Source organism: Polypterus senegalus, chromosome 16 (assembly GCF_016835505.1).
Source record: "Polypterus senegalus isolate Bchr_013 chromosome 16, ASM1683550v1, whole genome shotgun sequence".
Classification (NCBI taxonomy): Eukaryota; Metazoa; Chordata; class Cladistia; order Polypteriformes; family Polypteridae; genus Polypterus; species Polypterus senegalus.
In genome coordinates, this window is record NC_053169.1 from 90,369,909 (window position 1) to 90,514,087 (window position 144,179).

At 40.8% G+C, this 144,179-nt stretch overlaps 4 protein-coding genes, 1 long non-coding RNA gene and 1 other non-coding gene across 8 annotated transcripts in view; 3 read left to right on the forward strand and 3 right to left on the reverse strand.

Moving 5' to 3' along the window:
• Window positions 1-1,046, forward strand: part of LOC120516721 (hydroxycarboxylic acid receptor 2-like) — a 1,648-nt gene extending 602 nt beyond the window's left edge. Inside the window, exon 1 of the mRNA XM_039738599.1 lies at window positions 1-1,046. This exon is cut by the window's left edge and continues 602 nt beyond it. Coding sequence (XP_039594533.1) covers window positions 1-439 — 439 coding nt within the window. The 3' untranslated portion in view covers window positions 440-1,046.
• Window positions 1,047-12,758: 11,712 nt separating this feature from the next.
• On the reverse strand, window positions 12,759-34,515 carry haao (3-hydroxyanthranilate 3,4-dioxygenase). Its single transcript, XM_039738459.1, has 10 exons — window positions 34,369-34,515; window positions 26,601-26,679; window positions 25,185-25,268; window positions 24,998-25,104; window positions 23,609-23,698; window positions 20,715-20,758; window positions 19,727-19,869; window positions 19,513-19,578; window positions 16,447-16,529; window positions 12,759-12,980 (listed from the first exon to the last, which is right to left on the reverse strand). The coding sequence occupies exons 1-10, from the start codon at window positions 34,449-34,451 to the stop codon at window positions 12,905-12,907; spliced, it is 855 nt and encodes a 284-aa protein (XP_039594393.1). The 5' UTR covers window positions 34,452-34,515; the 3' UTR covers window positions 12,759-12,904.
• Window positions 34,516-39,161: 4,646 nt separating this feature from the next.
• Window positions 39,162-39,255, forward strand: trnai-uau. The gene is made up of 2 exons: window positions 39,162-39,199; window positions 39,220-39,255. It is a non-coding gene; the product is annotated as a tRNA-Ile (tRNA).
• Window positions 39,256-42,302: 3,047 nt separating this feature from the next.
• LOC120516554 lies at window positions 42,303-49,224 on the forward strand. Its single transcript, XR_005630863.1, has 3 exons — window positions 42,303-42,409; window positions 44,247-44,342; window positions 48,490-49,224. It is a non-coding gene; the product is annotated as an uncharacterized LOC120516554 (long non-coding RNA).
• Window positions 49,225-49,316: 92 nt separating this feature from the next.
• nphp1 (nephronophthisis 1) lies at window positions 49,317-114,389 on the reverse strand. 3 transcript variants are annotated; one of them, XM_039738304.1, is made up of 20 exons: window positions 114,052-114,389; window positions 107,184-107,257; window positions 104,330-104,390; window positions 99,005-99,141; window positions 98,665-98,842; window positions 98,152-98,253; window positions 88,050-88,195; window positions 86,094-86,139; window positions 83,338-83,422; window positions 77,705-77,799; window positions 75,080-75,208; window positions 68,377-68,451; window positions 67,840-67,950; window positions 67,048-67,130; window positions 65,767-65,843; window positions 61,026-61,125; window positions 58,600-58,712; window positions 54,548-54,621; window positions 50,044-50,088; window positions 49,317-49,860 (listed from the first exon to the last, which is right to left on the reverse strand). In XM_039738304.1, the coding sequence occupies exons 1-20, from the start codon at window positions 114,115-114,117 to the stop codon at window positions 49,582-49,584; spliced, it is 2,076 nt and encodes a 691-aa protein (XP_039594238.1). In that variant the 5' UTR covers window positions 114,118-114,389; the 3' UTR covers window positions 49,317-49,581. The 3 variants fall into 3 exon arrangements, with proteins under 3 accessions (XP_039594238.1, XP_039594239.1, XP_039594240.1); XM_039738305.1 differs by having other exon boundaries at window positions 107,201-107,257; window positions 114,052-114,388; XM_039738306.1 differs by lacking the exon at window positions 114,052-114,389 and having other exon boundaries at window positions 107,182-107,243.
• Window positions 114,390-118,428: 4,039 nt separating this feature from the next.
• On the reverse strand, window positions 118,429-123,049 carry LOC120516766 (mitoregulin-like). Its single transcript, XM_039738689.1, has 2 exons — window positions 122,731-123,049; window positions 118,429-118,880 (listed from the first exon to the last, which is right to left on the reverse strand). The coding sequence occupies exon 1, from the start codon at window positions 122,927-122,929 to the stop codon at window positions 122,759-122,761; it is 171 nt and encodes a 56-aa protein (XP_039594623.1). The 5' UTR covers window positions 122,930-123,049; the 3' UTR covers window positions 118,429-118,880; window positions 122,731-122,758.
• Between the last annotated feature and the right edge of the window lie 21,130 nt (window positions 123,050-144,179).

Sequence of the window (144,179 nt, forward strand, 5' to 3'; positions counted from 1 at the left end):
GCACTATGGGGTCTACATTCTTGAATTCTTCATACCATTTGGCATCCTGATTTTCTGCACCTTTAGGATCATATGGATACTGAAGTTTCGCCAGTTAGACAAGTCAAACAAGGTCCAGAAGGCTATTAAGGTGCTTGTGCTCATTTTACTATGCTTCACCATCTGCTTCCTACCAGGCATTCTGTCAGGACTGACTGCCCTTCTGATCATAAAGTTCTTCCCAAGTGCCTGCAAGGCTTATAACATCTCTGCCATGCTCTTCAGCGTCTCCATCGCTTTTACGTACCTAAACAGCGTCCTGGATCCAATCATCTACTGCTTCTCTAGCTCTTTGTTCTTAAATGCGTTGAAGAAGTCGATCAATTCAATGGGACTCTGTCAACTCGATGTAGAAAGAAAACCTATTTATGGCACTGACAGTGACAGGAATACCTCGTGAGTTCCTTCCCTTGTGTCAGAAACTGCTGTGATGCTGGGCTGCATCATAATGATTGGTATGAAGAGAACAGTGACACAATGACCATGATGGGGGTCTCCTGGCACTTGCATCACTTCCTGCTTTTTCTGATATTTGCATTACAATCTTGACCCAGCAGCCAGGAGAGTCCTGCTCCTTTATATGTCCTTGAGTGTTGTCACCTGTTGCTATAGTAACTGCTGTGATGATTTTGCATCCCGATAATAATCAATATGGTCTTATCCCTTGGTGTAGCATCTGAGTGCACAAAATTCAGCCACGAGGTTTGAACCCAATGATAAATATCATATAAAATAAACACTGCTAAGTGAAACATCCTGCACAATCCTCCATGATATGAGACAGCGTCTGAGTGGGCACAGCAAACTGCAGAGGGGTAGTGTGACCACCTGGCCTGAGTCCTCTGGTCTCTGGCATTGAAGTTTCTACAAGGACACGGACTGCTAAATTAATGTTTCTTTGTTTTGTTGTTGTCTGCTTTGTTATCACCTGCCTATAAAGACATGAAGTACTATAGATCAAGTTTGTGTTTCCATGTCGCCTGTTCAAACTATGCAGCCAGTACACAATAAAGGGAGCTTAATAAAAATCAATGGAATGTGTTCGTGGCACTCTGTTCTCCAAGTTTATTGCATACACCCTGTGACCCTTTGCATGTACAGTAAATCAGGCTCAGGTCACTGCTCACCTCATAGTCATTAGCATCCAACTGACTTTACTGTGTGACCACTCTTTCTGGAATGGTGTTTAAAAGATTGGAGCAAAAGTGACGTTTGTCGATCAACTGACGCGATACTGGCAGTGTGCTTAATAATGCCAACAACAGGGAGTTGTTCATTTTTAAAAGATGTGACAGTCAAGGCAGTTACACATTAATTGATTAGACTCCTATTTGCTTATCAATTAGGGTGACACATTGTCAGGTCACATTGTAGTTAGGGTCACGCTGAATAAGCCTTCGCTTTATTTAGGACCACACTGCAATTAGGCTTTTAGGTTTATTAGCCAAAGTACCCACCGTTGCCCAAGTACAGTATGCTGTATTTGAATAATGTCAGAAAGCAAATACTTATATAATATGTATGATGTAAATATGTATAATATAACATATAAAATTTCAAATATTGACTTTATTGTCATTGCTGGCTGAATTGGCAGTGTCTCACCCGTCATCTGTATGACCTCTCTGTTAATTTGTCTGTTTTCTGCGTTTGTTCTTTCCATGTTTGAGTGGATTTCATAATTGCCGTAGCTCCTTGCTGAGTTAACACAACTTCTTTGCATTCACTGGTTTAGTTTGGCTTCACGAATAGATGTTTAATACCACATTAACAAACTGGATGGCATGTTGAATAACTGAATTAATGGACCATGCATGCCATCTACAGTAGTGGATGCCGGGGGTAATGGGGTTCACAAACATTACTGGAGGTCTCTATGTTATATTTGATGAGGTTATGAAGAAGTATTTATACTTCTATCAATATCTTTATGCTCTATTGGCATCAAACCTTAAAATTATAAGTGCTCCATTATAAAATGACCTTGAATAAATTGTGGCAGACAGCTGGGGACCCTACCCAGCCAAGACGCCTGGGCGGTCCACGAGAGGGACAATACCTTCCCTGGTCCACGAGAGGGCAGCCGCCCTGGTCTGCTTGGGGTCCTCCGCAACAGAGCTGGGAAGCTCCTCCCTATGGGAGGATGTGGCCACAGCCAGGGGGCGCCCAGATGTTGTTGGAGCCCTGCATGGCAGCACGTCCGCCACTTTAGGATGTGCTGCCAGAAGAAATCCCAGGGGCACCCAGAGTGATTCCGGGTGCTCACCTGACACTTCCACCACACCAGGAAGTGTCATTGGACAGAGCACCTGGAGCCCTTATGGGTAATTATAAAAGGGACCACCTCCCTCCAGTAGATGAGCTGCAGTTGGGAGGAAGGAGACGGAGCTTGTGAGGAGGGGAGTAGAGGCGACAGAGAAAGAGACAGTTGGTAAAAGAGGCATTGTGGTGCTGTATAAAAATAAACGCGTGTGTTTTGGATATTCTGGTGTTTGTCTGTCTGTGTCCAGTGGCTGGCTTTCCACAAAATGTCTGCCATCAAGAAACAGTCATGTCGTCCTTAGCACTTCTCTTTCTACCATATTTTGAACAACGACTCAGCATGCGTTTTATCATGGCTTATCTATACCACGATAAGGTAATGTAAGTTTTTTGCCATGGATACTCAATGCGATGAAATTCCTATCTGCATGTTTGACCACCACAGAGCAGGACACCACTGTCCTTGCCCGACAACCTGAATCTTGCTCTGTTGGTTTTGCTTAACATCACAAAATGATGGGTCGTAGTAAGAGAAAGAGTTTTAGAAGGGCCGGGATCATTGCTTCTTAAGAGTTTATCAGCATCATACACTGCTTTTGGACCTGTATATTTGTTGCAGAAAGTTAGCTACAGTATTCTGATGTTTCCAAGATGGACGTCATCTACTACAACAAGCCTGTGGGAGCCTAGCATACGTACAGCTCAGTTCTCTATGCCGGACTAAGTTAATATGGGAGATATTTTAGCTTATAAAGCCAAGATATTTTGCATAAAACAGTTAAGAAACACATTAGGTTGCTAGGATTTGCTAGGACCTGATTGTCATATCTATAGGGTGGTCCAGATCTAATTATGCAATTTTCATTACGCTATAACTTATTAAGTTTATTACATAGAGAATTCACAAAACAATTTTTGTTGCCAATAGATGGCAGCACCTGCCCTGCATTCCAAAAAGGCGGGGAGACAGTCAGTCGATCAGCAGGTGTGATGTGTTCACCTTTTCATAATTGCAGAATTAGATCTGGACCACCCTGTACAGAGTACAGTGACTTTTTTTAATTGCATGTGCCAATTAACATTGAACCCATTGCCACTCTTCGGCACCATGATGAGTCAGTAGAACTACTTTACCTTGCAAACCTTTGTGTTTCTCTACCTGAAAAATCCTCCAAGCGCATTTTGTCATGACCTAGCTGCAACAAATAAAATATTTCTCTCAGGTGAATGCTTGATTGTAGCAGTGAATGGTCATCTTCACCAGGCTCACACACTCATACCCAGTCATACTTAAACAGGACACCTGAAGACGATCCTGGCAGACATCATGAGACTGTGAAACACCGAACAGATAGCAATCTGAATGTGCACTTAAACGAATACTCCACCCAGAAATGATATTTTTTCAGCTACAGAAATTTTCAGATGACTCGTCCATCTTAGGCTACATTAACAATGGAGATGAGTCAAAGTATTAGGAGGTTTTGAAGGACTTCGTGTTGTGGTGCAGGGGCAACAACCTACAATTCAGCATCAGCAAGGCAGGAAGACAAACAAGCTGGTGGTGGCCGTCCAGTGTGCCATGAAGCGGCTCTATTCAATAAGGGCGCGCAAAAAAGGCGAGCTTCAAAAGGGCAACCTCAATTGAGCACGGCGAATACAGGCGTTCGTAGATAATTTAGTTCAAATGGCTCTGGAATATGTGAAGAGCAACAAAGGGTCAGATCTACTCGTAGTCGAAGGCTACACATTCAGAAAGGAGAAAACTATCAACAGGAAACACATCTTGAAATGCACTGAATATAAGATTGGATAATGTTCGTCTCGCCTTCGCTGCACCTAATTGAGGTCACCCTTTTGAAGCTCGCCTTTATTTACGTGCCCTTATTGAAGGATACCCCAAGAAGCCCAGTCAGGGGGAGGACGTGGAAGTGGTGCTGAGCTACAAGTAACTGGGGGTCCTCAGAAACAATAAACTGGACTGGTTTGACAACACAGTGGTGCTGCACAAGAAGGGCCAGAGAGGACTGAACTTGCTAAGGAGACTCAGATCTTTTGATGTGTGCAGCAAACTGCTGGAAATGTTCTACCAGTCCATAGTAGCCAGTGTGGTGTTCTACGCTGTAGTCGCTTGGGGACGCAACCTGAGCTCAAAATAAGCACTAGGCCTAAACAAACTTATCAGGAGATCCTACTCCGTCACTGGGCGAAAAATGGACACACTGGAAGCTATTGTAGAAAAGAGGATGGTGACAGAATTGGCTGCCATCAAGAAAAATCCCTTCCATCCCCTTCAGGAGGCGCTGTCATGGAGCACTTTTTAGCCACTGGCTCACTACCACCATGGTGTGCCAAGAAGCATCTCTCAGGGTCTTTTCTGCCAACTGCTATCAGATAATTCAATGCTTCCACCGAATGTACTCATTAAGTTTATTTATCTAGCGACGGACTGACTATACTGTCTGTCCTGTCATTCCTGCTGCTATCTGAATTTGCTATTCTGTTGCATCTGATTTTCCCATGAGATTAATAAAGTTTAGCTAATCTAATCTAATGTTCCTTACCCTAAGTGTTTTGTAGCAACAGGCAAATACATTTTAATTTTATGGTTTTATACAGAACACATATAGCAAAATTTTTTATAGAATAGGCGTTTTATGGTGACCACTGCTAGAGAGCAGCAAACACTGTCAAAAATCGGGAGTGGTCTCCCCTACACTTTCTTATATACTCAGATATGTGGATGGATTTTGAGGAGCAAACCACAAGGCAATGATTATATTTTTATATTATGTACATTAAAGAACCATCAACAACAAATTGAATCAAATTAATAATACATTGAACAATTATTATAAAAGTAAAGTTGAATAAATCAGATTCGCAGCTGCAAGAATAAAAGGTAAAGTACCATTTCTGGTTAGCGGAAATAGCTGAAAAGTTGATAGAGATCTACATTTTGTATCTGATACTTGTATGCAAAGTTTGGTTGACCAAAGTGAAAGAGTACTCAAGTTATTATGTTTACATACACACAGAGACATAATTCCAAAAATAGTATTTTTGGACTCAGGGAGATCTGAAATGTCAAGATTCATGAAAATCTCAACATCGACTTTTTGGAGGATTCCAGTACATTCCCTATACAAGAAAGTAAAAACTGAAATTTCCCATTAACAAAAATATTCAGACCCTTCTCTATGACACTTGAAATATGGCCCTGGTGCATTCAATTTTATTGATCATTGACATGTTTCTACACGTTGTGTGGAGTCCACAGAAATCGGACTCTGCAGCTGCATGAATAAAAGGTAAAGTATCACTTCTGGTTAGCTTAAATAGCCCAAAGGTTGAGAGAAATCTACGTTTTGTACCTAATACTTGTATGTAAAATTTGGTTGACCTAAGTGAAACCATACTCAGTTTATCATGTTTTCACATACAAACTCACACACAGACAGACACACAGACATAATTCCAAAAATGGTGTTTCGGACTCAGAGGTCTAAAACATCAAGATTCACCAAAATCTTGAAATCGAATTTTTGGACAATTACAATACTTTCCCTTCGAGAAAGTAAATTGGACTCAAGGAGGTCTAAAAGTCGAGATTCATCAAAATCTTGAAATCGAATTTTTGGACGATTACAATACTTTCCCTACGAGAAAGTTAATTGGACTCAGGGACGTCTAAAACGTTGAGATTCAGCAAAATCTTGACATTGATTCTTTGGACAATTACAATACTTTCCCTTGTGACAGATAGGGGGCGCTGTCATCCCCTTGAACCCTCAGATCAGATGCCAGACACCAGGTAAAAGTCCAAATATTGTCTTTATTATAATTATACAGTGCACACCCTCCTCTCCGGAATACTCATACAATAAACCACAATAATCAATAAACAATAATCCTCCACTCCCAGACACTTTGCCACCCTGCCACCCAGCTCAGCTCACTCGTCTGGGATCTCCCACAGTCTTTTATATTCCCTGACACAGAAGTGTTTCCGTACCCTCAGTCCATGTGACTTTTGGGTCAGATTAAAAGTCCTCTTCTTCATCCTGGAAGTACGTCATTTCCCCTGTTGATGTGACTAAGACGTACTTCCGGGTTATAGGGCACGTAAGAGTCTCTTTCCCTCCCTGCAGCATCATCTGTTGGCCCCCAAGGTATCCAGCGGGGCTGTAAAGGAAAACTCTAATGTCCATGATTTCCTGCTGGCATTCGGGGCACCTCCATGCTGCAGGGAGGGCTCCACCTGGCGGCCTGGGGGTATTTGTCGGGATGACTGGCTGGCCATAGTCCACACCCTATACTGTACTTCATATACAAAAAAGTAAAAAATGGTATTTTCGGAATCAGGGAGGTCTAAAACGTCAAGATTCATCAAAGTATTGAGGTAGAATTTTTTCATGATTACTTCGTATATGAGAAAGTAAAAAGCCAACAAAAAAAAAAAATTCATGTTGTTCAGGTTGCATAATCCACATGTCATGTCATCCAGTTGTAATCTCACAATGTCCCAAAGCACAAGCATTATCTCTAAAATATTGTTAAATAAACCACTTCTGCAAAACGTGCTTTTGAATGAACATGGGGCAAGCTCAGATGTGCTCAGAGTATTTGAATTAAATACGTTCAAGCAGAATCCCCCTGCATGTTAATTAACTGACAAAGTCGATGGCAACTTTGAGATACACTGGGCAGAGTCTTTCATTTTAAAGTAAAGATGACTGTCGTGAATGAATTTAAATGGTCCAGCTTGGTTTAGCCCATTAAACACCATTGCATGAACTTTTGAATGACAATATGAAGCACATTGGGAATGTAATAACCACTTGATCTGGGAATATTTAATCCAAAAATAAGCTTATCCACATTTCAACATGCATAAAGAAACAAAGGGCACCTCTTGATTGAACTCTCTAAGCTGGAGCAGAAGTTGTAGAATAACAGCATGAAGGATGTGTGGGATGGGATGAAGATCATCACTGGCTGCAGCTGAAAGCGGGGTGACACCATTGAGAGAGACGTGGACAGAGCAAACCTTATGAACAACTTCTTTAACAGGTTTGACCACCCAAACCCACTCTTACCTCAGAGTACTGCATCCTCCACCCATCCTTCTTTTGATACCAGCATAGCAGAGAGTTTCCCCCCACCCACAATTACAGCAGCCCAGGTAAGCAGAGAGCTGAAGAGACTTCATGCCAGCAAAGCAGTAGGTCCAGATGGAGTATCGCCACGACTGCTGAAAGCCTGTGCATTGGAGCTGGGAAGTCCTCTACAGTGCATCTTCAACCTGAGCCTGGAACAGGGGAGAGTCCTGAGGCTTTGGAAAACATCTTGTATCACCCCAGTCCCAAAGGCATCACATCCTGGTGAGCTGAATGCTTCAGGCCTGTCGCACTGACATCACATGTGATGAAGAACATGGAGCGGCTGCTGCTTCACCACCTGAGGCCACGGGTCCACCACGCCCTCGACCCTCTGCAGTTCGCATACCAGGAGAAGGTGGGAGCGGAGGATGCCATCATCTACATGCTACACCGACTCCCACTGGGACAGAGGCAGTGGTGCAGTAAGAATTATGTTTCTGGACTTCTCTAGCACCTTCAACACCATCTAACCTCCCTTCCCCGTGTCCCACAGCCCAACACTGTCCCAAAGCACAACAAAGTCCCACAACACAATTCTCTCTTCTTCTACCACCACTCCTCCACAAGCTTAGTCCTCCTCCCGACTCTGGCCCCTGAGTGGTAGCGGCTGGAACCCTTTACAGCCCACCCGGAAGTGCTTCAGGTGCTTGACCACCTGCTTCCAATTGCACCTCCGGGTAGGGCTGAAGATTTGTCCAACTGGGCTGTGGAATCCATGCAGCTCCCCCTAGCGGCCACCTCAGCTCCCAAACAGGCTGTGTAGGACTCCATCTCCCATGGAGCGCTGCAGGGGGTTGGGAAATCACTTTCAGCCAGGAAGGCTGCCACCAAGCATCCAGGTGGAAGTATTGAGCTGTCCATGGCTGCTCCCCTGGAACATATGCAGCAGGGGCGTCCCGGAACACCAGCAAAACCAAGGAGCTGGTGGTTTATTTTAGGAGGTTCAGGCCCCTCATGGACCCCGTGATCATCAGAGGTGACTGTGTGCAGAGGGTGCAGACCTATAAATATCTGGGAGTGCAGGTGGATGATAAATTGGACTGGACTGCCAATACTGATGCTCTGTGCAAGAGAGGACAGAGCCGACTTTACTTCATTAGAAGGCTGGCGTCCTTCAACATCTGCAATAAGATGCTGCAGATGTTCTATCAGACAGTTGTGGCGAGCGCCCTCTTCTACGCGGTGGTGTGCTGGGGAGGCAGCATAAAGAAAAAGGACGTCCCACGCCTGGACAAACTGGTGAGGAAGGCAGGCTCTATTGTAGGCACGGAGCTGGACAGTTTGACATCCGTGGCAGAGCGACGGGCGCTGAGCAGACTCCTGACAATCATGGAGAATCCACTGCATCCACTGAACAGGATCATCTCCAGACAGAGGAGCAGCTTCAGAGACAGACTGCTGTCACCATCCTGCTCCACTGACAGACTGAGGAGACCCCACACTATGCGACTCTTCAATTCCACCCGGGGGAGGTAAACGTTAACACTACACAGGTTTATTGATTGTTATAACTGCCTCTTTAATTTAATATTGTTTTTTATCAGTATGCTGCTGCTGGAGTAGGTGAATTTACCCTTGGGGATAAATAAAGTATCTATCTATCTATCTATCTATCTATCTATCTATCTATCTATCTATCTATCTATCTATCTATCTATCTATCTATCTATCTATCTATCTATCTATCTATGTATTATATAGTGCCTTACATCTATCTATCTATCTATCTATCTATCTATCTATCTATCTATCTATCTATCTATCTATCTATCTATCTATCCCCACAGCGTTGAGGCTGCATGATGGTTGATTGCTCAGCCATATGTGGAGTGAGCTCTCCTTGTGCACACGTCTAAAAGATGAATTAACTCGTTTAAGATCTTACTTTTGGGATGTCCTCTTATTTAGATTTGATGTCAATGTTTCATTCAATGAATGTATATAACAGAGTGAGGGGGCCCATTTCTGTGTACAGACTGCACATGGATACATTAGAAACTATTTTTACTCTTATTGATCAGAAGAGCAAAAAAGCAGAAGAAACCGACAAAGCGTTTCACATCCGTCCTGTTTAGCATTTAATTAGATCTTAACTTCTGTTTTGAAAAAGTTCTTGAACCAACCATTTCCAGCCTTCTCTGAGCAGGGTACTTGAATTAGACCCAGGGTTTGTTTCCTGCCTTGCGCCCTGTGTTGGCTGGGATTGGCTCCAGCAGACCCCCGCAACCTTGTAGTTAGGATATAGTGGGTTGGATAATGGATGGATGGATGGATAATAATAATACATTTTATTTATATAGCGCCTTTCCCATGCTCAAGGCACTTCACAGACCAATGATTACTGACCACGTCGCTGCCTAAGAGTGCTTAGATATAGCAAGTCTTGTGTTGTCTTGAATCCCATGACAGAAAACGATTGATTGCTTCATTATATTTGTATCCATGGATCCATGTGTGCAACGTGAGAATGTAGCTTGACCTGCGTCATTTTACCCCAGAATGCAGAAAGCATTTGATAAGGTGCCACATGAGAGGTTGGGCATCAAGTTAAAAGAAGTGGGAGTTCAGGGTGATGTTTTTAGGTGGGTGCAGAATTGGCTCAGACACAGGAAGCAGAGGGTGATGGTGCGAGGAACCGCTTCAGAACTGGCCGATGTTAAGAGTGGTGTTCCACAGGGGTCAGTGTTAGGGCCGCTGCTATTTTTAATATCTATAAATGATTTAGATAGGAATATAAGTAACAAGCTGGTTAAGTTTGCAGATGATACCAAGATAGGTGGATTAACAGATAATTTGGAATCCGTTATATCATCACAGAAGGACTTGGACAGCAGACAGGCTTGGGCAGATTTGTGGCAGATGAAATTTAATGTCAGTAAATGTAAAGAATTACACATAGGAAGTAAAAATATTAGGTTTGAATACACAATGGGCGGTCGGAAAATCGAGAGTCCACCTTATGAGAAGGAGTTAGGAGTCATAGTGGACTCTAAGCTATCAACTTCCAGACAGTGTTCAGAAGCCATTAAGAAGGCTAACAGAATGTTACGTTATATAGCGCCTTGACGTGCGGAGTACAAGTCACAGGAGGTTCTGCTCAACCTTTATAACACACTGGTGAGGCCTCATCTTGAGTACTGTGTGCAGTTTTGGTCTCCAGGCTACAAAAAAGACATAGCAGCACTAGAAAAGGTCCAGAGAAGAGCGACTAGGCTGATTCCAGGGCTACAGGGGTTGAATTATGAGGAAAGATTAAAAGAGCTGAGCCTTTACAGTTTAAGCAAAAGAAGATTAAGAGGTGACATGATTGAAGTGTTTAAAATTATGAAGGGAATTAGTGCAGTGGATCGAGACTGTTATTTTAAAATGAGTTCATCAAGAACACGGGGACACAGTTGGAAACTTGTTAAGGGTAAATTTCTCACAAACATTCGGAAGTTTTTCTTTACACAAAGAACGATAGACACTTGGAATAAGCGACCAAGTAGTGTGGTAGACAGTAAGACGTTAGGGACTTTCAAAACTCGACTTGATGTTTTCTTGGAGGAAACAAGTGGATAGGACTGGTGAGCTTTGTTGGGCTGAATGGCCTGTTCTCGTCCAGAGTGTTCTGATGTTCTAATGTGCGAGAAATGGACTGACCATTATTTGGTGATAGAGAATTCAGATTAAAATGTGAACTATTAAACCATGTGGTGGTCTAGAGCAGTTGTTCTCAAAGTGTGGTCCATGGTTTGCCTTTCTTAGAAGAACGTTCTTACTGATAAGGCTACATTATAACACAGAGGCCAAGGACCTAGTTACTTCTACACTACTCTGATCCTGTATACTGGTAGTGATTTGTTTCCTCTCTTTTAAAGTTTCTTCATATTTAGAGTCTGTCTCTCTTAACCAGCCTTGACTATGTGGGGCTTGTCACGCACGTGCGCACTGTGGCAGAATATTCTAATCCTTTAATTTTTATATCTCTGCAGATGCAAAAACAGGAAATTCTGCCTGAAACCAAGGATGCCACTTCTTTCTGGTTCTGAGCCCGATGACATGCAATTCTGTTTTCTGGCCCGATGATGTCACTTCCAGTTTCTGCCGATGTGGTTTTTTGGGGGGGGCTGAGTCATGATGTCACTTCCGTTTCCAGGCCCGATGACATCACTTCCCCTGACTGACCTTAAAAACCCGCCGTAATCCTCCTGTTAGTTAGTTCTGTGTTGGACTCTTGTCTGTAAAGACCTCAATTCCTACTTTGCCAGTTTTTCCGACGAATTTCAAGTATACGGGGCTCCTTTTTGCGGTGTCGAGGCGCTTCATTTTACAGGTTCTTTTCTAAATCAACCTTTCTAGGAGTATCTTACCTGAAGAGCCGGCCCCCTGACAACAAACGAGCCCCTAAATCCACATAGATGCTGATGCATGCGGCTTCTGATGGGACCATTTTCTAAGGCGCGAGATTCAAATTGCGACAGTGGATGCCCCCAGACCTGAGAGAAGACACCAAGTGAGAGGCAGAGACCTGTGGGTAAAACCAACAAAGAGGAGCCAGTATGGCAGCTCACAGAGTAGCAGTATGAGAAAGAAACCGAGGAGATGTGTGAGTTTGACAGAGTTCTGCTCGGACTGTTTCATGTTGTCTTTCTAGGGGAGTATCCGCAGGAGTGGTAGGACCACTTAAATTAAGGAGGTGCTTCCCAGTAAACAGGCCTGCTCAGGCCTATTTGAGTCTGTGTGCCAACTTTCCTTGTTCACACCTCAGGTCGCTACAGTATTTTTTCAAGGGAGTACATGCAGAAAAATGAATGTGGTAATTGTTATCCAGAATTTACAGTAATCTGTTACCGTAGGCAGTCCTCCCTGTCTTTGACTCCTTGGTCCCAAAACAATTTGAGAAAGACTGGCCTAGAGGCTCCCATCTCTCATTTTGGCTTCAATATATTTCTTTATACGGCGTCACCTCATTGGGACTGTGTAGGTAACAAATCCAAGGTTAATGACTTCTTGCAAAAATGAAGCTTAGAAATGCTGTCTGAGAAGATGAGAGATTTTATAATGGTGGGATATTGGTTACCATTGCGTTCCCCTGTATTGCCTGTGACTTGTCGAACACCCTCAGGGTGACATCTGACAGCGAGGGCGACGCGTTTTGTCTGCCCATTTCAGCTTCCTCAGCCCCTTGTGTCTTTATTCTTGTGGTCTGCTGCTGAACTTCTCTTCAGCACCCAAAAGCCCACCCTGAGTATCAAAACAGACACAATAATAATGGAGTTGTCCACCAGATTCATTAGAGCCAAGACACTGAGGTTGTGTTTCCAAAGCCTTTATGTCACTTAATCGCATTGCTAAAAATCAATGCAATGGAATGTCATTCAGGCAGCCTGGGCACCGGCTTTGTGACACATTCTGCCAGTTCTCAGGTGTCCACAGGAGGCAGTGGCTGTGTTTCCTCATCAGTACGGCCTCTTCCTCTCAGGGTCTTGAACCACAAACAGAGCCATGCTGCCCGCACTCCTGCACCAGAGGTATCTGCAAAGACAAGAGAGAAGAAATTGTGCTCATGGGCAGAGGCAACAGACGACTCCTCGAAAACTGCCACTGTGGAGCCCTCCTCTAATTAAACGGCTTAGAGGGACTTGGAATCAAAGGGGGCAAACCCTCTTGTTTGGTTAGAAATGGAAATAAGAAGTAAAAATAAAGTGAGAGTCAAGGAAAAGGTGAGCGTGAGGGTCCATCAACATCCTGACAGACCTGCCAGACAAGTGCCAGTCACAGAGGGAATGTGCCCGTGCCCGGAAATGCCACCTCTGGAGTATGCACTTGTCAAAGTGTGCGGGTATCTCAGTGTGCGGGCGTGTGTATATGAGAGTCGAGCGGGCATGCTTTTACGTGACTGGTGCAGGTCAGCAAGCACGTATGTATGAGAGTGTGCGTGTGTGCATTTCTCTGCCAAGGATGTTTAAATGAAATGCGTGTGCATGCAGGCCTGAGACTCAGTGTGTACAGTATATGCAGGTATGTATATACACTTGCATGTACAGCTTTGACACTCTGTATGTACATAAATGGACATATGTACACCTCAGGGAATGACTGTGTGTAAATCTGAGTGCATATATTAGTTGTACAGACATGCATTTGAGTGCATGTTTGAGCAGTTAACCAATATGTGCAGTTTCAAAGGAATGTAAATGAGTGTGCATTTGGAAATATGCTTAGGGGACTGTGCATATCTGCTTATGAAAGCGTGCATGGGTAGTCAAGCCTGTCTTATGTGAGTGTGGATGTGTGACGTGTTCATGTATTCATTGTGTCTGTGATAGTGTGAGTGTGGGAGCTGTGCACAGTCATGGACAAAAGTTCAGAGAATGACACAAGTATTGGATTTCACAAAGTTTGCTGCTTTATTGTTTTTAAGTCTTTTTGTCAGACGTTTCTTTAGTATACTGAAGTAGAATTACAAGCATTTCAGAAGTTTCATAGGCTGTTATTGACAGTTACGTGAAGTTTATGCAAAGAGTCAATATTTGCAGTGTTGGCCCTTCTTTCTTTTTCAAGATCTCTGCCATTCACCCTGGCAGGCTGTCAATCAACATCTGGCCCCAATCCTGACTGATGGCAGTCCACTCTTAAATAATCAATGCTTGGAGTTTGTCAGAATTGGTGGGTTTTTGTTTGAGGATTGACCACAAGTTCTCACTGGGATTAAGGTCTGGGGAGTTTCCTGGCCAATGACCAAACAGTTCGATGTTTTGTTCCCCAAGCCACTAAGTTCTCACTGTTGTCTTATGGCACAATACTCCATCATGTTGGCAAAGGCATAGTGGGCCACCAAACTGTTCTTGGATGGTTGGGAGAAGTTGCTCTCAGAAGAACAAAAACCCACAAATTCTAAAAAACTCCAAGCATTGGTTCTGCAAGAATGGACTGCCATCAGTCAGGATTTGGCCCAGAAGTTGATGGACAGACAGCATGCCAGGGTGAATTGCAGAGGTCTTGAAAAAGAAAGAAGGGCCAACACTGCAAATATTGACAATAGATAGATAGATAGATAGATAGATAGATAGATAGATAGATAGATAGATAGATAGATAGATATGAAAGGCACTATATAATAGATAGATAGATAGATAGTGTGGCATCTGGCTGAGGCTGGAGCCCGGCCGGGACACCCAGAAGGACCGGAGGAGGGCTTGTGCCTACTGCAGACCGCGAGGGGGCGATCACCCTGGTTATGTTGGGGACCACGGGTAGAGGGTTTGAAAGCCCAGCCCTGTAGGGGCCCGTGGCCACCGGCAGGTGGCGCCCCGGTGCCTGTAGAAGTCTGGAGCCCAGCACTTCCGCCACACCAGGAAGTACTGGGGGGAAGAAGACAGGGGACACCCGAAGGGCTTCCGGGTGCGCAGCCGGCACTTCCACCACACTGGGGCGTGTCTTCGGAGGAATGCCGGGAAGCAGCTGGAGCCCATCCAGGTTCCTATTTAAGGGGCCGCCTCCCTTCAGTCGAGAGCAGAAGTCGGGTGGAAGAGAGACGGAGCTGGAGAGAGGTCAGGAGGCGACCAGGAGAAGAAAAGGCACAAAGGACTGTGAGGCCTGGACATTGGGGTACGGTGCAAGAGGCACTGGGGAGTGCACTGTAAATATTGTAAAATAAACATGTGTGTGGTGAACTTAAGATGTCCGTCTGTCTGTGTTTGGGTTCAAGTCCACAACAGATAGATAGATAGATAGATAGATAGATAGATAGATAGATAGATAGATAGATAGATAGATAGATAGATAGATAGATAGATAGATAGATTAGATTATTATTACTATTATTAGATAGATAGATAGATAGATAGATAGATAGATAGATAGATAGATAGATAGATAGATAGATAGATAGATAGTGTGGTGTATGGCCGGCCGTTCATCCCAGCCAATACCCCCAAGCCGCCAGGTGGAGCCCTCCCTGCAGTATGGAGGTGCCCCGAAGACCAGCAGGGCATCATGGACATTTAGATTTGTTATACACAGCCCTGCTGGATACCATGGGGGCCACTAGGAGACGCTGCAGGGAGGAACGATGGTTATTTGCCTTACGCCCCAGAACTACGTCCGATTCACATGGACAAGGGGAATGACATACTTCCGGGGTGAAGAAAATTACTTTTTATCTGACCCAGGAGGTGATGGGAGATCACATGGACTGGGGATTGGGAACACTTCCAGGTCAGGGAATATAAAAGGACTGTGGCAGCTCCCAGACGGCGAGCTGAGCTGGGTGGAAGGGTGGCAACGCGTCTAGGAGTGATTATTGATTTATTATTGTGTTTATTGAATGAGTATAGTGGGGGTGCTTTGTGCACTGTTGCTTATAAATAAAGTCATCTTTTGGACTTTTATCTGGTGTCTGGCATCTTGGACAAGGGTCTCACGGAGAGATAGTGCCCCCTATCTAAAACAATAGATAGATAGATAAACACTTCTATTGAATAATTCATTGGCTAAAAGTAATTGAGAGAGAGAGCTATGCAGCATTGTTTTGGGGTGTATGATTACCTCAAAAGTCTCCAGGCTTGCTGCTGATCACCATTCCAGTTGGATATTTGTTTTAATGCTAATGGGGGGGCTTAGAAAATGTGGCCACCAAACAGACATGGCCTTGCGATTGTTAAAAATGTGTCAGATGGAGCCGCTCTCCTTCTGTGTCCCTGTGATCAGTTTGGCTAAGAGACATTAAAGCACCCACGCGTCTGCCTCAACCTCAGGCTCTTAGCGTGTTCTTACAAGAGCAACCAACACACACAAGTGGTCTGCATAAATAGTATCTCCGGCAAATGGGGAGATTTATACTTTGCATGTCAAGCATTACTTGAGTGTGAAAAATGCAGGCAATGAAAGGAGAAGTGAAACTAGTCAAACGAGGCAAAGAAAAGGAGAAATGAGATCTCAGCCTGCCCCTTCTACAGAAATGCTCTCAATTGGACCTTATTTTCATTATTTTACTCACTTGTTGTTTTCCGGGATAAGAAGGCTGTCTCCTGAGGCCAGGGTGACACTCTTTCCTGCTTGGGTCACCTGAGAGCTGCCTTCCTGCAAGATAAACAAGTTGGACAAGAGTTTAAATGCAGGCTCTCTGGAGTGACATTTCACTACCAAAGTGTTGGCACCGGGTTCCAGTTCAACATATACAGTACTGTGTCACGTTTTGTTCTGGTTCTTTGTTTTCTCGGCCACAAGGAGATGTTGTTTGTGTTTATTCATAAAAAGCTCTTATTGACTTATATACGTATAACTCATCCCTTAGCCCAGGCATTTCAGACAAAATTACTGCTGTTTATTTGATCCAGCCAGTCTTCTTGATCGGATGCCAATTTTGTCTTTTAACTGAAGTCTTTTCATATTCTTGTTTATTGTTTCCTTCTTTACATTTACAGTTCAAAATTTCTCAAAGTGATGTGACCGACAAATGTGCTTTCTGTGGGGAGAAAGAAACCTCTTATCATTTATTCTTATATTACACAAGAGTGAAAAATCTGTTTTTGCATTTTCGGAAATTATGTGAAAAATTTACTGTTACATTTAATGATCAGAGATTAATTTGGGGCATGAAATATAACAAAAAATCAAAACTTCAATTTTTAAATTATTTACTTGGCCAAGCAAGGTTAGCCATTTTAAAAAGCCGTAACAACAAACAGAGTAGTACATTACCAGAGGATGTGCTCTTTATTTTCAAATTTTACTGGGGAGTGCCGGCGGAAGATTATGGGGAGGCACCTGGAGCACATTATAAAAGGGGCTGCCACCCTGGTGCATGGCGCTTTGAACATTTAAAAGCCTGTACAGCAGCTGTCCTACTCTTTGTCTTTTATTTCCGGCCCCAGGCATGGTTAAATCTTTTGGCACAAAGTTTCGCCTTGAGGGACATGAGTTCTTGATATTTTTTTAGTTTATAATTTAAAAACGGAATAAGAATCTGAAAATCTAACAACATCACATTAAAGTTTGATAAATTCTGAAAAGAAGGCTACCAAACATATATATTTAGCTTTAAAAATAAGCCCCATTTAAAGTGTGGCAAAAAACGTGACACAAAAAGTCACATAAAATAAATCGTTGCACTTTTAGGCTTAGGATTATATATGTATATAGTCACACACGTGCGAGTAGGAGGCAGCTAAAGGGCCTGAGTAAGTGTAACGAAACATCTGACCAGGGGGTGGCGGAGTGCGCTGACTGTCTTTCTCAGTTCCCTACAGACCTTTCCCGGGAACTCCTGCAAGGTTCCGGCGTCTCAGAAGACGTCACTTCCGAAGCCGGCCCCTTTGCGGACATCGCTTCCAAAGATGGCCCCTTTGCTGACGTCACTTTTGGTTCCGGCCATTTTGATGACATCAGTTCCTCTCCAGGCCTTTAAAGCCTCCATCTTGGGCTACTATAGCCAGTTCTAGTTTGGACTCTGGAAAATGCACTTGAGATTTATGATACAACAAACCCTTTTGCAGCTGGGAAAAACAATATATGGGTGGCTGCCCCAAACCTTTATGATGTCTTGGGCATATTATTATTACTATATATATATATACTATCTCACAAAGTTATGACTGATGAGACAGCCGGGTACCAGTTGTTGTCTGCACAGTTTCTCCAGACTCGTCCAATAGATCTCAAAACTCCCTCAGACCTGTCACGTCTCTGGGTGGTCTTACACAATCTTTCACTTTTTGAGAACAGCCTGCTCTAACAGATACACAACTGTGTCATACTCTTCTTTTAATGTCTGATTTCACTGGACTCCTAGTGATATTCAGAGACTTGGATATTTTCTTGTTTCCAACGCCTGCTTTTCCATCACCTTTTCACATAGTTGTCTTCATTGTGTTGGTTAGGCCACCATTCTAACTCACCACAAGTTGGACCTTTGATATGTACTGCATTTATACTGCAAGCAATTGAAACCCCAGACAGGTGACCTCCACTGAACAAATTATGGGACTTCTACATAAAAACCGACTTGCTGCACTAGTATTGATTTAGGTGCATCGTATTAAAGATGGTGAATACTTAGGAGAGTTAATTATTTTGTGTTTTACATTTGTAATTTAGACCACTTGGCAGAGATATGTTTTGACGTTAAAGATTCTTCTTCTGTTGATCAGTGTCAAAAGAGCCAGATGAAATCCATTGTGATTCAGCATTGTGTTTTTATAGTCACCATAAGTACCCATCATTATTAAAGCAGAAGTCAAACATTTAGCGGAAACACTGAATAGACAGTGCTAAAGTGAAACTCACAGTGACATCTTGCAGGCTATTTTTAAAACCATCTGCTGAGTCATGATAGCATTTCATAACACAATGCTGCCCCTCTAGATTTGTTTCACCTACATCCCCAAATCTGCCCACCCTTACCCTGCCGACTGAACCTTTGACTTGGCCAGTCATTAAGTCCACTAGACTTAGCCTTTAATTAAACGTAATTCCAGTTGGGTCAAAAACCTGCAGCCCCTTGAAATGGAGTTCAGTACACGTGGCAGCTGATTTGCAATTCAAACCCATAATGAACTTCATAGAAGTTGCTGACAACAACAACAACAACAACAACATTTATTTATATAGCACATTTTCATAGAAAAAAAATGTAGCTCAAAGTGCTTTACATAATGCAGAATAGAAAAATAAAAGACACAGTAAGAAAATAAAATAAGTCAACATTAATTAACATAGAATAAGAGTAAGGTCCGATGGCCAGGGTGGACAGAAAAAACAAAAAAAACTCCAGACGGCTGGAGAAAAAAATAAAATCTGTAGGGATTCCAGACCATGAGACCGCCCAGTCCCCTCTGGGCATTCTACCTAACATAAATGAAACAGTCCTATACGGCCAGCCGAATAGGGAAAGCGATAAAAATCTTGTTTTTCTGAGTTCTATTTGATGTGTGCATCACACCTATGTAACAAGACGCAGGAAGCAAATTATTATTCACATGATCAGGCAAAGAAGAGAAAGCAACGTGCCCCTCCGGTTCTTCGCACCATGCAAGAGACAACTAACAGTAAAGGGCTGACCTACCAGCTGCCAGATCCATATGTCTGAGCGTTTCTGTCCTTCACTCTCTCCCTCGCCATACATCACCACCTATTGGACACAAACCATTTGAGCAATTTTGGGGAAATCACAGTTTTCCTCATTCACAGTTCCCAACTGGAGGATTCTATAAGCTTTAGTTAGTACATACCCAAAAAACACCCATGACCACATGGAGAGAAAAAAAAAAAGTGTATACCTCAGTTTCAAAATGAACTCCAAACATGTCCACGGGCTTTTTTGCCAAATCATTCTTGTGCTTCACAATCCACTCTTTTAACAAGAAAGGATTCATCAAGCGAGTATTGTTGAAGGGGAAGGGAAGCTCCTTGCGAAGATCCTCTGGAACACAATGAGACAAGCTCCACTGAAGACAGCGACTATCACGAGAGGTGGTTGGGGAACATCAGACTTAATTGTCACGCCTGTCATGGTCTATCCAACTAGAGAAGTTGATTGTGCTTCTCTGACCTTAGGATTTCAAGACAGACTTGGCAAACTACCAGCAAGACCAAATGAGACAAGGCCAGTGCTCAGTCCTGATTGGTTGGATCATTAATGAAAAGTGGGATTGAAGCAGTTGGACTTGGGACACTAGAGTTGAGTACAGTGGTCCAAAAAACCAGACCACAAGTCAAGACTGAGCTGTCTTTAAACAAGAGGAGTGAGATGTGAGTCAAGTAGTGTTAGGAGATGAAACATGAATTAAAATAAATTACTGAATTGGCAATATAGAAAAGGAACTGGAAGATAGATTCAAGTGATCTGAAGAGCTGGGCCATGGATCACGACAAATTAGAGAGTTGTCTTTCGATAAGAGGAGTGAAATTTGGGTCAAGTAGTCTCAGAAGCTGCTTGGGGAGTTAAAACAAAATAGCTGAACTGTCATTAGACAAGAGAAGTTCGAGAAGGGCTGAAGTTGTCTATGAGGCCAGCACCGTGAGTCAAAAGGAACGAGTAAACTCTTGTGGGTCAGAGTTGGACTGAATACGTCAAACTGTTTGGAAGAGTTATACTTAAAATTCTAACAATGAGGAGCTGGACCAAAATATGGAAAGGAGTGACTGAAATTTGCACAACTGCTTCCCAGAATGGACAATTGAAGCCTATGATCATTGTAAAACCGAAATAGAAAATGCCGTGTGCTTTCCTTCCTCTCATGTTGTGCACCAACATGGCCAGTATACCTGGATCTGGTATGCCTGTTCTGCTCTGCTTGGAGTTAAAAAACCTGGAAGGGAACAGAATGAAGGTATCTTGAGGAGCTGCTCTTTATGACACTGAGAGCTAGAGCTGTTTAATGAACCACCTCTCACACATCCCACCTTCTCTATTCAAACACACACACACTAGCTTATAGACAGCTAAAAATCTAACTTTTCACACCTCAGTCCACACACAGAACAATGGCACCACAAGCTTCCTAGAATCATAGCTTTAGAGAGATGACAAAATCCGAGAGTCTGAGGTGTGAGAAAATATGTTCCATATTGTAAGTGAAAGAAAACAAACAAAATGTAAATATATGTTTAATTTTAATTGGAGAAGTTATTTGTTCTATATCTAAAAGAAATCATCATTTTATTATTAGATAACATGAAAACTATTACTAGAATATGAAAACAAAATAACCAGAACAATAGGTAGTCCACCTGAAGCCCGGCCAGTACATGGATGGGAGACCAACCAGGAAAAGCTTGGGTTGCTGTTAGAAGAACTGTTGGTGAGGCCAGCAGGGGGAGCTTACCCTCTGGTCTGAATGTGGATCCCAGTTCCTTAGTGCAGTGACCTGTAATCATCCCCTGTCTCTGATTGGCTAATTATCTCTCACCCCTTAACCACCTAATGTGTTATGCTGGCGCAAAATGGTTGCCGTCACATCACCCAGGAGAATGTTACACATTAGTGGTGGTTGAAGATGGCTCCCCACTCACTATGTAAAGCACTTTCAGTAGTGAGAAAAACACTATATAAATGTAAAAAAATATTATTATTAGTATGTAAAACTGTGGGCCTTTGGGTAAGCAGGTACTATCATTTTCATCAGCTTAAAAAATATTATATGGAAGTTCAGTTTCAAGGTGGAATTGTTAACAAATTTGTTAACTTGGGTTCTATTCATTGTCTAGTTATGGGACAGATGGGAAATCCACAAGGACTTTTTCTCATACCTTCACACCTCAAAAACTTAGATGCTAGTTTAGCTAGTCACTCTAGCGTTGACTGGTGTGCGTCAATGTGGGCGTTTATTTCCTGTGATGCATTGTTTTCCTGAATGCACTGACATTCATTTTTCTGGTGACTCGTCCTACGAAGTCAGTAGACAGATTGTGAAAAGCATGGGGTGTCATGAGGTCGCTGGAAAGGGGTGTGTGGTGCTCCCAATATCTCTGCAAAAGGACGAAGGTCCAAGTCTTTGGAGTCCTGGTGCTTCCTGTCTTGCTATATGGTTGTGAGACATGGATGCTATCCAGTGACCTGAGACGAAGACTAGACTCCTTTGGTACTGTGTCTCTTCGGTGAATCCTTGGGTACCGCTGGTCTGACTTTGTGTCGAATGAGCGGTTTCACATGGAGTCCCAGATGAGGCACATTACCTGCATTGTGAGGGAGCGTCAGTTATGGCACTATAGCTATGTGGCACAGTTTCCCAAGGGTGATCTGGCTCACAGGATCCTCATTGTTGGGGACCAGAGCGGCTGCACCAGGCCAAGGTCCATGTTAAAGCTGGCTGTGGCAGATAGAGGGTCATTTTTGGAGGGAGGGACTGGACCACGTGTCTGCCTGGGGGGTTGCCAACCAGTATCCCAAGCTGTTTTGTTGTGTGGTGGGTGTGGCAACATGCTGTACCAATGCACGCTCCCCAACCTGACCTGATTGTTGCCCTGTTCAGTGCTGGCACAGGCTTACTCCCTAAACCACCGAGATCATCTGTTCTCAGTCCTGGAACAGAAAAGGAGGAATGGAAAAGAGAAGGACAGACAGAGGGATGATCATCTTGCAGTACAGTACTCTCTTCAGAGTGGTGCAGTTGTGTCATCTGTTATTAAAGAATGGCACCTAAAACCTTTAGTGTGGCTTCAGCACATTATATTGTCTACATGTGCACAGATATAGCATGATGTGAAAGGTACTGCTTTAAATGTGTATTGAATTTATGTATTATGCTTTTTTCTTTCTAAAATGACTGCACTGCGCATGGCAGCCATGACCATATGTGATGTGTCTTGGACCAGAGTCCACTTCTCTGTGGCATGAACAGTGGCTGCAGATTTTAGTAATTTTGGTTAAATCTCCTGGTATTACCTTAATTTTACACTAATCTGGTTGGAAGCATGTGCTGATAGCATGTTGCCGCACCAATCACATGGTGAACCACCTGGATTGGGACCTGAGTGCACTGAACAGTGTGAGTTTTTTTACGGTGGCAGGAGAGCCAATCCTGCCACCAACCCTGCACATTTCCATGTTTGTAGGGATGGATGAAGATTAACGTCATACCAACGACAGAACAATTTCAGGTTAAGGGCCTTGCTCAGGGGCCCAAATGGAGTAGAGTCACTCACTTCTGGCATTTATGGGATTCGAACCAGCAATCCCTAGCCTCAGAGCCACTTGGTTTTCTATAAATTTTTCTAACTCAAAAGCCTGTTTAACTCATGCAATTTTTTTTGCTATCTTCCATTAGTTTGTGTCTTTCCAATCTTGTTACTAATTTTTAAATGCATTATTATTATTATTATTATTTTTACAGAATTTCTGTCATGCCTTGTGACTTTGCGTACCTGTGTACCTCATTCTATTCCAGCTACTGTCTTTTGCTATAGCATCATGTAACACTGACAAGGAATTTGAATCTGATAGATTGATGGACTCTTTATGGTCAAAAATCATCTTTTCTTTCCCACCCAATAGTCCTAACTTTACTAAACAGAAGCTTAGAAGGCAATGTTAGCCATAGCTTGGAGGACACAACACCTGTCATCTGAGGTATTTGCTACTTCCATACACACAATCAACCAGATTCATGAAACAGGGTGGCCAACAAATGAAAGATTATTAAAAAAAGAAAATCTCTCACTCCTGGATGACTGGAACCAGCTGCACGCCCAGATTTTCACAGTAGAACCAGCGTTCAAACAGCACATCTGTGGTCCCATCCATGTAGTATCTGCAAGAGACAAGAGCGCAACCCTAAGAACAGGCCAGGCAGCCATTTGCACCCTCTGCTGGCAGTTGGCACACCTGCAGCATGTGCGTCTAGACCAGGGGTAGGCAAAGTCGGACCTTGAGAGCCGCAGCGGCTGCAGGTTTTTGTTCCAACCCAATTGCTTCATTAGAAACCAATGATTGCCAATCTTAGACCTTATTACATTTTATGGCTTGTTAGTCTACAATGTTAGATTCTTATTTTGTGTCCAAATGATTTGAAGCCTAAAACTGATCATTTTTAGTCTGTCACATTCTTCTATTAAGTGTTTTATTAAATCAAATTAAAAAGTGCATGATGAACACAAACGGAAACAAGCTAGATGGAGAACTGCCGGCCGCTTTCTCATTTACATCTTATTGCTAATCAAGAACCATTAACACACTGAATGTAGCTGTTTAAGATTGAAATAAGCAATTAAGGGAGGGGAAACTTAACAGGTGAGACCACTAAAATGAAGCATCAAGCTATAACTTAAGCAATAAGTACTTCATCAGCAATAATTGACTGCTCATTAACTAGGTTGGAACAAAAACCTGCACCCACTGCAGCTCTCCAGGACCGACATTGCACACCCATAGACAAGATCAACAGAGTGTAATTGCAGACTGCAGTATCTATAAGTGAAGTCATGTAATGTGCTTACATCACAAAATGCCAACAACATCAGTCACAAAACACCCATTGCATTAGACTATGGTTAACATTAGGGCCCCGTTACATTATGGTTAACATTAGGGCCCAGTTACACTATGGCTAACATTAGGGCCCCGTTACACTATGGTTAACATTAGGGCCTTGTTACACTATGGTTAACATTAGGGCCCAGTTACACATTACGGCCTTGTTACAATATGGTTAACATTAGGGCCTCATTACACTATGGTTAACATTAGGGTCCAGCTACACTATGGTTAACATTAGGGCCCCGTTACACTATGGTTAACATTAGGGCCTTGTTACATTATGGTTAACATTAGGGCCCCATTACACTATGGTTAACATTAGGGTCCAGCTACACTATGGTTAACATTAGGGCCTTGTTACACTATGGTTATGGGAGGGTTATCTGACTCAAAGGGCAGTTCGTGACTGATGTTGTGGGCATTACCTGACCTGTGTCATACATATTGCAGGCTGCAGTTAGACCCTTCTCGTCTAGACAACCACAAGTTAATAAAAAAACAAGATTAGAAAGCATCCCCACTCAGGCTCCAAACCCCTGCAAGACCCCATCAGGTGAAACTGGGTACAGCATACCTGAGCGCATCAAGCTCTGACTTTAGCCTTCGCCTTTCAATGACCAGACCCACTGTGTTAGCCTGTCGCTGTGGGGAGTGTGGAATTCTGGCTGGCAATAAGAACATCTGTGAAACAGAAGACAGGAGGACTGATTTGAGGTGTGCCTGCAGACTTGGAATCAGCCATTGGGAACAGCTGGACTCACCTCGCCTTCTCGAATATGGACATCCTTGTGCTTGCCATTCTCAATGACCTTTAGACACATGTCTCCTCTTATCTGGTAAAAAAGCTGTAAGCCAGATATGTCAGGGATAAAGTTCACTTCATGCTCAGTTTATCCAGAGTTAAACACTAATCTGAATCCATGAGGGTAGAAGCTGACTTGGTGATTTATTGGTGTGGCACCCACACCACCCCCCCAGGGGTTAATAGCATTCATTTACCTCATGTGAACCCAAAAAGAGAGCAGATCAATAATGCGATAATACTCAAACAGACATCAAGGGCTACTCCTTTGGGGTCAAAGGTTTTTCATCACCCATTTCCACACCAGACTGGCAGCAACACTTGTTATAATGTCTGCCAGGGCTCAGCTAGGCAGATTGAGGGGTGAAATGTCCACCCACCTCCACCTTCAGCATGCTCCTTGCACGGACCATTACAGTCTGTCTGTATTGGCACAACACGTTGAAGTAGGTGCCATGTTCTAATGCTGCGTGTCTGATCGAATGAATCAAGTTAAGGAGAGGATCGGGTGAATCACACAAAGCAGCAGGGGTGACAGGGGAACTTTACCCAAAGCCAATAAGAGATGGAAGTAGCAAACTGTTACTGTGGGTTATATCTTGGTGAAAAACAATAAAGCATTTTATTTCTGCAGTATCTTTACAGTTGTTGTGGTCGGCCGAGGCCCTTGCCCGGCCAGGATGTCTTTGTACTGGAAGGACCAAAAGAGAGAGTTTATCCAGGACATGATCTCCCCTGGAACCCTAGAGGGCAGCCCCACCAGCTTGCAGAGGGACCATGGGTTTGGAGCATGGAAGCTCAACCCTGCCTGGACATTTGCTGAGCCCTTGATTGTAGCAGTTCTGGGTCGACAAGCACCTGGAGCACTTTCAGGTGCCCTATAAAAGGAGCCAGCTGCTACTACTCAAAGGGCAAGAGTCGGGATAAAGAAAGACGAAGTTTGTCGGAAGAGGAGTGGAGGCAGAAGGAGTGGGAAAAGAAAAGAATGAAAGGGCCGTGTTTGCACACTTTGGTGCTTTACTGTACTGTGTTCTGGGGAGCAAGGAAAAAGCACCTCTCCAACTCTGAAATAAAGGGCCTTGTGTGGTGCACTTGTGTCTCTGCCCATCTGTGTCGGGTTAGGGCGGCTGTACGCACCCCTGGTTTCCACAACGTACAGAAAATTATTTTATATATTTTACCAAGAGCTGGATCACTAGTGGGTCATGTGACCCTTTCAGGGTCTTTTAATGAGCCGGAGATTGGGGATTAAACAAATAATCTAGGGTTTTACCATCTATCACCACCCTGCCATCCAACACCCTCTTTTCTATGCCCTCTATCAGCACCATCACCCCTGCTGCCAATCGCTCAAGGTTGCCAAGTAGAATTTTACCTCCTCTCCTTCCTCGATGTGATAATCCTTCCTGATGTTGGGGCCACCAACAAACATGACATTCAACTGGGAGAAGTGCCTGAAACCGAGAAAGAGAGAGTTACCAATTAGCAGAAAAGAAGGACAGGGTCAAGATAACACCAACAGAATGCTTTCTGGAGACTGTCTGGAGTCTTACTGGTAGGACTGTTCATTTCCACAAGAGACCTAAATGCTTTGCAGAAGACCATTAGGGATAAGAGTACGACGCTAGACAGTCTGGTCAGCCTAACCATAGATGGTGGTGGATTCAAAATCAATTAATCACATTGAGCAAGTGGTGGCATCCATACCATTGGCCCATCTTGTTGAAGGTTTTGTAACTTTTTTTCTACCGATCACTTATCTGTTTGTGCTAAACAGGCCCCTGTTGTAATAATGAACACACAAAAGGCTTAAAAACTTTTACTGTGTGTCGCTGCCAGGATCAAGCACCAGTCAGACGTGTGCCATAAGAAAACTCTCCGTCTAAAAAGGTTAGTTTTTAAAAGGTTTAGTGAAAATTTAATCAAACTGTCCACACAAGAATAAAGAAGAGTTGTTACACATGTAGAATAAAGGACAAAAAACGGAAAAAAATGTCTCTTCTTGTTGAACTTTAATGGTTTCTATACCTAAGGATGCTTTATTTATCTATGTTTTACTTCACATTCAGTATGTTCTAAATGTACGGCTCTGCGCATACAACTAAGCACGTTAAGGCACAGTTTGAAACTGCAGGCCTTCCATGCCTTACTTACGCCAAGGCAGGTCACTAACTGAGACTAATCTATAGTCAAAGGGTATAGAAATAGTTAAAATATATCAATCCAAGTCAGCTTGTTGGGGTTATAAGAACCTCCCATTGACTATGCCTGTGTTTCCTAAACTCGGTCCTGGGGGACCCCCTGTGGCTGCAGGTTTTTGTTCCAACCAGCTTCTGCTTTTAATTGGACTCCTAGGCGAATCAAGTTATGTGTTATTTCCCAAGTTCTGCATTTTGGGAACAAAATAGAAATTAGAAATTAGAAAACTACAAATATATATATATATATATAACCAAACTTAGTTTTCCACAAAAATTAAGTTTTGGGGACCGTTCCCATATAAAAAATGAAACAAAATAGCGACATAAATGATCAAAATTACTGTATTGTAGTATTTGACCAAGTTTATGAGACAAGATGGCATTTTTATACAGAATGCATTATGGGAACAGGAAATGGCTGGCAGGAAGTGACGTTGAATGCAGGACCCGGAAACAATGTCATAATGGAGGAACTGGAAATGAAGTCACCGGAAGTGACGTCATAGCGGCCATTTTGAAACCCGGAAATGGAGGTGATTATTTTTCTTCTGTTTTCTTGTTGAGAGATGAAGAGATTCAGGTAAGCACCACGTGACAACCCCTCGTTTCACAATATTTCACTCACCTTTAGGCTTTTTGACTGCCTCCTAATCGTACGTGTGGCAATATATATTGTGGAAGCTGGCCCGGACACAGACAGGCAGGCGGACACTTCATTTCACCCATAAACACGTTTATTTACAATAGTATCAGTCACAAGAGCACCACAAAACCCCCAAAGTCCCCAAAGTCCTGGCCACACAATGCCTTACTTCCTCTTCTTCAGGCCCTTTTATTATCACCCAGATGTGCTCCAGGTGGGTTCCGGCAATCACCCGCCGACATGCCCCTGTGTGGTGGAAGTGCCAGCTGCATCTCCGGAAGCACTCCGGGTGTCCCTGTTCTTCTTCCCCCCAGCACTTCCTGGTGTGGCGGAAGTGCTGAGGTTCAGGGCTCCAAAGGCATGGGGGCGCCCCCTGGCGGTGACCACGGGCCCCTACAGGGTGGAGCTTCAAAGCTCTGTACCCGTGGCCCCCAAAGGAACCAGGGCGGTCGCCCCCAGATGGTCTGGGGAAGGCGCAAGCCCTCCTGGGCGTCCCAGCCGGGTCGCCACCCCAGCCACCTCTGACAATATATACTAGTGACTGGGAGCCCAATTGAATTGGACTACAAATTCTAAGTTTTTGAAATCCATACTTTCTCTGCAAAGAGTTATTTGTTTTTTTAAGTCGTTGAAATGATTTCGTTATCATGGCACTGATTTGTGCTTAAAACAGACCTTTTTGGCCGACGTAATGAAGAGCTTCCAGTTTAAATGGGGCTGCGAGACGTGAACTCAGCTCTTCGGCGCACCTCATTTGATTTTTTCCGGCAAACAAATTTTCAAAACAAATCGTATTTTACAACTCTAATCAGAGTCGGAGTAATAAGTATGTTGGCGTGGTCATTTTAGATCTGAGATCGGCTAAAATTTAAACAATGACGGTTGTTAATACCCAGCCGTCATTACTCAGTTTGCCAGTAGATGTCACAAGGACGGATGCCAAAACCGAACTGGCCAAAGATAGATTTCGACGGACCAAGCAAATGGCGATACGCTCTAAATTACTTACGGTTCCAGAGCTGTTGAAGGGTTTAAGTCAGTCGATGATGTTAGTCCTGGTTCCAAAAACCAACCGAACTTACTGTTATCTACTCGAACCAACACCGACTTACTATACTCGGCCATCCAGCGGCATCACTGAAGCATTCGAACGTTCTTAGCCAATCATGCAATACTGCGTCCGCATTTCCCACGTTATGTTCTAACTACAGAGGCAGAGTCCCATTGCATGATTCTAACTTGTATTGAGTCGAGGTATTGACGCGAACACCATACATACGGGGTGTTGATACAAACACCATACATACGGATAGTACCAAATTATATATAAGGATATATATTAAAATGTACCAAGCAATTCTATGGGAATAATGTATTTTTTTTTCTTTTTAACAATATTTTCATTCTACTTTTCTAGGTGTTCTAATCGTTTAATTAATCCATTATTTACTAATTAGTGGGTCTGGTGCTAAAGTAGTTGCAGCCTTTGATTATTCCGTGTTGTTTGTCCGCGTGTCTGCTCTGCTCATTTTCAATTGTCATTAATGAGATACAACGAAGGGGAAAAACTGCACAGAGAAAGGGCAAAATATAACGAAATCAACAAAAGAGAGCCCATAGCAAAACCAGAAACATTTCTCAATGTCTTATACATGTAAAAATCATGCTGCTGTGCTTTTCTGAATGTAGAATAAAAGAAAAATAATACCAGCTAATTAAAGGAGATCAGTGCTATCGGGTGCTGTCACTGATTAGGAATCTGGTTGGAACAAAAACCTGCAGCCCCAGTGAGCCCTCAGGACCAAGATTGGGAAACACTGGACTATGCATTAATATATAGGCAAACATTTAATAGAACTTAAATACCTGGCAAATGGCTCTTTCACTGTCCATACTACCATACTTCCTCACAGTGTGTTACTGCAGACATTAACATAAAAGTGCTGATGTCAGCCCACTACTGGCAAGCTGATATGGCAAAAGGAGATATAAAGAAGACTTTCACGTCATCTGCGTGTGGTCCGTTGAAAAACAGTGATAATGGACAGAGGTCATCAAACAACCGGAAGCCTCGTTACTCCTACCAGTACCTTTTGGATAAAGGAGGTTTCTCACGTTCTCCAATTACTCAAGGCCCTGTCAGGCTGCCCAAACTGCCCAATTCATTAACTGACCAGCAGCCCTGACTTAGCCCACTGACCCCAGAAAGGGGAAATAACAAAGTTACCCTAAGTAAGGTGAGCTCCTAACCAGTGCACGTCTGAAGATGCTCACACACGGGGTGTGAAGTGACGATGATTCCTGCAAAGGAGCCCATTAACCCAAAGGCCTAATGTGAAGCGGTGGCCATGGCACCTAGTGGAGAGCAACTGCAACCAGCAAAATAAAAGTGTGATTATACAGAGCCCACAAATGTGTTGGTGGGTAGGGTCTTCAGTGTCCCTCAGATGAAGTGGGAAGGACAGGAACCAAATGGAAAATTGGGATGCCAGCCGCTGGTCATGCTGTTCACTTGAAACAAACTGAAAATGATAGTGCAGAGGTAGCACATGTTAAGGTTTTAGCCACTGGCCTCACAGCGATAGGCTCTAGAGAGTGGTCTTATCACAGGATCGGAGCTCTGTAAGGCATTGCACTTCTCTCCAGAATGAGACGCCACTTCTCAGGAGTGTCTCGCTTTTATAGCTCCTGGACTTGAAGGGGTATGGTCAGTTGAGATAGTGATCACCTCCCCTGGTGTCCTGGAGTGGTAGCACTCAAACCTCAGATGAACCAGGAAGGTGACCCTTAGACACACATGTATGACAGCGTTTTGACATTATTGGCTAAAGTATCTCCATCCATACACTGGAGAGACGGAAAACGCATGTGACTCCGTCGTCTAGTGCATCATATAGTTTGAGCATAACGCCCCTTGTCACAAATTTAGCAGTTTTAAAACTTTATTTGCCTTTTTAATATCTTCTCCACATTGCTTAGTCAATGAAAATGTTGCTTCAACATAAACCCCTCAATCCTTTTCAGAGGTTGCTTTCTGCAGCTCACTGTCTCCCATCTTGTATTTATAAATGATGTTTCTTTTGCTTGCGTGTAGCACTTTACACTTTTCTACATTAAACTGGATGCTCGAAACTTGTCCAGAGGTCTTTGACTTCTCATGTCACCTCTTCAGTGTCTGCCATCCCTCCAATTTTAGTTAGTGTCACCTGTGAATTTGACAAGTTTACTAACTATACCAGAATCAATGTTATTGATATAAATCAGAAAACATAACGGTCCCAGGACAGATTCCTGAGGGATTCCACTGATGTCCTCGTTCTCCTCTTATCTGCCCTCTTTGTCTTTTAACCAACTAGAGATCCAGTTTTGTAGGTTACCTCTGATACCTACAGCTTCCAGTTTCAGAATGAATTAAATTAAGAATTAATATATTTGAAATCACATATTAATCAGATGGGGGTGGCACGGTGGCGCAGTGGGTAGCGCAGCTGCCTCGCAGTAAGGAGACCTGGGTTTGCTTCCCGGATCCTCCCTGTATGGAGTTTCCATGTTCTCCCCATGTCTGCGTGGGTTTCCTCCCAAAGACATGCAGGTTAGGTGCATTGGCGATTTTAAATTGTCTCTAGTGTGTGCTTGGTGTGTGTGTGTGTGCCCTGTGGTGGGCTGGCACCCTGCCCAGGGTTTGTTTCCTGCCTTGTGCTCTATGTTGGCTGGGATTGGCTGACCCTGTAGTTAAGAGATAGCGGTTTGGATAATGGATTGATACTAATCAGATTACTAGGACAGCATTTTTTCACTTAAGAAATATAGAAAAAGTTACATCTCTTATAACTTTGCAAGATGCAGAAAAATGAGTTCACGCTTTTGTTTTCAGTCGGCTAGATTACTGTAACGCACCCGTCTCAGGACGACCCAAGAAAAACATCAATCGACTGCAAAACACCACACCAAACACCATAAATCTAGTAACACATATAAAAATCACTGTAAGAGCCAATCTTAAACTCATATTAGTGTGTGCTTAATTTGAATAGAATATAATTTTATTTCATAGCTATAGATTATGGTATAGCTTTTACCCCCAGTAGTAAACGTGAAACTGAACCATCCATCCATTATCCAACCCACTAAATCCTAACTACAGGGTCACAGGGGTCTGCTGGAGTCAATCCCAGGGAACACAGGGCCGGAATCAAACCCGGGGCAGGGCACACACACACACTCTGGACAATTTAGGATCGCCAATGCGATCTGTTTGGACTGTGGGAGGAAACCCACGCAGACACGGGCAGAACATGCAAACTCCACACAGGGAGCGAACCCAGGTCTCCTTACTGCGAGGCAGCAGCGCTAACCACTGCACCACCCAGAAATTGAACCGCCTTGGCTATATCAGTAATACCGTGTGTTAATTAAGTCAGTTTGGAATTCGTCTCATTGCTCGCTGGACTGTTAGACCCGTTTGCAGTTTGTAAATGGGGCAGACATGCAGTTTTCTGGTTTGACTATATGAGAAAATTTAGAGAAACGAACATGATCAAAATCCATCCATCCATTATCCAACCCGCTATATCCTAACTACAGGGTCACTCAATCCCAGCCAACACAGGGCGCAAGGCAGGAAACAAACCGCACCGCAGGGCGCGCGCACACACACACACGCACACACGCACTAGGGGCAATTTAGAACCTAACCTGCACGTCTTTGGACTGTGGGAGGAAACCGTAGTACCCGGAAGAAACCCACGCTGACATGGGGGAGAACATGCAAACTCCACGCAGGGAGGACCCGGGAAGCGAATCCGGGTCTCGTAACTGCAAGGCCACCTATGATAAAAGTGGATTTTTTCTTTAAACAAGGACTTTACTTTGCGATGCCAACTTTTTCTATATTTTTGTGTGAACTGTTTTGCTTTGAATTTTTACTAAAGCTTTTAAAAACGAAGATATTTTGTCTGTGAAATCATTTCAACCCATCACACTTTTGCTAAAATCCCATGAAGCAAATTAAAGCTGCAGACCTTTGGTAGTTTTGGGTAAACGCAGCTACAGTTACTTTGACGAACGCTCGGAGTCAGAACGCAGGCGATCAGAGGAGTGCACAGACGCTCAGGCAGCAGCCTACTCTTACAGAAAGAAGCCTTCTATAAGGACAGGCAGTACCCAGGCAATGTTAGTATTGTAATTTGATGTGATTGTTTGAATAGAAAATAATCAATAGTGTGTTCTCAGGAGCTTGATATTACATTTATAGCTTGATGAATTAACATCATACTTAGAGCATATTTTCAAAATATTTACCATGTCCATTTTGTAATATATATATATTAACTCTGAATCCCATTTCTTGGCATTAGACCCGAGTGTCACTCAGGCTGTTAAAACAGTGCTAAAAGCAGTAGTCCAAGCCACGGTATAGGTCCTATCACCTGTAGGCGTTCCTGGTAATAAAGGCGTCTCGTTCAAATAAAAAAAAACGTTTTCAAGCAGTCCAAGTCCTGCACGCTCTTCCCAGTGATACGACCAGTGATGTTGAGGAGCTTCTCATCTGCTGTGATGCCCGAGTGGTTTTTGTCTTCAGGTAGTGAAATTGAAACGGACTGTGAAGCCGAAAGCGACGCTCGTTCGGTATTTACATTATTATTAAATTTTTTGACACTTCTGACTACATACTTTTAGTGTTTTGCAGGTTTTGCAGCCAAAAAAATGCAATGCTTTTGACATGTTTTTTCGTGAACAAAAATGTAACACTAACGCTTGCTGTTGTGCAGGAACTCAACGTGTTTAATCATTTCTGTGAATAAACAAGCAAAGAAGCCTGATCTTTGGAACTATATGTAACAGTCTACTAATGCAAAGTCTTTAAAATGTGACTTTTTGAGGCCCACACTTACCCTGTAAGTTTTTACAAACGATTATTGCAAGACAACACTCTGGCTGCATCACTACTGGCTATCAGTATCGGATCGAAAAAAAAATCAGACGCACCGCCTGTCACATGATGACGTTTCTTGGATGTTGCGTTTCTATTGGCTACTGTAGCTACCACCTTGCGTTTAAGAAACTGTTTTTTGAGGAAGTCGAAAGAAAACTTTAAACGGGGCCACGCGGTCACTGTGTCATCGGAAAAAAAAACAGCGGCGCTCTTACTGGGGACTCCGTACCTTCAGGTGCCGCACGATTGTCCACTCTGATCAAACCCACCCTTCCCTTTCCCCTGGAATCATCCCCTAGCCCCCCAGGGGGCCCCGATATACCGCACCTGCACATCTCTAACCCTTGCTTAGCACGTTACTCACATGAGTTTATTGCACACTGGGGGGAGGAATGCTGCCTCGTTCTCCTGGATCCATTTGTCGACATTGACCAGTAGAGCGTCCATCGTGACTGTACCGAGAAGAAGTGGACAGTTTCCTCGCCCGCCCACACTCCCATTGCTTTTAATTGGGAAAGAAGAAGGGGAGGGCCGCTGCATATTTTGCAAGTTTTTTTTTTTCCTAAAGCAAACTTTGAATAATAAAAATGGGAGGAGCATGGGGGTTAAGGTAATACTAGATTTCGTGTCACTTGTCGACGATCAAGCAGTATTTGAGGATACAGAGCTATACAGACTAATGAACGATTCGTTAATTAAAGACAAACTCCCCCGGTTAACAAGATCGACACTTTTGCAGGTCGTCAATTAGTGGTGCCGAGAATAGCGAGACCCTCAGGTGGGCACACTGCCAGAACTACAGTAAAATAAAATCACGCCAGAAGTGCGGCTGTCAAGGAGCACCGGCCGCGTGACAAACGCCTTTTTAGGACTTACTGAGGTGTACATTACCGACAGCTAATGACGGTTAACAACCTGAAATGCACCTGTTAGTCAATTTCTGTTTTACAAAGGCGATTTCTTTGTAGAGTAACATCCTCAAACCAGGCTAATTCAGTTTAAGCAGAGTTGTCATTCTAACTTTTAGGAAAAAAGTCCATGTAACCAAACCAACACAGAAAAGCACTGACATGTTTAATAAGGATTTTTTTAATTAAATACAACAGCATCCGCATGCCCGCCAAATAAATCAAAGTGTCAGAAAAACCAGGATAAGCAGGAAATGATAAGAAGGAGCAGTGCAGGAGAAAGCTGGAGCAGAAGTTGCATGATGGAAGTGTGGGATGGGATGAAGATCATCACTGGCTGCAGCTCGAAGCGAGGTGCCACCATCGAGAGAGACGTGGAGAGAGCAAACCAAATAAACAACTTCTTTAACAGGTTTGACCACCCTAACCCACTCTCTCCTCGGAGTACTTCACCCTCCACCCATCCTTCTGCTGATGCCAGCATAGCAGAGACGCCCCCACTCACAATTACAGCAGCCCAGGTGAGCAGAGAGCTGAGGAGTCTTCGTGCCAACAAAGCACAGTCCAAAGACATGCAGGTTAGGTGCATTGGCGATCCTAAATTGTCCCTAGTGTGTGCTGGGTGTGTGTGTGTGCCCTGCGATGGGCCGGCGCCCTGCCCAGGATTTGTTTCCTGCCTTGCGCCCGGTGTTGGCTGGGATTGGCTCCAGCAGACCCCCGTGACCCTGTAGTTAGGATATAGTGGGTTGGAGAATGGATGGATGGAATTCTTTACTCTATGGTAGGCTAGCAGGACACAAAGAGATTATGAAATCCTTGTGTAACTATACATACTTCATGTCGTAAGAGTGCTTTTAAAATCAGGTCTCACTGGTATTGTACAATTCTGTTACTATCTAGTCATGGTAATTTACTGTGTGGAGACTGCTACAGATTTCTTCTTCTTCTTTTGGCTTCTCCCGTTAGGGGTCACCACAGCGGATCATCTTTCTCCATCTCTTCCATCTCTGTGTGTAAATGATAGGGAGGTTAATGCAATGGTGAGGATGCAGGGAGTAGAGTTGGCAAAGGTGGATGAGTTTAAATACTTGGGATCAACAGTACAGAGTAATGGGGATTGTGGAAGAGAGGTGAAGAAGAGAGTGCAGGCAGGGTGGAGTGGGTAGAGAAGAGTGTCAGGAGTGATTTGTGACAGACGGGTATCAGCAAGAGTGACAGGGAAGGTCTACAGGACGGTAGTGAGACCAGCTATGTTATATGGGTTAGAGACGGTGGCACAGGAGACAGAGCTGGAGGTGACAGAGTTAAAGATACTAAGATTGGCATTGGGTATGACGAGGATGGACAGGATTAGAAATGAGGACATTAGAGGGTCAGCTCAGGTGGAACAGTTTGGAGACAAACTCAGAGAGACAAGATTGTGTTGGTTTGGACATGTGCAGTGGAGAAATGCTGTAGATATTGGGAGAAGGATATTAAAGATAGAGCTGCCAGGTGAGAGAAGAGGAAGGCCTAAGAGGAGGTTTATGGATGTGGTGAGAGAGGACATGCAGGTGATGGGGGTGACAGAGCAAGATGACGAGGACAGAAAGATATGGAAACAGAGGATCTTGAAAAATCAGAGGTCTGTGGAGTTAAGAGTCCCTTAAACTTTGTGCGTGAGAGTCTCAAGCTCCCAGTGAACATTTAATGGCTAGCCAGTTCTCATAATGAAAGAAAATGTAGTATAGCGGCTCATAAAAAAAAGTGACCATATTAAATAAGTAGATAATTGGATTTACTCACGCTGGGGAATGGAACAGGCGAAAGAGATCAGCCGTCAGTACATTGCCCCACTGGCACGTGCCCGCGGTTTGATTGTCTTAATTTCAGCCTGGAGCGACCATCAGGCAATCACACCTGCAACTGCTCCCTAGCATATAAAAGGGGAACACACACTCACACACTCACTCACTCTCTTAATCTAATATGAGTTCAGTACCTAACAATTAAAAATTATTAAATACATGGTTCCTGCCTTGTGCCCTATGTTGGCTGGGATTGGCTCCGGCAGACCCCCGTGACCCTGTATTCGGATTCAGCGGGTTAGAAAATGGATGGATGGATAAATAAATAAACCAATAATGTTGGTACTGGGTGGCAGAGTGGCACAGTGGGTAGTGCTACTGCCTCGTAGTTAGAAGACCCGAGTTTGCTTCCCAGGTCCTCCCTGCATGTTTGCATGTTCTCCCCGTGTCTGCGTGGGTTTCCTCCCACAGTCCAAAGACATGCAGGTTAGGTGGATTGGTGATCCTAAATTGTCCCTGATATGTGTGCCCTGTGATGGGTTGGCACCCTGCCTGGGGTTTGTTTTCTGCCTTGCGCCCTGTGTTGGTTGAGATTGGCTCCAGCAGACCCCCATGACCCAGTAGTTAGGACATAACGGATTGGATAATGGATGAATGGATGTTGGTACTTCAAAACAGAGTTAGTGAGAGGGACAAAGGCACATTGGTTAGAGCCAGCACCAACACTACCATTTACACGAAGCTGGCAGTTGCCTTGGGTTTCAATATCCTGGGGGGGAGTTAATGGTGATTTTTTCAAACAAAACAAATCACTCAGACTGAATATGACTGTTAATTTCCTATCAACCTGATTATATTGCTTTGAATTTTAATGTTTAGTCTTAAGTGATGTCCTAGATGAGCCATCACTATTACAGGTGGCCCGCCAGATCCCAAATGGGGACAGGAATCATAGGCTGCAACAGAATAATAATAATAATCCTCAAAATGACGACGCATTGGATGTGCAGATGTGGCAGAATAAAATTAATCAAAACAACAAGACTGCAACAAGACTACAGTTTTTTTTTTAATGCTTTGCTAAAGGCCAATTTAATTTAAAATTATAATCGTCTCCCAAATGAGATTACATTTGCATTAAAAGAGAATTGTGTTCTGTGTTGCTCTCCACCATCTATGACTTTGGCTCATGACCCGCTAAAGAAGTTCTCCATAGTCCATCTCTCCCTGGAAAAAAAAGGTCGTGCATTGATTGGATAGTTACACTGCGTTATTTGCATACGTTAGCTACGATGGGTTACATATGAATAACGGGTATATGTTTAAGGGTAATCATTATACTGTACTTCAATTTACTGAATTATGTCCTCATATTACTGCCTTGCGCCCTGTGTTGGGTGGGATTGGCTTCAGCAAACCCGCGTGACCCTGTAGTTAGGATATAGCGGGTTGGATAGTGGATGGATGGATGGATAGATGTCTTTATATTAAGCTTGTCAATTTATTTTAGTACACAAATAAAATGCATGTGTTTATGAGACTACATTGATAAGGATCTTGGGAGCATTAGATTTTAACTAAATTGTTACCGGCATTGTAAGACATCTAGTCTGGTGGTTTAAACAGATAATATCTCTATTTTAAATACTTGATACATTTTTTTTTTTTACTTAAAGAACCTTTACATGCAAACAAATAAGTAAATCCTACTAATACCCCCGAATTCCTACGTGTTTTTCTGAAATGTCGCCTTTCAAGCACGCATCTTTCTGAGACTGTCTCTTATATGTTAATTCAGTGTTCGGTATCCAAACCTTCAGGCTCCACTACAGGTCTGCCGTTAATGATTTCACTCAAAGCAAAGGGGCAATCGGGGTCGTCCCATTTAAGAATTCTTTCGGATAAGGCGTGATTCATTCCCTTATTTCACAGGATTGTTCTTTATGATGCTTGTGTTTTTAATAAAGTTCTAAAAGATTAAATTAAATACGTAATTCAATAATAAAATCGGGTGTCTTAACGATTTCCGCGCCTTCGCAAACGCTCGCATTGCTTGCAACCACCAGAATGAAGGAGACACAGCGACTTCTGGCGGATTGATGCCGTAAATGTTCGTATACGGAGATAAACGTCACGGGCCCCTACGTAGACATGCATCGACCGTTATCTGATATACGAACTTTAAATTTAACCCAAAATCGTTTAACCAGCGTTTTGAATACATCAGCGGATTCAAACATTATAAATGTGACGCAACTGAAATGCATAAGGCCTATCCCAAAGAAATTATTCGATGAGCTGAACAATGCTAATACCTAGAATTGTGTGACGTTCTTTCAAATAAAAACGAAAGCCTCAGTTACGGAATCATAACATTTGAAAATACAGCATACAAAGATAAATACATTTTTAAATACAGCGTCAGACAGTGAAGAACACTTTGGCGGCCAACATTTAGCGAAGCTCCAGTGGCGCAATCGGTTAGCGCGCGGTACTTATATAGCAGTATCCCTGCGAGCAATGCCGAGGTTGTGAGTTCGAGCCTCACCTGGAGCACAGCTTTTATACTGAAGTAATTTAAGCAAAAGGTACGCAAAATTCACAACATAATTTATTTTTACAATTTTTGAGAAAGAAGAAGCTCTCCTGGAGCGAGCCGCAGCTCTAGAGAAAGAGAAAATAAAAATGCGATGCCAATGAGCTTGGAAACAGCTCGGAACTGAGGGCGGGGCTCGGCGTCTACCCTGGCTTGCACGTGCGCAGTGCGGTGAAACACGAAGCGGAGAATGACACGTGAAGAAACACTACGGGGCACATCGTGCGACTTTTTAGGAGGTAGCAGTTCATGGGAACACAATATCAGGGTGACAAGAATCCCTCGCCCCAAAATACAGCTGTCAAAGACGGGACCTCCACTCAGGGGAGGCAGGAGTCACGGAGGAAACTGACTACAGGGCTGGGAATCCTGTTAAAGGGTGAAAGCAGAGTATTTTAAGTGGTTGTGAATAAAACACTTTAAAATAAATTGATGTCAACAAAATAATTATTTTGTAATCCTTTCACGACTACTCATCCGTTCATTCCACGGTTGTTCACCGTGCACTTTATCCAGTTTGATGGGTTGTGGCTGACCAGAGGCAGTCTTGGAACCTTTGGAAACAAAGCGACAGTGGTGGATTTAGGTAATAAATCGGAATAGCGGTTACAGTCTAAGGCGGCCAATCCATTATTAAAGCTTCGTAATGTAAGGCCTTGTTATGTACACAGAGGGGAGCCCGCGCTCCGGACACCGAAAAACGGCCTCTCCGCCAAGGGCCCAAGAGAGCTTCGACCGACACTGAAAAGCAGAAACCGAAACTGGGCGATCATTTAAAGAACACAAATACGTTTTGTAAAATTTTTATTGTCATATTAAATGGCAAAAAGTTTTTGGAACTAATTGTGTCTAGTCCTCGCAGTCATGCAAGATTTATATTTAGTGCAGTAAGAGTCCAGTTCTCCTATCGATCATTATCATCTAACTTTATCCAAAATTATGGGCTGCTTTTTTTCTGACACAGCGATGACCAGCTTCCAAAAGCAACTGTTATTGTAGAAATATTTTGTTACGTTGTTTATAATCTCCATTGTCCCTTGCCAGAATAAGTGGGGTATACATGTTTTTCACATTAATTACAATTAATTTTTTGTGCATAAATGTGTGTAATATTGCATGTTGGTAATTAAGCATGGATATATATCTTGCCAGTAAAACATATTTGCATGTTAGGAAGAGATAACACGCTTAACAGGTAACAATTTGAAAAGTGCTTTGCAAATAAAATAAATAACCAAAGTATTTTTACGACGTCCACACTGGCTCTAGTTTGACACTGAGTAGTTCAACATCCCATGATAAAATTCCATAGAAGAAAAATATAATTTCAACATCAGCACTCTATTTCTTCATGTGTTCAAACTGTTACCTAACAAATAAAATCCTTTCTGAGCTGTACAGTTTTTTTCTCTTAAAACATGCATTTTAATATGAAATCTTCCCTTAGATAGATAGATAGATAGATAGATAGATAGATAGATAGATAGATAGAAAAGGCACTATATGAGATAGATAGATAGATAGATAGATAGATAGATAGATAGATAGATAGATAGATAGATAGAAAAGGCACTATATGAGATAGATAGATAGATAGATAGATAGATAGATAGATAGATAGATAGATAGATAGATAGATAAAAATGAAAGGCACTATATGAGATAGATAGATAGATAGATAGATAGATAGATAGATAGATAGATAGATAGATAGATAGATAGAAATGAAAGGCACTATAATAGATAGATAGATAGATATGAAAGGCACTATATGATATAGATAGATAGATAGATAGATAGATAGATAGAAAGTAAAGACAGGGTCTGAGAAGTGGGCTTTAAGGAGATGTGTTCGAGGAAGGGCGCACCATTGAAGAGATGCTCACATTTAAAAATACAGATGAAAGGCGCCAAAGGAACACATAGAGCGAAGGATAGCAAATATTTTTTAATTATTCTACCACCTATTGAATATAGACTGTGCCTTTATGTTACCTAAGACCTGAGTAAAGCAAGCAGACAAGATGAAGTGATGTATTTATATAAAGTTTCTTTTCACCATAGTGATGTATAATAAAATATGCCTCTAAGTATCAAGATGCTGCCAGCTTGTACTTCTATTTTGTCTTAATTTTACAACACTCAAGAGGAAGTCTAGTAAAGTATAAGAGATAATTTGCTCTCATTTTCCTAGTATGTTGTGTGAACCAGGTGGTGTGTTCTGTCCTAAAGCACAGTTCATGTGTGACTGCTGAAGTATAAGCAGATTAAAGGACTTGATGAGTTTTGTGGGATTGAGGATTAATGAATGTCACTCTTGTATGTCAATCCACTCCATAGTCACAGCCCCTTTTCTTTTAATTGGTTTTAATAGGCCGCCATCAGAGGGCACTATAGCATGATTATATGGGAGAACTGTAAGGAGTTCTCCTAAAGACCTCTTAAGAAATAGGAACATCTCAAGTACGGTAAAAGGAAAATAAACTTGCACTTTCAGAAAAAAAAAATCGGGAGTGCGCTTCCCTCGACTTCCTCGTATACTGAGATAGAAGAAAAGGTCATCAGAACCACGCCCAGTTGCTCAATATTTGTCAAATATCATTTGTCTTTATTTCTCATCATTATTAATTGATAATATCGATACACAATTATTTATCTCTGTTTATAATCACACTTTATATTAAAATTATATTTTCGCACTTAGGGAGGTCGAAAACGGGGCTGGAATTTTTTCATGAGTACATATGCATTACCTAGATTTGACTTTGCAACCATTAAAATAATCAGATTGTGATTGAGACCAATGAATGTAATACTCCTATCTTCACCCTGTCAAATAAGCCGCTGTGGTGCAGTCTCAAAAGGTTCGCCTCATACACTGACGTCCAAGGTTTGATCCCCGTAAGTGATAACAGAGTGTAACTGTGGCCCGCAATACCTCTGACGTCAGTCACGGAACGCCCTTAATAGTACAACACACCAATAAGCGTAACTTCCGTGTCTGACGTCATATGTATCGCGGGCTGCATTAGACCCTTCTCCGTAAGTGCGTACACCTGATGAGACCCAATTAGGGCGAAACACGCGTCGTGTACACCTTGAACTATTTGCCAGGTACTGTATCACATATTTGTGATTTGCTTTTCGCAACTGAAACGACGTGGGGAATGTTTGCCGAATGGCTGATCAACCACAATTGTTACTTGGTAGGTGACCACTCAAATAGTTAAGACTGCGGTTCAGACTTATGAATAGTTCAGTAATTTACTAACTCATGTAAAGACAGCACAAAACACCGCACCGTCTCAAGGTTGTGCAGATATAAAATGTCTGAGCATTTCCAAAATGTGTCAGTTTGTCTCAAAATAGCATCCTGTGTTAAATGTTCGCTTGTCTTTTCAAACTAACCATATCAATGTTAAGTTTAAATGCAATTAGCGCAAAAGATCTTGCTGCCCCCATTCGGGGAATAGTAACTGACTGCAAAGGATTAACCAATAGGAACAGGCCCAGCCGGTTGGTCTTACTTATGATTGACAAGTGACAAAACCATCCCGAAAAGAGCATTTTGAAATAAATGGTGCTAGCTTTAAAACAGCAATTCGGAAATGTGAAATGTGTAAGATCATTTTGAAATTAAACATGCAATAAGAAAATAAAAAATATATATATTTCATAATTTATTTATTTCATTATTTTAATTTAATTATACATTTTTTCCACAAACTATGGCTCTGTACCTTTGCATGCAATTACTTATTTCATAATTGCAATTTTATCTATTTCATTTTGGCACACATTACATTCCATAGGTAATAGCGTGTGTTCAGGGATTAGTAATAGAAAAGCATCACTTTTGGGACTTGCAAATCTTTTCTTGCAGCAGTAGATGCATATATCCAGCAGATGGCGCTAGAGATTCTGGTCTTCCGACGGGAGTTGATTCAAACCGCTTAGCACCATCGGAAAGAAAAGCGCGTCGCGTGCACGACGTACAGCAATGTGGCCACAATGCACAGCACCTAAAAAAGGAGAAAGAGCCCAGATGTGTTTGAAAAGACATGCACAATATTAGACGCCAACTATTTCAAGTGGCTTGCTGCAGCTAACTTTTCTACCCAGCTATATTTAACGGTCTTTTATTCAAAAGAAAATATCAGACAAAACCCACTACACTAGAGCTAAAGGTATGTTTCTCGCTTAAGATGACCAGATACGGAGCTCCTTAGGGGACATTGTTTAATTTTTTTTCGGGGATGCCATCGCGTGCTCACCAAATATTTTGATGTGCGCTCCAGATACTTTCAACCGCACAGTAACGGAAAAGGGGCTCCGTACCTATTCTGATGCATTATAGTTCTGTTTCATATAGTTGCACTTAGGCAAAATGGAAATAGGAGACTTTATAGCAGTATACTTTCAGCTTGGTCTTAAGCACAGGATCCTCATTGTTGAGGATCTGGCTGTGGCAGATAGAGGGTCATTTCCAGAGGGTGGGACTAGACCACGTGGGGGTTGCCAACCAGGATCCCTAGTTGTTTTGGCATGCGGTGGATGCGGCAGTGCGCTATGCCGGTGCATTCTCCCCAACCTGATCTAGTTATTCTTTGGGCTTTCATAAATATTCTGTAGTAAATTACTAGTAATAAATATATTCCATTGCTAAACTTTCTTGTCAGCCCCCATCCAAAGAGTGGAGCTGTGAAGCAACTGTATTAATGAGTGGACCAGACCCTCAAATAAACTTGTACTTGCCACTAATCTTCCTTCTAACTCCACAATGGAGATGGTTCTTGGCTATTGTCTCTTCTTCCACTGCTCAATGTGCCGCTCTGTTCTACTACAATACACTGCAGCGTGTCAGGGTTTGTCTTCCTACTCAAGAAAAACGTCTGAAAGGTGGGATAGGATCTCAGGGTTTGTCATAATCTTGGTTCTGCTCACTTTTCAGGGATACACCAGAAGTTCATCACAAAGGTCACAACCCAAGAGGGACTAAGGGTGAATACGGGGAGAAAAAACACAATCCAGAGGCTTCAAAAATAAGGTGAGAAGAATTTCCCTACTGGTTTTATCCCAGCCAAGGGAATAAAAATATGCACCCAAAGAAGAGAAATGGCAGTTCACCTGTCTGCTGTCGAGTATTTAAAAGAAGGCACTGGATACACTACAGAAATTTCTACTCCTACTGCTGCTGGCATGAGGGGCCCATGATGAGCTCCGTATTATTTATATATATATAAATTTCCCTCATTTATCACGGTTTATCCGTTCCATACTCTACCGTGATAAATGAATTTTCGCGAAGTAGGATCCTTTATTTATAAATCGAATATTTTCGCAGTTAAAGAATAGAAAACCTGTTTACGACCTTCTAAATATGTTTTTTTAACATTATTAGAGCCCTCTGGACATGAAATAACACACTTTAGTCACCATTACACTCGTATTACCCAATATATTAGACAAAATAAGAAAAAATAAGACATATTAGACGTTACAAATATCATATTATTACTAGGCTCACCCACCTTTTAAGGCGACCGACTTTTATTCTCAATTTTTGTGCGCTCCATGTGTACATCAGGCATGTAAGTGTAGGGAATGAGAACATCAAAGTGCCCATTCATAACATCTCCCGAAAACCTACGTTTTTTTATCCCCTCGAGTCGTACAATGTCAGCCCGAATCTGTACCGCTAAAGACGGAGTTTCATGCACTAAATAAGCTATAGATGAGAAGAAGCAAGCACCATCTCCCCTGATATTTACTACGCGGTGAGGCATTTGTACTCCATCAACATTAATTATTTCCAGAGACATCATTTTGTCTATTTTTCCAGCGCATCGCACACAAAAGCAAGGAGCACCAGAACTCTGCTCACATCATGTCACTTCGTACCTCAAGCCGCAAGTAGTAAGTCTGTGATAAGCGGAATAGCGCTACGCTTTGCACTCACGGGACGGAAGGACAATCCCGACCGCTTTTCTATAGTAGATTATTGTACTGTACATTTAATTGCACACAACCACTAACCTATGAAGGTACGACCTCAGTAGGAGAGTCTTCAGGTGGTGCTGCAGTATCTTCAGCAGGTGCGTCGTTGTCTTTTTCCCCCGAAGGAGTACTAGGAGTAGGCAGTTGGTGTCTGGGTGCGCGGCTGAAGAACATCTTGATAGAAAGTTGCTGTTGCTGTCTTTTCATATGCGTGAGGAGGCTTTTGTAGGGTATTGCCATCTTTGATCATATCCAAGAGTTTCACCTTCACCTGGAAAGTAAGCATCTTCCTCCGGCGCTTAGTTTTATTGTCAGAAGGCTTAGAAAAAGCAGCACGTTTAGGAGCCATCGTGGGGCTTAGATAAAAGTTCTCAGAAAGCACATGCGTAGTGACGTAAGCGTGTATGAGAAAAAATCGCGATAGAGTGAAGCCGCGAAAGTCGAAGCGTGATATAGCGAGGGATCACTGTACGTATATATTTTTTCACACACGTGCAATTAGGAGACAACTAAAGGTCCTGAATAATAGTAATTCCATGCCTGACCAGGGGGCGGCAGGGTGCACTAATTGTTTTTCTCCTTCTCTTACAGACCATTCTTGGGAAATCCTGCCCGGTTCTGGCGCCATCGATGACGCCACTTCCAGTTCTGGCCCTGATTACATCACTTCCTCTGTTTGTATTTCAGATCTGCCATTTTAAGGCAGCAATTCAGTTCTGTTTTGGAATCATACCAATTAACCAATTTTGCAGCCAGGAAACATTTTACGGGTGGCTGCCCCAAACCTTTGCGATGACTCTTTGTTGTGCTTGTGACTATATATATATGTATATATATATATATATATTGTGATGGACGGCCTGGATCCTGCCCGGGACGCCCTTTTCAGGAGAAGACTGAGGGAATGGGCATACTACCAGAAGTACCTCCCCTGGGACACAAGAGGGCAGCCCCCTTGGTTTACATCGGGGCCACGTAATTAGAGCTTAGAAGCTCACCCTGGTGAGGGTCCGTAGCCAACGCCAGGCGGCACCAGGACAGCTCCAGAGTCTGGACATGCAGCAATTCCGCCACACCCATAAGTGCTACCGGATGTTAATCTAGGGACACCTGGAGTACTGCCGGGTGCACTATAAAGGAGGCCACCTCACTCCATTCAAAAGCGAGAGTCGGGAGGAGGAGGACGTGTGACGATGCGGGTTCTGGCTGCACGCTCCCATCACTATTCGGAAGCCTTTGAACCCAACACCGTCGATAATGTTACCGAGTGGGCTAGTCAGTGGAGGCAATAAACAATTGAGCAAGGGGATGGTATAAAAAAAGTGCAAAAGTGCTTTTATTAAAATAGTCAACAAATCAGTGTTCAAATAAATAAAGTGCAGTGCTTTCATAATTCCATAAATAAATAATCCCATTAAAGAAATGTGGAGGTTAAAACCAATAAATAGAAAAAAACAATCCTTTAAAACCAGAGGTTAAAATGTTTCTTAGGAAGCAGTCTTTAAAAACAAATGACAAATCCGGTGCTTCTTCCCTGTTAGCTTCTCCCATCCGGGCCTGCAACAGGCGAGACGCTCTCACTGCAGCCGACCTTCTGCCTACTCCTGCTGCTACTGTCAGTCGCCTTTCTGATCCTTGGCTCCGGTCGGCTCCCCCTGACAGTGACTTGGGAATTCCACTGTGACCAAGGCTCTCACACAGGGAACACCACGTCCCAAGTCCCGACTCCCGCTACCTTCCGCGGAGAGTCCTGCACCTTCCCGGTCACTCCCGCCCTTCAAAACAAACTCTGCGAGAGTGACCACAACTTCTCCCAGGTGTTGGCCAAACACCCAGGCTGCCTTCAGCTGCCTACGAGCGTTCACTCACTCGCTCGCCCGCCCACTTCCTGCTGCACCGATTTGCTCGCTCGCTTCCTGTAATCTCCATCCTTCACTTTCTCTCTTTCCGTTTTTTTTCTCTGATCTTTCTCCATCCAACTCGCGCTTCTTTTTTATAATGCGAGGGGCCATAGCAGCTGTAGCATATTAGCCACGGGAGCAATCACGGATGTGGGCAGTCCCTCATCTGTGCACTCGGTGAGAAACGCCCACGTCACAGATCACCCCGCGGCTTGCTATGGCCCAATGCCCCCTCGCTAAGCCGCCACGAGAGCAGTGATTTATTTAAAATGGCCTTTGCTAAGCGAGCTGTGGACCCGCTATACCACGGGACGAAGCTTAGGAGGAGAGGAGTAAAGGCGGCGAAAGGGAGAGGAGGACTGAATATTGTGCTGGAGCACTGTGTTGTGTGCAGAACCATTAGAAATAAAACTTGTGCATTTTGGACATACGGTGTCTGTGTGTCTGTGGCCCATCTTCTACAATGTATACTGTATATGCTGCATATATATATGTGTTTCTTTATGGGCGGCATGGTGGTGCAGTGATAGTGCTGCCTCCTCACAGTAAGGAGACTTGGGTTCGCTTCCCGTGTCCTCACAACGTGGAGTTTGCATGTTCTCCCCGTGTCCGTGCGGGTTTCCTCCGGGTACTCCGGTTTCCTCCACAGTCCAAAGACATGCAGGTTAGGTGCATTGGCGATTCTAAATTGTCCCTAGTGTGTGTGTGTGTGTGTGTGTGTGTATCTTGCGGTGGGCTGGTGCCCCGCCCAGGGTTTGTTTCCTACCTTACTCCCTGTGTTGGCTGGGATTGGCTCCAGCAGACCCTCGTGACCCTGTAGTTAGAATATAGCGGATTGGAGGATGGATGGATGTTTCTTTATCGCCTCCTAATTTGATGATGTTAATTACTTAACACATTTTGGCTACTTGCTTGAACTTTTTATTTTTCTATTTTGTGTTAAGAGTGCCAAATGAAGGATGTGGTCTTCTGTATTATTCAAGATCTGTGGGTTTTCCTTTCTTCAACATGCTTATTTTTTTAATCTTTTCCTTGTTTCAGTGCTGCAATACATAAAGGTCAGTTGGTTATTTTATGTTTAATTGCAGTTCTTTATTGGTTGATCACTATGTGTTTTTGAGTTTGATCATTACTGGACAGACTAGTGCTTTGTGCAGTATGTAAAATTGTTGCCGGCTTTACTGTTGTCACACACGTGCGCATGGGAGGCAGCTCAAGAAAGCTCAAAAAAGGATACTTCCCTGCCGGACCAGGGGGTGGCAGGGTGCACTAATCCTCCCTCTTTTTCATTGGCAGACCAACCACAGGAAATTTAGCTTGGACTCGAGGACGTCACTTCTGTTTTTCCGGGTCCAGTGACGGCACTTCCGGTTCTGGGGCTGCTGACGTCACGTCCTGTCCTGTCCCGAGGACGTCATTTCCGGTTCCTGCCCCGATGACATCACTTCCCCTGCCCGGCTTTAAAACCGTCATCTTTTCCCATTATTGTTAAACTGAAATCTGTTGACGTGTTCTATGGAACCGACCTTTCAATTTTGGCAGCCTAATTCAAATATACAAAACGGCTGCCCCCAAACCTCTTGCTGTGTCTGTCCAGTCTTTTCACACTGTACATGTACTTACTTCTGTGTAGGAAATCAAATTATTGTAAATGCAATGTAACGTTCTCCAACCTGCTTAATCCAAATTCCCAGAGCCTATTCACACACACACACACTCAAACTCACACTCATACAGAGCTAGCTGACCTAACAAAAGTTTTTTAAACTTAGGGCTGTGGCTCCCTGGGGGTCCATCACACTGTGCTCACCATTCCAATTTTGAAGGTTGTCTTTAAATCACCTCAAATAGTTTTTAAATAAATAAAACTGAAAATATTCTGTAGTTGCTTTATGAAAGTATTCCTGTATCAGTTTTGCTATAGACTGGCACTGTAATTCTCAACTGGAGGGCCAGAGGGCCTTAAAAGGGAGTGTTAACTGGTATCTTTCTCCTTGGTTATTAAAGCCAGTGGAAGACAATGATGAAAAATGAAATCCATAGCAGATCTATCTAATCTGAACCATTACAAAATAATACAAGGACACGTGAGGCAAAGCAAAAAATGAAAAGTATCAAGTGTAGAAAAATAACAAGAAAATCTTTAATTTACCAAGATGCCGATATCAAAGGAAATGAAATGCAACAAATATAAATTCACATATGTACATATTTTCATTTGTGCAACACGCGTGAGCAATTCAATTATTCACACTGTTCATTTATAAATATGTTGAGTAAAAAAAAAAAAAGGGTTGCTGATGCAATTATCATTTCTTCAAAAAGCACAAATAACTTCAGCTTCTAATCAGACCTTTGCCAAATGGCTCTGCGTATCCCAGATTTTATTCATGCTATTGCAGACGCCTCTCTTCCCATACTGAGAAAATCATAAGTTATCTCGGATATGTCAAAAGCCTCTTGGGTGGAGTCTGGAGAGAGCAAATAAAACAGAGAACTGCGTTTTTCTTTGTTAAGTCTCAAAAACTCTGCGATAACCTTCCACCGAGTAGCTTCAACATCATCATCTGCCCATTTGGCCGTGGGCAGGGATCGGGAGTGAAGAAGGGGATAAATGCTGTTGAGATACAGAGCAGCAAATTCTGACTTCAAAAGCTCATGGTCTCTCTGTAAAATAATACAAACATTCCATTAAAACACAACGATGTACACGGATTCTGTCTTCAAAAATGGATTGTAAATGCAAGTCAGAAGTGAAAAAGAAAACAATGACTAAATTGTCATACAGTTAAGTGTCACTGAAATATTTTACTCTGAATGACGGAAAATTAAAGAAATGACATTTCATACCTTTTCTGATCTCTTCAAACTCAATTCCTTTTCAGACCAAACACTCTAAACAATAAAAGCAAACATTTACAGTAAATGACTGTGTCCTAATATGTTAGTATTTTTAAAATAAAGCACCCAAAATGAAAGGTAACGTAAGTTGAAACAGAACCAAAACCATGTTGTAATGCACAGTAATAATTAGCGTATAGATTGATAACTGTTTCATTAATGTCTAACAATATCTCATTTTAGCCTCCTAAGCATTAGACTTGAACTCACTTGGGATGTAAAAAGTGTGCTAAAAGTGTTGAGCGCTACGTGGGCAACGGCCTGGGCACGACTTATGTGTCAGGCCCGAGTGTTAACGGTGTAGACGTGTCTTCTCCTGGTCTCATAATGGAGCCTCTCATCAGCAGCGATGACGAAGTGAATCTGTCTTCAGGCAGTGAGACTGAAACGGTCAGCGAAACCGAAAATGATTCGGATGAATCCAAAAGTGACCTTCGCGTCACTCGTACATGTGCAGTTCATATTATTATTATTATTATTTTTATTATTTATTTGTACCAATTATTATACTTTCTGCATGTCTGACTTTGTATTTTAGTATTTTGCACGTTTTACAGTAGAAAGATGAGATTTAATAAAAATGCCATTTTTCAAGCCAAAAAATGCAAGCTTTTTAATGTTTTCTACCTTCTGGTATACGAAGTATAGAAAAAGTATAGTAATCATCGAAAAATATGACCTCGCGATTTTGATGAATCTTGACGTTTTAGACCTGCCTGAGTCTTTTTTTTTTTTTTAAATTATGCTTGTGTGTGTGTGTGTGACTGTGTGTGTGCATGTGTAAGCACGATAACTCAAAAACGCAATGGAACAGATGGATGAAATTTGCCATGTGGTTGTTACACCAAAATTGTAGATCCGTATTAGCTTTTGGGCCAAATCCATCAGTCGGAAGTGGTACTTTAGCTGAACACATACTCTTTTTTTTTTTTATTCATACAGCAGCAGAGTCCAATTTGTTCAACTTTACTTTTATAATAACTGTTCAATATATAATTAATTAGATTTGATGTTGAAGGTTCTTTAATGTACATGATATAAAAATATAATCATGGTCTTGCGGTTTACTCCTCAAATATCCATCCCCATATCTGAATATACAAGAAAGTTGAGAGGAGAACACTCCCAATTTTTGAGAAAAAAAATGTAACTCTAAGGAGATTCAAATGTTGGTATCATTAATACGCTGTACCCACCATGTAATTTCCTGTATAATTACAGAGTAACTAGGTGTTATTACCTTGTACTTACTGTGTAGCACAATTTAATGGTGTGGTTAAGCACTCCATTGTAATTGTTATCCAACAATTTATATACATATGTACTTATAAAAATTGTCCAATAACAATTACAATGGAGTACTTAATTATAGCATTACACAGTATAAATACAAGATACCAACACCTAGTTACTCTGTAATTATGCAGGTAATAGTGCAGCATAATTAGGGACCTCAGCAGTGCTGCCAGATCAGCAATTCTATCGCTCATTTGGGCTAATATTATTTATTCGGAAATTAAAATACTGTTGCAAATTATGTCGTTGAGTTAAAACTGAAATATATATTCAGTATTTTGAGCTGTTTTTAAAAGTAAGAAGAAAAAAGTGTAGTATGTTATGCAGCGCCCTCCTAGTTGGGTATAATAGTAAACTTAGTAGTTAACCTCAGTGACACAACTTTGGGAAAGCAGGAACAGAAAGAGATGTGATTGGTGCGATTTACTACCAATAAAGGTATAGCGTGCCGTTACTACTCAAATGAATTTGGTTTTTCTTGGGGAGGTGAGAGGAATAGCGGGTGGAAACAGAGCGAGCTGGGTAAAAGTGTATAGATAGATATATAGATGGATATATATATATATATATATATATCTAAATATATTGTGGTGAGTGGCTGGGGGTGGTACCCAGCCGGGACACCCAGGAGGACCTGAGTGGGGCTTACGCCTCCTCCAGACCAGAAGCTCAACCCTATAGGGGCCCGTGGTCACCGCCAGGGGGCGCCCGAATGCCTGAGGAGCTCTGGATGTCAGCACTTCCGTCATGCCCGGAAGTGCTGGGGGGAAGAAGACCAGGGACACCTGGAATGCTTCCGGATGCGCAGCCGATACTTCTGCCACACTGGGGAGTGGCAGAGGAAGCTAAACAGGAGGCACCCAGAGCACATCCGGGTGGGGATAAAAGGGGCCGCCTCCCTCCATTCGTGGGCTGGAGTTGACGAGGTCTTAAAGGAGAGGAGTGGAGGTGGCCTGAAGAGAAGAGAGAAGCATTGTGAGGCCTGGACTTTGGGGGAGGTCTGGGGTTGTGTGCACTGTTGTAAATATTAGTTGTGTAAATAAACATGTGTTGGGTGATTTAACCATGTCTACCTGCTAAAAAATATATATATATATATATATATAGCATTCGTTTGCTCAGAGGTTGATGCGCTTGCTGCTTCATGAGCAGTTCTTCTTTTCTCCACTCTAGTGGTCCGCTTATTCCCTTCTTCCATCGGCATCTTTTCGCGTTAAAACTGATTAAGTCAGTGTTTGCGTTGCAATTACTTTGTATGTTTTCCTTAATGTTTCACTTAAACTGCCACTTAAGTGTTCAATCTGCCTCAAGAATGATTTAAGATATGAAGAGGTAGGGGAAGTGATGGCGAAGGTGGTAGGGAATGAGAACGGCACCTATACGCATGCACCACACGGCTACCCTGCTGGCCACTGTAGAGAGTTGATTCTACAATAAAATAAAATAAAAAGAGGAATAACCTTGGAAGTCAATCATCACCCTGAAAGCGGATAGTAGACGTCACGTAGTATATGTGTACCAAATTTCAGGTTAGTAGGTCAAACAGTTTGCGAGTTACAGATGATTTAAAATCCTTAGCAGAGAAATGGAAAGCCACGGTAACATATTATATAAGAAGATATATAGTGTGAACGCTAGGGGTCGCTGTTGCCCCTTTCACCCCAACAGACAGACGCTTAGGACACAAAGTAAAAGCACCAATAAGATATTTAATTATAATGAAGTGAGAGGTGGAGTCGGGGTAAGGGCTGCACCTCCGAGGAAATGAGAACTTGCTTAGCCCCTAATACAGAAGCGAGGCCGAAAGTGTCAGCAAAACGAAACCTCCAAAGAGTCACTCGCATAGCTGCTAATATGGAAGCGAGGCAAGCACATCTGGAAAATGGCATCCTTTTTACTTTTCCAACCACCGCTAACACACAAGCGATGCAAGCACGTCAGCACCGGCCAGTGTCATTGATAAGGTACTGAAAGCTGAAACTACAACTTTTTGAATATGTGCATTATTTCTGACTGCAAACTTCAACAAAAGCCTCATTAAGACTGTTAAATAATTCAAATTTCCAATGTACCACTGGACTGTCAATAGACCTCGACTTCTGCTTCGGCTACTTTACTCAGGCAACACTTTTAAGTTCTTGGTATACTCAGACAGTGGCAGTATGGCAGTGACAGTATGGCAGACTTGATATAAATGCAGAAAATGAAAATGTGGATGCAATTAGCTACAACACAATCCCTCAGGCACCAGGCTGTACTGACCGCAGTAAACTAAAAGGCAGTGGTCCTGTACGGCCTAAACTACTGTAGCACAGGGGCAAGATTTTATAGATATGTTTGCAGGAAATCATAAGAAATGCAGAAAGTGGTATTACCTATTAAATGTCTAATAATTTTTCAAATGTTTTGTAACGAGAGAGAGTATTGGCATGGCACTACCTTCCCTGGGATGCTAGAGGGCAGCTCTTCTGGGCAGCTGTGGTACCATGGATTCCTGCAGGGCATGCTGGGAGTTGGAGTTTGGTGCAGCCCTGTTGGGTTCCGTAGGGGCTGCCAGGAGGAGCTGTAGAGCCCTACAGGGGGCTTTCACCACACTTGGGGGTGATTCCAGGTCTGATTAATGAGCCACCTGCAAGACTCCCAGGGTTGGCTTAAAAGGAGCCGCCTCACTCCATTCCGACAGCCAGAGTCGGGAGGAAAAAGGACAAAGGTTGCAAAGAGGAGGAGAAGGAGTGGAGACAGATGGCAAGGAGAGAAGAAGAAGGGACTGTTCTATTTTAGTGTTTGTACTGTGCTGCTGTGGGGAGTAAGGGAAAAGTGTTTCCCACATGAATAAATGTGTGTTGTGTGGCAAACTCGTGTCTCTCTGCCTGTCAGGGTTGGTGCAGCTAGAGCACATCTGGTTTCCACAGTTTATTCATTTTCCATTTTACTTTCTGTGTATTATTCAGTAAATAAGAGTTAAAAGGAAAAATAGCATTAAAAATCATGCCCAAACTCGATCAGTGCTCTGGTACTCCATGACCCATGATTGAATTAAACAAGTTCAAGAATGTCTTGTGGTGCAAATTTAAATGATTGGCTTAGTCACGTAATGAAGACCTATAACTTTAACAGGTGCTTGTTTCAAAAATTGATAAACGTTAAAAAAACAAACCCTGAGAGCATCCATCAAGTCAGTTTGTTCTACAGTCAGAGGAAATGTTGCTAACAGTGGGCTGCAAATCAAATCTGTGTAAATAAAAAGAGACATAAATTTAAATCATAGTCACAATATTGGAAGAAAAATCAAGCTTGTATAAAATGTACAGTTCTGGAGGGCAGAAGAACACCAGTTGCAAAACTAAGAAACAAACAAATGCATAATAAGATATTATACCTTAGTTAGTAAAGACACCCACTTAAATGTAGTTCAACTGAGTATGTTGTAGTTAATGTCCCTCCAGTAAAGCAAAGGCGGATGACTGAAAATAGTCAAGTGATTATAAGCACCGCGGGTTCACAAATAACTGTCACTTTTCCATTTAAAAGGCACACATATAAAAATGCACTGTTGACTGACTCACTCACTCACTCATCAACAAAAACACTATTTCTTGTTCAGTTAAAAAGGTGAAATAAATTGGGCAGGATTGTACATCTACATCAGTTGGTATCCACTCAGAAATGACATTTTGATATACTGTATCGATATTTAAGAGTAAAAACAATAGAAAAACTAAATACCCAGAAATCTCAAAAATGCTTTGACTGATTTAAAAAAAAAAAAACAACTAATTTTCTTTTTCCTATAATGTTCCCAAATTTCAATTTGTTAATAAAATTTTATTGCCAATATTTATATTAATGCTGTGGTTATGCTAATGTACATGCTCTGTTCTACGCATGGAAATGAAGGCCGGGGCAGAAGCAATTGACAGGCCTTGTGGACAGCAGCACTGACCAGTATGATGACCGGGTTAGGAAGATGAATGGATGGATGGATAGATGGATGAATGAAACCAGGGCACTGGAGCACTTCCGGGTGCCATATAAAAGGAGCCAGAGTCGGGTGGGTGAAAACAAAGATTACTAGGAGAAGTGGAGGAAAAGACAGAAAGAAGAGAAGTGTACTCTGTGCTTCTTGACCGTGCTGTACATTTGGAAAACGCGGGAGGGCATCTCCCACAAGAGAAAGAAGTAGAAAAATAAAAGCGTGTACTTCCACTTGTGTTTCACATCTGTCTGTGTTGGGGTGGCTGGTGCACCTCCTGGTGGTGCGCAACTGCAATGGTTTTTTCATCCCAAGACCAAGCAAATCCAAGTACAGTATAGTTCAAGTGCTACAACATACAGTCTGTTGCTTTGCAATGTTGGAACTATTACTGCTGATAACTGCATGCTTATGGAATATATTTTGTATAAACACATACTCTTTCATCACCATACTGCTTATTATATATATATATATATATATATATATATATATATATATATATATATATATATATATATATATATATATATATATATATATATACTGTACATCCATCCATTTTCTAACCCGCTGAATCCGAACACAGGGTCACGGGGGTCTGCTGGAGCCAATCCCAGCCAACACAGGGCACAAGGCAGGAACCAACCCACTGCAGGACACACACAAACACACCCACACACCAAGCACACACTAGGGCCAATTTAGAATTGCCAATCCACCTAACTGGCATGTCTTTGGACTGTGGGAGGAAACCCACGCAGACACGGGGAGAACATGCAAACTCCACGCAGGGAGGACCCGGGAAGTGAACCCGGGTCTCCTTACTGCGAGGCAGCAGCGCTACCCACTGCGCCACCGTGCCACCCCCATCTGATTAATATGTGATTTCAAATATATTAATTCTTAATTTAATTCAGTCTGAAACTGGAAGCTGTAGGTATCAGAGGTAACCTACAAAACTGGATCTCTAGTTGGTTAAAAGACAAAGAGGGCAGATAAGAGGAGAATGAGGACATCAGTGGAATCCCTCAGGAATCTGTCCTGGGACCGTTACGTTTTCTGATTTATATCAATAACATTGACCATGCTGCCCCTATATATATACATTGACTTTTATTTATATATATATATATATATATTATATATATATATATATATTATATATATATATACACACAGTACATATATAAACACTCAAAATGACCACCAGAGGGCGAACTGGAGGTGACTGCCAGCATTCTTCATATTTAAGCGCCACCGCACCCCTGTTGCTTTTGAAATTAACTAGAGTTGGCCGGTTCTGTGCATCAACTGGATGATAACAAACATACAAGACCGCAAGATCACCCCCACTCTACTCTTGATTTCACCCTACAGTATTTTAAATCAACCAATGAGAAACATGTATCAAGTGTCATGAAAATCAGTTCATTCGTTCGGAAGTGATGCTGAAACATACATACATATACACACACATACATTAACTTAATGAAACAGGACAAACTTTTTAAAAATAAATAGACGTTGGCACTTTATCTGATCGTGTTCAGCTCTGACGGGAAAGCGTTCCCTGCGTGGGGAGAAAAGCACATGCCCGTGATGTCTCTGGAAATCAGCAGCTACCTTGTAAAACACACGTAGCTCTGATCTGTCTCTCAAAAATGTCAAACGTTACTCCTTAACAATCTGTAGACAGGCCCGGTCTTAAGTATTATGGGGGCCTAGGCAAAGGGGGGGTCCAGGGGCCCCCTGAGGGGGCGGAGCCCCCCTGGAAGCTCTGCGAAATGCGTGAAAATTAGACCAAGGAGACATTTTCTTGTAACATTACGAGGTCATCACCCTGCATCCCTTTTTCGCCCGGAGTAGTTAGCTGCTACAATTTAGCCAGTCTGAACTGTTTCCATTGGGCACCACGTGGCGGTATGTAGCTAAGCCCAGCTTAGTTTTTTTGTATTTTTTCTTTTTTTAGTTTTTTTGTCCTTTTTCATTTTTTGGGATATTTGAAACTTTTGGAATGTTTGAGAAATGATAATTTTTTTTAGGTTTTGTTCGTTCTCGCAACTCAGATTGTGGTTCTGTCTTCCCGCTCCCGTGCCACCTGCTGCCACTGACGAGGTGGAAGGATTTATGAGATCTTGACTTCTTCTTTCTTCTTCGATGAATGATGATGAGGGCTGATTCACTGATGTGAACGTTCGACCCCTAGAGATCTTGACTCAAACCGCTCCGCTTTTATAGACAGCCACCCACGCGGACACGCCCCCGCTGGCCCACGTGATTTAAACATGCGAGGGGAGGGGCGGGCCTGGCCGCCGTCGATCCGGGGCCCCCTGGACACCGGGGCACTAGGCGGTCGCCTGCTTCGCCTATGCCTAAGGCCAGGCCTGCTGCAGATGATAATGTCTGTTGAACAAACAGGTATCGCTAGCTAAGCAGAGGCAGGGTGCACTGCAACACAAGGTGAGACGTAGACCAACTCGAACAGAGGTTGGCGAGGGAATGAGGAAGGCCCTGCCCCCCTGCTCTCGGCCCACAGCCACTCTGTTAGATATGCATAAATACATCGGTACCGCAAGCGAACTATGGTACTTAGCGTGATGAGAGAAGTCACAAAATCAACTGGAAAGTTCAAGCAAATTATAGAAAACAACCAGATCTAAATCCGTTAAGTAATTCTCTCATGAAAAGCGAACAGACATACAGACAAAACGCGCTTGGACCACGAAATTTTTAAAACCATTTCTTAGCAAGTAGCTAAGTACCTATGGGCCAAAGGTAACCTACATTCCAAATTTCAAGTGCCAAGTCCTCATGATTCAGAAGATTTCATGATGAGACAAGCACATTAGTGAATCTTCATTGTTTGTTAATTTATTTTTAAAGTTGTGTGTTTTTTTTTGTGTATTTTTCTCAAACAATTAAAAAAAAAAACTTTATTTTCCTCCTGGGCAATGCTGGGTATTTCAGCTAGTATAGAATAAATCAAAGTAATTTTCCTTAAATTTCATTGTGGCCAGCTAACTTTATGTTACTTACTACAATAACTACTATAATGTGTTGTAGTTTTAACCTTTATATTTACTCATTTAGCAGATGCTTTTATCCAAAGTGCCTAAAAAAAGTACAAATTACAAAGTGTAAATCACATCAAGCAGATAGCATATTAAACATTGACATAATAGGTAGTAGTAGATTGTCAAATGTCCGGATTACGCTGAATAGTTTCTTTTTACCTGCACTCTGGATGCTGAATCGATCTCTCAGTAGTGCATCAGCAAGAACTTGTCTGTATAACACCAATAAATGAATCCAACATGTAGCACCCACTAAGTTATCAGGAAGAAGGCTGTTAAAAATTAAGAAAGAAAATGCAACTTTTGTAAGTAAAATGTAAGAGTATTAACAGAGAAAGCCCATAACACTTTCTTCACTTATGTATATCATGTTGAATTTCAACTTTTAATATGAATGTCTTCCTGTAAGCAACCCCATATTCTATAAGCAACTGATAATTGGTACAACTTTTCAGATAATAAAAGATCTTGTGTGTGCAAGATGAACAAGCAGGTAACAGGATCATTTTAATTTATCATTCATTTGTGGCACTGATGATTAAAAATAATCCTCCTTGGGAAATTGAATTATTCCAACTTTTATGAATCCTTAATAAAAAATAACAAAATAATAATTTGACAAACAGAGCATCAGTTACAGGTATCAGGCCAGCTTTGGAAGACTTACCCACCACAGACTCATGGCTTTTATTACAATGAAATCAAAGACCTGATGCCATTATCTACAAGCTTTCTGTCTTATACAAATCTAGTGTTGCAAATGTCATTTATTAATTGACCATTACACTTGCTCTTTAAAAACACATTGCAGAGTTAATGGCCAATATATCAGGGTCATGATATCAAAAGTTTACAAATACAATCAAAATGAAGGTGAAAAGTGCTGTGATATGTTCAGAAGCCTCAAAAGTGAATTGTGTTTGGGTTTGTCTTAGAAAATATGAGATGTACATGATCTTGTCTACAACTACATCCATAGTGGCTACACTAGAAAGATTTACATACCCTTTACGTTACAAATGTCACACACACACACATTAGTTATAGAATGTAATCATGTAAAACTGTCCAAAAGTGGATGAGTTTTCCAAAACTGCAGCTATGAACAAAAACAAACTTATTTTACATCTACAGTGTAAGAGCCAATCTTAGAAAGTTAAAGTTTTGAGTTAAACTCATATTGATGTTTGCTTAATTTGAATCGAATATTAATGTCTTTCATAGTCATAGCTTATGGTACAGTCTTTTCCCCCTATAAGTTAGCAAGAGAGAGAACCTTCTTACTATATCTGAGTAACAGTGCGATAATAAGCTCAGTTTGTTTAGAACAGGTCTCAGTAAAGAGGGACTTGAAAGACTCATTTTAAACTTAGAAATGGGATAAGCATACAGTTTTCTGGCCGTTTTGAAATGGTTCAGAAATGTTAAGTAAATAGGAACGATTTGAGATGTAACAAGATTAAGCTTAGAATTGAACTTTTCTTAACATTAATTTTTCCTTTTTTGCTATTTTAATTTTCCTTTTTTTTGTGAACTGTTTTACTTTAAAACTTAACTAAACTTTTAAAAACGAAGATATTTTGTCTGTGGAATCATTTCTGCGCGTCAGGCTTTTGTTGAATCCCATTTTTTGAGTTGAAGCTGCAGAACTTTGGTAGTTTTGGGAAAACACAGCTACATACAGTAAAACAGAAATTCTAGAAACACAATTTATATATTATATACATAAATATTTTAACACCCACTGAACAGTGATAGAAACCACATTCCATAAACAGCTAATCTGAAAAATTTAATTATAAACTTCATCTGCACAACAAAGGAACACTTTGCTTTATAATGCCTCCCATATATACACACATAGATAGATAGATAGATAGATAGATAGATAGATAGATAGATAGATAGATAGATAGATAGATAGATAGATAGATAGATAGATAGATAGATAGATAGATAGATAGATAGATAGATATGGAAAACATTATATGATAGATAGATAGATAGATAGATAGATATGGAAAACATATGATAGATAGATAGATAGATAAAACCTTTAGCCTACTTCATATATAAAAACATAAATGTAGAAAATATTCATATACAAATTTAAATACAAAATGTTATCAAAATGACTTCCAGTAAGTGGTGAATTGTTTTCTCCCTTGAATATTCTTTGCTACGTGTGTCCTCATGTTTATTACCATAATAAGTACAATATAATAGTATGTATGTATAGGAGACAGTCTAAGGGCTTAGATCAGGGTAAGCAACAGGGACTGGGGTTGATGAACAGCACTAATGTCTTTTCTCCCTTAACTACCGACCTTCAGAAGGGAAGACTACTTAAAAAACCCCACCCACTTCTGGCTCCAGACCACTCCCCTGTACTGACCTCATTTCCCTTCCTGTCCCGCCTCTTTTAAGAATGAGCCCATAACTCAACAGGTCAGTCTGATATGACTCAGTCTTTTATGATTACTTGTGACCATACTGTGCTGGCAGTGACAATATACACTGTGGACTCCCCAAACCTTTATAATTGTTTTCTTGTTTACAATACATATATGTGTGTGTATACATACTTTAATTGTGTCCTTGTCTGAGCACTTGGTGTTTTTAGTTTTATCAGCAGTTTAGGAAGCTTCCTTGATGTTATCATCTGGTGTAAAACACTGTTACTGGCTGGAAAGAATGAAAAAAACAATAAAACAACAATATTAATATTTACATTAAAAGTTTGGTCTTTTTAATTTTTCAAAAAGGCCAGGACATGTGTCAGTGATACAAACTTAATCACATAGTTCTAGCAAAATTAAAAAGAAAAACAAGCAGCAACGTAAATTAACTGTGGTCATGACTCCACTTTTTGCTAGTGACTAGGATCCTGAAATAAATTGTCAAAAACACTTTTATTCTTGCTTCAAATATCATGAACTTCTATAAGCCCCCACTGAGATAAGGAATCATAGGGTGAACAACGACACTCCCAACACAAGACATAAAACCTGTCGCTGCCCCGAACAGACCTGTCTCTGCACAGTGCAGTCGTGCTAACCACCCCAGAGTAACCGTCTGTGTTCCCAGGTTCCGTAATAATCTAAATGCTTCACTAACAACTCAAACTGCGGTTGCTCTTCCTCCCTTTTGTTTGAGCACTAGCTCCTTTTTTATGGGTTTTAAGGGAATCTCACAGGTATGTAGGGACAGGGAATGCTTCTGTGTGACATCATTTTGTGGGATTAATGATCAGAATTCACTTTATTGGCCAGGTGCACTAAGGTGTACTAGGAATTTGACTTAATAGTATTGATGCAAGGTACAAGGACAACACCGAATACAATAGGTAAATATAAAAATGATAAAATATTATGTAGCATACAAGGGCAATACAAAAAAATTAAGTGACAGTAGGATTAAAATGTCTGGGCAGTCTAGTATGCAAATATACATACTGTAGATACTGAGTAGAAGCTCAGACCTGATTATTAAGAATATCTGCACATGGAAAAAGGTGACATGTTGTTATAGTTTTCACTACACAACAGACGTTTGCCAGAGTGAAGTTTTCAGAGCAGGTGATGCCCAGTGACACTGACCTACTGTTCCCCCTTGTCTTTCACTCTTCTTGGAGACCACCTATATGCTATTGCTGGAAGGTGCCAGGAATCCCCTTTCTGGGTTTTCCTACTGCTACAAAAGATGGAACGAAGCTGTCTCAATACCAGGATCTCAGTTTATTTACATTAATTCATAACTACCATAATATTATTTCTAGAGGATATATTGAAGGACAGCTGCTTAATAATGGCACAAACAGACCCCTAGCAGCTTTTGTCTCTTGCAGGTATGGCTTGATCTAAAATAAGACATTTCTTATCATGTCTTTTACTCCTCTTCAGTCAAAAGAAGATATTTAAGATAAAACACACATATACAACAAAGACAATCGGCAGATTTACCAAACTGCAGCCTATTGCTTATAAGCAGGACTACACCAACAATTAGAAATTAGGTTTGACTGAAGTATGTATGAGTCATATTTAAGCTTTTGTTTGCATTTGACAACAAACAGTGATCAAGACAAATATGTTTTACTATGATTCATATGTAAAATGTTTACAAGGTGTGGCCACCAGAGGGTGATCCAGCCACTCGAACCATGACACAGACAGGCACAGACACAAGTCTTGCCAAAAAACACAGCTTTATTCACGTGATGAAGTGATTTTTGCTCGCTCCCCACAACACCACTGTATCCAGGCATCAAACACAATACACAGTCACTTCTTTCCTTCTGCCTCCACTCCTCCTCTGGTAAGCTTCGTCCCTCTTCCTCCCTACTCTGGCTCTCTGAGTGAAGTGAGGCTGCTCCTTTTATACTGCTCTTGGGAGTGCACCAGGTGGCTAATTAGCCAGATCTGGAATCACTTCCAGGTGTGATGGACGCACCCACGTGGCAGCCCCCAAATAACCCAACAGGGCTGTCCCCGAACTCCAACTCCCATGAAGCCCTGCAGGAATCCGTGGAGCCACAGCAAACCGGGGGAGGCAGTGTCCTGTATATATCTGCTCCCTCATTCCTTCCGGTATATTTGGCCTCCCAGCTGGGCAGGGGCCATAATTATCTGTCACAAAGGACAGCATGCAGTATGACATAAAATGTGTTTCCTAGTCAATACACTTTAACAGTGGGAAGTTGGAACCATCAACACAAATAACAAATGCAGCCACGAAGTGGTGCAGAGCTAGCATGGCAATTTCAGGAGCAACAGAATAACCAGAATCGCATAATAAACAGAGAAAGTCCCAAACAAAAACTCTGGAGTAGACAGCGACCCTTATTAACACAGAGAGAGAAAGCTTGTGATTGTGAGACAGCGAAGGCCGTGTAGGGGAACAGGAAGAGCCTTCAATGGAAGCGCGAGAGAAAGAGAGATGCGGCCTGGTAATAATTTCTGTCACTGAGCTGTATTACAGACAAGTCAGGTAGAAAGCCAACTCGGTTTTGTCACATTAGCCACGCCCCTTTTCATACATTTCAGTTGTTGCCATCAGGCTGCAGATTTGGGTCCCTAAGGTTAACCGGTGGCAGATGTTCCCACAGATGTAAACATTTTGAATTCTATTACTTGTTGTTGAAATCCCACTGAATGAATTCTGAATTCTCATTACTGTGAACTACTCACGGTAATTACTTGCTATCTGCGGAAATCCTGAATGCTTCTATTAATGATACTACTGGTTATCAGATTTTCGCTTTTGGCTTATCTGTGTAGCAATGCCTTTGGATTATGTACAGTCTTGCTACAAACAAACTTCTCTCTAGGATAATACAGTCTGTTAAACCTAACCTAGCCCAAAATGTAAGAAAATGTTGCTCCATGATGCTAGAGAAAAGGAATCCTTCACGCAGAATGGCAGAGAGGCTGATGGGGCAGCACATGCTCTCAGGTAGGACAGTTGGGAGCACCTTGTCTCTTTTAAGAGCAGAGATTATTAGCAGGTCAGCTGCAGCCCTACATTTCTTTAGGGTGCAGTAAACGGTCCTTAACTGGAAGGAGATCATGTTGATTATTTAAGGCAGGTAGTCTAATGTTTCCGGCACACACAGGAATCCTTTAAGAGGCTGCTAAAGAGAATTCTAGTCTAATATCAGGGAATCAAAAGTGTGCCCCCAGAACTAACCCGAGCAGAGTTTTAAAGACAGAATGAGCTAAAGGCCTCACCAGGTCTGGTGTAAGGAATAATAATCGGAGCAACTTTTACTGGCAGCAGCAATAATAATAATAATAAATTGTATCTATATCTAGCCTTTCCCATGCTCAAGGCGCTTAAAACAAAATTATACAGTTTCTGCATACAACAATAAACACATGATATACAAAAGCATTAAATGGAACAAAATAAATAATAAACCAGAACAGAATATTCTTCATCTTCTTTCGGCTGCTCCCATTAGGGGTTGCCACAGCAGATCATCTTTCTCCATATCGTCCTGTCTTCTGCATCTTGCTCTGTTACACCCATCACCTCTCTTACCACATCCCTAAACCTTCTCTTAAGCCTTCCTCTTTTCCTCTTGCCTGGCAGCTCTATCCTTAACATCCTTCTCCCAATATTCCCAGCATCGCTCCTCTGCACATGTCCAAACCAACGCAATCTCACCTCTCTGACTTTGTCTCCAAACCGTCCCACCTGAGCTGACCCACTAATGTCCTCATTTCTAATCCTCTCCATCCTCGTCACACCCAAAGCAAATCTTAACATCCTAAACTCTGCCACCTCCGGCTCTTTCTCCTGCTTTCTGGTCAATGCCAAGGTCACCCACCCATATAACAAAGCTGGTCTCACTACCGTCATGTAGACCTTCCCTTTCACTCTTGCTGATACTTGTCTGTCACAAATTACTCCTGACACTCTTCTCCACCCATTTCAACCTGCCTGCACTCTCTTTTACCAAATACAATACTAATAGAAATCCATCCATCCATCCATCCATTTTCCAACCCGCTGAATCCGAATACAGGGTCACGGGGGTCTGCTGGAGCCAATCCCAGCCAACACAGGGCACAAGGCAGGAACCAATCCTGGGCAGGGTGCCAACCCACCGCAGAATAATAGAAATACAAATCACATAATTTATGATATAACACAAACACAAATTATCCTGAGCATTTGGACAGAGAAGTAAATTGAAAGAAGGGACAGACAGTTAGCTTAAGCTAAAAGCTGTCAGCCAGATTTGTGCAGGTTAGTGAGGGGCACAACAAGATTTTCAGAATCAGAGGACCTTAGTGGGCAAACAGGAGAATAGCAATGGAGAAGGTCACTGATGTAGTCTGGGCTAAGGCCATTTAAAGATTTGTAGGTTATTAATAGAATTTTATACTCGATCCTGTAAGGTGAAGCAAGATGGGTGTTGTGTTTTGTGTAAGGACTCTTGCAGCAGAGTTTTGAATTAACTAAAGATGTGATACAAGATTTGAAGAAAGAGTGATTAAGAGTCAAGAGAGACAGAGAAAATGATGGAACGTGTAAAAAGGAGAACTTGGTGTTACTTTGAAGGCAGGCAAGTAGGAAGACTGCGCCAAATGGAAACAGCCTCACACAGAGGCAGGGGGAACATGGAAACACTAAACTGGCAGTGACTGGGCCAGAATTTGATTCCCATCTCCTGGAGCTGTGAGGCAGCACCACTAACACCTGTATCATCTTGCTACTGTGAAATAAACGTAAAATACAAATGTTCTTTAAAGAGAATTTTTTTTCAATGTCATCATTTTCTTCAGTTTTCAGACAAAATTAAATTATTCACACCAATACCTCTTCTGGCTACAGAGGGATCCACATCAACTCCTTTCTCGTATGGTGTACCTCCATTCACATTTAGCTCATATGTTCTGCAGTCAAACAAAAATATTTGTAATAACAGCAAACACATTTATATTTTTGGCTTTTAAATTAAAAATCAGTTAATATGCAGTCTGGAAACAGGGACAAGTAAAATGATTTTCAAGGCAGTAGTATAAGTGAACTGTCTTTGGGAATTTTAGGTACAATAAATTACACAATTGACCCTAATCTCATGACAATGACACATCTTTCTAATACAGCTTTAAATGGGCAATGAAAATAAAAAGAGAGAAAAAAATGTTCATATTTTGGTAATATGTAGAAATCCAAAAACCTAGAATTTACAACTTCGGTTGAGCATTTTTCTTAAAAATATTTGTAAAACATCTAAAGGCAAGAGTGATGAATGAAAATGGACATAACAGCACTAGAAAAAGAGCTACTTTGTTGATTCCTTTACTATGGGAATATGGTGTTACATATTATTTACACATTATGACAACATAATAGAAATGTTTCAGACCATTAAAGGGTGAAGTATGGTAGATGAAAATATGAGTGTAGGTTGATGGGAAAAAAATGAGAAATTTTATCCATTTAAAATGAAATCTACAACACAATAAAGTGTGCAGAATGTGAAAGGGCCTGTCTGAATTGACTGTAAATATATGGAATACGTTACAAATTAGTGTAGTAGACAGCCATACATTACAGACTTTCCAGTCTCAGCTTTCCCACATTTTGAATAAAGGTCTGTAAACATGGGCTGACCTGAACTGAAACTGGCCTCTTCTCGTCAAAACTTTTTTTTAACTTATTGGGAATCCTGGTCTGGGGGTAGCACTACGACTAGAGGATTTAGTTATACTTACTTTCACTAGAGGTATTCTGTTTCACTTCAGCATTTTTAATACACTTTTATCCTAATGTACTGTACATTGATTAAAGTCTGTATTTTTTTAATTAATGAATTTCGCTCTCTCTTAAAAACGCAATTCAAATTCAACACCCAATACAGGTCAGTGCCTTGCAGGGACCAGAGCCTACCCCAGGTGTATCACAGCCCTGGAAAAGCACCAGTTCATTGCAGGACACAATCAGTTGAAGTTGCTGTTAGTTTAAAAATTCAATGCCCACTCCGTTTGTGCTTCATATATTCTTGATAACGCTGAGGTAGCGTGCATTTTCAAATGTAACTTACTGCAAAACTGTTGAACTCATAATAGAAGCAAATGCTAAGCAATATCTTACTTGCTTGGTATTAGAGTGCTGTTTGTGTCAAAAAGCTTCAGAAAAGACCAGCCACAGCTTAACTCCCCCTGCTCTCCTGTGGCCTAAAACAAGAAAACACTTAATAACTGTCACATACTGTACATAGTGTTGCATGTTTTGGTCTACAGAAGAAATATAAATAACAGCCTGTCCTACCAGGCAAATGAAATTTAGTTAATTAGTGTAGAGGAAAAACAGCAATGTTTCTTTGGCTTCTGTGTTAACTGCAAGGCATGTAGGCCTGACAACATTTAGTTTTATATTAGAAAACTAAAGTCACGTCATGTATTAAGTCATATTAAGAAAATCAATGCTTTATGTGATTATCTATTTTATAGTAAAATCTTGGTTCAGCAATTGCAAAAATAAAATAGGTCAGCATTAAGCCAGAATGTTCCAGCAATAGGTTCCGTATTCTCACGGGATTAGGGAGGAAGTAATGTCTTACAATCTCCCAAAATTAGTTAAGGAAAGCTAGCATCTTTTGAATTTTGGTGCATCAAGTTATGAAAAGCCTGATGTTTAATCAGTCAATCAGAATTGCTATCATGACTGCCATGGGGTATGTTCCTCTTTTCCAATAAAGCAGTTCATTGACCTACCTGACTTTGACCTGGTCTCTTGGCTTCTACATTAGCAACAAAAAGTGAAGTAGGAAATTAAAAAACCCACTTGAACATTAATTGGGTTTTTCAGCTACAAATCCTTAGAGGTTAAAATGTAATTAATGTAATAATACAGAATTATTCTATTCAGATGAAGGACACTTACATTCCGAATATATGAGACCCCAAGCTCAAACAGAATTCCAATATCTTGGGATTGGGAATTTGACCTGACAAAACACTCTCCATCAAGAATGCTAGGAAGTATTCCTGTTACCTAGAATGGAAGAACATTTGTAAATTCTGCTTTATATCCATAAAACATGAGGATATATATCTGTTCAAATGTGAGTGATAGATAGATAGATAGATAGATAGATAGATAGATAGATAGATAGATAGATAGATAGATAGATAGATAGATACTTTATATTATTATTAGTTATTGAGGCACTAGTGCACAGTAGTCGGAGTAACTGAATTTACATTCTGGTAACGACTTTGCCACGTAAAACAAAATATTTCTGTCATGCTTGAAATATAAATTATTTTGATGTTTTTAGAATTCTTTATTGATATGATTATTTTGTCATTAACTACTGCACCCATCACATTATTAAAGCAACTTCAGATTTTTGCAAAAGCATAATAGCTGGTATTTAATTATTTTACTTTGTTATATAACAAAAATGTTATTACATACTCTTGGAGAAAAAGTCCAGGTTTTAGGATTTTTTGACAGGTATGTGGCTCTCACAGTATGAATATTACTCAAAACCTAAAAGTGAAAAGAATTTAAACACATATTAAACAAAAATAAATGCCATAAATAAATCAAAATGTATGAAGCTAAGCATTGTTAGATTGATGAAAATCATGAAGAAAGATACTGGAACAAAAAATACTTTACAGTTTCAATTTGACATGAGGATTTGGTTGATCTCCGACTTCCTACACTTTGTACTTGAAAATGCAGGTTAAGGTAATGGGTTAGGTTAGCCTTGAAATGTTCAGATTTTAACCATGGAATTTCCACCAAAAACTAGCAATTCCACTATAACTAAATGATAAATGTATTTTATTAGATTGACAGTGGAATTAAATCACTGAATAATATGAGTACAGTATATCTATATTGCTCATTTTCACAGATACAGTTTTGTAAAATTTGTTTAGAGCATCTTTGCCAGGATAAATATAGACAAATTAATCTCATTTACTTACCCCCACACATTATAGACATGGACAAATTTGTGGGTACCCCTTCACAAAAAAAAAAAACGAAGAACCCACAATTGTCTCTGAAATAACTTGAAACTGACAAAAGTAATTGGCACCCATCATTGTTTATTCGGTATTTTAAAAATCTGACTTTTCTTTAGAGTTTTGATAAAACAGAGTATTTGAAATGATAACAGAAATGAAAATGGCATGGACACAAAATTGATGGGACCCTTAACCTAATATTTTGTTGTGCAATGTTTAGAGTCAATCACTGCAAACAAGTGATTCCTTGAGCTCTCGATGAGACTGTCAACAGGTAATCCGGCCTACTGTTCCTGAGCAAACTGCTCCAGCTGTGTTAGGTTTGAAGGAGGGCCTTCTCCAGACTGCATGTTTCAGTTCTTCCCTTTAATGTTTGATAGGTTCAAATTAGGGCTCATAGAAGGCCACTTGAGAATAATCCAAAGTTTTGTTTTTGGCCATTCTTAGGTTCTTGTAGCTGTGTGTTTTGGGTCATTATCCTGTTGGAGGATCCATGACCTGCGACTGAGACAGAGCTTTCTGACACTGGGCAATACGTTTCACTCCAGAATGTTTAGAAAGGCTTGAGGCTTCATTGTTCCCTGCACAGACTCAAGGCATCCCGTGCCAGACACAGCAAAGCAGCCCCAAAACATAACCAAGCCACCTCCATGTTTCACAGTGGGTATGGTGTTCTTTTCTTTGACAGCTTCACTTTTTCACAGAGCTGATGTCTCATTTGTTCAAAGGACATTCTCCCTGAAGCACTGTCAATATGCATTTTAGCAAATTCCAGTCTGGCTTTTCTATTTCTTTCAAACGTGGAGTCCTGGGTCATTTTTATTGAGTCCACTGTCACTTAAAAAGTACTGGGTAGTGTGATCAGATACTGATGGACCTTGGCCTTGGAATTCAGCTTTTATCTCTTGGGAAGTTGTCCTTGACTTTTTGTCTACCATTCTCACTATCCCTCTGCCCATTCTGTGGTTCCTATTTCAGTTGTGTCCAGGAAGGATGGCTACAATTCCAAAGACCTTAAACTTCTTAATAATATTGGTCTTCTAGCCTTTGCCTTTAACATGCCTGTCTTTCTGATCTCCTCATACAACTCTCTCCTTTGCTTTCTCTGGTCCACATTCACTGTGGAACACGTATTGATACCAAAAAGCAGAGTGATGACTTTTCTCCATTTAAACAGGCTGAATGACTGATCTTTACTAAACACTTGGATCAGCATTTGCAAAATCAATTAGGTCAGCTTTAGGCCAGAAGGTTCCAGTAACAGGTTCCGTATTCCCATGGGACTAGGGATGAAATAATATCTTATGATCTCCCAAAATTAAATAAGGAAAATAATCTTCTTTTGATTTGGAGACACGTATGACACTAATTAAAGAAAACGGTGAGTTTGAAAAATCACTCTAACCCATTTATTTGGGATCTTTTCTAGGGGTACCAACAAATATGTCCAGGCCACTTAGAACATCTTTGTAGAATAAGCAATAATTGATCTCCTTTCACACTTGTTTTGCTTTATTCAATTACATATCAAAGGCATGCAGGTACACAGGGGACAATTGCTTCTCATTTACAGGTAGTCACTTTCCAGGAGACGTATAGAACTTTTTCAATGAGCTGTAAGGGTACCAACAAATTTGTCCAAACCCGTATGAGCACTAATTTAGCTTCAAAATGCCACTTGCGACTCTTCCCCTTTACTAAACGTAGCTGAATAATATCTTGAATGTATTACATTGGGAAACTCAAACCTTCCTTTCCATAAAAAGTACAATAGCAGATACAGGAATATAAGAAACATGTATATAAATTCACAACCATACATCTATGTATCTATATGCATCTATATATATATATCTATATCTATATATATATCTATATCTATATATATATATATATATATCTATATATCTATATATATATATATATATCTATATATATATATATATATATCTATATATATATATATATATCTATATATATATATATATATCTATATATATATATATATATATATCTATATATATATAAAATCCAACGTCTGTTTGTCTGTCTGCTTTTCACGAGAGAACTACTTAATGGATATGGATTGGGTTTTTTCTATAATATGCTTAAACATTCCGTTTGATTTTGTTTCTTCTCTCACCGCGCTATGTATCATAGTTCGCTTGCAGTACCAATTTATTTGTGCGAATCCAACAGAAAGGCTGCGGGCCGAGGGGAGGGAGGTGGGACCCTCCTCACTCACGCGCCAGCCTCCGTTCGAGTCGGTCTACTTCTCACCATGTGTTGGAGCGTACCTTGCCTCCACTTAGCTAGCGATATCTGTTTGTTCAACAGACATTGTCATCTACAGATTGCTAAGGAGTAATGTTTGACATTTTTGAGAGAGAGATCAGAGCTCCATGTGTTTTAGAGGGTAGCTGCTGATTGCCAGAGATACCACGTCCTTTTCTTCCCACGTGGGGAACGCTCTCCTATTAGAGCTGAACATGGTCAGATACATTGGAAAATACCTACTTTCAGCTTGGCCAGAATTACATTTCTTTTTATTTTTTTTATTTTATTGATTTTTAAAATTTGTCCTGTTTCACTACTACATGGGCAATACCATGGGGGACAGCTAGTTTCTAAATAAATGTAAACTTTTCATGAGCACTAATCCAGTGGTTCAATCTACATCTCGGATGAAGTCAGCTGATGCTGCTACATTGTAATTCATCAACTCATATCGGGTGAGTGGTCCCTAGCAGCCAGGCAAGGTCTCGATGCAACTCATTACCCACTGTCACACAAGTGCGCATGGGAGGCAGCTAAAGAGCTTGAGTAAGGGCAGTTCTGAGACATACCGAGATGTGGCAGAGTGCACTGACTCTTTTTCTCCCTTGCCTGCAGACCATTCACGGGAGATTCCACCTGGTCCTCTTGACGTCACTTCCGGGACCAAGCCAATGGAAGGAGACCTTGCCGGCTCCGGCCCCTGTGACGTCACATCCGGGCTCAAACCAATGGCTGAAGACCTTAATGAGCCTGAATCCTTTGACTTCACTTCCTGTCTTCCCCATTAAAAGCCTCCACCTTTTCCCTATTTCCTCAGTTCTGTTTTGGACTCGGTTTTGTGCACATCAGTGCGGTATTCATTTGATCGACTTTGCAGCCAGGAAATCAATTATACGGGTGGCTGCCCCAAAACTTTTTATGACTCTAATGTCTGGTTTTTGCGACACCACTCACAGTGTCTTTCAATCTAGGACGTAACACACTTAGGAATAAACTTAAAATGAGTTAAAACATTTTCAAAGAAATAAAATTAAAATTAATACATGACATTAAAGTTTGAAAAGTAAAACCTTTCAATGTATAAAACTCAAACATTCACAACACTGTTCATGATTTTCCTGAACAAGAATTAAAACTGTATCCATGGCTTGAAAGGTATCTAGTATGGGCACCTAAGGATTAAAGATGATGCTGTCCTTTGGGCCTAACAGATTTTCATTTGCAGCACTCATTGAAATGGTTTAGAACGAGTGTGATGCTGTGAAGTTTTTCCAAATTCGATGTCAAGGCCTTTTCCTTAATACGAGTGGTTTATTCCTTGCAGTGAAGTAGTTAGCATCTGTCCCATGTGGAGGAGTTGAAGTACCTTACCCTCTAGTTAACAAGTGAAGCTAGAACTGATAGTGACATTAACCAACAAGTTACTGCAGTTGAAATATTTTCTCAGACTGAGGTAATTAAGTGGGAACTACAATACATCTGCAGATAAAACCTTCATTTATTTGAAGAAATGCAGCTTTTCTGGAATTAGAAGACATAGGTGAAGTTGCCTACACATATAGTTTGGGTGTTCCCTGTGTACTTTTCACATTAGGTGTACCAAGAAAAACCTTCTGAGAGAAGAGCCAGGATTAGGGGATAAGAGGGTGTGAAATTCCACAGGATGAGCTTGAAAAATAAAAAAAAAGTCTGATAAGGTAGCCTGATTGGTCCAGCTCTGTATGTTGCCAACTGTACCACATACCAGAATTAGCAAAGTTTTACTTCAGGATTCTGACTAGGCCATTTCAAAAATAAAAGCCTCTTTTTTTGGCCAAGTGTAAAGAAATCTGCTGAACTCTAGATGCTATTTCTAGTTTCATTATGACTCCATTAAAATCATTACAATTTGCTCCTGGGGTTGATTTTGGTAGGATGGCTATGATGGTTCTAACCTTGGACACCATGGCTCTGGGCCCCAAAGCCTTCAAAACACTTTTATAATGCTTTTCAAACTGCAAATCATCAGTAACAGTTTTGTAGTTTAAGGATTTTTTTTTTCGATTGTGGCATAATGTGCTTCTAGAATGTGTGTATAGTGATGACTTCAGTCTGACTGAAACAGCCATAGTTAGTAGAGTTCTGTTAAATAGAAGTGGTCTAAAATAAGTCTGATTATTAATCAAACAATTTCACACAACCAATATCAAATATCTCTTAAACTCTTTCAGGGTAGATGTCGACTTTTGTTGAAATTCAGGGTTAGAAGACGGTAATTAGCTGTAAATTGCACAAAAACTCGCTGTTACGTTTTAGTTCGATTCTCTTTGCTAGAAAGAAAGTTAGCTTTATTCATTGAACCTCAATTCCCTGCGCATGCAGGAGTAGCAAAGAACAAACAACCTATATGGCATCGACACTTGGCGAGAGACCAAAGCGAACGCGCAAAACAAAATACTCTGTGCAAAACATTTTGCGTATTATCACTGAAGTGGATTCTGACTTCATGGACCCCGATTTTGATGCAAGTGATCTGGAGATGAAGTTCGAAAATGACACTGATGTACAAACCAGATTGTGTCGCACTGCGACTGCCACCATTGCCCACCTGCCACCCAAAAACAGCCAGACAGCCAGCCCTGCTGTCCATTGAGACACCAAACAGGCACCAACAGCATCCACAGCATGCAGCAACAGATGTTTTATGTTGATTTAAGTGTAAAATCATTGCTTTGTGCGCATTTTCGGAATTTTTTTTTTTTTTGGAAAAAATATTCAGCCCTCAAAGAGTTAATTATGGTGAATAAATTAGGGGTATAAAAAACATTATTGCACCCAAAAATGCCACATTCTATTAACATTTAAAAAATGCAACAAACTTTAGTCTGATTTTTATTCCAAGACTGTCCTATGTGTACCAAAAATAAAGATTTGACCAAATTCTTTTTGAAAAATATGTATATTTCATATTTGTGAATACTACAAATTACTAGGTGCTATGCATGTGCCCCTGTACCTGTTACATAAGATACACAGCATGGATGGTGCCTTGCCCTTTAAGTGAGAGCAGAGGCTCAGAACTGCAGTCGCACTTGGGTCAACTATGTGGAATTCTAGCTGTTTGACTGCAGGCATTTGTTTCAGAGGGCAGTCTGAACTTCAGAAGTTACCTGTGGGACCTACCTGGAATACCATAATTATTTGGAAGGGCTTAAATGCCCCTCTGGATAGTCAGCAGGTGGACCTGGATGTGGACGAATACCAAACAAGGATCCAACTGATGTTGGTCGAAGATGTGCGAGACGTGTGACAGAGAAGGATATTGTAGTGTTTAAAGGTGAGCAAGTGTGTTGTCTCTGCTCACTGGGAGTGTGAGGGTTTTGTTCTGTCAGTTTTATTTCATTTCTTTAACTTTCCTTACACATTTTCCTTGTATATTTCTTGCATCAATAAAACACCCCTATTTGACTTTGGCTTCCTTTGGTGTTTAGTCTTGAATGAACAAAGTTTTTCAGTAAATAATTTCAAACTCGGTACACACATGGTGCATTTAAAGTCATCAAAAAAAGCTAAAGTTAAGCTAAAGTTTGCACATGGACAGGTGCAAAGAAGTATTAATGTTCTTTTTTTAAAAATGTTTTGTATACATTATGTAACCCTATTTTGTAATAAATTGTATTACATCGATGGTAAAAGTCTGTTGTTTTGTAATTCTAAAACCATTTGGGAGAAACAGGTTAACATCCTATGAATATGAAGGAGAAAGCTACTAGGAAGCTAATCAAGTATACAGGACAAAAGAAAACCTCATGATACTGTAAACATTTAAATAGCGTCAAAGGCAGGACTTACTGGCAAAAAAAACAAAGTCAAAACAAACATACCTTGGTGCCATCAAACACACATAGCCTTACATGTCTGCTAAGAACCTGAATACTTGTCCCAGGCAAAGGAATCATCTTACAGCTCCACAAAGTAAAGTTGAGGGAAACACGGGTGGGCCTGGCTCTTAACTACAAAGGATAAAAAAAATAGAAACTTCACATTATCAGTAGATCGAAATTTATTAAATCACTTCAAAATAGTGTTACAAGAAAAAAAAAATCCTCCTCACTGAGAGATGTTAAACTTAACACATAATCTTCTTTGTGTCTCACTTACAGATTTGAGTTTGACGTATGCTGCGATGTCCATGGCCACTGAAAATCCACTTAGCCTACAATATTTTTATGGTGTTCTGTATATATACAGTACCTACGTCCTTTTGCCTCAACCCTCACACGTTATTTCAAGCTAGTGCCAGGAGGCTTTCACCTCACAAGTTTTTCTTTCTCCCGCTTTCTTATACGTGTCTCTGATGGTCAGTCATCTCAGTTTGATTGTTTCCCAAGTTGCGTTAGGGGGTGCTGGTAATGTTGGGAATATTTATCAAATTTTTTTGTATCTTCGTATCTGTGATGTGTCAGCAACGTTGCTTCTAGACTATGTCTCGGATCACATAATATCAAACTACACAGTATGCTTAATAGAGGTCAGTATTATCCCTCGCCATGGTATTCACATTTGAAGTAAAATTTTATTACCCAGCCATGTGGTGACTCGTTACAAACATGTCCGCTCCCAAAGTTTAAGAAACACTGCCTTAACCAGTCTAAACTTATTCAAAATTAAGTCTGAAGAAAATCATCACATTAATACCTGGACATAAAATAAAATATATAAAGAAAACCTACACAAATGTTACATTTTATGAAATCATAACAATATAAGTCTATGAGAGGGTGAAACATCCTATATATACAGTTTGATGGACCGCCGGGGCGCGTTTGTCATAGAAGGACTGGGGGAGAGGGCTTATTCTGGACACTATCTCCCCCGGAACGCTACAGGGCAGCCCCCCTGGCTTACAGCAGTGCCACACGTATGGACCTTGGAAGCTCAACCCTGCTGTGATCCGTGGCCACCACCAGTGGGCGCCTGGACCTTTTCCGAGCTCTTTGTAGTAGCACTTCTGCCACACCTGGAAGTGCTACTAGAAGAACCTCATTGGACACATTGAGTCCTTCCTGGTGTCCTATAAAAGGAGCCAGCCACCATTACTCAGGGAGCCAGAGTGGGAGGAAGTGAACAAAGCTTGCCAGGAGAGGAGTGGAGGTGAAGAAAGAAGAAGAAGAAAAAGAAGGAAAGGCTTTGTGTTGGACTGTGCATTTGGTGCTTTCTGTACTGTGTTGTGTGGCAAACTCGTGTCTCTGCCTGTTTGTGTCGGGCTTGGGAAGCTGTCCGCGCTCCTGCGCTTCACAACAGTCACTGATCAAATTATTAGAAACCCTATATTAATACTGGATAAGGTCTCCTTTTACTCTGTAAACAGCCTCAGTTGTTCATGGCATGGACTTCACAAGATGTTGGAAATAATTCTTTGAGGTTCTAGTCCATGTTGACATGATTGCATCACACAGTTTCTGCAGATTTGACAGCTGCGCATTCACGGTGCAAGTCTCTTGTTCCACCACATCCTAACAGTGTTCCATTAGATTCAGGTCCGGTGACTGGTACAGCCACTGAACGACACTGAACTCGGTGCATTGTTCATAAAACTAGTTTGAGAACACTCATGCTTTGTGACATGGTGCATTAGCCATGTGGTCAGCAACAATACTCAGATAGGCTGTGATATTCAAACGATGATTGATGGGTATTAATGGGTCCAAAATGTGCCAGAAAAAACATTCCCCACACCATTATACCACCACCATCTCCAGCCAGGACTTTTGATACAAGGCTGGTCAGTTGCGTGGCTTCATGCTGTTGGCCCTAACTTCTTACCCCTATCAACTGTGTGCCTCAGCAGAAATCAAGATTCATCAGACCAGGTTACGTTTTTCTAGTATTCAGCTGCTCAGTTTTGGTGATCCTGTGTCCAATGCAGCCTCAGCTTTCTGTTCTTGGCCAACAGAAGTGGTCTTTTTCTGTTGTAGCCCTTCTACATCAAAATTCGACATGTTGCATTCTGAGATGCTTTTCTGTTCACCACAGTGGTGTAGAATGGATATCTGAGTTACTGTAGCTTTTCTCTCAGCTCAAACTATCCTGGCCAGTCTCCTCTGACCCCTCTCATGAACAAGGTGTTTCCATCTGCAGAAGTGCCACTCACTGGATGTTTTTGTTTAATGCACATTATTGAGTAAACTGTAGAGACTGTTGTGTGTGAAAATACAGGGAGATCAGCAGTTACAGAAATACTCAAAACGAGTCCATCTTCCATCAACAATCATGCCACAGTCGAAATATCTGAGATCAATTTTTTTTTCATCCATTCTGGTATTGTGAACATTAAGTGAAGTTTCTGACCTGTATCTCTATAACTTTATGCATCACATTTCTGCCACATGATTGGCTGATTAGAAAATTGCATGGATAAGCAGATGTACAGTACGGGTGTTCCTAATTTGAGTGTATACGGGAAATAGTATTTGCTCTAAAACATTACATTACACAAGTCAACTTACACTTCCTTTTTCAGCATCCCACAGCAGATCTTTGAATGCCAACTGAGAATTACTGAATTCAGGCTGAAGATAGTAGCTGGGTTTAAACTGTAATCCTAAAGGAAAAATAATTTAGAAACAAAAACATGTCACATTACTTCCATGAATATGTAGTACAGTAAAAATATTTTTGCTCCTCTTTCTTATTTCCTCTACAAATGCAAATTCTTGACACAGAATGCTTCCAGGTCTTCAAACAAAATGTATTAAAGGTCAGTCAGTCATTTTCTAACCCACTTATTCCTGAACAGGTTCACGGGGTTGGTGCTGGAGCCTTTCCCAGCTAGCATAGGGCACAAGGCAGGGACAGTCCATTAGACAGGGCAGTAGTTCATTTCAGGGCAAACACACACACACACACCTACAGTGGTGTGAAAAACTATTTGCCCCCTTCCTGATTTCTTATTCTTTTGCATGTTTGTCACACAAAATGTTTCTGATCATCAAACACATTTAACTATTAGTCAAATATAACACAAGTAAACACATAATGCAGTTTTTAAATGATGGTTTTATTATTTAGGGAGAAAAAATCCAAACCTACATGGCCCTGTGTGAAAAAGTAATTGCCCCCTTGTTAAAAAATAACCTAACGGTGGTGTATCACACCTGAGTTCAATTTCTGTAGCCCCCCCCCCAGGCCTGATTACTGCCACACCTGTTTCAATCAAGAAATCACTTCAATAGGAGCTGCCTGACACAGAGAAGTAGACCAAAAGCACCTCAAAAGCTAGACATCATGCCAAGATCCAAAGAAATTCAGGAACAAATGAGAACAGAAGTAATTGAGATCTATCAGTCTGGTAAAGGTTATAAAGCCATTTCTAAAGCTTTGGGACTCCAGCGAACCACAGTGAGAGCCATTATCCACAAATGGCAAAAACATGGAACAGTGGTGAACCTTCCCAGGAGTGGCCGGCCGACGAAAATTACCCCAAGAGCGAGAGACGACTCATCCGAGAGGTCACAAAAGACCCCTGGACAACGTCTAAAGAACTGCAGGCCTCACTTGCCTCAATTAAGGTCAGTGTTCACGACTCCACCATAAGAAAGAGACTGGGCAAAAACGGCCTGCATGGCAGATTTCCAAGACGCAAACCACTGTTAAGCAAAAAGAACATTAGGGCTCGTCTCAATTTTGCTAAGAAACATCTCAATGATTGCCAAGACTTTTGGGAAAATACCTTGTGGACTGATGAGACAAAAGTTCAACTTTTGGAAGGCAAATGTCCCGTTACATCTGGCGTAAAAGGAACACAGCATTTCAGAAAAAGAACATCATACCAACAGTAAAATATGGTGGTGGTAGCGTGATGGTCTGGGGTTGTTTTGCTGCTTCAGGACCTGGAAGGCTTGCTGTGATAGATGGAACCATGAATTCTACTGTCTACCAAAAATCCTGAAGGAGAATGTCCGCCATCTGTTCGTCAACTCAAGCTGAAGCGATCTTGGGTGCTGCAACAGGACAATGACCCAAAACACACCAGCAAATCCACCTCTGAATGGCTGAAGAAAAACAAAATGAAGACTTTGGAGTGGCCTAGTCAAAGTCCTGACCTGAATCCAATTGAGATGCTATGGCATGACCTTAAAAAGGCGGTTCATGCTAGAAAACCCTCAAATAAAGCTGAATTACAACAATTCTGCAATGATGAGTGGGCCAAAATTCCTCCAGAGCGCTGTAAAAGACTCATTGCAAGTTATCGCAAACGTTTGATTGCAGTTATTGCTGCTAAGGGTGGCCCAACCAGTTATTAGGTTCAGGGGGCAATTACTTTTTCACACAGGGCCATGTAGGTTTGGATTTTTTCTCCCTAAATAATAAAAACCATAATTTAAAAACTGCATTTTGTGTTTACTTGTGTTATATTTGACTAATGGTTAAATGTGTTTGATGATCAGAAACATTTTGTGGGACAAACATGCAAAAGAATAAGAAATCAGGAAGGGGGCAAATAGTTTTTCACACCACTGTATATCCCAAAGGAGGGACAATTTAGTATCGCCAATGCACTTAACTTGCACGTCTTTGGAATGTGGGAAGAAGCCCATGCAGATATGGGGAGAACATGCAAACTCCATGTAGGGAGGGCCCAGGACACAAACCCTGGTCTGCTTACTGCAATGCAGCAGTACTACCACTGTGCCACCATATACTAAAGGTACTTTTTATGTGATAGTAGATTCATATTAAACTGCAGATGTGCTAAATTAGTTAATTTTTGTCTTAAATTCTTTGCAAGCTAATGATTCTGTTCCATGAATTTGCAGCACTTGCAGGAAGAATAGTAGTCATTCTGCTGCTAGAGGACAGTGAAAAAAGAAACATGAATAGAGATTCCATGAATCATAATGTCTTTAATTTTTGGGAGTGCAACATTACTTGACCAGGAGTATATGTCTTCCAAAATGGAGTTAGAGGGGGGTCCTATGCAGAATTATTAGGAAGAGTGAATTTGCTTGCATAAGGACTAGGCAGCTTATGAATCACATAAGGGGTCAACAAGAATGAAAGCACATAGACGTCAGTGTTTGTGTGTTTAAAACAGGAGTATTCAGGGAAAAGACATGTGGGGTGCTGATCTTGGGCATGTGTCCCTTCAAATAATACACTTGTATTAAAAGATGTGTCACAAGCTAAGACAATCACAGAAAACCAAAGCATAGTACACATAAATTCACTGGCAACGTCTTTTTTCTTTTTGCCACAATCGAGAGCTGCAAAAACGTAAAGTTTTTTTTTCTAATATGAACTGTTATAGTTTTTCTGTGTCTGCCGTTTCTATAGGTGGTGACAATGAGTTAAATTTCAATGGATGTTTTTCAAATGTTGACAAGCAATAAGCAAAAGGTATCACTGAAAACCGCAAGAAACAAAAAAGGGAAAAAAAAAGCAGTATGAGGAAAGTTCTAAGAAAGAAAAAAAAAATTACAATGTTTCTGTTTGAGGGATCATTGTGCACAACTGAGCTGTGGCCACAGAACTAACTGCTCTGTGGATGATTCATTCAGGCATTTCAAGGTCTTTTGGGCACTTTGTTGTAATGAAAGTATCTGCTGAATGTACTTCGTAGTAAGAACATTTCTATAGACTCGCGTCATATGGGGAAACTGTCGGGACCATAAAAATACTTTAATTTCGTTGTAAAGATATTCTTTGTATATAAATACATATATACACACTATATACATATTATACACACTAGGGGGCTCACCCACTCCCAAGTTTGGTTAACCGGATATATAATTTAAAGAGATTGTTATTTTCATGGGAATTGCTACATATGCATTATTTTAACTTTTACTTTAAAACTTTAGTAAAAACAATATTTGGAATTAACTTTTCTTCAAGATCGCATTGAATTTTGATTCCGTGTTAGGATTTACATTGTGACGCAACGTATAACTGCCTGTGAGTGAATATCATTTCTTTGTCTCTATAATAAATAAAAATACTTTTTTGAATGTTTGTCCATGCTCTTTTTTCTTCACTTAGTCATTGACGTGTCATCTAGAACGTATGAATTATTGTCCTGATAAAATTTATAAGACCTGAGAGTGCAGGAAGTGTGTCTGCCAAGCATTCCCACGACTGAGGTTTGATGACCGTGGTCTTGTTTGAAAATGGTTGTAAGTAGGGTGTGTGACTTGAAAGAATCTAATGGCAAACATCACCGTCTCACAGGACGTGCTTCCAAAGGTTGTAAGAATGGCGTGACTTGAAAGAATCTCATGTTAAAAGTCTCCGTCTCACGGGTCTTCATACCACTCCAACATTTTTGGAATCTTTTAATTCTCGCTGGCAACACAACTTAGATGACCTACAGATCTCCGACTTAAAGTTTAAATCCGAACAATATATTCGATCTCTTTTCGCTGTTCCGTTATTTCACCTAGTAATAATTTACGTTCGTTTGCATCAATGCTATCTTTACTATCCTTTTTTTGAGAGTTTCGAATTTTCGTACTTCCATTATTTTTAACCTGCTCTGCATGTGTACCACGCCAACATTTTTGAATTCTTTACGAGGTTCTAATTTGTCATCTACTCTTTGGCTTTTATTTCTGGCCCCGGGCGTAGTTAAACCTTTTGGCACAAAGACTTGTCTCACAGTACATGTAGGTGTCTCTCCGAGAAAATCACGTCTTGTCTCCTTCAAAGATTTTTTTTTTTTATAATAGAGAGATAGAGATACTCAATGTGAGGGAGTTGAAACAAGTGTTAATGGAATGGAGCTTTTGCACATTATGTGTGTAACCAGGGTATATTTTAAGAGATATTGAAAAAAACACAGGACAGAATGTATTTTGCTAATAAAGTTCATTCTGTACCTAAAAATATAAGTATAGTTGTGGGTAGTAACCCTAAATAGAGCAGGGGCATAAAGCTTAGCCTAATACCAGACAGTGCTCCCTCATTGGTCCATCCTCAGGCTATGTCAGGTAGATACAGGGACAAGATTGGAGAAAAAAAGGAGGACTGCAGATACATGGAAGTAAAGAGAGGAGAGGGAGGAAACATGAAGTAGATCTGAATGCCATAAGAGCAAAAAAGATAACTTTAGCAGAACGCTGAAGTGAGACACACAGATACAAGACGACAGCTTTAGCAAAACACTAAACTGATAGAAGAGAAGTAGCAGCATAACGCTGATGAGGATGAGAAAGCTCTAATATATTGAAACATAAAGAAAAAAGTGGAAAAAGAAACATACGGCAAAACACTGGTGCGCAGAAAGACAGGGAGAGAGAGAGAGAGAGAAAAAACCGAAGTCAATAAAACGATTTAGGGGACGAAAGTGAAAGCAAATCCCAAACAGGCACTATCAGATAGAAAGTGTCCAAGATGCAAAGATAGTCGGGAGAGTCGGAGAACTGGAGCAGGGGTGGATGGAACGTGCAGGGAATAAACGAAGAGAAAGATGGTAGGACACGAGTGCAACCCGCTGATGAGTTTTTCCGATCCAAGACAGAGGTGAGATGAAAGGCCAGAGGAGGGACACAAGGAGGAGAAGATCATCCGCCCAAGGTCTGTGTGTGTGTTTTTTTTTCACATATTTATTTGTTTGAGTTGTGTGTTATGTGGCTCGAGGTAAAGCTCAAGTAAAGGGGCCCGTGCTGTTTTGTTTGCTGGACACTATGCACCCGAGCTACGTTTGGGGCCCTTGATGGAATGACTAATTACTCTAATAGGGTATGGGTACGAACAGTGAGCTCACCAGTAGTGTTGAAAGGAAGCCATATAGTTTTGTAAATAGCTTATCACACTTGGATTTTTTTATTTCGTGTTGTACATAGTTATAACATGCAATGTTTGGTTGGCTGTTGTTAATTTCAAGTAAAGTTTTGTTTCCTTTAAACTGAGTGTAAGTTGTGATTTGTTATAAGCTAAATGGTTGGAGGTGACAGATATTGAAAATTCAACTATTGGGTGGCAACACCATACTAAAGAACTCAGGGTCTTGCACACTTCTTAAGAAGAAAAGGTCGTGAAAGGGGGTTACATGTGTTTGTTTGTACAGTTGTATTTACAAGACAGTGTGATGATAATGGATTGTTTTATAATTTCTGATACACATTACAATGATACTTACCTCCCTCTAACAGCTGTGCTAATGTAGATGGTCGAAAACCTGCAGGGATAGCACCCATGCTTGTCAGAACATCAGTAGCACTAACCTGAAATTTCAAACAGATGTTACTTACTAATGCATTGACTATAATGCAGTCATACAATCAGACAAGTCATTCATTTGCCACAATGAAAACCATCTAAAAATGTATACTGCTTTCATGACCCAACTTGCATATTCACCTAATAAAAGGACAAGTGTCTGTGTTTGTGTATCTGTATATCCATCTAGTTGCTAGGGTTAGGAAAGAAATTTTTAAAAATATCCAAAACATATTGAAGGTAATGCGATAAAAAATATACCAAATAAAAGTATAAAAATAAGAAAATTAGTCCTGTCAGCCTATTCTGTTCTCCAACATGATATGCCAGCAACAGCAACATTGTAATGACTTTCTAGTATTTGCACAGGTCATGTGATTGAGGTTTGTAGCCATTGACTGATAATTCTGCAAGATGGGCAATGAATGAGCAAAAATGATGATATATCGACACGTTTGTCGGGAAACCAAAGCCCCAACATGACTAGGCTAGAGTCACTAAAGCAGGCCAATGTGGTAATGACCACCACTGCATTTTTCCCTTCAACTAGAAGAGTGGTCAGTTTGATAAGTGACACAGAGCAGAAGCGATGAAAAAGGGGACACACTATCTGAAGAGCAAAAGGTTGCCAAAAGTGAAAGGGATTAGGTGTGTATTATTATACCAGACCAAACGGACAACACTTGTATCAAATAAAGCACATGAAATGTACATCCATTACTTAGATTTCGATCCTTCTTAGACAGGTAGCACAGTTAATTATGCAGTCAACCTTTGACCTAACATATTGCTTAAACTCTATACCACACAGTTTACTTATACCACCTGCAATCAAGGATGGCTCTAGGAGGGCGCTGGAAGGGATGATTTCTCCCCAGAAGGTTTCCTCACCTCCTCAACTATGAGTCTCATGATTGCGTTTCTCAAATTGCTAATTGGAACCACCCACCTACTATTTGATCTCAATGCCTGAAACTCCAATGGGGATCCCACCCTCCCACTGTTCGATTACACTGCTTGAAATGCCAAGGCGAACCCCTCAGTCTTCAATCACGCTGCTCAAAACACCAAAATTTGAACTCCCACCATGCTCAACAGATGTTAACACCTGTCTTAATGTTCTAAAACTGGCCATGCATATAACTGTAAATAAAAAGAGCTTTGAAATATGTTAATGAACAGTAATAGTGCACATATCAGTTTTACCACACCATGTTATATATCTTCTTCTAACTTCTTGAAATTCTCTCCTAACTACTCTCTGTAAATTCTTATTTATACTTTGAGTTGATCACTACCTGAAGTCTTTGAAGCCAGAGTCTTTATTACTTTAAAATTACATTATAATGCTTTATCTCCCATAAATGTCACTTTGATATAAATTTCTGCTCTTTAAGTTACAGTTCTGTATTATATGCTGTGAAGGATGTTTCAAAATAGCTACAAGAAACACGAAAATAAGGCAGTCTGTGTGTCTTCAGAAGCTTACTCCACTTACAGGTCTCCTAACATTTCTAACATAGTTATAAATTCATGTACTTTCCAGAAAGCAAGAAAGAATCAAAATAATCTAAGATTTGACACTTGGTGTGTCTTCTTACACTCTGTCCCTGTTCCATTTGGATTCATTTAGGCATGGAAAGGATACCGCCATACCAGTGCCCAGAATGGAAAATTTAAACCATACCACAAATCTTTACTGCACTAGCTACAAGAAGTGGATTGAAGTAGGGGAACTCCATTTTCTGTTGTAAGAGATGGCCGGGATGCCCAAGGAGTGGGAGGATGGGGTAAGGCAGTCTCTTTAGGGCATTGCTTCTGCAAGAATGCTAGATGGCAGCTCCCCTGGATTGCAGCGGTGCCCCAGATTCCCACAAGGTACTATGGCATTTGGAGTTCTTTATCTCAGCCCTGTTGGATACCATGTGTGCCGCCAGGGGGTACTGTAATAATGGAGGAGGCATATGGCATAGGGATTCTGCTTACAGACCACGTGGGGACAAGAACAGAAACACTTCCGGGTTGGCCACTATAAAAGGACTTGCCAGCCTCACAGCGACGGGCCAGAGTCGGGAGGAGGAGGACAAAGCTTGAGAGGAGGAGAGGCGGCAAAATAGAGGGAGAAAGGATTGTGTGCCATATTATTTGGGGCTTGTATACTGTACTGCAAAATGGGGAGCAAAAGAAAAATGCTTCCCCACTTAAATAAAGGTGTGTTGTCTGGCAAGCCTTGTGTCTCAGCCTGTACGTGTTGGGGTTTGGGGAGCACTACGTCCCATGGTGGTCCACACTGTATAGTCTGTATCATCCCAAAATTCCACCAATGGACATTGATATATGAAAGACTAAATAAAGAATGATTCATTTGGTTGTCTTCATGTTGTATATTTGCCATAAATGCACATATTGCTTATATATTTTTTTCCTTTGGCTATAAACATTTTTCTTTAGGAAACGTTACATTTTTTTTGGGGAGTTTTGAAACATGAAGTACTTATGAAAACTAAATGGTTTTGAAACAAACATCTTAGTTATACTTTTATTTTAATTTTCAAATCCTGAAGAAAAAACTTTGCTTTCAAGTCTCCAATAAAACTTTTGACACGTCTATTTATGGTGCAAAATAGAAGTTTCAGTAATACCATGAAGTTATGACAAAATATTCATGCATCTTACTTCAGTTACAGCTTTTCTAACGGCAGTCCATTTAGATGTTTCTCCTCTACAAAAAAAGGAAAATAAGTCATTTTTACTAAAAAATATCTTATGATTGAAAGCACATTTTCATTCAATACTTCAGAGTATGTAAACAGATCTGCCTCTCATATAAAAATGTTTTAAGGGTAAAACAGGGATTCATCTTTATGAATGATTGCTTTCACATCCTTAGCCAACTGTAGTGTTTACCAAAACATATTAACTAGTTATAAATATTACAAGCTATGGTAAAAGAATAAACAATAAACACTTTCAAAGAGTGGTACTATCACACAGCCTTTTTATATAATGTACTGGGGGCTTCACTCGCCCCACCCCTGGGTTTGGTTTGCCGGATATACAATTTAAAGAGATTGCTATTGTCATGGAAATTTTACATATGCACTATTTTCACTTTTACTTTAAAACTTTTGTAAAAAGAATACTTGTTCTTTATTTCCAGTGGTGGGCATGGTTAAATCTCTTTCTCGCAGGACGTATAATGCTCTTCGCGTTGTGAAGTGGGCGGCTGAATGCACACTAAGGAGATGCCGTTGGATCAGCTGCTGTCTTTCTGCTGCTGCTGGCGAGCTGCATTTTCTGCACTGCGCTTCAATCATTTCAAAGCCTGTACAGCAGCTGTCCTTTTGCCATTTCGCATCTCTGCTGCTTGTGTTTTGAGGGGTGGCTCTGAACGGACGCTAAGGAGAAGCGGTCAGATCATCTGCTGGCTGGCTTGCTGCTGCTGGCAAGTTGTGTGTTCTGTTTGTCGTTGTTTTTAGAGCTGGGAGCACATGAAACGTGTCTGCCAAAAGCATTCCCAGGTTAGATGTCCATGAACTTGTTTTAAATGTTGTATCACTGCCTTGTCTGGCGTGACATTAAAGTGTCTCTCGCGAGACGTCAAATTGTCTTCCGAGAAGATCACGTCTCATCTCCCTAGATTTTTTTTTTTTATAATAGAAAGATGTATGTTCGCTTCTCGGGTCCTCCCTGCGTGGAGTTTGCATGTTCTCCCCGTGTCTGCGTGGGTTTCCTCCCACAGACATGCAGGTTAGGTGCATTGGCGATCCTAAATTGTCCCTAGTGTGTGCTTGGTGTGTGTGTGTGTGTGTGTGCGACCTGGCTGGGGTTTGTTCCAGCCTTGTGCCCTGGGATTGGCTGGGATTGGCTCCAGCAGACCCCTCTGACCCTGTAGTTGGGATATAGCAGGTTGGATAATGGATAGATGGATGGATGGATGGATTTGATCATTTAGTGTAGTTGATAATTCCCACACTAGTTTAAGTGCCAATCTTCCAAGACATCTAAAGGTATAAATACCTTTTCAAAGACAAACCCTAATATAAACTCCTTTTTTACTTTCTAGTATACAAAGTATAGGGAAAGTATTGTAATTGTCCAAAAATTTTATGTCAAGATTTTGATTAATCTCGATGTTATAGATCTCCCTGATTCTGAGAATATCATTTATGGAATTATGTCTGCGTGTGTGTGTGTGTAAACACGATAACTTGAGTATGCTTTCACTTAGGTCAGCCAAATTTTGCATACAAGTATTAACTACAAAACGTAGATTTCTGTCAACTGTTGAGCTATTTCCTTTAACCGGAAGTGGTATATTTCCTTTTATTCTGGCAGCTGCAGAGTCCGATTTATTCAGCTTTACTTTTATAATAATTGTTCAATATATTATTAATTTGATTTGATTGGTTGTTGATGGTTCTTTAATGTACATAATATAAAAATATAATCATTGTCTTGTGGTTTACTCTTCAAATATCCAATCCCATATCTGAGTATACGAGACAGTCTAGGGGAGACCACTCCCGATCTTGTGCATATGTAAATCATTTTAAATCATTTATTCTGCTTACTGATTTCCTGAGGATTTTAAGTTTAATTATTGCACCATCTAGCGGCCATGAAAAATACCTTTCTTTAACTGATTTTTCATTAAATTCAGCTGCTTTCTCTTTATTCTCTGCTTCCACTGCACTCTCTTCTTCGCTTTCTATCTCCTCATCATCACTGTTATCTTCTTCTTCTTCTTCTTCCACTTTTACAGGCTTTGCATAAATCTGCAAAAAATAAGAGCTGTTTAGAAGAGCCTAATATTTTTTTTTGTGTTCTTAATGTCATGTTAGACTCTTAATATTTCACAACTAAATAAATGAATGGGGAGGTTGTTACTTTATACTGTAATTGTGCACGCATGTTCTAGGTAAGTCTTGGCTGTATTTGGTGGTTTTCCTTTGTAGCGGTTCGGTGCTGCTCAGATTCACACTGTCGCAGGGACGGTGATTTATTAATTTTTGTGGTGGGGATTCCAGGAACGCACCCAGTCTTGGCCTGACCCACACTCACTCACAGATAGAGACACGAAATCCAATAAATGAAATAATGATAATAATATATTACATGGAAAGTGAATATAAACTACAAATAATCAGATAACCCTCCCCTTCCCCTATGGTGATAACAAATGCAACACACAACAATAAACACCTACGACACCGTCCATGAATCAGTCACATGTAACAGATGCAAATGAAGCTTTCGAGGGGTGGCATATCCTGTGAACTGTAGAGGTGAAGATAAAGTTTGTCCTACCGATAATAAAGCGTTTCGTCTTGAGATGCGTGGAGCGCTCCACATAATATCCTCACAGGTAAACAGCGACAGTGCTGACAAACAAACAACGGGGCTCCTCGCTCAGTTCAGATGGCTCTCTTTTAAAGTTCCTGCCAGCCCTTCTTGTCCCTAGCAGCCCCTGTGCCCATTGTGAATGTCCAATCAGGGCAATAACCTCAGGGCAACTGGGAATTGGAGTCCATCAAAGTTGTAGCACTGCTACATCCTATAATAAAATTCTGATAGAACTGTAGGACATTGCAGCATGTGGCATAAGGAAATTACATCTGCATCAGAAATAAACTGCTATTTGTCTGTTGTCACACACGTGTGCATGGGAAGCAGCTGAAGGGCTTAGACAATACTGTTTATACATCTGCCCAGGGGCGGGGTACGCTGACGCTCTTTCTGAGTTCTCTGCAGGTCTTACCCGGGAAATCCCACCAGGAGCCGCCATTTCCAGGAAGGACACACCACCTCGGTTCCGCCCCAAGAATGAGGTCACTTCGGTTCCGCCCCAAGGGTGATGTCACTTCCAGTTCCGGCCCAGAGGACGACATCATTTCCGCCCTCTGAGCTATAAAGCTCACTGCCTTTGCTTAGGCAGGCAGTTCTGTTTTGGACTCTGTTGTGTAACAACTGTTTAAATATGCCTCAAAGACTTTTGCAGCCGGGAAACCGAATTAAGCGGGTGGCTGCCCCAAACCTTTCACGCCTCTGGTCTCCTCTTCTTACAGTGGCGTGAGTCGGCAGGATGGTGTCCCGATGAACCGGGACACGAACTTCATGGAACCAGGTGGGTGAGTACCGGGCCGAGTTTCAGGGCAGGGAGTGCGCGGAGGGTCAGGAAGGACGCGTGCAGGCTCTGCTCCATGAGCATAACCGGGGCTGACCACCCATCTCGTGGAGAAGGTAGAGGGACCCACAGGCGGGGCTGGCTTCTGGGGAACACACTCGAGTGGCTCAGTATGCTCTCCTTGGCAGGAAAGCCGAGCTGCCCATCGGGACCAAGGTCCCTGTTAACGATGGGTTGTCCCCAGGCTGGCAGGTGAAAGAAATAATAAACTGGGAGTTTAACCCAAACAAAGGGCTGTCAGAGCAGGCTATGGCTCTCTGGCAACAGGTGGGTGAGTGGCTACGCCATTTGAGTTGACCCCTACAAATAGTGCAGCAAGTGGCCTGTTTTTGCTGCTAAAAGCTACCCAGGATTTTGCCCAGCCGGCCTGGGGCGAATTCCATTCTATGGACGAGCTGCTACAGCTCTTGCAAACCCAGAGGCCGGCTGTGAAACCTGGGAGGGCAGAACAGCCGCTCTGTGGACTACCCGGGAGCTATGTCCTACTAAAGCAGTCCCTTCCACGCAATCCAGAGCCTGTTCCGAAGTCGCCGGGCCGTCTGGCTTGCGACCTGTCGGGAACAAGGCGGACCGTAGGGGACAATGGCGGGGTTGTTTGTGTGCCCTTAGCAATCCCCTGGCGGATAAACATACGGGGAGCTTCTTATTAATGGACATAAATAACAGCGCTGTTCGATTCCGGCAGTAACGTGTCTGTCGTTGCTCGCCGTTTTATTCTACCGCAACAGTGGATTAAAAAGAAGACCAGTCTAAAATGTATACACGGAGATATTCGCTCGTACAATACCGCCCGGTGTTACGTATGTCTCGGAGGAACCCTTCGCGCTTACGTGGCGGTACACCGGATCCTCCGCTTCCGTAATCCTCGGGCGGACTGGTCTGACAGTAACGGTAGTTTAGAAAGCATTCCCGAAAACTTTTGGCCTCGTTATAGATGATAAAGACTCATCTCAAGCTGCTTCCACACCGTGTAATCAGCCGACAGGGAGTGGGGCGGTAGGCCAAGAGAGTGACGAAGATACTCCCGGACCGTCGCGGGCTACTACGTCATCCACTAGCGCCCCGGCAGCGAGGAGGATTCTCCGCCCCTTGAGGTCAGACCGACCCGCTCTCTGAGTTGCACTTTCAGTTTAGAGCGACTCCGGCTTCTTTCAAGAGAGAACAGTGGAATGGCGACTCTCTGAAGCACATAAAGAATGCAGTGGTTCTCGTTAACGCCAACGCACGCATTTGCCCATGCCACAGGGACCTCACTTTGTCATGGATAATGAATTATTGTATCGGGTTGCTGAACATGAGGGGAAGGTCCGGAAGTTGTTGCTAGTCCCGCGGACCTACCGGCGGCAGGTTTGCGAGTTAGCCCACTCTCACCTTCTTGGAGGCCATCTCGGCTCCGATAAAACATTAGAGCGCATTAAGCTCCGTTTTTGGCCGGGATTAATGAGGAGGTTCGCGCTTTTGCATTTCCTGCCGGAGTGTCAACTGCGGCAAATTCCTAGGAAGGACCGTGCTCCTCTGATTCCCCTTCCCCTTATTGACGTTCCCTTTGACAGGATTGGGGTGGATATAGTAGGACCCCTGGAGCCCTCAGCCCGAGGATATAAATATATACTCGTCCTCGTGGATTATGCAACCCGATTCCCTGAAGCCGTTCCATTGCTCGGCTACCACTAAAAATATTGCACGGAACTAGTAGGAGTCTTTTCACGCGTGGGCATTCCTAGAAGTCCTGACGGACCAAGGAACGCCTTTCACCTCGGAAACGCTCAAGGAGACTGCCAAGTTACTGAAAATAAAGCATTTAAAACCTCGTGTATCATCCTCAAACCGATGGGCTAGTGGAGAGATTCAATCAAACTCTCAAGCAAATGCTACGTAAGGTAGTCAGCAAGGATGGGAGGAATTGGGACCAACTCCTCCCCCTTGTCCTCTTTGCCTACGGGAAGTCCTCAAGCCTCTACGGGTTCTCTCCCTTTGAATTACTATACGGAAGACAGCCCCGGGGCTTATTAGATATTTTAAAAGAGGGCTGGGAAGGGGAGGCACAGCCCTCCACTAACATTTTGGAGTATATCGCCCAGTTGCGCGATAGATTTGATGTAATAAGACCTATACTAAAAGTCATATCGAGGAGGCACAATCAGCACAGGCCGCCTGTATGACCGTGGCACGACTCTCCGGGAGTTCCAACCGGGGGATCGCGTCATGGTATTGGTTCCTACTTCACACTCTAAACTGCTCGCACATTGGCTAGGCCCCTACGAAATTAAGGAGAGGAAGGGATTGGTCGACTATTTGGTGAAACAGCCCAATCGCCGACCAGCTGAGCGAATATATCATGTAAACCTGCTGAAACCGTGGAAGGAGAGGGATCCCGATCCCTCCTCCGACAGCCCTGCTCTCTCTTGAAGTAAGTGCCCTTAATTTCGTGAACAGCTATCTCCCAGACAGAGACAGGAGCTCAAGCAGCTATCCGCTCGGTCCCAGAGGTGGTAAGTGAACAACCAGGTCGGACCTCTCTGATTGCGCATACATAGTGACTGACCCGGGGGTGATCGTCCGTGAGCGACCCTACAGACTCCCGGAGGCAAAGAAAGTAGAAGTGGAACTGGAAATCAAGCGAATGCTGGCACTAGGAGTGATCGAGGAAAGTAGTAGTCCCTGGTCCAGCCCCATCGTCTTGATTGCTAAGCCTGACGGCAGTTGGAGGTTTTGCAATGACTTCCGTCGGCTCAACCAAGTTTCCGATTTGATGCTTATCCCATGCCTCGCGTGGGCGACCTCCTCGAGACTGGGACCAGCCAAATTCTTGACTACACTTGACATGACAAAGGGGTACTGGCAGGTTCCTTTAACGGAGTCCGCAAGGAAAAACCGCGTTTAGCACTCCTAGCGGACACTGGCAGTATCGTGTCCTTCCATTCGGGTTACACGGGCCTGCGACTTTTCAGCGTCTGGTGGACAAAGTGCTCCGCCCCATAACTCGCTCTGTGCTGCCTATCTGGATGACGTTGTCATCTATTCCAGCACCTGGAAGGAGCACATACAGCAGGTCACAGCAGTATTACGGACATTGGGAGAGGCCGGGCTCGCATCAACCCCAAGAAATGTTACTTGGGTTGAGAGAAGCCAAATATTTGGGCTACCTAGTGGGCGGGGTACTGTGAGGCCACAGTGTTCCAAGTTGCAAGCCATAATGGCCTGGCCCGTCCAAAAACCAAGCGGCAAGTCCAATCCTTTCTCGGTTTGGCGGGTACTACCGCCGGTTTGTGCCTCGTTCTCCGAGAGCGGCGCCTTGACCGACTTGACAAAGAAAAGAGCTCCTAATACGGTGGTATGGTCTGATAAAGCGGGGCTGCATTCAGTGACTTAAAAGGGCTCTGACTTCAGCACCTATCTTAATCTCCCCTAACTTCTCTCTCCTTTGTCCTCCAGACGGACGCCGGACACAGGCTTGGGAGCCGTGTTGAGCCAAAGCGCCGACGGTGTTGAACACCCGTTATGTACCTGAGCCGGAAACTGTTGGACCGGGAGACCAGGTACGGCGGTGGAGAAGGAGGCTTTGGCGATCAAATGGGCGGTGACGCAGCTGCGGTACTACCTCTTGGGTCGCGTGTTCACTCTGGTGACGGATCATGCGCCTTTAAAGTGGATGGCCCTTCACAGGGAGTCGAATCCGCGGGTCACGAGGTGGTTTCTTGACCTGCAGCAGTACAAATATACGCTCGTTCATCGACAGGGGTCCCTTCATGCCAACGCCGATGCCCTCTCCCGGGCCCACGACCTCTCGGTGCAGGTCGCCCGACCCGACGGGTCTGGGCTGAGGGGGGAGTCTTGTCACACACGTGTGCATGGGAAGCAGCTGAAGGGCTTAGACAATACTGTTTATACATCTGCCCGGGGGGTACGCTGACGCTCTTTCTGAGTTCTCTGCAGGTCTTACCCGGGAAATCCCACCAGGAGCCGCCATTTCCAGGAAGGACACACCACCTCGGTTCCGCCCCAAGAATGAGGTCACTTCCGGTTCCGGCCCCAAGGGTGATGTCACTTCCAGTTCCGGCCCAGAGGACGACATCATTTCCGCCCTCTGAGCTATAAAGCTCACTGCCTTTGCTTAGGCAGGCAGTTCTGTTTTGGACTCTGTTGTGTAACAACTGTTTAAATATGCCTCAAAGACTTTTGCAGCCGGGAAACCGAATTAAACGGGTGGCTGCCCCAAACCTTTCTACGTCTCTGGTCTCCTCTTCTTACACTGTAAAGGAGGAGTTCCTGTTATTTTGTGAGAATAGTTCGACTTCAGGCAGGAAATACAGGGCTTTTTTCCGCCAAGAGCACAGCTAATAAAAGGCTTCCATCACTTCACCATATGGACATTCAACCAGACCTACAGTATGTCTTAACCTTTCATTGGAATTAATTTAAGAATTTACATGACATCTAATGTTATTGTGACTCTTTCTGGGATATTTTCAGAAGGGTATATTTCTCCTGTCATGTCTCTGCAACATCTTTCTATAACTACAGTGCACCCAGAAAGTATTCATAGCGCATCACTTTTTCCACATTTTGTTATGTTACAGCCTTATTCCAAAATGGATTAAATTCATTTTTTTCCTCAGAATTCTACACACAACACCCCATAATGACAACGTGAAAAAAGTTTACTTGTGATTTTTGCAAATTTATTAAAAATAGAAAAATTGAGAAATCACATGTACGTAAGTATTCACAGCCTTTGCCATGAAGCTCAGAATTTAGCTCAGGTGCATCCTGTTTCTCCTGATCATCCTTGAGATGTTTCTGCAGCTTAATTGGAGTCCACTTGTGGTAAATTCAGTTGATTGGACTTGATTGGGAAAGGCACACACCTGTCTATAGAAGGTTCCACAGTTGACAGAACACAAACCAAGCATGAAGTCAAAGGAATTGTCTGTAGACCTCTGAGACAGGATTGTCTCGAGGCACAAATCAGGGGAAGGTTACAGAAAAATTTCTGCTGCTTTGAAGATCCCAATGAGTACAGTGGCCGCATCATCCGTAACTGGAAGAAGTTCAAAACCACCAGGACTCTTCCTAGAGCTGGCCAGCCATCTAAACTGAGCAGTCGGGGGAGAAGAGCCTTAGTCAGGGAGGTGACCAAGAACCCGATGGTCACTCTGTCAGAGCTCCAGAGGTCCTCTGTTGAGAGAGGAAACCTTCCAGAAGGACAACCATCTCTGCAGCAATCCACCAATTAGGCCTGTATGGTAGAGTGGCCAGATGGAAGCCACTCCTTAGTAAAAGGCACATGGTAGCCTGCCTGGAGTTTGCCAAAAGGCACCTGAAGGACTCTCAGACCATGAAAAAAAAAAATTCTCTTGTCCGATGAGACAAAGATTGAACTCTTTGGTGTAAATGCCAGGTGTCATGTTTGGAGGAAACCAGGCACCGCTCATCACCAGGCTAATACCATCTCTACAGTGAAGCATGGTGGTGGCAGCATCATGCTGTGGGGATGTTTTTCAGCGGCAGGAACTGGGAGACTAGTCAGGATAAAGGGAAAGATGACTGCAGCAATGTACAGAGACATCCTGGATGAAAACCTGCTCCAGAGCGCTCCTGACCTCAGACTGGGGCGACGGTTCATCTTTCAGCAGGACAACGACCCTAAGCACACAGCCAAGGTATCAAAGGATTGGCTTCAGGACAACTCTGTGAATGTCCTTCAGTGGCCCAGCCAGAGCCCAGACTTGAATCCGATTGAACATCTCTGGAGAGATCTTAAAATGGCTGTGCACTGACGCTTCCCATCCAACCTGATGGAGCTTGAGAGGTGCTGCAAAGAGGAATGGGAGAAACTGGCCAAGGATAGGTGTGCCAAGCTTGTGGCATCATATTCAAAAAGACTTGAGGCTGTAATTGCTGCCAAAGGTGCATCGACAAAGTATTGAGCAAAGGCTGTGAATACTTATGTACATGGGATTTCTCAGTTTTTTTATTTTAAATAAATTTGCAAAAACCTCAAGTAAATTTTTTTTCACGTTGTTATTATGGGGTGTTGTGTGTAGAATTCTGAGGAAAAAGTGAATTTAATCCATTTTGGAATGAGGATGTAACATAAGAAAATGTGGAAAAAGTGATGCGCTGTGAATACTTTCCGGATGCACTGTATGCATATTAATGAAGCAGATCCCTGGTATGCTTTCCTGGGGTGAAATTGTGGGTTTTGTGGCATTTAAAGTGTCATCCTCTTCCTCCCTTTGTTTGTATCTCTCTTTTGTAGATTTTATGACCACACATTGTACCAGTGGATAAGCTTTGATCCCTGACTAACTTTAGTTTTTCAGGATATATAAGGTTACGTTTCTAAATGCCAAGGGGAAGATAAGTATGTTTTTCTTCTGGAATGCTGTCCATGCATTTCTACTACAGTGGAACCTCAGGTCTTGAACGTCTCAGAACATGTACAAATCGGGTTACGACCAAAAAGTTTGCCAAACTTTTGCATCTGTTCACGACCAGACACACCAGTTTCCCTTCCGGTTTGTACGTGCCGATGATTTCTGCACGTGTTCAGTCTGTCCCTGTGCAGCGAGCGAGCGCGAGAGAGAGCGCGAGAAGGCAGTTAAAGAATGCACCGGCTTGTTTCTAAACAGACTGCAAGGTTAGTTTTCTCTGTTCAAGGTTTTCTCAGTGTTATTCAATGTTTTTACATTTAGTTTACTATTACACTGTGTATTCTATGGTATAATTAACTATTTTTGTGCTTACAAATCTTTAAAAAAAATATATTTACATACAGCTCAGGTCCGGAATGGATTAATTGCACTTACATACAATCCTATGGGGGAAATTACTTCCGGTCACAACCAAATCGGGTTGCGACCAGAGTTTTGGAACGAATTGCGGTCGTGACGCGAGGTTTCACTGTATTCGTTATTTTGCCTTTTGTATACTTTTATTCAATTTTATTACTGTATATAATTTTGAGTCTGCTATTAAAAGATCATCAATAATTGTACTGGCTATCACTCTTCTATCATTTTTAACAGTTAGAGCCCCTTTAATTGTGGACATATGCTGGGATTCAGCCCCTGAGGTTCGCAGCATGAAAATTCCTGCTCAGTGAGTACTCTTTAATAGTTAGGCATTGAATTAAATGCAACACACACATTTTATGTTAAGCTAACTAGCCTCTGTGGTTTTATTTTTTTCTCCAGCCGTCTGGAGTTTTTTTTTTGTTTTTTCTGTCCACCCTGGCCATTGGACCTTACTCTTATTCTATGTTAATTAATGTTGACTTATTTTATTTTCTTACTGTGTCTTTTATTTTTCTATTCTTCATTATGTAAAGCACTTTGAGCTTTTTTGTATGAAAATGTGCTATATAAATAAATGTCGTTGTTGTTGTTGTTATTCTAAAACACACACTAAAGAATGGCATTTAGCCTCCAAGGTTGCACATGCAATATTATGTGTGTGACACATGTTAAGACACCTACTAGGCCTCTGAAGTTTTATTATGAGCACACGCTACTTAAACAGCCTTAACCTTTGAAGTTACAGATAAAACGTTCCTATCAGTTATAGTTGTATTGCTTTCTAGGGGTATATAAACCAAAGCTTTGCAAACGAAGGTAAGTCAAGCTAACACAATTATTAAAGTTAAACTTAGAACTAATTTATATAATAAAGGTAAAATTGGTCTTTTAGACCAAAAGCAATAAACTGGAGATAGTTTAAGGGTACACGTTCCTGTTCTGTCATTATTTAGGAGACGTGAGCCTATGCTGGAATTGGGTGTTAACACCTGAAATTAAACTCTCGCCCTCTCAGGTCAGCAGACCAGATGCTTTTACTTGTTCTTACGACACGATGCAAATTCAGAGGTGATCGGGCTTTTTCAGTTGCAGGTCCAAAACTCTGGAACAATTTGCCATTGCACGTTAGGCAGACTCCTTCACTTGCTGTCTTTCAATTTTATTTAAAAACACACTTTGACTCCCTGGCCTTTGACGCAGTGTGAGATGTTGACTATCTGTGTACTTTTTCATTATGAATTTCTTCAGCCCTTATGTGTTTCTGTTTCTTTTACCCTTTGGTTATTGTGTGTCTTATGTGTGGGGTTTTATTATACAGCACTTTGGTCAGGCTTGATGTTGTTTTTAAAGTGCTTTATAAATTGATAAATCAATCAATCAGTCAATCTGTCTAAATTCAGAGTCAAGTAAAAAATGCCTACAGAAAAACAATAAAGTACTTAGTGAAAAATTAATATTAAAAAATTAGTAACATCTATTTAATTTTTCTTCTACATTTAAGCACTTTTGTATAACAAAATTATAAAGAAATTAGACTATTTGTTGTTACAATTATATGCAAAAATGTATTTTCCTGTATAGCAATCCCTTCTTTGTGCCCTATTGTTAGTTTAGTTTCCTGCTACTCATTAGTCCAAAATGCTCTGTAAGGTGGCAGTTAGATGGATATGTTTCAAAATATTTCTTTAAACATCATTAAAATACAGACATCAGGAAATGTTCTAATCAACAAAAGGATTATTTTAACCTGTAAATAGGTCTTCGGAACAAGACCCTTCTTTCCGGCAGAGTTTTCAGCAACCCACCAGCCATCAGGTTGCTTATTAAGAATGGTCAAAATTTCACCTTTCTAAAAATAAAAAATATATATACATATAAGGTTAACATTTATAATTATTGCAATTTCATTCAGTTATAGCACACTTTATAATACATACAGAACAAAGTTATAAAACAACCAAGAATTACAACTTTAATATAATTTTGAAAGAAACAATAACCAAATATAATTATAGTATAAGTCATTTAAATATATCTTGAACTTTACATAAATGAAACATGTGCACTGTTTTTGTTGTGCAAAGTGCTACCCAATATGTTAGCGCACCAAGAATCATTTCTGTGGATAAATAGGACTGTTAGCTTTTCTCTGTCTTTACCTAGCAGGCATATCGTGAAACTCACATAGACATGATATAAATTCAAAACTAACAGAGAGGAAACGACTGCTATATGTAGAAACTAACGGGCTTCTACTTACCTTAAAATCAAGATCTTCTGCTTGCTCTGCTTTAAAGTCACAGACTGTCATATAGAGTTCCGAAGACTGGGACTTTTCAGCTGACCCTTTGTTATCCTCCTTATCGTCCTCATCTTCACTGTCCTCACTTTCCTCATCTTCCTCCTCCTCTGCCTGGGAAGAGCTTGGTGCTCCATTGCTAGAAGCAAAATAAAATACTTTCTTGAACATTGAATAATTGTTTTAAATGTGCACAGTATACGGTGTGTTGAACGTGACTGATAGGAATCTTTAAATCATTTATGAACAGCAACCATATGTAAAAACGTACTTCAACAGTTACATATTTGTTAAAACTTACTTGCCATCATTCTGAGAGATTTTGTCCACATTTAAATACTCTGTCACTGCCTGAAGTTGCTTTAACATTTTGAGGAGTCGTTTTTCTTCGTCCTCTTTTCTCTGATCATAATTGCCAATTGGTGCGGGCTCATCCGCCTTTGCAAAACAAAAGTTAAAAAAATGAGAAAAACCTGCAGACTTTCATATATACAGTGGTGTGAAAAACTATTTGCCCCCTTCCTGATTTCTTATTCTTTTGCATGTTTGTCACACAAAATGTTTCTGATCATCAAACACATTTAACCATTAGTCAAATATAACACAAGTAAACACAAAATGCAGTTTTTAAATGATGGTTTTTATTATTTAGGGAGAAAAAAAATCCAAACCTACATGGCCCTGTGTGAAAAAGTAATTGCCCCCTTGTTAAAAAATCACCTAACTGTGGTGTATCACACCTGAGTTCAATTTCCTGATTACTGCCACACCTGTTTCAATCAAGAAATCACTTAAATAGGAGCTGCCTGACACAGAGAAGTAGACCAAAAGCACCTCAAAAGCTAGACATCATGCCAAGATCCAAAGAAATTCAGGAACAAATGAGAACAGAAGTAATTGAGATCTATCAGTCTGGTAAAGGTTATAAAGCCATTTCTAAAGCTTTGGGACTCCAGTGAACCACAGTGAGAGCCATTATCCACAAATGGCAAAAACATGGAACAGTGGTGAACCTTCCCAGGAGTGGCCGGCCGACCAAAATTACCCCAAGAGCGCAGAGATGACTCATCCGAGAGGTCACAAAAGACCCCAGGACAACGTCTAAAGAACTGCAGGCCTCACTTGCCTCAATTAAGGTCAGTGTTCACGACTCCACCATAAGAAAGAGACTGGGCAAAAACGGCCTGCATGGCAGATTTCCAAGACGCAAACCACTGTTAAGCAAAAGAACATTAGGGCTCGTCTCAATTTTGCTAAGAAACATCTCGATGATTGCCAAGACTTTTGGGAAAATACCTTGTGGACTGATGAGACAAAAGTTGAACTTTTTGGAAGACAAATGTCCCGTTACATCTGGCGTAAAAGGAACACAGCATTTCAAAAAAAGAACATCATACCAACAGTAAAATATGGTGATGGTAGTGTGATGGTCTGGGGTTGTTTTGCTGCTTCAGGACCTGGAAGGCTTGCTGTGATAGATGGAACCATGAATTCTACTTTCTACCAAAAATCCTGAAGGAGAATGTCCGGCCATCTGTTCGTCAACTCAAGCTGAAGCGATCTTGGGTGCTGCAACAGGACAATGACCCAAAACACACCAGCAAATCCACCTCTGAATGGCTGAAGAAAAACAAAATGAAGACTTTGGAGTGGCCTAGTCAAAGTCCTGACCTGAATCCAATTGAGATGCTATGGCATGACCTTAAAAAGGCGGTTCATGCTAGAAAACCCTCAAATAAAGCTGAATTACAACAATTCTGCAAAGATGAGTGGGCCAAAATTCCTCCAGAGCGCTGTAAAAGACTCATTGCAAGTTATCGCAAACGCTTGATTGCAGTTATTGCTGCTAAGGGTGGCCAAACCAGTTATTAGGTTCAGGGGGCAATTACTTTTTCACACAGGGCCATGTAGGTTTGGATTTGTTTTTTCTCCCTAAATAATAAAAACCATCATTTAAAAACTGCATTTTGTGTTTACTTGTGTTATATTTGACTAATGGTTAAATGTGTTTGATGATCAGAAACATTTTGTATGACAAACATGCAAAAGAATAAGAAATCAGGAAGGGGGCAAATAGTTTTTCACACCACTGTAATATAATTAGCCTTGGAATGCCCCTTGGCTAAGATTAAAAAAAAAAATGAAAAATTGCAGCATGTCCTAAATCCTCATATGTTTCATAAAGATCCTCAAAATAGTTTTAACAACAAGCAAGTTGATAGGAAAAGCTTGTTTTAAGCAAAAGAAAATGAAAACATGGTGAAATGATTCAATACATGCAGAAAGTATTTTAAACCTACACATAACTCGACAATGGTACTATAGCATATTAACTGGTCCTTTAAAATTCTTCTTTCTTTATGATGAATGGAAGAGAAATTTTAGTGGAAAACTGAGGAAACACGTAGAACAATTCACAGTATGTGCTGTTTACTCCTCAGAGCAGTTGCCTCAATGTCGTGTGTATCATGGTCTTGTAAGCAGCAGAACAAGTGTAGCAAAGAATTAAAAGATAGCAAACAACAGAAACATAAGTAAAGTTAGACCTCTTATATCACTGAAAGATGCTGAGAAATTAGTTCATGCGTTTGTTTTTAGTCGACTAGATTACTGTAACGCACTCCTCTCTGGACTACCCAAAAAAGACATCAATCACTGAATGCAGCTGCTAGAATCCTAACTAGGAAAAGAAAATCTGAACACATTTCTCCAGTTTTGATGTCACTACACTGGTTACCTGTGTCATTCAGGATTGACTTTAAAATTCTGCTTATGGTTTATAAAGCCTTAAATAATCTCGCCCCATCGTATATATCGGAATGTCTGACACCTTATATTCCAAATCGTAACCTCAGATCCTCAAATGAAGGTCTCCTTAGAATTCCAAGAACAAAGCTTAAAAGAAGTGGTGAGGCGGCCTTCTGCTGTTATGCACGTAAAATCTGGAATAGCCTGCCAATAGGAATTCGCCAGGCTGATACAGTAGAGCACTTTAAAACACTGCTGAAAACATATTACTTTAACATTGCCTTTCTATAACTTCAATTTAATTTAATTTAACTTAATCCTGATACTCTGTATGTTCAATTTCCTCATAATAACTATTCATGGTGGCTCTAAAATCCGTACTGACCTCTACTCTCTTTTCTGTTTCTTTTTCCGGTTTCTTTGTGGTGGTGGCCTGCGTCACCTCCACCTACTCAAAGCTTCATGATGCTCCAACAATGATGGACGGATTAAAAGGCAGAAGTCTACGTGACCATCATCATCATCAAGCCCTTCCGTGAGAACCCTAAATCCAAAGTGGACTGTTTCATTTATGTTAGGTAGAATGCCCAGAGAGGACTGGACAGTCTCATGGTCTGGAATCCCTACAGATTTTATTTTTTCTCCAGCCGTCTGGAGTTTTTTTGTTTTTTCTGTCCCCCCTGGCCATTGAACCTTACTCTTATTCGATGTTAATTAATGTTGATTTTATTTTGTTTTCTTACTGTGTCTTTCATTTTTCTATTCTTTATTATGTAAAGCACTTTGAGCTACTGTTTGTATGAAAATGTGCTGTATAAATAAATGTTGTTGTTGTTGTTGTTGTTGTAGAATGAACCTACTGCATTCTGTAATATTTACCTATAGAAGACAAATTTTAAAAGTGGAGAAGTGGTTAAATTTGAGGTGTCAATAAATCTAGACCCACTCAAAGTCAGTATTGGGTCTGCACATTCATCCTTTGGGTTTCATCCCATATTGGTTTCTCTAATTTGGTGCTGGATGAGTGTGAGTGTGGCTGTGTTCATGAATGTGCCCTGCAATGCACTGGTCCCTCCATGACATTTCGTTCCTGCATTGTGCCCGATACTGCTGGGATTGGCTTTTTATTCTAAAAAAGATGTATACTGTAAATGCTAAATGCATTACATTTATTATTACATTAAAACCAAGATGAAGAATACAAATGAATGTGATAGGCTCATTTTATAATGCAGTACAGGATATTATTTTTAAATAAAAGAATCTACCAGTGATAGAATTGATTGGCTATTACCAGTAAATATTTCTATGGCTGCAATTGGCCACACCATTTTGAACAGAAAAATAAGTGTCATCTTAAACATGTGGCTAAAGCCGCTAAGGCATTGAATTTAGAACCACAAGGCTGTCAGGTTAATTCCTGCTTCTTATACTGTATGATGTGTTACTCTGGGTAAAGAACCTAACCTACCAATGCTCCAGGTATAAAAAAAATATTTATTTAAAAATATAACAATATCACTAAACCCTGAAAGTGCTCATTTAAAAAAATGCTATATCAAATAAAAGGTTGTTTGCTTCTTTGTTTAATTTGTAACCTGGTGCAGGTAACGAAAATGTTGGAAAAATCAATGTTATCTAAATTTTCAATGACATCTTTGGATATTCCTCTAAAAACGTATTTAAACTTAGTGGGTGATTACTATTGCAATGATTTATCTTTGTTATTTGTGCAATAAATCAACCGGACAAACAAAGGTTAAAAACAAAAGCAGACTTTTCTAAAAGTGGCGATAAGACGCGGAGTCGGGGGTTGATGACCTGCACTAATGATTTTTCTCCCTCTCCCATAGACCAGCAGAAGGAAAGCCTACTTAGAACTCCACCCACCTCCCTTGCCTGACCACGCCCTCCTACAGACCTCACTTCCACCTAAGAACCCGCCTCTTCCTGCACAACTCCTATAAGACGGATCCTTCCACACTTCACTTCAGTCTTATGTTTGACTCAGTCCGTGTTAATCACTCTAAATTTGACTCTTTGTTTGTTTCGACGACAATATATGGGATGGATCCCCCAAACCTTTCTGCTTTGTTCCGTTTCTTTTACAATGGATACTTCCAATTCCCCCAAATAATTCAAGTGCTGGCTGTTCTTTGATGTTAGGATTATAACATCAGATTTTGTAAAAACACTTCAATGAAAACATTTAGTAAGACATTTGAACTGTGTTCATTTATGGTAAGATGCAATTGGCACCATTACAACTATAGCATGCAGTGCTGGATTTTTATAAGTAGCTTAATAAATTCTGAAATAGATCTTAAATGAGCTCCATATATGTGACATCTTATAATAAGACAAATTACTGAGAATGTATCACTGGAACTCTTACAGTTTACAATCAGTAAAGCGATACAATGGTGATATGTGATTAAGCCTGACTGAAGAGATATTCACTATGGATTTAAAACAAGTAAATTTAAATATATGACCAACCGGGACATTTAAATATTTGTTCAACTGGGACAACAAACACCCGGCAGCCGACTTTGACACAGTATTATATTCTCCATGTACACTGATTAATTTTTAAAATGTTGCAGCATACTATAAATAGTATCTGGTGTTTTCAATGCACATGTTAAGTCAATTTAACACACATATACCAACTGAAGTTTGAGGATAACATCTGCAATAAGTCACTTACTTAAAAAAGGCGGTCTTCAAGATTGAAAATATCCATAATTACATATACCACACAGGACATTACATGGTAAAATTATGAAACCAGTGGTCGGTCAGAACATTATAAAAATACTTCACTCTCTTTACCCTCACTTTTCACTTACTGCTTGATGACACAGTTAATTCTTACCTTTTGCAGATTCTGTAAATCTTTCAAAGTTTTCTCAGTTGACTTTTGCAACTCAGTAGTCCTATAAAACACATTTTTATTTAAATTAAGCACTGCCTTAATGTTTAATAACAGCTAAATGAAACAGTTACAAACTTTGCTATATTATTTACTACTATATACGTTTCTAAATTAAAGCTTTTCTGTTAAGACGCCCTAATAATTGTATATATAAAAGAATATATTATTATGCATTTGAATTGTATGTATATATTATTAAACAGTAACTATAAACAAAGTATAAAAGGTCTGTTTTTTTTAGCATGTTATTATGTGATGTTTTAGCAAGACTTCTATATTTACCTTCCTATAGAAGTGAAACCTTTGAAGTACAGTAGAGGTAGTTGCTGCCTAAACAAGGTGTCCCATCTTGTTCATGGAACCATTGTCACTATTTGTGATAATTTTGACCTCGATCACTTTTCTGACCAGGATCATTTTTACCTGTTTGCTTTAAGAAGAGCATCTGCTCTAGGTAAAATCTGTGTGGCTTTATATTTCTTTCCTGTTCCAATAAAAGATTAAAAGTACCCCATGGAAACTTTGAACTCTCTAAATGTATATACTCCTTCCCACATCTGTGTTAGCTACAATTAAATCACAGACTGATCTTATGGACAAGTCCTCTCTTCAGCTTACATCTTGTGTGACAGCTAGCTCTTCACGTTTATTTCCTCTATAATCATAACACTCAGCTGAGGTGGCCACCAGTGGACATCATTCACAATTTTAACTGTACGCCTAAGAAACAAAATGGACAAGTGCAGTCTGGGATGTAAGTGAAAAAGGGGGTTAACATGTAAGGTCTAAAAACACTTCTTATTTATTAATAACTAGGGGCCTCCGCCCCCTGCTTGCTTCGCTCGACAATCCCCCGGGTTTGATTCACCGGATATACAGTTTAAAAAGATTATTTTAATTTCATTCATTTTTTATTTCTTCATATTTGACAGTAATAAAGCTGTAGTGAATGAGTTATTCCCTCTCCCCAGGTTGCGCGCTTTAAGCAAGCTGCCTCTTGTGCCGTGCTGCGTGGTCTGCATGTCGTGATGCTCATCGATCATTTAATAGCCCGTTAAGCAGCTGTCCTTTGTGTTGCATGATCTGCATGTTGCGCTGCGCGTCGATCATTTAAAAGCCTGTACAGCAGCTGTCATTTTGTCTCACTTCCTTGTCTTGCGTGACGTTAAATTGTCTCAGAGAAAGTACTGTATTTGTAAGTAGGGCGTGACGTGAAAAAGTCACCATTTCACGGGTCTTGCTTCCTATTGTAATGTCTAGTCTCGCGTGACTTGAAAGTGTCTCTCCGAGGTCATCACGTCTCAACCCAAATTTTTTTTATATAATAGATAGATATATTTCTCATTGCTAATGAATGTTGCTTTATAGCTGTTTCTTTTTTAATACTGTATATAACAATAATGATAATAATAATAATACATTTTATTTAATCGTAGGCGCCTTTCTAAACACTCAAGGACACAGAACAATAGATGAAACACACATTATAAATAAAATTAAAATACAAAATTTAAAATCAGACAGAGCAATTATAATCAAAGAGAAAAAGCAGTCTTAAACAAATGAGTTTTAAGTTTAGATTTGAAAAGTGAGAATGAATCGATATTTCTAAGCTCATTTCTAATTGATCATTTAAAAGCCTGTACAGCAACTGCTGCTGCCGTGCTGTGTGATCTGGATGTCGCGCTGCGTGTCGATCATTTAAAAGCCTGTACAGCATCTGTCCTTTTGTCTCAGAGAAATTGTTTGTAAGTAGGGCGTGACGTGCAAGAAGTCTTGCGGGACTTCAAAGTGTCTCTCCGAGATGATGAAGTCTCGACCCAAGTTTTTTTTATATAATAGATAGATTTATAATTGAAAAAGGGGGTTAATATATATTGAACTAAAACACTTCTTGTTTATTAATAATTTATAACTAAAAAAGGAGTTAATATGTATTGGACTAAAACCACTTCTTACTTATTAATAACTAGGAGGCTCCACCCACTGCTCGCTTCACTCGCCAAACCCGGGGGCAGGCGCTGGGCCCCCATCTATCCCGCAGCTGAGCCGCTTTGTTAGAGAAAGTGATTGTATTTAAAAATATGGTACAAGCCCCCCAGCGCCTTTGGTGCCCAACCCCTAGTTGCAGCTTAGTAGGCCGTCACATGACTTTCTTTATATTTTAGTTTATAATTTAAAAACGGAACGAGAATCTGAAAATCTAACAAAATCATGTTAAAGTGCAATAAATTCTGAAAAGAATGATACCAAACATATATATGTAGGTTTTAAAATTAGCCAGATTTAAAGTGTGACAAAAAACGTGACATAAAAACCGTCACATAAAATCATTGCACTTTTAGGCTTAGGATTTTATATATATATATATATAGAGTAGATTTATAACTAAAAAAGGAGTTTAATATGTATTGGACTAAACACACTTCCTATTTATTAATAATTTATAACTAAAAAAGGGGGATAAAATGTATTAGACTAAAAACACTTCTTATTTAATAATCATGTATAACTAAAAAAGAGGGTTAACATATATTAGACTAAAAACACTTCTTATTTATTAATAATTTATAACTAAAAGACCTAAACATTTAATTTAACTTAATAATACAGAATAATATGTGTACATCTAGGAATAGTAGCTTAGTAGTAGTTTAGCAGCTGGAAATAAACAAAATGTGAAAAATATTGGAGGGGTGAATATTTATGTAATCATTGTATTCAATAAAATCTGCCACTGGCTTTTTTAGCATAACTGTCAGCAGAAACAAAAAAAAAAAGAAAACAGAAACACCTGTGAAAATACTCCACTTTTTTTGCAGGAAAGGTAGCATCTGGTTGCTGAATTTCTTGAAGTAAGCTGTCCACCTATAATAATATAAAAAACTGGAAATTAGACTTTGTCTTTCTCTTTTTTTTCACAAAAATGTAATAATTCCACACATAATCCATTCCTGTAGTAATGTACACATTGCTGTCATATGTTACAATTAAACACTAAGGTTATGTTATTTTTGACACTTAAATATATACTGTCAAAATTATTATGTAATTATTATTATACTTATTATGCAAACCATAATAAGTATAATAAATGAGAACAAACTATTCAGTTGTTAATGCTTGTTCACTTAGCTAGAAACTAAATAATTACAATTATTCATTCACATACTTTTTGCCTTAATAATCTTTTGCAGATTCCAATGACTATTTGTATTGGGTGTAAAAATATTGCTTTTCACAGTTTGTTAAATAAGGCTCATAATATTTAATTTATTTGATGTGTTGAGATAGGAATGTGGGATTATTTAGATAATATGCAGCTTTTAAGTTAATAGAATAGAATACACTGGAAGCTCTTATAGGAAAAAGCTGAGAATTGAATATGGCTGGGATGAGCAAATGTTTCCAGAGAGAAGGCCGTTTGAGGGCTGATGGGATATAGACTGATGAACAGACTGATGTTATATATGCAAATACTTAAAAGCAAACTCAAGGATTCACTTATATCGTGTCAGGGTTAAGAGATTGTTCAAGGTTTAAGCTTGAGATAAAATAGTATGTACAGGCGTGTAAGAAGATATAAATGATTGAGACCTTTTTAATTAGCATATCATTGTGTTAGCTACATAGTAAAGACAGGAAAATAACAAGACCATTGATAAGTTATCAGTTGTTCAGTTTTAACATGATTCAGTCATCAAGGTTCAGCAGAACAAAGAATCTGAGTCAGTTTCAAACCGAAGGCTGTGGACCGAACAAGATTAACAATTCCAGTTTTCAAGATTACCTTTAAATTGCCTAGTCTTTAAATAAACAAACAGATAACTGAAGGTGTTCTTCACCTGTTACATAAATGTAGTCTGATACTGTATAAATGTATATATGAGAGAATCATGGAAAACAAACAGCTGTCAGGAGGAACAAAAAAAACAAACAAAGAATAACAAGTAAAAAGTGGGACTTAAAAGGACACACAGTGACTAAACGCAAATCTCCATGCTCAGCTGTGGTTCAATTCTCCCGGTGCTCCTGCTGTAATACTCCACCTCTGTCTTTCCAAATCAAAGTCTTTCAAGAGAGCAGCTCCATGTCGCTTCCACATCTTACACTAAGGCCAATGGATTTCTGTGAACGTAAGGGTCTCGGGTGCGTGCTCTTTTTCTCACCCCTGACCACCCTCATGAGCAGCCTGCACAGCATTCTCTGTCTCTGCCTCTCAGCTCCGGTCAGCCAACGTTACGAGATTTTTACGTTTTTGTTGAAATTCTTTTTCCTGTGATAATTTTTAGAACAGTTTTAGATATTGGCAGACTAAAACAGAATAAAATACAATAAAGATGAATTTTAACAATTATTAATAATAACTAGGGGGCTTCGCTCTTTTGCCTCTCAGCTCCGGTCAGCCAACGTTACGAGATTTTTACGTTTTTGTTGAACTTCTTTTTTCTGCGATACTTTTTAGAACAGTTTTATAAATTGGCAGACTAAAGCAGAATAAAATACAATAAAGATGAATTTTAACAATTATTAATAATAACTAGGGGGCTTCGCTCGCCCACCCCCGTGTTTGGTTTACCGGATATTCAATTTAAAGTGATTGTTATTTTCATGGGAATTGTTACATATGCATTATTATCACTTTTACTTTAAAAAAATTTTGTAAAAAGAATACTTGTCATTTATTCCTGGCCCTGGGCGTGGTTATATCTCTTTCTCGCAGAATGTATAACGCTGCTCGCGTTGTGAAGGGGGGTGGCTGAACGCATGCTAAGGAGATGCCGTCGGATCATCTGCTGTCTTTCTGCTGCTGGTGAGCTGCCTGTTCTGCTTGTCACATGTCGTTGTTTAAAGAGCTGGGAGCGCATGATGCGTGTCTGCCAAAAGCAATCCAACAACTGCTTGGTTAGATATCTGTGAACTTGTTTTAAATGATGGCTCACTGCCTTGTCTCGCGTGACGTTGTAAAAACAATACATGTCCTTTATTTCCGGCCCCGGGCCTGGTTAAATCTCTTTATCGCAGGACGTATAACGCTTGTGTTGTGAAGGGGGGGCAGCTGCTGTTGTGCTGGCCGTCGATTATTTTAAAGCCTGTACAGCCGCTGTCCTTTTTGCCACTTTGTGTGTCTTCTGCTCGCCTTGTTACGAGGTGGGGTTAGGGTGGCTGAATGCACGCCAGGAGAAGTTGTCGGATCATCTGCTACGAGCTGCGTGTTTTGCTTGTCGTTTGTCATTGTTTTAAGAGCTGGGAGCAAGTTAAAGTGTCTCTCGTGGGACTTCAGATTGTCTTCTGAGAAGATCATGTCTCATCTCCCTAGTCTGCCTCCCCAAGATTTTTTTTTATAATAGAGAGAAATGCATGTTGTCACACACGTGTGCATGGGAGGCAGCTAAAGAGCTCCAAAAAAGGATCATTCCATGCCAGACCAGGGGATGGCAGAGTGCACTGATCCCTTCTCTTTTTCCTTTTCAGACCAAACACGGGAAAATCCACCTGGGCTTGATGGCATCACTTCTGCTTCCTGCCTCGATGATTTCATTTCCCCTGCCCAGCTTTAAAACCACTATGTTTTATCTACCTGCCACTTCAGTTTTGGACTGATGTCTATAAACACCTGTTACACCAAATCTTCGCTTTTGACAGCCAGTTTCAAGTATACAAGTGGCTGCCCCAAACTTTTTGTTCTAAGTGGTCTGAATCCTTTCACAATGTATCTAACATTTAATTGTAGTATTAACATTAATCAACAGCAGGAAGCTACAGTTTTAGACATCATTTTTTTTTTTTTTGGTTTTGTAACATTTCCCCCTATTTTGAATATTAAAATACAGGAGTAGGCTGAATTTAAAAGCAGAACTATAAAGTTATCAAAACTGGAACTCAACATTGACAATAATGATCCTATAAAACATAACAACTGTCATCCTTCACAATTGACTTTGAGTAAACTTTCTTCTATTTTGAGCTGTAGTTATATGTAACTTGAGTTATTTTTCTGTTCTTTTGATCGGAAACTCTTATGTAACCGTATATGTTTTGTAAATGAAAAATACCAAAATTTTAGGCTTTCTGATTTTTATTTCTTATCAAACCATAGTACTGTTCTTACATTTAAAACTAATGAATTAAAAAAGTATGTGATGTGAATATGAAAAACTAAAAGACAACCACATAACAAAATCTCTGTAATCACTTGCTTAAATCACCAAATGCAGGGGTGGGAAATGTCAGTCCTGGAGGGCCACAATGGCTGCAGGTTTTTGTTCCAACCAAGTTTCTTGATGAGAAGTCAGTTATTGCTGATGAAGCCCTTATTGCTCAAGTGACATTTTGATGCTTCATTTTAGTGGTCTTGCTTGTTTCCCCCACCCTTAATTGCTTATTTCAATCTTAAACCACTGCATTCACTGTTTTAATGGCTCTTTATCAGCAATAAGATACAACTGATAAAGAAGTCAGCAGTTCCCCCATCTTGCTTTTTTCCATTTACATATGTGTATGTTCATCACGCATTATTTGATTTAATAAAACACTTAAAAGAAAATGTGTCAGGTTGAAAATGATCACTTTTATGGCATCAAATCATTTGGATGACATCCTTGGAAAGGAAAAGAACTTACTTTGTGCAGACTAACAAGCCATAAAATTAAATAAGGTCTGAGATTGGCAAAGATTGGTTTCGAATTAAGCAATTGGGTTGGAATGAAAACCAGTAGCCAGTGGTGTAGCGTAGTGGGGGCGGCACTTTTATGGGGCGGCAAAGAATTACTGTACATTTTAGTCTTTTAAATTGAAATACCTAAATAAGGGGGCAGCAAAATTTTCCTCCACCCCGGGCTGACAACCACGCTACGCCACTGCCTGTAGCCACTGTGGCCCTCCAGGTCGACATTGTCCACCACTGTCCTAATGTAATATTGGGGACAGGATGGGAGTTACAAATTCCTACCTTTAGCTGTGCCGAGTTAGGAGATTCCGTACTTAACAATTCAAGACTGAAAGAAAATGGGGATGCTACAAAATAGTTAAATTCCTGGATGTGGTATTCCATATAAAAAGGCCAAAGATGCCTGGCTTCCATGTCAAATTTAATCACATACTGTACTTGTCAATAGAGTGCTGTAGTTAAGCCTTTGCTTTGATTAATAGATTTACTATTACAGTATATAAATCATCAGTGTGACTACTGTTAGAAGTAACCAAGATCCAAGATCATGCTTTGTCTCATTGTGTTCAGTTTAGGGAGACCTAAGCAGATGGTCCAACATTTTGCAGGGCCTTTGACTTAAAGTGTGGATACTACTAATTTGATTTAAAACACTACTATATCATTCAAAGGGCAAAATTGTGGGTACTTGTAAACTTAGTGCGGGTAAATTTAAATATGACGGAATTACAACATCTTTGGCATATCGCTTAAATGCAGAATGTACATGGTGCCACTGATAAAAACTCTTAACATTAGGCATCAAAATATTGTCTGGAGCAGATAATAGTCCTTGAATGTACACTTTGACTTATGTCCATGAATGAAACAAAACCTAAAAGCATTAACTACTACTATTTTATTTCACCTTGGGATTAATTTTCCCCTTGGGAGTATGTGAATTTCCCCTTGGGATTAATAAAGTATCTATCTATCTATCTATCTAATTGCAAAATGGATTGCATCAGGCTACAGACCTCTAAACATAGTTGAAGTTACAGGGCTGAGGCACATCATCTGGCAATTCTTACATACATAGGAAAACTGTGTTATATATGTTTCTGTTTTGCGATCAAAACAGGAGCACCACTTTGCCTGGGAGCCTATGATGCTGGTAAGACCATAGACATAGAATTACTAGATGCCACATGACCAGCAGAATCGTACGTCAATGTCGCCGCCATATTGCGAGTGGCACTGCTGTGGAGTGAAGTAATGGATAAAGATGCCTCACACATGTGCTGCTTGAGAATGTACAAACCACTGTACGCTCCAAACCAGATCCCAGGGGATTACATTTCATAGGTAAGGCTGAACAATTGTTTTGGTTATATTTGGCCATTAGAAAACCCTGTTTTATAATCTTAGCACTCAAGGTCACCTTGCAATAAAATTAAAACATTAGTAAAATTAAAACAAGAGAATGATAAATCAAAAAGCAATAATAAGCAAACAAACAAAGATAACTGGCAGTAACAGTGCAAAATTCACAATTGGTATGCCAGTTTGAAAAGGTAAGTTTTGAGGGCAGTTTTAAAATGTGTTATTGAATCGAGCTGACGGATATGAGAGGGAAGAGAATTCCCGAGTTGAGGAGCACCAGGAGAGACGCTCGAGCTCCCATAGCACGGAGTCTGATGTGTGGTACAGAAAGTCGAGCTGAAGATGAGGATCTGAGTGAGTGAGAGGAGTGTCAGTCTGGAGGAGATCAGTGAGGTTGTGGAGAGCTTTAAATGTTCAGAGCGGTATTTAGTATTGTATTCTGTAGTTAAAAGGGAGCCAGAGAAGTTGAGAGAGAATCGGTGTGATATGTTCAGTGGATTTAGAACAGCAGGTTATTATCCTGCCAGCAGAATTTTGAAGAAGTTGTAAGCGATGGATACGTTTTTGTGGGATGTCAGATAGAATAGCATTACAGTAATCTATACGTGGGGGGACTCGGGCATTAACCGATACTTCAGTACTGTGTTGGGTAAGAACAGGACGAAGTCTAGAAATGTTTTGGAGATGGAAGAAGGCAGTCCGAGAAATGTTACTTATATGGGAGGAATTATTTAATAGTAATAATAATAATAATAGTAATAATAATTGCCATTATTAGTGTATAAATGGATATAAATAATTGCATTTAAACGATTCGCCAAAATCTGTTGTATGTAAACGATACTGTTTTAAACGTTATTGTTTTTTAACCCGGTTTCCATGTCTACATGTATTAGTTTAAATGGTACTTTTGCCACTCGCACGCGCTGATGTATCGTGTCGACTGGGCACGCGGCGTGATGTATCGTGGATCGACTGGGCAAATGGACATGCGCAGTGAATGCGGCGTCTATCTATATATGTCTATGGGGTAGGTACTAAGACAGAGGAGAGGACGTCTTGGAGGCAGGAGCAGGGACACTGTGGCGATCTCACCACTAAGGATTTTTAAACAATGCATACACTACACGCAGAGGTCTATTAGTATTGTTTTATTATTCTATTTACATGTATTTATTTTTAATTAAATAAGTGATTAACTTGTGTTAGTAGCATATTGTGTGTGTGTGTGTGGTGGTGTGAAAGGGGTGGGGGTGGGTAGACAGATTTCCTTGCCTGGGGCACCAAGCAGGACAGAAAGGCCCTGCCGTTATATAAATCAAAACTCACACCAAGCCGAATTAAAGACACGTCTTTGGAAGTTAACAAAGGTTTCTTGCAAACACTCAACCTGCAAAAGTGATAGTGTGTAAGCTCTCCACAAAATGCCTGAACCGGGGCTCGGACTGCAGCCCCTGGTACTACGAAGCAGCTGCGTAAAATCCGTATCTCCGGAGACAATATTAAATAAGTATTCCGACAAAATACCGTATAATCAAGAATGTAAAAAACGGCGAAGTGCTGTACTTCACGGCTACTGTAGATAATGTCTGTAAAATATAAAATAAGCATAAAATAACACAAACATTACCTGCTTCTTAAGTTCATCTGCAGCTCTCTGCAGAGTTTGCAGCGGCCCCTGTCTCTTCATAGACATTTTTAACACAATTCAGTTAAAAATCATAAAGTAAAATGCAAAATATATATTTAGAAAAAAACAACTTCTAAAACCATGGCCTTTATATAGTTATGTTGCCAACCATGCAGACGCTTCTGGTCGCTAAGACAGTCGTCGCGACAACTAGATGATGTCAGTAGAGTGCGACACGTGACCAGACCGGGCGGAGCAGCCATTTTGTAGTACGGAGCGAAAAGGTAACGGATGTCGGCAACATTTAAGTTTCCTTTCTCTGTATTTTTTGCGTGCGATTAGGCTTTCTTTAGTGATGGGTTGGCGAAGTCGTCGAAAGAAGCCCCGTGAAGCTTTTGAAACTTCTTCCAGATTGTGCCGAAAAAAGATCCAAAAAGATCATTTGAAAATAGTGACATCTTGTGGGGTGCAGAAATCATAGCAGTTATGAGCCCGAAACAGCCCAAGTAGCCATCGCGCATGTTGATCGCATACCTGTAGTTACATTCGGGCAGGTGCAGTCTTTGTGTTCATTTTGATCTTATTATAATTATTTGGTTATTAGTTCTAATGATGTAATGTGTTGCCTTTAGGAATAGTGTAGCACCGCACCAGCGAATACCTGCCGTAAGCGCCGATGGATTCTCGCGCCTTACATCACTCTTTTAGGTAGCTCACTTATCCTTAGAAGGTCCGATTGCTGCTGCCGCACTAGTCGGAATTAATTTGAGACTTTGGCAGATTTCCTGTTTTTCTAGGCTTCTCTAAAGATGACATTAAAGCTGCACATTTGTATAACAGAATGCTAACAAATACTGCTTGCTACTCAGCGCCGTTAAACAACAACAATGTACCCGCCACCGATTCATAATTATTTTATGTGACAACTTTTTCACGTTAGAAGGATTCTTTCTATGAGGTAATGTAAAAGATTAATATTTTTTCCAACAGTGGGGAATAAGAGAATCATAACGGGGTTTATGGAAAAGGCTTTTGGAACGGTGCATACATAAGAATATCCAGAGATGATGGCTCTCATTCATGAAATGTGAGAAGAACAAATCGTATAGCGTTCGTAGAGGGAAAATCCGGTGTTTATCAATGTTTTAGCAAGGACTGTCTGTCCGTAAAAACGAACGAATCATAGATATGCTCCGGACCAAGCGTAGTGCGTGTGTAAATAGTAAAAAGCATGATATATGAATGCAATTTGAACAAATCACATTTTAAATGAATACAATAAAATAAATACTGTATAAATATTATATATTATATTGATCACATCCTTCAACGAAATCTCTGTCAAACTATTATAGGGATCTGTGTCGGCAAACGGAATGTTGCCGTTTTGAATCTTGTAAACTGCAGAAGTGACACAACTCCGTTGGGCCCTTAAAAGCAATTCCCTTAACCTGCAATTGCAGGTTGCATCCAGCCCTGCATGTAGGCCCTCCAACCTGCAGGGAAAAAACCTGGGGGTTGGTCTGACTGTCCCAGTGTGGTGCTAAAGTGTCACCCGCTGCACTCGGCTCCCAATCCAGATGTTTCGTCGTGTGGTGGGTACGGCAACGCGTAATCAGCGCATGCTCCCAACCTTTTTTCGGACTCCGATTTTGATACAAGTGATCGAAAACAAATGTGAAGTACCATCAGCTGATCGGGGTGCCGAATAGGTTCGTGGAGTTCACGCGCCTGTGGCAACGTTCGGACCGCCAATTACAAACCAGATTGCGATGCCCCGCGACCACGACCGCCGCTGCCGCTCCCACCACCATTGCCTGGAGAAGGAGTAGAAGGTGTCTGCAAGGCCAGCAATCGTACACCTTCAACCTCTATGACGAGAAAGCTCAACCAGGTTATCTATGATGGCTCTCTTTTGTCTCCTTCCATGTACTTGTATTTGTCCTCCATTTATTCTCACATCTTTTCAACTACCTCTCTGAACAATATTCGCTTCCATTGTTGTCCAAACAAAGAGAACTAACCTATTGCTCATTTATAATGGTTGGACGGTTTAGAGACAAAGTCAGAGAGGCGAGATTGCGTTAGTTTGGACATGTAAAGGAGAGATGCTGGGTATATTGGGAGAAGGATGCTAAGGATAGAGGGAAGAGGAAGACCTAAGAGAAGGTTTATGGATGTGGTGAGAGATGAGAGAGGACATTCAGGTGATGGGTGTAACAAAACAAGATGACGAGCATTGGAATACAGTGGAGGAAATAATTATTTGACCCCTCACTGATTTTGTAAGTTTGTCCAATGACAAAGAAATGAAAAGTCTCAGAACAGTATCATTTCAATGGTAGGTTTATTTCAACAGTGGCAGATTGCACATCAAAAGGAAAATTGAAAAATAACTTTAAATAAAAGATAGAAATTGATTTGCATTTCATTGAGGGAAATAAGTTTTGAACCCTCTAACAAAAAAGACTTAATACTTAGTGGAAAACCCTTGTTTGCAAGCACAGAGGTCAAACGTTTCTTGTAATTGATGACCAAGTTTGCACATTTTAGGAGGAATGTTGGTCCACTCCTCTTTGCAGATCATCTCTAAATCCCTAAGGTTTCGAGGCTGTCTCTGTGCTACTCTGAGCTAGAGCTCCCTCCATAGGTTTTCTATTGGATTAAGGTCCGAGACTGACTAGGCACCTCCATGACCTTAATGTGCTTCTTCTTGAGCCACTCCTTTGTTGCCTTTGCTGTATGTTTTGGGTCATTGTCGTGCTGGAACACCCATCCACGACCCATTTTCAGTTTCCTGGCAGAGGGAAGGAGATTGTCGCTCAGGATTTCACGATACATGGCTCCGTCCATTTTCCGTTAATGCGATTAAGTTGTCCAGTGCCCTTAGCAGAAAAACACCCCCAAAGCAAAATGTTTCCACCCCCATGCTTGACGGTGGTGACGGTGTTTTGGGGTCATAGGCAGCATTTTCTTCCTCCAAACACAGCGAGTTGAGTTAATGCCAAAGAGCTCTATTTTGGTCTCATCAGACCACAGCACCTTCTCCCAGTCACTCTCTGAATCATTCAGGTGTTCATTGGCAAACTTCAGACGGGCCTGCACATGTGCCTTCTTGAGCAGGGGACCTTGCGAGCCCTGCAGGATTTTAATCCATTGCGGTGTAATGTGTTTCCAATGATTTTCTTGGTGACTGTGGTCCCTGCTAATTTGAGGTCATTAATTAACTCCTCCCATGTAGTTCTAGGATTCTTTTCACCTTTCTCAGAACCATTGACACCCCACGAGGTGAGATCTTGCGTGGAGCCCCAGAGCGAGGTCGATTGATGGTCATTTTGTGCTCCTTCCATTTTGAACAATCGCACCAACAGTTGTCACCTTCTCTCCCAGCTTCTTGCTAATGGTTTTGTAGCCCATTCCAGCCTTGTGCAGGTCTACAATTTTGTCTCTGACATCCTTGGACAGCTCTTTGGTCTTTCCCATGTTGTAGAGTGTGGAGTCTGCTTGATTGATTGATTCTGTGGACAGGTGTCTTTTATACAGGTGACTAGTTAAGACAGGTGTCCTTAATGAGGGTGACTAATTGAGTAGAAGTGTCTAACCACTCTGTGGGAGCCAGAACTCTTAATGGTTGGTAGGGGTTCAAAACTTATTTCCCTCAATGAAATGCAAATCAATTTCTATCTTTTATTTAAAGTTATTTTTCGATTTTCCTTTTGATGTGCAATCTGCCACTGTTGAAATACACCTACCATTGAAATGATACTGTTCTGAGACTTTTCATTTCTTTGTCATTGGACAAACTTACAAAATCAGTGAGGGTCAAATAATTATTTCCTCCACTGTATATAGAAGATGATCCACTGTGGCAACCCCTAATGGGAACAGCCGAAAGAAGCAGCTCAGATATTTAGGTGGAGAAATTAGCTGCAAGTATTTTTACACCTTGAATTAGGTACAGGCAATTGGCCAATAAATGTGCCATTTTGAGTGGCAGTAATTTCCAAATTATAACAAAGACAATTTCAATTTTAGTATGTGTGTGTAGTTTTTTTTTCTGAAGAATCGTTTTTTGTGTGTTGATAATCAGAAAAAAAACTAAGCACCTTATATAAGAACAGTAGCATTTATAAGCAACAAAAATATGTTTGGAGTAATGTTTATAATTCTGGTCACGATGAGGAAAAAAGCAACATGTTAACACTTGATGTCTTGCAGATAACAGAAACCACACACATTTGTGGACTAAAAAGTACGTATTACTCAGACTGGCTAAGTGAATAACTTCACCATTGAACACAGAAAACTGCAAATGTAAGGACTGAAACCTTAAGATTAAAAAAGGACTAGCAAAATCAACATAACAGAAATCTTTCCTATAAATCAGTAAAATCTTTATTGAGGAGAGACACTCATGTAGGTTGAAGGAAATTTGTATTTAAGATGGAAGCCAGGAATTACTTCTTTAAAGCATGATGAGAAAGTAACAATGCGAATGAAGTGGATAAACAGATGTTTAAAAAACTGAACAGATCTTAGTATATTTTAAACATGTTTTATGGATTGTATCTTATTTTTATTATATTAATGATTTACTTTATTCAAAAGCAGTTTCAAAAAGTTTATAAAAAATAATATCTTCAGCACATTGCTTAAATTCGTCATGATGAAAAATGGTAGCTGTTTTTTCTTAAAACGCACTTGCAGCAGAGCTTTAAAATGGTTTTCCCGTGCTATATGTAAACACTGCAAAATATCAAAAATCCAAGTCTTTACATAAGAAAAATATACTTTTACGATGCATCCTCTTTGTTTAGTGTTTATATGACCTAGAGAAAAGAAACAAAAATAAAAGTAAAAAGATATGCCTTTACATTATAGAACTTACATGTTTATTAATGATGTTAAACAGAGTAAAAAGGCATTACACTATTATCTATCACATAGTGCCTTTCCTTTCTATCTATCTGTCGTGCCTTTCCTATCTATCTATCTATCTATTATATAGTGCCTTATCTATCTATCTATCTGTCGTGCCTTGCCTTTCCTATCTATCTATCTATCTATCTACACTAACATTTCATTAGGTAAAGTATTTATATACACTTCTGGTCAAAACGTTTTAGAACACCTTGGTTTTCCAGTTTTTCTTCACATTTAATCAGTTGAAATATGCAATGAATGATCTAAAATGGTGAAAAGGTAAGCAGTAAACTGCCAGAGGTTTAAAATTTTAAGTTTAGGTTAGCAAAAACTGAAAAAAAGGACATTTCAGAATATTACAAATGGGCCTTCTTCATGGAACAACTAATAGGTTACAACCTACAGATATTCTGAAGCAATTAAAAACAATTAAATCTTGCAAGTTGAAGCAAGCAATTTGCGCAGGTGTCTCAGCTTCTGTTGATTACTTAAAAGAGGCAGAGCATTATTACCCTTAGAAATGTAGGCCTTTCATTTAGAGAAATGGCAAAAAGTAAAAATAAAAGTGTCAGTGAGAATGGTGTCCTACACAATCCAAAGGCACTTGGAAACTGGAAGAAACTCTGATAGGATGAGATCAGAAGTCACAAGCCAATCAGAAGACAAGTTTCTGAGGGTCACCAGCTTGCTCACAGCACAGCAGCTTCAAGCACAGGCCAAGAAATGCAAGTGTCAGTTTGTACTGTGAAGAGGAGACTTTGTGCTGCAGGTGTGACAGGGCAAGTGGCAGGAAGAAAGCCATTCCTTAAACGACAAAAACGGGGCCTTGAAATAGTGGCTGTGGACTACAGCAGACTGTAAGAAAAGACTTATGAAGCGATACATCAAAATTTGGAATCTTCAGTTCATCACGCAGGGTTGTTTGTACACCGTCGAGTTGGTGATGTTGATGGCTCCTCAGTGTGTGACACCAACCGTCAAAGATGGAGGAGGAAGTGTGATGGTTTGGAGGCAGAGTTGGTGACTTGCATTCTGAATCAAAAGGGTTACCACAGTTTGGCTGTTAGATCAGCAAAAGGTGGCTACTTTGATGAATCAAAACCTAAATCAAACTTTGTACACTTAATGATTCCTTATTTTTTGTAATTTGCCAATGTTTATTTGTTCTATGCCTTGATTTCATGAAATGTTAAGACATTAAACTGTGTGCATTTCCATAAAAACTGGAGTGCTCTTTTGACCAGTAGCATATGCAGTACATAAAAAATACTGCTTAAAGCAGAATAATGCAAGACATGGTCCACAGTTCTGCATACAGTAAGGTGAATAAAACATCTAAACATTATTTCAAGTGATTGTCAAAAGTTTATGCATGCTTACTGAAATTATTTATTTGCATTGCTATGGAAGGCTGAAATTAAGACAAGTCATGTCAGATATTAAATCCAATTAATATACGTACATTATAACCAGCAATATGAAGTCTTTATTTGTAGGAAGAAAATCCCATTAGCTAAAGTGCTGTGCAGTTTACAGGGGAGCAGAGAATGAGCAGAGTGTGATTTCGAGTTGCAGAGAACACTATTTTGAGTTGGGGTGGTGCAGTAAGTAGACTGGGGCTCACGTCCCAGGTGCTCCGTGTCTGTGTGGCTTTCCGAGGTGCTCTGGCGTCCTCCAAGAAGAAATTGGACCTGATGCTGCAGTGCAAAAAAGGCCTATTTCTTCTCGGCATTGGTGCATGTGCATTCGACACTCACCATACTCAGACCGACCAAGGAGCCTTAATTGCTTGCGACGCAACCAGCCAGCCTTTATTGAACATGAATAATAAGGACGTAGTATCGTAACAACTCGAGATTAACATCAAACTATGTAACATCAAGATTCAATTGCAATTGTCTGAAAAGTCCACTTAATGCAGAAAACCTAACAATGAAATACACAAAATTTCGCAATTCTCTTATGAAACAGAGTAAAAGAAAAAAATGAATTTGCAGAGACATTGGGTCAAAGTGACTCAGTTCAGGCTCTTTAGGATAAAATTTTGTCCACGATTTATTTTTCATAATAGACCAGAATCCCGTCGAGGATTTAAAAAATTCTAAACATCCATGCCAGGCCCGTGGGCCGGCTTTTAGTTTTACCTTTACAGATAACCATTTAAATAGCAATCGATTTTTACTGTACAACTAACTTTCAAGGTGAAAAATGTACTACATGGCGCTTACTGAAATAATAATAAAGTGACAAGAATCCCCAAGATATCGCAAAAAATGCAGCTAAATTACTAAGTAAACTGTTTAATGTAAAATTGATAGCATTAACTTGATATCTTCGATTAACAATAAACACGACGCCGTTATAGTTACGTCACAGCGCAAAGAACAATAGTAACTGTATAATAAGTAACGCTGTGTCTTAGCGTCTGAAAGTCGGACTCCAAATTTCATTCTAAGAATTACTTTGAAGTTAATATAGCAAGGAAAACTGTTCAGCTTCCGGAAAATTCTCATCTGTTTTCATCTGGGCCTATTTCAGGAATGGGCCTAATGCCACAGCATCAATAGCACCCACCTTAATCCGGCCCTGCCCACAGTCCAAACACATGTTGGTTAGGTGAACTGCAGTTGGTATATTGACCTAGTATGGACCAGCACCTCGTCCCAGTGTTGTTCCCACCTTGTGCCCAATGATTGCTGAAATGGGCTCCAGCTGCTCTGCGCCTCTGTCCTAGACAGGCAGGTTTGGAAGGATGGATGGACTATATGTATCCTTAACTAATTAGATTATAAAGTCTTCTTAGAGACAGTCAGTATTGAGCGTGGACCTTGAAAGAATAAACCCACTAGAAAGTCCCACTGGAAGGTTTAAATGTTCATGTGGGGAACAGATACATCAATGGGCATGATTTGATGAGCCATTCTAGTTCAAATCACAACCACTTACTCTTGTTAGAATTCTGTGATATGTAAGGATCATCGTGAGAATCATCACTGGTGTGCCATATATTGTGGATACTCCGGTAAAAAGAGTGGATGAGCTGCACCCTGGCTCGGGGGGGAAAAGGATGTTGGCTGGCCAATCCTGGGTGACTAAAACAGATGATAAGAGGTGTCCTAGGAATACCTAGCAGATGCCAGTCTTTATGCAACACTTCTCTGTCAGTGCTGGGAAGAACCATGATGAACTGTGAAGCACAATAATCCAGGAGAACCTTAGAGTCATGACACTGCTACTCTTTATTAAAAGAAACAAAATTGTGGTTTGGGGTTTTACTGAAGATGCTGGGACTCGGGATACACTAGAGAAATCGCATCTCTCACCTGACCTTGGAACAACCATAAAACCATATAAACTGTATACGAGGGGGACTCAAGCTAAAGTTAGAAAATGGGATTTATCAGAAAATAGAACGAACCTTAACAAAACTGGTAATGTCATTTCTCAATGTCGTCTCCACTCTCCTCAATGCGTCACCTGCCTGGAAGTGTCAGGATTCCAACAGAATAAAAGGTTCTGTCTTGCTAGAATAACCCGTTGCACAAGAGTGTAACCTTGTTACACGGATATTCGCATTGCTTTTCATGATTTCGTTACAACAAAGGTTTAGGAGGGAAAAAAAAGTCTCCAGGTTCGTTGTCGTTTCACATTGCGCATTTATAAAACATGTCCAAATTTACAGTTAACAGGCCATACACTTTCGTGTATCAAAGACAAGTTTGTACTGTTTAGGGGAAACTCAAGAAAATGCTGTACCTCCAATTTCCAGTCACTTGTTGTTAAGTTACGATAAATCCAGCTTCTTTTGCGTTTCTGATAGTTTGTCTTGCAGCCTTTTCTTCCTCCAGTCTAGAAACCTTCTTCTCATTCTGTTAGCTTGCCATCCCGCAAAGAAGCCAACAGCAAAGGAGACGACAACAGCGACTTGCACGTGTCTGTCTAATAGATCAGCCATGTTCACCTTGGACGGGTTAAATGTTTCCAAAAAAGCGCCAGCCCTCACCCGGCGTGACGTATTCCTTCAGCTTCCTTCAAGTTAATATTGCCAGTTGCTGCTTTGGGCGTCTCCAAAAAGCAGAACGTCAAATATGTGAAGCCACGCCCACAACAGCTGTAGGAGGTTGAAGACGCATTGCGCAGGTGCGTTTTGGGAGGGGCGGGGTTTGCTCCGTACTACGGGGTACCGCTGCAGCCAAAAATCTTTCCAGTTTACTGAGGTGAGATTTGGTCTGCGGTGGAAATGCACGAAGGAAAAGCACAAGTCTCTCCCATTTTGTGGCGTTTTTTATTCTGCAATATTTTACGCAAGCATGTAGGCTCATATGGAACGTCACTGAAAAAACCATCACGGATTAACTGTTTGTCGACAGCTTCAAGTGTGTCCAGGTTTCACAAACAATGAGCTGAAATACTAATTCAAAATCAGTTAAAACTGCAAAAAAGGTTCGCTTTTTATATGAAAACTATTATATTTTTAAAATTATATGTCTAAATGAACAGTACCAGTGTATTCCAGGATGCTGACCGTAATACGCTTTTCCAGTCATCTTTAGTCCAATGTCTGTGTTCTTTTGTCCTCTTTGCTCTTTTCTATTCCAGCTTCAGATATGTCTGTTTCATTGAAACTCTGCCTGTTAAACGAGCATCCCGGAGTTGATTTTTCTGTGTCGCAGATGACTCTGGTATTTGGCGTGTATTTAAGCAGAACATAGTTTTAGTAATCAAACATTTACACAATGTAGCTGAGCCATCCGCACTTTATCTTTAAAAATCTTTACAGGATTGTACACCCTTAACAACGCTGTTTCTTTAATGGCAGTTGTGTGGTTTCTTGCAGATCCACGGATTGACAAAGAACCATTTCGTTCTGTGAAAGGTTCTCTGAATATGAAATTGGTTCTTTAGACTTAAAAAAAAAAAGTTTATAATATTTGGACTAAACAGAAATCGTTTAATGTACAGTAGGTGGAGAATAGTAACAAATCAAGAAAAACTAAACCTTAGGCTCTCGCATTGTTTGCAGCAGAGAGTCCTTTTTTAACCATAAATCCACTGGACTTTTTACAAATCGCTTATCATCTACTCTTGGATATTTATGGAATCTCTTACACATCTAAATAATTAAAGGTTCTTTCTGGAACTTTCATATGGATCAGGGTGGCCAATGTCAGTCCTGGAGGAATGCAGTGGCTGCAAAATTTTCCTCCAACCCAAATTAGAAACCAATCCTTGCCAATCTCAGCTCACATTTAATTTTATGGCTTGTTAATCTGCAAGGGAATGTTCTTATATCGTAGATAAATAGGAAATCATCCAAATGATTTCAAGCCTAAAATGGATAATTTGCAGTCTGGCACATTTTTCTCTTAAGTTTTTTATTAAACCAAATTGTGCATGATGAATCCACACAGGTGCAAATGGAAACAAGTTAGATGGAGAACTGCAAGCTCCTTTGTCGTTTGCATCTTATTGCAAATAAGGAGCCATTAAAAACACTGAATGCAGCTGTTTAAGACTGAAATAAGCATTTAAGGGATGGGAACCTTAAGAAGTGAGACCACTTAAGATGAAGCATCAAAATGTCACTGAGTAATAAATGCTTCATCAGCAATAATTGACTTCTTATTAAGAAACGGGGTTGGAACAAAAACCTGCAGCCACTGTGTCCCTCCATGACCGACATTGCCCAGCCCTGATATGGATGGTCCTTTTTCATAACAAAAAGTGTTTCCCCCATATAGCATCATTCTGAAAAACCACTTTGGCACCTTTATTTTTAAGAGAGTATGTAGCAGCAACCCCAGGGAGAAAGCAGGCTAAGCCATCAGATTACAAGGTACATTCATGCATACCGTAACAAATTAAGTTAATTGGTCAATCTAGCAGACACAGCTCAATGAAGCCAGTTTATCACAGGGGGGCACTCTACACACATACAGCACCCAGACTCATACCTAAAGCAGATTTAGGTAAGCATTGTGTGCATGACGTAGGGCCATCACTCCAAATGAATGTACTCTTTTTGTACTAAGGAGTCCCCGTGGACTGTGATGTTTGCCGATGACATTGTGATCTGTAGCGAGAGTAGGGAGCAAGTTGAGGAGACCCTGGAGAGGTGGAGATATGCTCTAGAGAGGAGAGGAATGAAGGTCAGTAAGAACAAAACAGAATACATGTGTGTTAATGAGAGGGAGGTCAGAGGAATGGTGAGGATACAGGGAGTAGAGTTGGCGAAGGTGGATGAGTTTAGATAGATAGATACTTTAAATGCAGTACTTGGGATCAAAAGTACAGAGTAATGGGGATTGTGGAAGAGAGGCGAAGAAGAGAGTGCAGACAAGGTGGAATGGGTAGAGAAGAGTGTCAGGAGTAATTTGTAACAGACAGATATCAGCAAGAGTAAAAGGGAAGGTCTACAGGACACTAGTGAGACCAGCTATGTTATATGGGTTGGAGACGCTGGCACTGACCAGAGAACAGGAGACAGAGCTGGAGGTGGGAGAGTTAAAGATGCTAAGATTTGTATTGGGTGTGATGAGGATGGATAGGATTAGAAACGAGGACATCAGGGGATCAGCTCAAGTTGGACGGTTGGGACACAAAGTCAGAAAAGCAAGATTGCGCTAGTTTGGACATGTGCAGAGGAGAGATGCTGAGTATTTTGGGAGAAGGATGTTAAGGATAGAGCTGTCAGGAAAGAGGAGAAGAAGAAGACCTAAGAGAAGGTTTATGAATGTGATGTGCCCCAGGTGCATTATGTTTTAAATATATGTACTGCATATAAGTTTGTGTGTGTATATTTGTAGATAGATTGAAAGGAACATAGAGAGGTAGTGCAGCAAAGGTAGAACAAAAAAGGTCAAAGGATGAAGTGATATATTGAATGAAATTCTGAAGATGTGCTTACTGTACTATGAAATTAGCAAAGACTTTTGTCTCAAGAAGAATATCTAAAAGGTCATTGATTTTGCTGGCAAGTCTTTTTACTTGCAAATAAAAAATGTTTTACTTATTGTTCATGTCAAACTTGTCATGTGTTTGGCTTCCATTTTGGTGTATGGTGCATAGTAAGTTGATATCTCTCTATTATAATAAAAAAAATCCTGTGACGAGACGACACTTTTTAGGAGACAAGACAAGACTTTTTGGAAGATTTTTTCAAGTCCCACGAGTTGAGTCTTTGGCTATGAGATTTTTTCAAGTCACGCCCTCCTCTCAATTTTCAATGACGCACACGGTTCTCTCACCTCTTATTTGTGTGAATGCTTTTGACAGACACATTTTGTGCTCTTTCAGCTCTTATAAATGTTAATATTTTCCTCACTTGAAGTTCCCAATTAAAGAAGATGTTTTATGTCCAAATCTTATTGAAGAATTTCACCATGAAGGGTTATCAACAGAAGAAATGAGTACACGGGCAATCCCAAAAATGACATTTGGTTACACGGCAAATTGGTTAATTGCGTATCAATAGACTATGCTGAAACAGTTGGTGGTGATGGTGCGGAAGATGAAAACATCAAATTATTATATCATGAAGAATATCTACAACCGTTAACACTGTCTGGTCTTCCTACGCTCGAATTACTGTAGAAAGAAGGATATATCCAAGAAAGGTAATGTAGTAAATATTCCGCGGATAACAATAAACAACAAAGGAGATCTTGATATACCATTTGTATTAAAACCATTAGAATAGTTTTTGCAAAGACAATTAGCAAATCTCAGAGTCAAACATTTGAAAAAGTCGTTTTATTTAATAGAGAGAAAGAAACAAAATTCAATCAGTTATATGTAGCATTGTAACAATTCCCATGAAAATAAAAATCTGTTTAAATTATACAACCGCATCCCCATAGGCGAGTGACAGAACCGCAAAGAGGCTAGCGCATAGCGCAGGCATGGGGGTTGGCGAGCCAAGCAAGCAGGGGCTTTATCATATTATTCCTTTCCTTATTAATCATGTTTTTCACGACAACATTATAAAAAACCTGAATAATGCAGCCTTATGGAGTTGCTTCTGAATATAAAACGTGCACTGCCCTGTCCGTAGCTAAATAATGTTTGGGAACCGCTGACGTAGGCCATGGTTGTTCCATTCCACGTATATATCCACCAGGCTGAAGAGGGAGCATCCATCACATCAGTCTGTTACAGCGTGGTCAGAATGATCAAAAAATACAATTAGTGGGTTGTATTTATAGACAACTGAATTTGCATAACAGTGCTGAATTAATGCTGACATATCATACTCTGATTGGTTAAAAGAGATGAGATGCTTTAGCATAGAGCACAACCAGCCTGAAATAAAAGTATTTCTCCATTATATCCTTGTTCTTCAGTATCTGTTGAATTCAGCTCTTATTCTGTTATGAAAACTGCTCACGTGCCAACTAGCAAGTCTTACTAGGTGCTTGGAAGAACATTACATCAGCCATTTTCTTGAACCCCCTGGAACATTCTGCTTGTCTACTTGACCATTCCAGCAGACTCTTAATGACATTTCCAGGACAAACACTTAGGCTAAGGATCTGCGCTGGTATCCAGAAGGTTGCCGGTTCGAATCCCAGTCACTGCCAAAAGAGATCCTACTCTGCTGGGCCCTTGAGCAAGACCCTTAACCTGCAATTGCTCCAGAGGCGCTGTACAATGGCTGACCCTGTGCTCTGACCCCAAGGGGTATGCGAAAACTAACAAATTCCTAATACAAGAAATTGTATAAGGAGAAAAAAAAAATTTCAAGGTGCTCTTCAATCCAAAATACATAACTATTGTTACTTCTAAATTATTCTCTCACAAATCCGCTCCCTGCTCATCTCTTGATGTGTGTGTATTGTGAGCCCTTTTCTTCTATTAGTGCTCCACAACACTGTTCTCTTTTTGGCCTTGTTTGAAGAGGGGTTTCTGTTACTGATTAATACTGAAGAACATGAACCTGTTGAGCCTGCTAAGAGAGATATTCATAAAGTTTTGTTAAATCCCTTAAAGGTATTCATTAAATAAGTTGTTTTGTGCTTCACAGATGAGTGGCAACAAGATCATGCAGAGGCTTGTTCATTTTTGGAATAACTTACTGTATGATGCATTCAGAAAGTTTTCAGATGCCTTCAATTTTTTCACATGCTGTTATGTTGCAGCCTAATACTAAAACATTTTAAACTAATTTTTTTTTCACTCATGAAGCATCACTCAATACCCCAGAATAACAAAGCAAAACAGGATTTTAGAACTTTTTCAAATTTATTAAAAGTAGAAAATAAAAAAAAAGCCTGAAATATCACATTGGCACAAGTATTCAGACTCTTTGCTTTGACATTTGAAATTTGGCTCCCAATCTATTGATCATTTTTGAGATGTTTCTACACCTGTGGTTAATTCAACTGATCCGTCTATAGAAGGTCCCGCACTGGACAACACGTATCAGAGCAAAAACCAAACCACAGGCTCGGAGGAACTGCCTGCAGAGTTAAGAGACAGGATGGTCTCACACACATCTGAGGAAGGCCACAACAATAATTTCTGCAACACTGACTGCTCCCAAAGCCACAGTTCTTCGTCTTCTTCCGGCTTCTCCCGTTAGGGGTTGCCACAGCAGATCATCTTCTTCCATATGTTTCTGTCCTCGTCATCTTGTTCTGTTACACCCATCACCTGCATGTCCTCTCTCACCACATCCATAGACCTTCGCTTAGGCCTTCCTCTTTTCCTCTTCCCTGGCAGCTCTATCCTTAGCATCCTTCTCCCAATATACCCAGCATCTCTCCTCTGCACATGTCCAAACCAATGCCATCTCGCCTCTCTGACTTTGTCTCCCAACCGTCCAACTTGAGCTAACCCTCTAATGTTCTCATTTCTAATCCTATCCATCCTCGTTACACCCAATGCAAATCTTAACATCTTTAACTCTGCCACCTCCAGCTTTGTCTCCTGCTTTCTGGTCAGTGCCACCGTCTCCAGCCAATATAACATAGCTGGTCTCACTACTGTCCTGTAGACCTTCCCTTTCACTCTTGCTGATACCCGTCTGTCATAAATTACTCCTGACACTCTTCTCCACCCATTCCACCATGCCCGCACTCTCTTTTTCACCTCTCTTCCACAATGCCCTTTACTCTGTACTGGTGATTCCAAGTATTTAAACTCATCCACCTTCGCCAACTCTACTCCCTGCATCCTCACCATTCCCCTGACCTCCCTCTCATTCACACACATGTATTCTGTCTTGTTTGTTCCTACTGATCTTCATTCCTCTCCTCTCTAGAGCATATCTCCACCTCTCCATGGTCTCCTCCACCTGCTCCCTACTCTCACTACAGATCACAATGTTATCAGCAGACTTCACAGTCCACGGGGACTCCTCTCTAATCTCGTCTGTCAATCTGTCCATCACCATTGCAAATAAGAAAGGGCTCAGAGCCGATCCCTGATGTAATCCCCCCTCCAACTTGAATGCATCTGTCACTCCTAATACAGACATCACCACTGTCACACTTCACTCGTAGCCACAGTGACCTCCCTAATTCTTAAATGCAACAAGTTTGGAACAACCGTGACTCTTCCTAGAGCTCTCCACCCGGTCAAACTGAGCAATCATCACCTCAAGGACTCTCAGACTGTGATAAGCAAGATTCTCTCATCTAATGAAACCAAGATTTAACTGTTTAGCCTCAATTTTAAACATCATGTTTTGGTGAGACTAGTTGCTGCTATCACCCGTGTAATACCATTCCAAAGGTGAAGCATGGCGGTGGTAGCATCATGCTGTGGCTTGTTTTTCAACAAATGGGAATGAGAGAGTAGGCAGCATTAAGGGAAAGCTGAACAGGGAAACGTACAGCAATATCCTAATTGAAAACCTGCTCCAGAACACACTGGACCTCAGACCGGGCAGAAGGTTAATCTATCAAAAGGACAATGACCCTAAGCACAAAGCAACTGGCTGAGGGATAATTCTGTGAATGTTTTTGAGTAGCCCAGCCAGAGCCCAGACTTGAACCCAATTAAACATCCCTGGGGAGACCTGAAACTAGCTGTTCACTGACGGTCTCCACACAACTGTCAGAGACAGCGGATCTACATAGAAAAATAGCAGAAAACCCCCAGGTCCAGGTGTGAGAGACCACTGCCAAAGGAGCTTCACAAATGTACAGAGTTAAGGGTCGGAATGCTTTTCATAATGCTGCATTTCAGTTTTTAAATTTTTTAATAAACTTTGAATAAATCACTTTGTCATTCAACATTGAGTGTTGTTTGATGAGGGATAAAATGAATTTAAATGATTGTAGCACAAGGCTGCAACATAACAACATCTGTGAAAAGGCGTCTGAATGTTTTTTGAAGACACGGTATCATGGCAGCTGTAAGTTTCAATATTAAGTCCAGATTGGATTTTGCTTAATTTCCAAACTAGAAAAGTAGTAGTTAATTAGTGCTGGGCTTCAGGATGGTTTTTCCTTATTAGGGTTTTTATTTTTCATTTTAGGTTGTGTGGTTGTCGTGCCACAACTAGCATGTGAACCAAGTGGTGGTCACTCGCCTTTAATATTAAATGTTTTTGTATCTTAGACTTTGAAAAAACATAATAATTCAAATACAAGGTGCGACCCAAAAGTTTTTACATGAGTTGTTTTAAAAGAATGAACTGTGTGTTATATCTAGCAACCGACACAGTAATTACATAGTACTGTGCTTCACGTACCGTTGTACCACTCTCCAAATGATTGCTCATTGTTTGAATATTGGTAAGGAGACAGTTCGCCAGTTGTATGCGAAGACTTGTGAAAAAGAAAGATCTAAGCACACCTTGACCACAGCAGAGGCGGCCTTTGGGGCAATCGCCCCAGACCCCACGATAGGAGATTCTTTTGTCGCAGTCAGCTCATCATACAAATATACGGGGCCTCTGCAAGACATTCAAATCCGTTATAGACTGAAATAAGGTACATGGTGGATTTCTTCGGAAACTACTCATAAACGAGGACTTGTTACTTTAGAAGCCTTTCCCGGCATCTAAACCAATAACCAAGTTTGTTAATTTTGTGTGCAAAATGTTTCTGAATCATTAATTAGGTTGGTTAAAGGCCACTAAACCAATATAAGTACAATTACAATACATAATGTAATCAAACGGCCAATGGTACCTACACATAAGTCACCATGTTTTTTAACAATAATAAGGCGTGCAGCATTAGAGGCGGACAAGACCGTGAGTGTGGTGGTACGGTATATAGCCTACACTTATGGGTCTCAGCCCCGCATATGACACTCTCCCAAGGCCCCGCGTACTCCTAATGCCGCCTCTCCCCACAGAGCAGAAACAAGAACGCGTTGTTTACTGCCAGGATATTCTTTTAATGGGACAAGATGAATGTTTTTAGGAAACCAGTGATAAAACATGATGTTTTGCCTACAATCCGGGCACCAAATGACAGATTGCAGAGTAGGTGGGGCAAAACTCTCCAAAACCAAAGAAACTGCGATTTCAAAAATTGCAAGCGAAGACGATGTTAATTGTTTTTATGACGCAGAAGGTATAATTCATCGAGAGTTTGTCCCTGAAGGACAGAAAGTAAATGCAGAATATTACATGGATGTTTTGGATCGGCTACTAAAGAGAATTGGACAAGTTTGAATGGCCAAATTCCAAACCAGTGAGTGGTTCCCTCTTCATGATATTGCGTCATCTCATAACGCTACAACTGTAAAGAAGTTTCTGGCGAACAGGAACGTTGCTGTTCTTCACCACCCACCTTACTCGCCAGATCTTGCACCTGCTGACTACTTTCGCTTCCCCAAGTTAAAATTTCCCTGAAAAGGATGGAATTTTCAAACAGTGGAAGAAAATCAGTGTGTAGTGACAAGGGAGCTTAACAACAATTCAAAAACTTCTTTCCTGGAGGGCATGAAGAAGTTGAAGGAACGTGCAAAGAAGTGTATTGATCAAGGAGGAATGCATTTTGAAGAATAAAAATAAATTATATTCATATAAGAAGTTATCTGTGTTCTATGAAAGTCGTCTAAAAGCCTTTGGGTCTCACCTTATATTTAAATATATGATAATAAATCTGCCAGTGTCAGGTTGGATGATTGGGAGACAAAGTGAGAGAGGCGAGATTGTGTTTGTTTGGACATGTGCAGAGGAGAGACGCTGGGTATATTGGGAGAAGGATGCTAAGGATAGAGCTGCCAGGCAAGAGGAAAAGAGGAAGAACTAAGAGGAGGTTTATGGATGTGGTGAGAGAGGACATGCAGGTGATGGGTGTAACAGAACAAGATGACGAGGACAGGAAGATATGGAAGAAGATGATCCGCTGTGGCAACCCCTAATGGGACCAGCGGAAAAAAGAAGAAGAAATAGAAGAAGTGTTTTTTTTTAAAAAAGTTGATTTATAAAAGTAATTTTTAGTGTAAGATATGTAGAAAAGGAAGAAGAAGAAAATAAAACTCATTGTTTTTAACTGACGTCACTAAAATATTTTGGCTCAAAAACTGTCTACCTATTATACACTTTAATTTGTATTCACTGGAAGCAAAAAAGAGAGGATGACATTACTAGCATGTTAAATAGAAATAGGTCAATTAATGTGTCAGGACTTGAGAAGTGTTTTTTGTTTTAGTTTTAAATCATTAAGACCACAACATGTAATAACATGAAACTTGCAAACTAAGTGGAGACTGCAGAGCAACTGATGAAAGCAAGCAAGTTCTGCAAGTTCTTCTGCAGCATTTTGTTTATTTAGATTATTTTCCAGATCATTTTTATGCACTCTCCACTCTCATTGCTTCTCTTTGGTTTATCATTCACACTTTCTCTACAGCTGCTAGGGGTCCATTCGGGATGATGGGTGATCGGAGCCTATTATGGCAACATCGGGCACAAGGGAGGACCTAATCCTGGACAGGGTGCCCGTGCATTGTAGAGTGCACCCATGTACATACAATTGGGGGTCCCAGTTTACCCAACATGCACATCTTTAGGAAGTGTGAGGAGAAATGGAGTTCAAGCAAATTGAGATTAAGAGGAGACAAGTGTTTAAACTTTTATAAGGAATTAGTGCAGTGGATCCAGGCTGTTACAGCAAAATAAATTCTGCAGAAACAATGTGGGGACATGTTTTGAAAACTTGCTAAGGGCAAATTTCACACAAATGATATGTTTATCTTCACACTAAGAATGATAGACACATAGAGTAAATTGCTGAGTAGTGTTGGGGAGAGTACAACAACAACATTTATTTATATAGCACATTTTCATACAAATGATGTAGCAAAACTTTACATAATGAAGAAAGAGAAAAAAGACAAAATAAATAAGAAAATAGAATTAGGGAACACTAATTAACATAGAATAAAAGTAAGGGCCGATGGCCAGGGAGGGCAGAATAAACAAAAAACTCTAGACGGATGGAGAAATAAAAAATCTGCAGGGGTTCTGAGGCCACAAGACCACCCAGCCCCCTCTAGGCATTCTACCTACCATTCAATGACCTCACAATCAGTCCTCATTGTATTCAGGGTTTACATGGAAGAATTAGATAATTATGGTCATGTGGACTTCTGGCCTTTAAGCCATCAATGTAGGGACATCACGGTGCTTTGATCAGGTGGTAGTGGCGCAAATCGCCACCACAGAAAACCGGAACAAGATCAGAAGAGAAAGTAGGGGTTAGTATGGATTACGGAGCCACCAGGAATGATACTCATAATCAAATGCATATACAGAGTATCAGGATTAAACTAAAATGTAAAAAAACTATGTAATAAATCTATGAGAAAGCCATGTTAAAGTAATGTGTTTTTAGCAGTTTTTTTTTCAAGCGCTCCACTGTATTAGCCTGGTGAATTCCTATTGATAAGCTATTCCAGATTTTAGGTGCATAACAGCAGAAGGCCGCCTCACCACTTTTTTTAGGACATTAAGGATCTTCAAATCTTGACTTGATGTTATTTTGGACACTCCAGGTGAATAAGATGGACAAGCTTGTTGGATTAAATAGCTTGTGTTCATTGTAATTGTTCTGCATTGAGAAAAACCCAAGCACATGCGTGGAGAACACGCAGTCTCCACAAAGGCAACGAATGAATTCTGAGCTGTTAAGCATTCTAAACATTGCATATCCCAACATTTCTCAACCTTTAAGTATTTGCGACCCGAGTTTTCATAACAGTTTTAATCGCGCCCCCTTAACGTTTTTTGAAAGGAGCCCACTAATACCAATTTGTTCTTTTTTAATTAATGACATATCATAGATGCATATTTTATTATACCTACTTAACTTTTATCGACATTTATCTATATTTATTTTTCTAGTATCAGAATGTAGTTTAAGTTAATTTGTTTTGCTTTCAATGGATGTATTTTTCATATTTTTGATTCTTGTTTTCACATCTTCGCACCCCCCTTTTTGTTACTTTGTGCCCCCCTTGGGGTGCCCGCCCCACAGTTTGAGAACCACTGGCATAACCCTACCTCCTTTTAGCTATCATAATATCTATTTTATATTTTATTGCTCTGCGGTGGGTTGGCACCCTGCCCAGGATTGGTTCCTGCCTTGTGCCCTGTGTTGGCTGGGATTGGCTCCAGCAGACCCCCGTGACCTTGTATTCGGATTCAGCGGGTTAGAAAATGGATGGATGGATATTTTTTTTTGTTTTCTCTTGTCCTGTAATCTTATCTACTTTGTAAAATACCTAAATGGCAAGTCTGTTGGAAAAGAACCACCCATTCATTTTCTGGACTCACTTTGTCCATTAGGCCTTGTTCACACGGGCGTTAAAATCGAGCATTTTTTTTGCGTTCGTAGCGTCCAGTGAGCGCGGATCAAGCGCCGAGTATTTTCTACACGAAGGAGTCAATGAGAGTGTTCATACGGGCTTTGTGACGTGCGTTTGTCCGGCTGCGCGTTTATACGGCATCAAAAAAACGTTGCATGCAGCTTTTTCTTGGCGTTCAAAACCCAACGAATGCAAGGAAACCGTTTCTAGTTCGTTTTCTGCGCGTTTATTTTACGCTTCGGAGGACTGGATATATTTATGTTTTCATATACAACATACAGTATATATTTTCATATTGCTTATTTTATTTTATTGTCTCGTGTAATTTGTAAACCATGAACCTATTCATTTATGTTCTAATATAATATTTGATAACGATTATGTAGGGGGGGGGGCATTTCAGTGCATAACAGCGGTGTAAGCGCACACTCGACTACTGTTTCCTTACCTCAAAGTGACAAGTAGTCTCTCTTCAGGGCTAACACCAAGTCGCATATTGGTTGATCAGCGTGCAATGTGGCATTGCACCAGCTGCAGCAGACAATCAAAAGTGGAAACCGACATCTATGGCGTTATTTCAGTGCCACTATTCTGAGCACACGTAAAAAAATATTGAGCGCACGTAAAAAAAGATTGCAAGTGCAAGTGTTGCATTTTGAAGAGAAATGTATTTTGAGCGTACAAAAGCTGAATTTGAGTGAACAAAATTCATTGCTGCGTGCAAAAAATGTATTTCAGTGTTTGCGCTTATCCATACACACACACACAATAGCACCCCCTCTCGCTCAGTTTTTCATTTGCGCTTGCTCGCAATGTGTTGCTTGCGCTCACAACATTCTCTGCTGCGAGCGCTCAACTCTCTGTACACCGTTATAAGTGTGCCACAAAACCAACCAATCACAGACTTGGTTTCAAAAATTCTGATTGGCTCAGGGACATGTTGTTTTCGTGCTGCTGTTCAGTATTCGACGACATAAAGAGAGCTACTCAAATATAATTTGGAGAGTCAGTTGGCATGGTTGTATAATGCAACTACATTATACTACACCAACGATAGTCTTAACAAATAATATATTTTAAAATAAAATAATTAAAGATATTATCCGCAAATTGGGGTTTAATTGAGTTTAGCTGGATTTAGCTACATTTCGGACTGTTTCCGGAATGCAGCAGCTAGCGAGCTGATTGGAGACCGTAAGAGCCAATCAGAATTTTTGAAACCAAGTCTGTGATTGGTTGGTTTTGTGGCACACTTATAACGGTGTACAGAGAGTTGAGCGCTTGCAGCAGAGAATGTTGTGAGCGCAAGCAACACATTGCGAGCAAGCGCAAATGAAAAAACTGAGCGAGAGGGGGTGCTATTGTGTGTGTGTGTATATGGATAAGCGCAAACACTGAAATACATTTTTTGCACGCAGCAATGAATTTTGTTCACTCAAATTCAGCTTTTGTACGCTCAAAATAAATTTCTCCTCAAAATGCAACACTTGCACTTGCAATATTTTTTTACGTGCGCTCAGAATAGTGGCACTGAAATAACGCCATAGACATCCGACAGTAATTAAAAAACTTGCGCGGAAATTTTCGCATTTCTTCATAAAGCACAAAAAAACTTCCTTTAACCCGACGTTGTGCAGTCAGAGGATGAACCCAGTAGCGGCGGCGATTTTTTCTCTCCCTACGTCGCCGTATTACGAGTATTTTTAAAACAAGAAGATTAATATCTAACATAGCAAAATGGTCCCTATTGAAAGGAGGCACCTCAAATAAAATGACAAGGGCTTTCATATCCAGCTCCCGACACTGCCTCCACAGGTTAACACACAAACTACAATTTGGGCTGCAGGCTGGCGTTAGACAGAGTCAAACGAACGCCGGTGTAGAAGTCAATCGATCGCCACCACAAAATGCAACATAAACGTCTAGGACGTTCAGAGCAAGTTCGTTTATCCAAAAACTTAACGCCCGTGTGAACAAGGCCTTACAGACACACTGTTACCTGTAACATCAGGCGCAAGGCAGACATCAAACCCAGATCGGGTACTTTCCAGGGAACACTCAAGCACAGACTGTTACACATGTATAGAAGACCAATTTATTATCAACAATTCACTAAATATGTGTATCTTTTTGGTGTGGTAATGAACCGGAGTACAGAGCAAACATGTGCAAAATCCTTGCACAAGATGATGCTGATGGGAACTGACCCCAAGTTCCAGCACTGCTGTCTGCATAAATGTGTAAATGTTAAAACATTCAGATAACAGTTTTTTGTAACACAAACATCATCAAGCTGTGACTACATTAAATGCTAATCGCATTTCATTTGAGGTTTTTCTCTCTTATCTCTTTCTACCATCCGTCGCTGAAACCGGCAGTGGAATTGGAAAAAAAAAACAAAGTAAGGTAGCCCAGACATGTGATTGTCCAGCAACAGAGTAAATCTCTGCTGGTGATTCCAAAATACTTCAATGCCAGCTGAGAAATACAGTTTCTCCAGGGTCTGTCCTTCAGTCTGAAGAAGAGGCCATCTACTACTCCATTATGCCCAAATAGTAGCATTAGTTACGCAAATGGACCAGAGTCACGGCTGGAAACTGCACTATGGAAGGCCATTCCTTTTCAGTGCCTTGTGGTCCCTGGCCGGGCAGGAGGACCAGAGGAGGGCTTGTGCCTCCTCCAGACCGCGAGGGGGCGTCCGTCCTGGTTATGTTGGGGGCGCCCAGATGCCTGAGGAACCCTGGAGCCCAGCACTTCTGCCACACCAGGAAGTGCTGGGGAGAAGACGACAGGGGACACCCAGACGGCTTCCGGGTGCGTAGCCGGCACTTCCGCCACACAAGGGCGTGTCTGCGGAGGAGTGCCGGGAAGCAGCTGGAGCCCATCCGGGTTCCTATAAAAGGGGCCGCCTCCCTCCAGTCATGCGCGGAAGTCGGGTGGAAGAGGACGGAGCTGGAGTGAGGACTGGAGGCGGCCAGGAGAGAGAAAGGCACAGGACTGTGTGGCCTGGACTTGGGGGAATCGGTGCTGGAGGCACTGGGGTTTGTGTGTGCATGGTAAATTGTAAATATTATAATAGTTGTAAATAAACAATGTGTGGTGGAACTATGTCGTCCGTCTGTCTGTGTCCGAGGCCAAGTCCACAGCCTCCACACAACCACAATGGCAACAAAATAACCACAAAAACAACACAAATAAAAATTTACGTTTGGCCTGTACTTAAGAATTTTTCACTACACAAATCCACACTCAGACCATGCCGGGACTCCTACGGCGAAAGTTGACAGAGTTGAATGCCACTTATGCAGCTCTTTTCCAGATGCTGTCAGAGGTTGGAGTGTGAAAGGTCACAGAGGAACACAATGCAGAAGTTCCAGGAACGAGCAGATCAGAAGTTGTGGTGGTGCTCTTGTGGGGTCCCAAATGTTAATGTGTGGTAACACTTTCTGTAACTTTAGTACTATTTTGGTACAACAAGCAAATCAGCATTTTACTATGAGCTTCATAAATAATGTTAGAAAGAACCTTGTCAGCATTACTGTTGGTAGAGCCCAAGAAATATTTTCTCACAGTGTAATAATGAAAACAAAAATAATAAAAAGGAAAATCAAACAATGCCGCATAATAATAATAAGTAGAAATGGTACCTGAAAGACTAATATTTAACACACAGGTTATAGAGAGCTATTCAAAATGAAAGAGATTTCAAAAATGTATTTCAAACAAACTGTATGAGACAGAAACACTGGATAGAGGAAAGTTTGGTCCTACAGTCCTTGAGGTTGCCTGCATTCAACATGAGCACCATGTGTAGCCGAACAAACATCAAAACGGTAAACAATTTTTGCCACACACGAGTCAACTGGTCCCCAGTTACTGAATTCACAGCTTCCTCAATTCGATGTTACAAATCTTGAAGATTTGCAGACATAGGTGGAGCAAACACGCATTCTTTAATGTACCCCAACTTGTAAGGCTTCAAATGCAGACGCTGTCTAAGAACACGCCATACCGTTGTTTGAGGAATTCCAACATCAATGCTTGCCCATGATGTGGATTTCCTAGGGCTCTATTCAAACACACCTCGGATAAGATCCACATTTTCATCTGACGTGTGTGGACGACTAATGCTTTTATGTTTGCATATGCAACCTACTTCTACGAATTTTTTATGCCACTTGTAAATTTGCTTTTGACAAGATGGCTGTTTGTTGAACCGTCGGCAGAATTCACGTAGCACTTGAACAATGGACTCACACGTTGCAAAATGCAACACTCAAAATGATTTCTCTTGTGGTGTTGTCGCCATTTACTATAGATGAGAAACAGCGCTTGGTGGCATTCACTGGTACTTTTAGATGGGCTTTTAAAGATCGAACTTTCCCGTATCCAGTGATATGCGGAATGTGCTTCTGTCTTATACAGTTTGTTTGAATTCAAATTTTGAAATCTGCTCTTTCATTTTGAATAGCCCTGGTAGGAGTTCAACGCTTATTGCATACACAGACCATCGTGACATTTTGAATGTTAATTGAATGTTGGAACACTTGTAATGAGAACAGGCCATTCAGCCTCACCATGCTCCACCATCCTATCACCCCGGATTCTCTAAAATAACATGAAGTAGAAATATGAAGGTCCCCAGTGTCCTACCATACATCGTACTACTTGGTAATGTATTCAGTGTGATTGTGGTTCTTTGCTTGAAGAAAACCTTTCTATCATTTGTGCAAAATGCACCCTTAACAAGTTAACAGCCCTGTTACCCTGTCATGGCTACCGACATACACCCAAGAGTCACCTTTACCAATTTCCCAAACCAGCTCTCTGAGCTATTCTCCATCAAGGATAGCAGCAGCTCTACAGTTAGATACTCCAGTTTTACAAAGTTCTTCACACTACAAAATGTTCCACCTGTTTGTACCACGGAGGGTCCTTGGGGTGTTCTGTAGAATGATCATTAAATTGCCATACTGTTATTGTAAGACTTTGCTTTGGTTCCTAAAGCCAGAAAAGGTCCCGAACCCTCACAGAAAGGGTGAAGTTTCAGCTCTACTACATCACATATGAACAACAGAACACCTAGCCGTAACACTTTCATTATCCCTCTGAACATAACAATGTTAAAAATGTCTATATTTCTATTTTATAAAGCAATGCTAGTATGGTGGAAATCACCCAAACAAGGACACAAAAATGTGACAAGACCTATAAATATCTGAAACAAAATCTTTTAATTTCCTACAGTCTGTGAGGAGGGAACAGCAAATTCACATTTAAAGAGTACATAACACATTAAAATTATTGTGATCAACCACAGAATGGCACTGCACGAAGGCAACTCCATTCATTTTCTAATAATGCTGCTATGAGATACAGATCTTTATAAACTATTTTCACACGTTATAGTCTCAGATTCTAAACTTAATATGTTAAGTAGTGTGGTAAGCAGCAAGACTTTAGGGACTTTCAAAACTCAACTTGATGTTTTTTTGGAAGAAATAAGAGGATAGGACTGGCGAGCTTTGTTGAGCTAAATGGCCTGTTCTCGTCTCGAGTGTTCTAATGTTCTAACAAACTGTAATTGCCTTTACTTCACTATTGGCACGTAGACTTATCTTGCTCAACTGGAAGAATCCTAACTAAGTCAGTGGGTAACTGATATAACTTATTTGAAATTGTAAAAAATCTAATTCTCACTTAGAGGATCTGCACAAAACCTGTTCAAAACCTGACAGGAACTACCGTATATACTCATGTATAAGTCACGTCTTGAAACTCGAAAAATCAATCATAAAATCAGATCCCGACTTATACGCCTGTTCAAAAATGTGACACTTAATTTTTTTTTTTTTTACATCTTCTTGCCTCCTCTAATCTCGCACCAGTTTCTGAGACTCATCGAATTTTATTGCAGCAGTGCAGTTACCAATTTCGTTTGCTACTTTAACGACGTTTAATTTAAAACCAGCTTCATATTTTCTTCTGATCGAACGCTCCATCGAAGATAAGGGATGGTCTTACTATAAAGGTGTATGAGGGGGTGAGATACAAAAAACACAAAACAGTGCAAATGTCGATTCGTAATAGTTCAGGTATTACTGTTTGGTCACGTAGGCAGAACAGAGAGAGAGGTTAGGAGCACACGCCGATACAGCGCATTGCCGCACCCACATAGAAAAAAAAGGCGGTGTGCTCCGTGGTTACTCTCTCAGGTGGGCGTCAGCATATCGTGATCTCTTGTACCAATAGCGTGAGTTTTCCACATTCGACCTATACGACTGACATTATAAAATATCAGAAATTATAATGTAAAATCAAGTCCTGACTTAACTGCAGGAGAACTTATCCGCGAGTATATACAGTAATCAATAACATTTTCGAATAAGCATTTTAATCAAGGAAGCAGATTCTCTGCCCTTTTTTTTTACTCTATTTATTTTCATTAATTTATCTATTTACTTATTTTTACTAGTTTAAAGCTTTACTCTGCTGGCCTAGCCCTCTTTCTCATGGGAGTTGGTCGAACCTAGTTTTGTAAAACTGGACTTATTTGTATGGAATGTTATTTGATTTTAATAAAATCAATAAAATAAAAAAAAATTAAATTATACTTAATGAGCAAACAGTGTTGTGAACTAGGAGCTCTAAGCACCAAGGAGTTCCAATGCACGTACTGTATAGTTCACAAACACTTCCAATAATGCCCACTCGAGGGGGATATCACTGAATCTTTATAAAATAAAAGATTTATTCTTCACAAAAAACATATTCCAATCTTAATGACGCCCTGTGGAGCACAAAAGCAAAATGAAACTACCTGTAACAACGGCAATCCAAGTCAAACAAACTCCCAATGTAGATATTCAAAGAATAGTCAAAAAATATATATACTGTATAAAAAATACTTTTTAAAAACCACGCTTATATTAAGTTAAAAAGTGTACTAAAAAGTTAAAATTAAGTGTCTCATACATCATTCGTAAAATAAAAGGTGGGCGCTTTTGTTATAATTTTAAGAAGTGTTTTTTGAATGTTGATTGATGAAAAGCACCCACGCTTTTATTTTACGAGTGATGTATGAGACACTTAGTTTTAACTTTTTAGTACACTTTTTAACTTAATATAAGCGTGGTTTTTAAAAAGTATTTTTTTTATATATATATTATTTTCAACTTTTTAGTCTTGTGTTTGTTTTAGTATAATTTTATAATCAATATTTGAACACTTCCTTTAATATTTCTATCTGTTACTAGCGCCATCTATTGGTGAAATCTTTAACTATTCTTCATATGAAAATTTAATTTCTTAATTAACATGGATTAATTGGTCAATTAGTGAAACTGAGTATTGATTTATGTATTGTCATCGGAAGTGAGTAAGTGTGCAAAATTTCAAGTCATTTGTACAATAGGAAGTGGGTTAAATATTGATAACAACATTTGTACCAGACAACAAACAGGAGAAGTTAAAATAATAATAAAATAATAATAATAATAATAAAATAGAGCGAGGGTCAAAATTCCAAAGAATCACAAATCCTACCAACTCACAAGAGCCTTAAGAATTCACCACACTTCAGAATGCAGGAACTGTGGAAGACCCTCCAGATTTATAGGATGGATGGCAGTTTATGGCAGTGATATAACAAAACATTGAGCCCCACTGTGACATGACAAACACGAGTTTGGTGTTTCCTCATTTCAATAAATTCAATGAACTTCAAGACCCATTGCTTCACTGCAAAGTTCAGGTCTCCCATGCACACACACCCAAGTGTCTGCCCCCTGAATGAAGACAACAACATTTATTTATATAGCGACATTTTCATACAAATAGTAGCTCAAAGTGCTTTATATAATGAAGAACAGAAAAATAAAAGACACAGTAAGAAAATAAAATAAGTCAACATGAATTAACATAGAATAAGAGTAAGGTCCAATGGCCAGGGTGGACAGAAAAAACAAAACAAAAAAAAACTCCAGACGGCTGGAGAAAAAAATAAAATCTGCAGGGGGTCCAGACCATTAGACCACCCAGTCCCCTCTGGGCATTCTACCTAACATAAATGAAACAGTCCTCTTTGGATTTAGGGTTCTCACGGAAGGACTTGAAGAGGATGGTCACGTAGACTTCTGCCTTTTAATTCATCCATCATTGTTGGACAGTGTCATATGCTAGAAGAAACAACCTCTGCACTGAAAAGTAACTACATTGAGTGTGTGAGAGGAAACCGGAGAAAAAATGCTTAAGGAGACAACATTGAGGGTTATTATATAAACATTTTAATAAGATAATTACTGAATGAATCTTATTACTTACTTTGCACAACATCTGGTGGGCCTATGCCCCTCTGGCCCTTAATACAGAAACACCACTTCATGCTGCTCACCTCACTGAGGTCATTGAAGTAAACATCAGTGAAACAAAGCTACAATATTAAATCTCAGATGCTGACGGCCGCTTTCATCATTTTCTAATATTAGGACTGCTGTCATTTTTGACTATATTCATGATTGTGAAACACATATCACTTTAATGGTAGGTGGAAAGTGATTACAATAAGCATAAAGCAGAAACCAACAGTGGATGAGATGCCAGCCAGTCACAGGGCACATTAATGTATGTAGTCAAACCAATTTAGAGTCACAGATTAACCACGGGCACACATCTTTGAGATGCCAGAAGAAACCAAAGTACACAGAGCACAGGAGCACAGAAAGAGGACAGCCAAAGTCCACAGTGGCAATGATTTGTCAGAGAACTGAAATGTGCCTAATCATCAGTTATACAGCTGCAAAATATATCCACATGTTTGAAAGTATTTAAAGGAATACTCTGTGAAAGCCCCAAGTCTTAACTGATTTGTGGGTCACAAACTGCTTTTCTAACAATTATGATATTCCAATCATGTTTCTCAGTGGTGGGCTGGCATTTCATTCAGGGTTTATTCCTGCCCTGTGCCCACTGCCTCCAGTATAGATAGATAGATAGATAGATAGATAGATAGATAGATAGATAGATAGATAGATAGATAGATAGATAGATAGATAGATAGATAGATAGATAGATAGATAGATACTTTATTCATCCCAAGGGGAAATTCCCATACTCCAGCAGCAGCATACTGATAAAGAACAATATTAAATTAAAGAGTGATAACAATGCAGGTATAACAGACAATAACTTTGTATAATGTTAACGTTTACCCACCTGGGTGGAATTGAAGAGTCTCATAGTGTGGGGTCTCCTCAGTCTGTCAGTGGAGCAGGACGGTGACAGCAGTCTGTCACTGAAGCTGCTCCTCTGTCTGGAGATGATCCTGTTCAGTGGATGCAGTGGATTCTCCGTGATTGACAGGAGTCTGCTCAGCGCCCGTCGCTCTGCCAGGGATGTCAGACTGTCCAGCTCCGTGCCTACAATAGAGCCTG

Coding starts and splice junctions, on each gene's coding strand:
- haao (XM_039738459.1), bottom strand. CDS start 34,451: ATGGACGCTCTACTGGTCAATGTCGACAAATGGATCCAGGAGAACGAG. Junction 23,699..24,997: donor TCAGAGCTTGATGCGCTCAG/GTATGCTGTACC, acceptor TGTCTCTTGCAG/ATACTACATGGATGGGACCA. Junction 12,981..16,446: donor CTTATCCCGGAAAACAACAA/GTGAGTAAAATA, acceptor TTGTCTTTGCAG/ATACCTCTGGTGCAGGAGTG.
- LOC120516766 (XM_039738689.1), bottom strand. CDS start 122,929: ATGGCTGATCTATTAGACAGACACGTGCAAGTCGCTGTTGTCGTCTCC.
- nphp1 (XM_039738304.1), bottom strand. CDS start 114,117: ATGTCTATGAAGAGACAGGGGCCGCTGCAAACTCTGCAGAGAGCTGCA. Junction 98,254..98,664: donor CAGAAGATCTTGATTTTAAG/GTAAGTAGAAGC, acceptor TTTTATTTTTAG/AAAGGTGAAATTTTGACCAT. Junction 86,140..88,049: donor GAAAAATCAGTTAAAGAAAG/GTATTTTTCATG, acceptor CTTTTTTTGTAG/AGGAGAAACATCTAAATGGA.